Source organism: Coffea arabica, chromosome 6c (genome assembly GCF_036785885.1).
Source record: "Coffea arabica cultivar ET-39 chromosome 6c, Coffea Arabica ET-39 HiFi, whole genome shotgun sequence".
NCBI classification, from domain to species: Eukaryota; Viridiplantae; Streptophyta; class Magnoliopsida; order Gentianales; family Rubiaceae; genus Coffea; species Coffea arabica.
Genome location: NC_092320.1, coordinates 54,255,215 through 54,399,393, shown reverse-complemented (window position 1 = coordinate 54,399,393; position 144,179 = coordinate 54,255,215). Strand labels below are relative to the sequence as shown.

The 144,179-nt window shown below is 34.5% G+C and overlaps 4 protein-coding genes and 1 long non-coding RNA gene across 15 annotated transcripts; 4 read left to right on the top strand and 1 right to left on the bottom strand.

Annotated features, from left to right (window-relative positions):
- The first annotated feature begins 419 nt into the window (after positions 1-419).
- LOC140008115 (uncharacterized) lies at positions 420-2,520 on the top strand. Its single transcript, XM_072051700.1, has 6 exons — positions 420-527; positions 621-710; positions 910-1,001; positions 1,168-1,271; positions 1,905-2,012; positions 2,180-2,520. Exons 3-6 carry the CDS (start codon positions 915-917, stop codon positions 2,241-2,243), a joined length of 363 nt encoding a protein of 120 aa, XP_071907801.1. The 5' UTR covers positions 420-527; positions 621-710; positions 910-914; the 3' UTR covers positions 2,244-2,520.
- Positions 2,521-32,925: 30,405 nt separating this feature from the next.
- On the top strand, positions 32,926-34,064 carry LOC140008799 (uncharacterized). Its single transcript, XM_072053680.1, has 2 exons — positions 32,926-33,081; positions 33,141-34,064. The coding sequence occupies exons 1-2, from the start codon at positions 32,926-32,928 to the stop codon at positions 34,062-34,064; spliced, it is 1,080 nt and encodes a 359-aa protein (XP_071909781.1).
- A 140-nt stretch (positions 34,065-34,204) lies between these two features.
- On the top strand, positions 34,205-34,891 carry LOC140008798 (uncharacterized mitochondrial protein AtMg00860-like). Its single transcript, XM_072053679.1, has one exon. The coding sequence runs from the start codon at positions 34,205-34,207 to the stop codon at positions 34,889-34,891; it is 687 nt and encodes a 228-aa protein (XP_071909780.1).
- A 17,591-nt stretch (positions 34,892-52,482) lies between these two features.
- Positions 52,483-92,013, bottom strand: LOC113691712 (calcium-transporting ATPase 8, plasma membrane-type-like). 11 transcript variants are annotated; one of them, XM_027209984.2, is made up of 38 exons: positions 91,705-92,013; positions 87,279-87,354; positions 83,813-83,899; positions 81,947-82,045; positions 72,327-72,587; positions 70,191-70,307; positions 70,065-70,104; positions 68,474-68,598; positions 68,248-68,379; positions 68,070-68,159; positions 67,632-67,701; positions 65,883-65,953; positions 65,724-65,807; positions 65,555-65,632; positions 65,398-65,469; positions 63,732-63,815; positions 63,560-63,642; positions 63,285-63,393; positions 63,137-63,192; positions 62,706-62,748; positions 62,484-62,567; positions 62,072-62,209; positions 61,403-61,468; positions 61,205-61,303; positions 60,889-60,996; positions 60,442-60,612; positions 58,515-58,574; positions 56,863-57,036; positions 56,648-56,761; positions 55,873-55,971; positions 55,482-55,619; positions 55,150-55,250; positions 54,480-54,525; positions 54,224-54,358; positions 53,413-53,520; positions 53,244-53,335; positions 52,939-53,039; positions 52,483-52,843 (listed from the first exon to the last, which is right to left on the bottom strand). In XM_027209984.2, the coding sequence occupies exons 5-38, from the start codon at positions 72,510-72,512 to the stop codon at positions 52,839-52,841; spliced, it is 3,279 nt and encodes a 1,092-aa protein (XP_027065785.2). In that variant the 5' UTR covers positions 72,513-72,587; positions 81,947-82,045; positions 83,813-83,899; positions 87,279-87,354; positions 91,705-92,013; the 3' UTR covers positions 52,483-52,838. The 11 variants fall into 11 exon arrangements, with proteins under 11 accessions (XP_027065785.2, XP_027065788.2, XP_027065790.2 ...); XM_027209987.2 differs by having other exon boundaries at positions 72,327-72,546; XM_027209989.2 differs by having other exon boundaries at positions 81,947-82,035.
- On the top strand, positions 79,069-82,150 carry LOC140008915 (uncharacterized). Its single transcript, XR_011816211.1, has 3 exons — positions 79,069-79,517; positions 79,829-79,889; positions 81,836-82,150. It is a non-coding gene; the product is annotated as an uncharacterized lncRNA (long non-coding RNA).
- Positions 92,014-144,179: the final 52,166 nt, after the last annotated feature.

The following is a 144,179-nucleotide window of genomic DNA, read 5'->3' as shown; positions in this document are numbered from 1 at the left end:
GTGGTCGTCCTTGCACGTGATAATTGCACGTGTTTGTGCAGAAAAAAAATCCGAATGGAAATGTTGTTATTATATTTTTTAAAAGAATGCTACATTTTTTTATTTGTTACTTTTATTATAATAACTATTTGCCTTCACTTTTGTTGTATCCTATTGGACCGCTTTAGCATTTGTCTTTGCCCTTTTCCCAGGTGTATTAGGACTTGGTTGTGGTCATTGTAATAATTCAGTTCGGTTGACCACAAGGACAATTGTATTACAATTTTGCCCTCCCATCGCATTTTTCTTACCGATAACAAGAAATTGGTTTTGGTTTTACGGTTTTCTTCATCTTCTTCGTGCTCATGTCAAGAGGTAAAATTCTATTTACCCTTGGGTTGTATTTGTAAAAAAACATAATTTCATTACTGTTGGCGGCTATTGAAAGCAGTTTCTTGACTTGCCTGTAGCACTTTCTTTGCTCTGTCCAACCCATCGCTACCGGTAAAGCCATGCATTGTTGCCCGGATTTTCTGCTTATGCTAACGGTTAGTGATGTGTTTACTCTTTGCATTCCTTTTTTGTGTCATTGTTTATAGCACGACATCCTATCTTCCCTCTTACATGATTGTCTTTGGCAGTTGCTTTGCTCAGTTCTTATTTTCTCTTTTATTGCTCTGTTCCTTCGAAGCCTCTTCTTGGTTTTGCTCTTCTTGATACAGATTGGTCAGGTGAGCTTTTTCTTTTACTGAACTATCTCATCTATAATGCTATTTTTTGGTCGGTCATTCGTGGACTAACTCAGCTTTACTTTGTTTATGGGTGTTTTGTATTTTGCCGTTGCATTAAGGTAAGCCTATTTTAAATTTCCTGTCTTCTTTGATTCTTTATTCTTGTGTTCTAACTTTTTCCCCCATTTCCCATTTACAGTTTGGATGCAACTTTCTTCGTCAGTGGTTGCTGTAAGGAACTTTTTTTCTTTGTCATATTCTCTTACATATTTGCGGCTTGTATTGTTTCAGGTTAGCTGATCATTCTCTCTCTCTCTTTTTATAGCTTTTTGTTCTACCAGTTTTTTGTTTCTTCGCCATCTTCTATTATATACTCTGCAACCTTTTTTTTTTTTTTTTTTTTGCTGTAGGTTACATGTTCGTTTTTTTTCCCCCTTTTTACTTTTTGTTTTGGCAGTTTTTGTTTCTTCTTAAACTCCTGGAAAAGGATATGAGTTTGTCCGAGAATTGTTCCACAGTTCTTATTGATATCATTCGTCGGCCGACTTCGCAGGAAGTAAAGTAAGTTTGATTCTCAATTTTTGAAATTGACAAGCTTTTAATTCATATTTGGCCTCTTTTCTGTTATATTCAAAATTATTTCATTCTTTTTGGAGTTTTTGTGATGTGAAAAGCTAATAAGTGCACGCTTATTCCTAACATGTTTGCAAAATGATTGCTGAATTTTGGTGAATTTGGAGTTTTAATTGAGAAAAAGCTTCGAAATTGATCGAAATTTTAGAGTTATGCAATGGATAATATGGTAAGGAAAACTCATTTATAAGCTCAACTAAATAATTAAAACTCCATGCTTTAAAAGAATTTGGCTTAAAAGAACAGACTTTCTGTAAAATATAGTAATACATCTTAGAAAAAGTTTGTTTTTGTTTTATGTGCTATAAGGTAATTTTGGATGCTGAAAGTTCGATCTCAGGCAAATGAAGTAACTCCTAGATATTAAAATTGTGCTTCTAACATTAGCAACGAGCTCCTTTCTTTGTAAACTAATTAAACCTTTTTCACCACGTCAAGGCTGGAAAGCTTTGAATGTATGAAGTCTTATGATTTGTTTGAATTCAAAGTTTGAAAATTGTTCTGAGCTTACCTAAACTACTAAGTGATGTTATTATATTTATTTGCTTTTTTTTCAATCAGCAAATACTGGTCTCCAAAGTTGCCAGACCAGCGTAGCATTGAGCTGAGAGATGCTACTCCAAAGAAGAAGAAGCAATGTAATTGCAAAAACTCAAGATGCTTGAAGTTGTAAGTACAATTTGCCTCATTTTTAAGTTTTTTTTTTTTTTTTTTGCATTGCAATTAGCATGTTTATCTTTTGCTTTTGCCACACAGTAGCATCTTATACTTCAATCTTGTTATAAAGAGTAGTTCAACTATATCAGAGATAAAGATGATGTTTTGCTATTTTTTAGTATTACCTACTACATGCAGCAGAATTTGAGAAGTGGAGAAGCGTGTGTAGGTGCAATGGGGTAAGAACTTCTGTAATCGAGTTTTATAAGAGTCCCATAGGTCTTCTCTCATGCTTCATGTCCTTTAGTCTGAAGTGCTCAGTATTGGCATTATGCTTGGAATTGATAGACAGAGATTTATTTCAAAATTCTGCAACTCACCTACTCCATTTTGTGTTCAGAGTAGTCTTTTAAGGTACAACTGGGGAATCCTTATAATTTTCCCTTGGTACCCTGTATTTCATATGCATTATTATAATTAGCCAATTTATTATTATAGTTACTCATTAACTTTTTGTATCTGTAACATTATTCATAAACTATGTTATCCTTATTTATTAATACTAATGAATTTCCTTTAGTCTCTGTGGTTAATCAATAAACATGGTTTGATAAATAAAAATACTAAAAAATGGTAAAAATCAATTACAAATTGAACTTTACATCCACTAACAATTTCCTTTTAACGAACATTTACCTTGTTATCCATCTTAGCACTAGTTCACCGACTTCATATATAGCTATCTTTTATTTTACCAAAAAAATTTTACATTGAAATATGGTAGCATGCGTTTCTAACCAACAAATTTTTCACAATATATTTTACCATTATCCACCATTTCATATGCAATTTATGAAATCATCACTTTCTACTTTATGGATCAAGCTTTAGATATAAACGGAATCAACATCAACAACTGACAAGCCATTTCTACTGCTTTTCCATTTATAACTTTTAATGCTTGGACTATTCTAACATTTTTAGCTATCATGTATACCACTCTCCTACATTTGTCCCTTTCTTACTTTCAATTTTCATTGTATGATTTCAGCCTATTTCACTTCCACACCCAACTCTCTTCTTAATCATTCCATATTTATCTTAATCTAAACTTAACAGCCTATATAGTTTACATGCTTCTTCTTACTCTAACATCACACCAACTCTCAATAACCAATACAAGTTAGGGCATAATTGCATTGATCCACCGCGTGTAGCGCGGAGACCACCTCTTAGTTCCTATAAAACAAGCTAACATCATTATTATTTGCTAGACTATTTAACATATACTGTTTATTCACCTACAGGTTCTTCTAGAATATGTAGATCCTCAGTTTCATGAAAACACAACACCGACAATAGTTCTTCCAAGTAGATATAAAACCTGTAAAATTGGCATGGCTCAGAAGTCTTTCCAATAAAAATGGAACAGCAGCATTGTCAACCACAACCTTCAAGCCAGCGAGATACTTTTTTTTGTTCCACAATCCTAAAAGTTCTTTGCTGTTATTATACTCAACAAGAAAGGAATTGAAAAGTTGTGCCCATGGAATTTCAATTTGACCATTAAACTTAGTTAAATTAGTATTAATTTGGTATAGCGGTCCAGTCACATTTTGTGAATGACCTTATGCATATGGCGACCCGCAATGTATTTTAATCAAATTTGTCTCAGTACTGCCTTATGCTATGCACCTATCAGCATCGTTAGTTCACTACTTGTCTTATCTTATGAATCACATTGCTTGTTCATGGTTTACTAAAGTTTGCTAGCTTTTGAGAATAATATTTCAATTTTACATCCTTTACTTTTTTCACTTCATAAAAGCGCTGAACTTGTTTGCCACACTCAATTCTTAGCTGATCAAGATATAAGGATATTTATGATCCATGCATACATAATAAAGAACATGCCCAGTTGAACTTAGCCAAATTGCAATTAAAAGAACATTACACTTAGTAATTTTCTATGAAATGTTAAACCGATAGGTTATGTTGACTTCTACAGCTATGAGGTAGTAGTAATTTCTTTTCTCTTATCAATGAATATTTACATTTAGCTACCTATACAGATTATTATTCAATATTTTTTTATTCTATAACTTTGTAGGTTTAACTGGGCATGTTCTCTATTATTTCTAACACATATCGTGCATTTTATGTTACCTAGTACCTTTGATCATTGTTAAATGACTCTATAAGCTTAACTACCATACTTCACTTGGGAATGGTGATATTTTGCTTGTCTTATGTCCGACTTGTCGGATTATTGTAGAGGAGACAAAGAAGAGTACTATACTCCATTAGATTTTTCAAAAAAAATTGTTTCATTGGGAAAATCTACGTTCTTAAGCTAGCAAATGTGAATATAACAAACTTGTGAAAATAAGTAATCATTGGTTATAGTAAAATTACACTCACATGATTTGCAATGTGCCTAAAAACTGTAACATCATTTTTGTTTTTATGAACTCATTAAGTGATTATGAGCTTGGGGATAGTCGACACTGCAGCACCATGCTAAAAACTATCATGCTCCACCTAGTTTGATGCTCTCTGGTTTTGCTAATCACGTATACATCAGATGTACCAATACTATTGGATGGGCTGGATGGATAATTGTTCCACAAAGGGGAATGCTCTATTTGATTATTTAAACCTCAAAACCAAGAGATTTTCCAAGCTTAGAGGAAATCCTAGAGAAACACAATTAGGCCAATAATCATATATGGTCCTTTCAGTCACCCGAAGAAGTTGCAATTCATTGGCAAGAGCTCTTCAGACATTTGGATGAAATTGAATGATGTTTGTTACCATCTATAGTTCCTTAATAATTTCAAGATCCTTGTCTTCATTTGACTGATTGATGGAACGGTCCATAGTTTTTGGAGGAATTCTATAGGTGTTGATAGCAATTTTTGTTAGTGTGAGAACTCGCACTTTTATTCTTAATTTCATCTATTTTAAATCATTTGCATTGGCATGTTATTTAATTTTATCATTTTAGCATGAACTTTACTTAAATCATATCATTATTGTGATAACTCGAGAAAATCTTGAATAGACTTAGTCATTATTACCCTTATTTCGTCATTTGAAATATTATAGATAACAAATAATTGGTCAAATTAAATGACTAAATTTAATGATTCTATAAATTGAGAATTTAGAAATATCCTAGAATGATGTCAAAAATAATAATAAAATAAATTAAAATTAAAAAAATTATATGAATCAAATAAATATATGATATGCATACCATAATTTGTGTGATTTAAAGATATTATAGTTGAACGAGCTACATGTCTAGTTAATTTCCTATAAAACTAAATATGTGAGAATCTAATGGATTAAGGAAATACAAATGAGGTTAGGAGTTAATGTGTGAGTTAATAAAACCACAGCCCTTAGTAAGCAAATAAGTGGATATCAAATGATCTAACTAACACTTCATCCTAGCTAATTTACCGTGCAACCAGTCGGATACCTGAGTTCTAGAACTAAGTAGAAGCTAAGTGGAGAGCTTTGGAATTATCACCACCGACTGAAGAGGAAGTGAGTGATCAGCTCATTTGGAGTACCAACCGAGAGAGTAAGAGAGAGAACTCTGCATTTTTTTTCCTTGGACAGCAACAACCGAGAGAAAACAGAGAACCAACTATTTTTTCTTCCTTCTTAACACTAAAGCCAAGAGCTAAGCTAGTGATAGGAAGAGAAACTATGCTAGTTCCATTTCTGATCAGTTTCCACCGAGAGAAAGAGGGCAAGCAGTTGCAGTCAAGGAAAACGAAGCTAGGAATTGGAGCAGTCCACAATTACTGTGTTTTAAAGGAAAAGAGGTAAAGAAATTTCTGTAGCAACCCTTTTATTTACTAAATACCAGTGAATATATAGGATGCATGTTAGTTTTAGCAAGGAATAATGAGTTTCAACTGAAGGAAAATCTATTAGAGAGGGAAAATTTTGGAACTAGACTGAAGTGCAGGAACGGGAGTTTATTATCTAATGTTGCAGCCTGTAATTAGTGTAAAATTGGAAACTAATGTGAGAAATGCATGAACTATGGTTATCTCAGGTTTATAAGGGGTTTAGTTGAAGAAACTATGGGAAAAGTTAGATTTTTGGATTGAAACCGAGGAAAGTTATCTACTGGAAATTTTTCTAGGTTAACCGAGAGGGGGAAAAATGGACAGATTTCTAGCTGTCTTCATGATTTTGGCCTTGAATTTCTATGTTAAACTGCAATATATATTATATATTAGCTTGGTCTGAACATGCATGAAGGATTTGAACATGAACTGAAGAGATTATTGGAGAAAATTTGGGTTAAGTTGATTGCTGCTAAAAATTCTGAAGTTATGCCGAGAGAGGGAGATTAGGAGTTGAACCAGTGTTGCTTCTGATTTTCCTTGGCTGTAATCTTGTGCTCCTGCTGATAGTACTCTGCAGCTTGATAACCAACTCTTGCATGTGGAATTAAATGAAGAAAGCTGATGCAATCTGTTGAGAGAGAGAGAGAGAGATAGCCAAGAGGAAGAGAATGAACGTAGGATCAGTTTTTCTTTCAATTTCAATTCTGTGAACTTTCATATATAATATTTGATGATACTCTGTAGTTTAATCATTGTATTGGTATAATAAGTTGGAGTTAACTGGATGAAATTAGGAAGGAAACTATGAATTGTGTTGTTACCTACCTAATAGCTGAGAGAGGAAGGAAGGATTGATTAGCCTTTTCCTCTAAGTGAGCTGTAAAATCCTTTACGCTCTGTACAAGGTCCTTTGTAAATCAGTAAATGTGGTTAACATGTCTAGTAGGGGATATAAAATCGGAAGTGAGGTTAGGGATTATGGTTAGTGTTTGGTAATTTTATGATGAATTAGAGGGAAAGTTTCGGACCATTTGTAGGTCATTTAGAAGTTAGTATATGTGTGCAATTGGTTACGAAGCTTGCACGAGAACCACAGAAACGGACCATGCGTTTGCGGCGCGCGAAACCGATCAATCGGGAAAACCGGGCAGCCCAGAATCTGAACTTTAGCTCCATTTTTCTCTATGTTACGTATTGATTCAGGGTTTGCCCAAAACATGAAAGTTGTAACTTCTGAAGTCCTTGTTGTGCCTGCAAAATTTCAGCCCAATCCGATTAGTGTAGCCTGAGTTATGATCAAAACACTGATAGCTATGCAAAATGTTGGATTTTGTGACGATTGTGGTTTTGCTTCTGACTGTGCTCAGTTCACCTTGATAACGTGTGAAATGGGTGTTTAGGTCTTCATAAAACTTGTAGATCTTTGTTTCAGCCTCGAAACGGTATAAAGTGCATCCAAATCCGAGTTCCGTAACTCCAGTTATGCCCAAAACAATGTAAGGTGTCAGAACTGCCGTTAAGACTGGTCAGTTCTGAACACAAACTTTAGACCCGTTTTTCCCTATGCTCTGTATTGATTCAGCTTTGGGTCCAAACACAAAAGTTATAGCCTTACAAATGAGCTTTTCAATGCCTCTATAATTTCTTGATTCTGATCTCTGAGTCATGAGTTGTGATCATTCAAACAAGGCTTGTTCGGTACCCTGAATTGAAACTGCTGGGACTGTCTTGTGCATTTTTGCCCTAGTTTTGTTGAGATCTGGTTTGAGGTGTCTTCATGAAAGTTGTAGCCCTTCTTCTTAGCTTCACAATGGTACTTCATAGACCTTAATCTGACATTCCTTGCCCAACTTATGGTCAGAACTGTTTGGAATAGCAACTATGCCTGTTTCCGTTTCCGTAAGCCGTTTCCGCGCATGCATGTGCCAATTTTGCCGTTTTACTTGATTTATGCATTATAGTAGCCGTTTGTGGAATAATGTGATACAATCTTCTATTTCAAACGGTGGTGAGTTAGACGGAGCCAGTGGGGCCTACTAGCTATTACACGTGACGTGATCTCCGTTCTTTTGCCCTTAGTTTCAATCCAAAAATCTAACTTTTCCCATAGTTTCTTCAACTAAACCCCTTATAAACCTAAGATAACCATAGTTCATGCATTTCTCACATTAGTTTCCAATTTTACACTAATTACAGGCTGCAACATTAGATAATAAACTCCCGTTCCTGCACTTCAGTCCAGTTCCAAAATTTTCCCTCTCTAACAAATTTTCCTTCAATTGAAACTCATTATTCCTTGCTAAAACTAACATGCATCCTATATATTCACTGGTATTTAGTAAATAAAAGGGTTGTTACAGAAATTTCTTTACCTCTTTTCCTTTAGAACACAGTAATTGTGGATTGCTCCAATTCCTAGCTTCGTTTTCCTCGACTGCAACTGCTTGCCCTCTTTCTCTCGGTGGAAACTAATCAGAAATGGAACTAGCATAGTTTCTCTTCCTATCACTAGCTTAGCTCTCGGCTTTAGTGTTAAGAAGGAAGAAAAAATAGTTGGCTCTCTGTTTTCTCTTGGTTGTTGCTGTCCAAGGAAAAAAAAATGCAGAGTTCTCTCTCTCACTCTCTCGGTTGGTACTCCAAATGAGCTGATCACTCACTTCCTCTTCAGTCGGTGGTGATAATTCCAAAGCTCTCCACTCAGCTTCTACTTAGTTCTAGAACTCAGGTATCCGACTGGTCGCACGGTAAATTAGCTAGGATGAAGGGTTAGTTAGATCATTTGATATCCACTTATTTGCTTACTAAGGGCTGTGGTTTTATTAACTCACACATTAACTCCTAACCTCATTTGTATTTCCTTAATCCATTAGATTCTCACACATTTAGTTTTATAGGAAATTAACTAGACATGTAGCTCGTTCAACTATAATAACTTCAAATCACACAAATTATGGTATGCATATCATATATTTATTCGATTCATACAATTTTTTTAATTTTAATTTATTTTATTATTTTTTTGACATCATTCTAGGATATTTCTAAATTCTCAATTTATAGAATCATTTAATTTAGTCATTTAATTTGACCAATTATTTGTTATCTATAATATTTCAAATGACGAAATAAGGGTAATAATGACTAAGTCTATTCAAGATTTTCTCGAGTTATCACATTCTTCCCTCCTTAAGAAAATTTCGTCCTCGAAATTTCATACTTTTAAGCATAAAAAGTTCCTGGTAGTCTTTCCGTATTTTATCTTCCAATTTCCACATCACTTCATCTAATCATTCATGTTTACACCAAAATTTTAACCAAAGAGAATTGTTTCTTAGCGTTTTCTCCTTCCGATCTAAGAGTTGTATCGGTTGTTTTCCCAAGTATATAAAATTCAACTACTTTAGTTTACAATTCAACTGAGCGTTATACCTAATTAAACAATCTATAACTAAGATAACATCATAACCTAACGTTTTCACTTGACGTTATCACTCCCTAAACTCTATAACTCTCACAACTAGTCTATATACAAATGTGTAATAATCAATTATGCATGCATACAAGTAGCTGTAACCCAGAAACATATTTATTCCATATATATCATTAATACAAAGCAAATTCATGATCAATTAAATTACACCACATAACAAAGTCAATTACAGCATATATCAAGCTCAAGTACACTTTAATAAGAAGTCAAACAAGTCTTTTTAAGTACATTCAATATCCAAACATGGCAAGGTTCCGACTCACTCATCCCAGGGTTTCTATCCATAATAGAGCTGGTAGATCCCTGAAATTCCTACCTTTATTCACAAAAGTTCAGTTTTTTTTTTCTTTATATTCAAATATCTCAATAATATCATCCCAACATAGTCAGGGTGACAATCGTTCAAGTGCATTCACTAATCCAATTACCCCATTAGTAACACTAACCAAAATTCCTTAGTAAATTGTAGATCTACTACGTCTAATATCAAATCAAATAATATGATCATTACTTAAGTACATCAATGGCTCTTAAGTATTCTAAATGATCTCAAACATTTCGTACATAGCTCAAACTTCAATCTTTATGAACATGAAAGAAAACAATTCAATAATACACAAATTATTATAACTACATAGCTAATAGCTCTACCCTTAGTTTAGATTCAACTTAACCTTCATTAATCTAATTTTGGACAGTTCCACTAGACCCAATTTCTTCTTCTGGTTCTACTTCCATAGATTCCTCTTTCATATTAGTTTCTAACTCTAGAATTCCTGTCACGTCACATCCTTATGGATTTCCTCATTTCTTACATTCTAATATGAACTCTCTCATTTGCTATTACTAGCCTTTGTCTTTTACCCATTTAAACTCGTATCACTCGCTCCCAATAGAAGTAAATTCTTGAACAGTCACTGTGACTAGTCATTTGAGGCCCTAGAACACACTGCCAAAAGGACGCTCCTGATCCTTACTTAAACTACTATTTCACTCAAAGTTCAGGTTTAAACCCACATTTTTGGGTAAGAGATGGCATATAATCCATTGTAAAATTATTCATCTTGACAAGCAGACTTTGCACTAATATTTAAGATTTCGCTACTGGCTCTTCACTTTTAACTTTCCAAAGCTAGCCTTGGTCTCTTTAATTCTATTTCTTCAAATTAAATCATGATTTCTGATCACGTCATAATACAATATACTAAATTCTTCCTAATTTGCAAATACACCATTAAATATAATATTTGGTACTCGGGTACAAGAATCCGAAAATAAGATGATTCACAACTCAAGCTGGCCAGTCCCAAGAGTTACTCACCTATATTTGAGATTCCTACCCGACGTACATATCTAATTTCCTTAACAATAGTAATTAGTTCAACACTAAATAGGCCATTCCCCACAGTCCGAGAACCCTCTCCCGGCATGAGCTCGATAGGAGCTCTGATACCACCTGTGACGACCCCACCTTCTCCTAGAGCATACCCTAAAAGTTAGCGGATCGCCTGCTTGACTCTCGCCAAGACTCACTCACTCACATTAACTTCAGAGATAACATTACCATTGGACAACTGAACATTCACTCTTAAGTAAATCTTCAATCAGTGTGAAACATAAATTTGTCCAACAAAAAGAAACAAAATACCTGTTCTAAATATCCATTCTTAATATCACACCAACTCAAACAAAAATTCAACCATCTCAAAATTCAAAAAAGACCATGTCTACATTATATACACAGAATAACGGATCTTTCCAAAATAACTTTCTAGTTCAATCCAATCACTCTTCAATCTCCGACTCCTGTAAGGAAAACAAAGCTAAAAGGGATAAGTTATACGCTTAGTAAGTAAACAGGGTAAAAGCGTAAATTTCACATTAAGACAAACAATTTCGTTACCACGATATCAAATCGCAAGTACAAAAGTAACAACACAAGTTAAGGATACAGGTTGGCTTCAAAGCCAAATGATGTGCCACGTGTGACCTCCTGTCGACACTCCGTCGACAACAAATAATGGTCCGTAGAACTCAACTTGTACTCCCACCAAACACCTTATCACCCTCACTGGCCAATCACCTCACAAAATGGATCGAGCAAATGAAATTGAGCTTGATTCACAAGCTCGGTTCACAAACTTGATTCACAAACTTGGTTCACAAACTTGGTTCACAGAACCACAAACTTGGTGACCTTAAGACTAGGTTGGACTGATTTCGACCAAACCACGACTGGCTCGAATAGTCCATCTAGGTCTTGAGATCGGGCCCCACAAAAGTCACCCCGAACTACAAGCTCAAGGGGTTCAATATCAAAATAATTCATATATATACATGTCATAGATAAACACAGGTGCAAATTAGGGTTTAGGTCGAGCGTGATCAAGTACACCCTCGCCTAAGTACCCTCTCATTCACATCAAAGCACATAAGCAAGTTATACACAAAAACGGCCTGAATACTTACACAAAAAGCAATGAAAAAAAATGCAGAGTTCTCTCTCTCACTCTCTTGGTTGGTACTCCAAATGAGCGGATCACTCACTTCCTGTTCAGTCGGTGGTGATAATTCCAAAGCTCTCCACTCAGCTTCTACTTAGTTCCAAAACTCAGGTATCCGACTGGTCGCACGGTAAATTAGCTAGGATGAAGGGTTAGTTAGCTCATTTGATATCCACTTATTTGCTTACTAAGGGCTATAGTTTTATTAACTCACACATTAACTCCTAACCTCATTTGTATTTCCTTAATCCATTAGATTCTCACACATTTAGTTTTATAGGAAATTAACTAGACATGTAGCTTGTTCAACTATAATATCTTGAAATCACACAAATTATGGTATGCATATCATATATTTATTTGATTCATATAAATTTTTTAATTTTAATTTATTTTATTATTTTTTTTTGACATCATTCTAGAATATTTCTAAATTCTCAATTTATAGAATCACTAAATTTAGTCATTTAATTTGACCAATTATTTGTTATCTATAATATTTCAAATGACGAAATAAGGGTAATAATGACTAAGTCTATTCAAGATTTTCTCGAGTTATCACATTCAAGATTTTCTTCCTTCTTAACACTAAAGCCGAGAGCTAAGCTAGTGATAGGAAGAGAAACTATGCTAGTTCCATTTCTGATTAGTTTCCACCGAGAGAAAGAGGGCAAGCAGTTGCAGTCGAGGAAAACGAAGCTTGGAATTGGAGCAATCCACAATTACTGTGTTTTAAAGGAAAAGAGGTAAAGAAATTTCTGAACAACCCTTTTATTTACTAAATACCAGTGAATATATAGGATGCATGTTAGTCTTAGCAAGGAATAATGAGTTTCAACTGAAGGAAAATCTGTTAGAGAGGGAAAATTTTGGAACTGGACTAAAGTGCAGCAACAGGAGTTTATTATCTAATGTTGCAGCCTATAATTAGTGTAAAATTGGAAACTAATGTGAGAAATGCATGAACTATGGTTATCTCAAGTTTATAAGGGGTTTAGTTGAAGAAACTATGGGAAAAGTTAGATTTTTGGATTGAAACCAAGGGAAGTTATCTACTGGAAATTTTTCCAAGTTAATCGAGAGGGGGAAAATGGACAGATTTCTAGCTGTCTTCATGATTTTGGCCTTGAATTTCTAGGTTAAACTGTAATATATATTATATATTAGCTTGGTCTGAACATGCATGAAAGATTTGAACATGAACTGAAGAGATTATTGGAGAAAATTTGGGTTAAGTTGATTGCTGCTAAAAATTCTGAAGTTATGCCGAGAGAGGGAGATTTGGAGCTGAACCAGTGTTGCGTCTGATTTTCCTTGACTGTAATCTTGTGCTCCTGCTGATGGTACTCTGTAGTTTGATAACCAACTCTTGCATGTGGAATTAAATGAAGAAAGCTGATGCAATCTGTTGAGAGAGAGAGAGAGAGATAGCCGAGAGGAAGAGAATGAACGTAGGATCAGTTTTTCTTTCAAATTTCAATTCTGTGAACTTTCATATATAATATTTGATGATACTCTGTAGTTTAATCATTGTATTGGTATAATAAGTTGGAGTTAACTGGATGAAATTAGGAAGGAAACTATGAATTGTGTTGTTACCTACCTAATAACCGAGAGAGGAAGGAATGATTGATTAGCCTTTTCCTCTAAGTGAGCTGTAAAATCCTTTACGCTCTGTACAAGGTCCTTTGTAGCTCAGTAAATGTGGTTAACATGTCTAGTAGGGGATATAAAATCGGAAGTGAGGTTAGGGATTATGGTTAGCATTTGGTAATTTTATGATGACTTAGAGGGAAAGTTTCGAACCATTTGTAGGTCATTTAGAAGTTAGTATATGTGTGCAATTGGTTAGTAAGCTTGCACGAGAACCACATAAACGGGCCATGTGTTTGCGGCGCGCGAAACCGTTCAATCGGGAAAATCGGGCAGCCCAAAATCTGAATTTTGGCTCCATTTTTCTCTATGTTACGTATTGATTCAGGGTTTTCCCAAAACATGAAAGTTGTAACCTCTAAACCTCTTGTTGTGCCTGAAAAATTTCAACCCAATCCAATCAGTGTAGCCTGAGTTATGATCAAAACACTGATAGCTATGCAAAATGTTGGATTTTGTGATGATTGTGGTTTTGCTTCTGACCGTGCTCAGTTCACCTTGATAACGTGTGAAATGGGTGTTTTCGTCTTCATAAAACTTGTATATCTTTGTTTCAGCCTCAAAACGGTATAAAGTGCATCCAAATCCGAGTTCCGTAGCTCCAGTTATGCCCGAAACAATGTAAGGTGTCAGAACTGCCGTTAAGACTGGTCAGTTCTGAACACAAACTTTAGACCCATTTTTCCCTACGTTCTGTATTGATTCAGCTTTGGGTCCGAACACAAAAGTTATAACCTTATAAATGAGCTTTTCAATGCCTCTAGAATTTCTTAATTCTGATCTCTGAGTCATGAGTTGTGGTCGTTCAAACAAGGCCTGTTCGGTACCCTGAATTGAAACGGCTGGGACTGTCTTGTGCATTTTTGCCCTAGTTTTGTTGAGATCTGGTTTGAGGTGTTTTCATGAAAGTTGTATCCCTTCTTATTAGCTTCGCAATGGTACTTCATAGACCTTAATCTGACATTCCTCGCCCAACTTATGGTCAAAATAGTTTGAAACAACAACTATGCTCGTTTCCGTTTTCGTAAGCCATTTCCGCGCATGCATGTGCTAATTTTGCCGTTTTGCTTGATTTATGGATTCTAGTAGCCGTTTGTGGAATAATATGATACAATCTTCTATTTCAGACGGTGGTGAGTTAGACGGAGCCAGTGGGGCCTACTAGCTATTACACGTGACGTGATCTCCGTTCTTTTGCTATACTTACTTTTTGTATAAGTATTCAGGCCATTTTTATGTATAACTTGCTTATGTGCTTTGATGTGAATGAGAGGGTACTTAGGCAAGGGTGTACTTCATCACACTCGACCTAAACCCTAATTTGCACCTGTGTTTATCTATGACATGTATGTATATGAATTATTTTGATATTGAACCCTTAAGCTTGTAGTTCGAGGTGACTTTTGTGGGGCCCGATCTCAAGACCTAAACGGACTATTCGAGCCGGTCGGGGCTTGGTCAAAACCAGTCCAACCTAGTCTTAAGATCACCAAGTTTGTGGTTCTGTGAACCAAGTTTGTGAACCAAATTTGTGAATCAAATTTGTGAACCGAGCTTGTGAATCAAGCTCAATTTCATTTGCTCGAGCCATTTTGTGAGGTGATTGGCCGGTGAGGGTGATAAGGTGTTAGGTGGGAGTACAAGTTGAGTTCTACGGACCATTATTTGTGGTCGACGGAGTGTCGACAGGAGGTCACACGTGCCACATGATTTGACTTTGAAGCCAACCTGTATCCTTAACTTGTGTTGTTACTTTTGTACTTGCGATTTGATATCGTGGTGACGAAATTGTTTGTCTTAATGTGAAATTTACGCTTTTACCCTATTTACTTACTAAGCATATAGCTTACCCCTTTTAGCTTTGTTTTCCTTACAAGAGTCGGAGATTGAAGAGTGATTAGATTGAACTAGAAAGTTATTTTGGAAAGATCCGTTATTCTGTGTATATAGTGTAGACATGGTCTCTTTTGAATTTTGAGACGGTTGAATTTTTGTTTGAGTTGGTGTGATATTAAAAATGGATATTTAGAACAGGTATTTTGTTTCTTTTTGTTGGACAAATTTATGTTTCAAACTGATTGGAGATGTACTTAAGAGTGAATGTTCAGTTGTCCAATGGTAATGTTATCTCTGAAGTTAATGTGAGTGAGTGAGTCCTGGCGAGAGCCAGACAGGTGATCCGCTAACTTTTAGGGTATGCCCTAGGAGAATGTGGGGTCGTCACAATTATTGCTTGCGCGTCAAAATTTTTTGCAAAAGTAATACCGACGCAATTAATTGGTGAATTGGGGAGTTAATCTCGGACTAGTAAGAGTGAGTATTACTGAAGTAAGAGATACTATCTTGGAAGATTAGTATTTAAGAGTAAGAAACAAGAGAAAAAACTAGTGAGTGCATGGCACTATTTGCAACTATTCCTAATTGACTTCTTAAACAACTAAAGTGCCAACTTTTATTTCATTTCAAATCATCATCCAAGCCTTCATCTTCCCTTCTTCTCTCTCTCCTTGGCCGAATCTTGAGGCTGCAAAAGAAGAGAAGAAAGAAACTCCTTCTCCAACTACAAAATCTTGCTCCAAAATCTCCCAAATATTCATTTACTTTTGGTAGTTGTTCAAAGTTGAAGAAAGGTCTTGTTTTGTGGTGGTTCTTGGTGAATTTGGTGGTGCAATGTTTGGACTTAGCTAGGGTTGAAGAAGCTTGGAAGAGGTAATTAACTCCACGCTACTTGATCTTTGATTCCATGGAAGAATTAGTAGTAGATGTTGGTTGCTATGAAAGGGTCTCTTGAACCCTAAAAAAATTTTTGTCTAGATGACTTGAGGATCTTTCATGTTTTGTAATGGAAGTTATGGTAGATTTTGATGCTACAAGAGTTGATATATGTTGGATTGTGTTTATTGTGGAAACCTCATGCATTGGATGAATATTAGATGTGATTTGTTGGAGGACAAAGTTCTGAAAAATTTTGCAGTGTGCTGGCCGATCTGATCAGCTGGTTTCCAACCCTAATTTTTGAATTTTTAGGGTGAAATCTAGTTCAATAATCTTTGTTAGATGTTAATCTGTGAATGTGTGAGTGGGTTGAATAAAAATTTTGGACTTAAGAAATCGAAAGAGAGGAGTTCTTGCTGCCCTATTTTTCAAGAAACTTTTTGTAGTTCTTGCCGATAAGCTTTAGAAAAATCTCGATATCTTGGTGTAGAAAAATCCAAATCAAGTTACGTTTGTGGTGTTTGAAGCTAAACATAAATTCTTTCAACCTTGTAAGTTTTAGATTTTTACTCAATTTCTTCAAATGCCAGAAATTTCACAAAAATGACTGAAATTCAAACCTGATTTGCTCTTAAACTTGGTAAAGCTGTAACTTAAGACCAAAATTTGACCTACTTGTGGATTGAATCTTACAAAAGTATCTCAAGACAATTGTAGTTCTTTGAATCTAATTTCCAACGGTATAAAGTTTACAATTTTTGAACTTACACAACTCAAGATATAATTTTTTAAGTAGCATCGCGCAAAACTGAATTTTTTGGTTTAAAAAAAATATTCTTTTAAGAACCTCCAACTTTCCTTTGAAATTTTTAGTCCGTTTTAAGTTTGATTTCATGGATGGATACAAAATCTCTTATGACTTGAACCCCTCATTTTGAATGGTGGTTTTCAAAGGATTTAGACTCCTCTCGATGTCTTGCATTAGTTGATTAAGTGAATAAATTTTTCCTCCCTGTGTACTAAGTAACTTAGGGTGTACATGAGTGATTGTTTAAAGGAGGGAATTTGGTGAAAGACAGTTTGCATTTGATAATTGTTGGTTGAAATTGTTTCAGGTGTCCAAGAGAATTTCGAAAGAAATCTCGGCTTTGAACCATAAAGGACTTGCTTGCTCGTTTGCTTTTGATTGTGGTGAGTGTCAAGTGCATATTTCTTGATATCTTGATTTGAATGATACCATGTGTTATGTGTTGAATATTGAACTTGATGAGACGAGGGTGTACTTTATCACACTCGTCCTCTCTTTCTTGAATAATTTTGTACTTACTTGAATTTAAGTGACCTGTACTTGTGCTTGACTTGTAAGTGCTCAGCGGCAACATGTACCACACTCAACATCCCGTTTTAGTACCTCTATCTTGATGAAATCGATTGGAGAGTTATCTCATCGGTCACACTTGTTCTTGCTTAGATATTGTAAGTGCTAAACGGCAGCATGTACCATATTCAATTCGAGTGGGAGGTGTCTCTCATTCCGTCTCAGTACCTCTATCTTAATGAAGTCGATTGGAGAGTCAGCTCATCGGCCACACTTGTTCTTTCTTGGGTATACTCGAGTTTTACCACCGTTGTTTCTGTTTGGTGTTCGGGCCCTACAGAGGGTGTAATGGTGGACGACAATTGGTAAAAAGTGGGGTTCTACGGAATTGTTACTTGCTTGATTGACGGAATGTCAACATTGGGAAATTGTGGTTCAAAGATACCGGCATAACATGAATTATGGATTTAGCTCCTGAGAGTTTCTGTATCCTTTGTTGATAGTGCTTTTGTTTCTCTTGTGAATTTTACATCAATATCATTGCTGTCTTTCTTGATTTAAACTTTATCAATGCTAGTTGTATTTGTTTGCTTACCTGTTTTTTTTTTCTTGGTCTCGCGGAACGTTAGCTCACCCCTTTAAACTTGATTTCCTTAACAGGATTCTGAAGTGGAGAGATTTTTTAAGACGCTGGCATTGACTATATTTTGGTCTAGCTATGGATGTAAATGATTTAAATGATCTTCTGATAATTGTAATTTGGGATGCTTGATGTATCTTTGGAATATTATGGTGTAGTTACTGAATAACATTTCGAAGGAAGTGACTTCTTCTATATATTAGTAACTTGTTGGTTAGGTAGTTCTAAATTATAAACTTGGCTCGTAGTGAATCCTAGCGAGAGTTTGGCAGGCAGCTCACCGAAACCCTAGGGTTCGCCCTAAAGAGAAGTGAGGTCGTCGCAGTTAGCCATCTCTAAGAGCTATAGGCTGTAAATAGAATGTTATTCCTTTCATGTTGAACTAAGAAAGAGTAGTAGATTCTAGTGAAATGTGAGATCATTTCATTAAGTGTTTAATTGATTAAGGTTGGCAACTTTGAATTTGCTAATAAAAAAACCTATTCAAAAGATAATTTTTTTACAAGAATATCATAAATTTGAAAAATATTATTATGATCAAAATAGAAAGTTGATAACAAATATATAAGCCTTAGACATAATGTGAGTTATTTATTTGTCATGTTTTAATACATGGTAGATATGAACCATTTTAAAGGTCTCAACCCGTGAGACTCTATATTGCATTTGCCAACATTAAGCATTGATATCTATTTGCAAGAAATAGATAATTTTATAATGTTATATTATATCAAATTAGATATTAATACGTGACATTTGTATTAATTTAAAGTTTCTTAATCATTTATCTTTACTAACTTTAAGATCTCAATAAGTAGCATTTTATCAACTTTTTAGGTTACACAATTTGATTAATAAAATATTTTACAAATTTATTTGAAAAGGGAAGTAGTATTTAATGAGTATAATTTTCTTAAGAAGAATAAGAACAGTGATGAAAAATAGTGGAAATAGAATTCGGATGAACTACAACATACACAATAACTTGAAAAAACAATCACAAGTAATAAAAACATTTGAAAAAAAATAAGCTCTTATGCACTAGTCAGCTAGAGGTTGAGATTTTAGAGGAGAAACATATGATAAGGAAAGATGTATACTTAAGAAACCAAATGGGATGTACTCCTTGAAATCCAGCATTGAATGAAGTTGGAAAATGTCCAGATAGAAGGGATCATAACTCCATCTAAACTTGGCGAATTAAAGCCAGCAATAAAGTCGAACACTTCCTGTGGATGGCCAACATGGACAAGATTTCTATAAAATCAAATCTTTTTCTAAGAAATATAGTCCACAAAGAATCATATCCAATCTATTATCATTTAAGAGAGGACGATGGTCATGATAAAGGTACTTCATTGCCTGTTTTAATTTATTGCATGTTGTTTTTCATGAGATGATATACTACCTAGTCCAACTAGTAGGGCGTGTGGCATAAATTGAGTTACAAAGAGAGATTCATGTGCAAAAGGGATATTTTGTGACAATAAGAGATATTTTGTGCTTAGGAATGTGATGTGGCCAAAGATATGTTGAGAAACTAGATATATATCATTTGTACTTGTGTCATTTGTCAAATAGGCAATCAAAGCATTGATCAAGACTCACTAGCCTTACTTTTTCTTGCAAGACCAAGTTCAAATTCATTCATCTTCTTCTTGTTAGTGAACCAAGTGAAAATGTGAAGTCCTCTTTTCCCTTCAAAGCCAAACCGAGATAAGCAAGTAAAAGAAACAAATTTTGCCTCCCCCCAACCCAAATCATCCGAACAAGTGAGAAAGAGAGATGGCCAGACTGGTTCCCCTGTTTTCTACTCCAACCGAGAGAGAGAGAGAGAAACCGAGAAAATTTTCTGGTTCATCTCCATATCAGTTGAAGCCGAGGCAAAGAGAGTTAGAGAGGAAGCAAAGAGTGAGGGAGCTCTACCTTCTTGGTGCGATTCAACCTTGAAGAGCTGAGGGAGGAAGGACCAATCTGTCTCCATTACTCCAACCTTGAACCGTGAGTGAAATGGGAGGTAAACTGCTATAAAACCTCTCATATTTCTAATACACTTGATTATTCATGTTGCATGATAGATTTTAGCTAAGAGAGTGCATTTTGCTGAAGTAAAACTTGTTTAAAAGCTGGATATGTTGTTGGAAAATTTTCTATTTGGCTGAGAGAAACAAATTGGTTATGCAGCTTGTTATCCGAATTTTGGAGGAGTTTTCTTCCAGAAATTTAAGTTATATGTCTACCCTCTTGTTGTATCTAAAAATCTAGAGCAACGTTGAAAAACTTGAATGAGAATTTTGTAAGAATTAGCTGGAAGTTCTGTTAAGCTGTCCGAACAGGGGAGGAGGTTTTGAAACTGTTTTCTTTTTTACATTTTTATGGTAACTCTTGGTTAATTCTTACTTTATACATGCTATCCTTCAATTATATGTTGAATTTGAGCCAAGGGAATGAGATTTTGTTAGTAAAAGTTTCATTTTCTTAAGTTGCTAGAAATCCAAAAATTTTCGCAAGAACCTTTGTGCAGCTTTAGGAAATTGGCTATAATTTCATACAGAAAAAGTCAGAATTGAATTCCGTTTGTTGCATTTGAAACTAGACTCATAGAGCTTCCAACAATATAAAATTCAAGATTTGGTTTAATTTCTATAGAGACCAGAAAATCTGCAAAATTTCTTAAAAATCATGACTGTTCTATTTCTGCACTTGTGATAGCAATGATTTTTAAACTGAAATTTGACTAATCTATGAGTTGAATTTCATGAAGATGTCTTCTAAAGCCTGTTAGTGTTTCGAGTTCATTTTCTAGCAGTGTAAGTTTTGTGATTTTTTGGCCTACAAAACTCAACTTGTACATTGTCAAAGAATGTCACCAAAGCTGGAAATTTTATCAAATGGATTGAGTGGGGCTTGAAAAACTTTTCTGGGATAACCTAACTTTCTTTGGTTAAGTCCTGCATATTTTGATTTGAAATACTTAGTGGTGTGTTAACCTTAGCATACATGAAATATTTCACTTAATTTGAGCAAGGAAACTTGGTGATTTTGAAAAGAAAAAAGTTCATCTTTCTTGGCTGTTTTCTAAGTTTCTTTGAGCGGATGAAGGATGACTTGATATTTGACTTGCTGTTGCTTTTCTTAGCATATAAAGCATGTTATATGTCTTGTTCATTGTTAGATATGTTAGCTATTGTGTATTTACCCACATACCACTGAAAAAAATATTGAACTAGCATGTACGTGACTTTTCCCTTGTTATAAACAAGAAAAACCTTGTATTCGTGAACTTTGGGGCTGAATTTAATGATTTAAACCATGAATTTAGATGAACTATTAAGACCCTATTGCTTTTCAAATGTTTTCCTATACATGTTGAGCTCTTGATTTGAAAGAGTGAAACATAAGTAGAACTTTTGAGAAAAGTGGACGAGTTTAACTTTCTTGTGATATATTTGATGGCTAGAATCGGCGCACATGTGTGTAATTATATTTGGTCTTTTGACTCGAGAATAGGCCAGGAGATGAGCTTGGGCGGAAGTGTAAAGTTCATGTTTGATTGGTGAGTATTTCAATGGCATGTTCTAACTTGTACTTGATTTGAATGTTGTCTTGATGAGAGTATCGATTGATTGAAAAGCTAGCTCTCTTGAATTGATATTAACTAGGCGAGTGTGTACTTTATCGCACTCAACCTAATTTGACTGGATCACTGTTATACTGTTTACATGTGCCTGACTTGAAAGTCGTTTGGATATGTTATCCCATCGACTATACTTACTGACTGGGGCCCCAAACCCCTATTGGCTAGTTGGTCAAATTGAGCCAGCAAAGGTTTGATCGAGGAGATTGACAAACCATGGGTCATGTTACTTGTTACTTGAATTGGTATATTCGAATATTATCTCTTGTGCTTCTTGTTTGGTGTGTGGGCCCGATAAAGGGGGATATTGGTGGACGGAGATTGGCGTGAAGTGGTGATTTGCTGGATATTGTTACTGTATGTTATGGTTGATGGAGTGTCAACGGCTTTTGAGCAAACGGCTACAACTGAATTGGCTCGTGAGAGCAAACTGTATCCTTATGCTTGAAAATGCTCCTTGTTTTGATGGCTTAATTGAGGTGTTGATGGTTTACTTTCTTGTCGTGTATTAATTATGCTTTGAAAATATAACCTGCATGTTTGTTATATTGTTATTTTGCTTATTCACTTGCTATTTTGTTTGCATGATTTCTTAGAACCTCGCTGGGTTTTTAGCTCATTCCTTTAGTTATTTTCCTTAACAGGCGTTGGCAACGTGGAATCAGGAAAATAGACAGCTCGAAAGTTGACATCCGCTTTAAGTAACTTGCTATCTTAGTTATACTTAGTGAATTGATTAAACCACTAGGATTTGTGTTATTATCCGTTTGGTTGTATATATAAGTATAGATATGGAATGTTGGTTGGTTTGTAATATTTAATCATGGAATTTGATGTTTACCTTGGAGTTAATGCTATTGGAGTTTGGAAATTGTTATTATTTTTCTTAGATACGTGAGTGAATCCTGGAGAGAATTGGGCGGGCGGTCCGCCAAACTCTGGGGTACGCTCTAGGAGGATGTGGGGTCGTCACTTGAGCAAAGGACCTTTGGGATAAAATGGGAGTTCCAAATAATGTAATGCCATTTGATGATCTCTCTTTCTTCAGCAAGCTAAAGTAAAGCCTATTTAAACTCTTTCCCTTCCCCCTTCTTCTAGGCTTGATGGGGAAGTATAATCGCCTTTTATTGTTGGATTCTTTGCAAACAAAGAAACAAAGGGGTATTTGAACCACAAGCTGAGTGGATAGACCCTTTCTAGCTGGCACTTCTCTAGCATTTGAGTTCCTGCTCTTGGGACCAAGAAGCTATGCTAGCATTAAGAAGAAAAAAGCAAATTATTATCAAATGGGATCCCATGCACCCCAATTTTTCAAACTAAACACTAATGGATCCTCTTTAGACAATCCTAATAAGGCTAGTGCTAGTGGACTCATTCGTAACCACTTTGGGGAATGCATAGGAGGGTTCTACAGAAATCTGGGGAATGCATTAAATATGGCGTTTGAACTTTGGGCTTTAAGTGATGGACTCATGCTAACTCAATCTGTGAGCATAACTAACTTACTAATTGAATATGATGGTGAAGTTAATATTGACCTAATCAATAACTCAAAAACTAATACTCATGAATTCTCCCCCATTATCTATGATTACAGGACCATTATGTAGAGTTTCTAAGCATATTCTATTAAGCACATCTATAGGGAAGCAAACAGGTGTGCAAATCTTTTTGCAAGAGTGGGTGCAAAGCAAGAGCTAGATGTCATCAATTTCACTTGTATTTCTTCTTGAATTTTGAAATTGTTAGAAAATGATTGTAGAGACTTCTGTTTGCCTCATATTGTAAAGTATCTCAGTTAATTTTGATTTAGTCTTCTTTAAAAAAAAAAAAAAAAAGGTGTATACTTAAAGCGAACTCCTTATATTGTTGTAAAAAGTTTTAGGGAGGAGGAAGGGAGCAAAATGTTTAATATTTACAAGGATATAAGTGAAAATTTAAAATAAATTAACGGGATATAAAGATTTCTAAAATTTACGGGGCAATTTCTTATTTTTACAAAGATATAGGTGAAAATTTTTAAATATTAAAATGAATATAAAAGGAATTTTAAAATCTATGCGAGAAGGCACCCTTTCTCTCCACATGCATCATTGTCTCAATCCACGATCAGAACATGATACATCATTGTCTCAATCCATGATAAGAACATGATTTTAGATGCTTAGTTAGACATTGTGATTGAATGTCATTGTGGGATTGATGTTGTTTATTTTAATTGCATTTATCTAACATAGCACCAAAATTTAGTTAATTATCTTCGTGAAAAATAGGTAATAGGATGTTATATTATATCAAATTTGAATTTAATACATAAAATATTTCATTCATGTTAAAGTTCCTTAATTATTTACCTCATATATCAATTTTAACTTAACAACTAGCATTTTTTTTTTATCAATTTTGAGATTTTGAAGCTAAATAACTTGTTTAATCACCAAGTTTAAAATTTTATGGAATAAGAAAGTAACATTTGATAACTATTATTTTCTTAAACAATAATGAGGAATGTAAAGTTATATATAGTATATCTTACGTTAGAACGAGCTACAATATGGACAATGATGAAAAATGCTATGAATGTCATGTTTGTTGAAAAATAAAGGAAATTTTTCGATATGAAAATGAGAAGTTTGAAAATTCAAAATAGGGATCCAACTTTGACATAATTAAAAGATATGGAATTGGACACTATCACCTTAATTTAAATACAATAGATATTTAAATGATTGAATTGCCTACTTCTAAAACCCTTACCACAAGGTTACTTGTGTAGCTATGTGATGGCTTCACAGACGTTTTAAAATCTACTTAAATTGTGAAAAGACACTATTTAATCATTTTTGTTTCAATGACTTTTTTAAAACTTAAATAATTAATATATCAATAACGGACAACGATATGATGCACATTATCAAATTATTATGCAATTTTAGATAATACAAAAAAGTTCTAAATAGCATATGTGCATTATTTTCTTTTTTTCATTTTCATTTTTGTTATGTTTAAGAGTTGTAAAGCATAACCGTTACTTTGTGTCAACAAACTTTGAGTGGAAGAAGAAGAAGGACTAGCCAAATTATAAACAAGGAATCAAAGTATACAGATGATCTTCACATATCTTAGACTTTTTCTTCAAAAGCTTTATTTTCCTCAGCATTCATATCATTAGTGGAGTCTTTCTTTGGAATTTTCTCTATTAGTATGTAGGCAACCTTCATCAAACTAAGATAGAAGAGAACTTATTCCTTCCATCGTTTGGAGTGGATTACATTGAAATGGAATGGTTTGCTCAAATCACTTGATATGCTGATAGGAATTATTAGTTGGCCTCTATTTTGGTGTGAATCACATTAAAATTTTTGGTTCTAGACCAAAATTTCTATATGAAATTTAATTTTAAAAATAAAGAAAATTTATCTTATCTCAATGTCACATAAAAAATGTAATGTTCTGTTGAAGTATGTTTGCATGTGTTGAGACAGGAATTAGATTGCTCTCTTTAGAACGATTCATACATCTATGGAGTGTAAGTCCCAAAATGTTGCCTCCAAGATATACTTACCCAATCTTTCACCACTTTAGTCTACTCCAACCTACACCATTAAAATTAGATAGAAAATTAATTTAGTACCGTTCTTTGCCTCATAAAGAAATACTTTTATTACACCAATATGTAGATATTTTAATTAGAGTTGTTTTTCACTCCTACATAACATGCCTTATTGAAGAGTAATTTAGGGTCAATTTGTTATTCAAGTTTTACCCATTTTGTTTATGGATCTGTGTTAGGATTACACGATAAGAACAGAATATGAAATCCTATTTTATCCAGTTTTGTAAGTTTAGATTTTAAAAACACAGTTATCTCCATATTTTGCTCTAGCTATTTTCCCTCACTGTTAATCGACCTCTTCTAACTTTTCAACATATCGAGCCAATCTTAATATTTAAATTCTAACAATAGAATTCAAATAATAGTAAGCCTATTAGATTCAAATATAAATTATCCATTTTCATCAAAATCTTAACTTATAAAGTAAAGTACCCTTCTTGCTTATTTTTTTAGAACTGCTATCATGTCAAGAATAATTGGGTCGTCAATTGTTCTATTATTTTCTGCATATCCTTTTATTTTGAGAAGATTTATTTATGTTCCCTAACGATCTAGATAGAAATTTTTGCCTAACTTTTTAAGATTGTTTGATCGTGCAAGATTATTCTTGGGATTTCAATGCTTCTCTATGGGTTTTAGATTTTAATTTGATGAATGCAGATATCCGTCATTTCTTGATGAATATATTTATTTAACTTTATAATATGGATTGTTGTCATTTTTTGATTTCATATGTTGGACCTCAAAGGTAGTGTAAGATTATACTTTTAATTTTGCCAAGAAGATTTGATTTGAGCAGGTAACCCTTCAATCTATTTTTTTTCTTCGGCAAATCCCATATATCGGGGAGAGATACCAACCCAAATTTTATTAAAAAAGAAGCGAACTAGGCCTATACCTCGAAGAAAAATAGTATAATTTGAAATGCTTTAAAACATTGAGTACTGCTCCCTTACATGGCAAGGCATTAAATCATTCTTATATAAGGCATTTGGATCCTGTCTAGTCTAGCTAAACCTATGATATCCCTGGAAACCTAAGTTGCAGAAAGTCTTTTACAACATTGTGAAAAGCTTGCAAGATTTGCCAGAGAGTTTGCCACTGCATTGGCTTCTCGAAATGCGTGTGTAAAGGTGAACTGCTTGCCAAGAGTTAGGTCTTTTATGCGAGAAGTAGACTATTATAACTTTTAAGGAACCTGAGTTTTACCATGCATCATATGCAGCAAGGCTTGTGAGTCCATTTCAACTTGTACATGTTGCAATCCATGCTCCAAACAAAGTCGGACACCCTCAAGCAATGCCAAAGACTCCGTCTCCATATTTGTCTTGATCCCCAAAAATATTGCAAATCCAAATAAAATGTTTCCAATTGAATCCCGGATTACGCCTCCTCCACCTGAGTAACCGGGATTCCCTAAAGATGATCCGTCCACATTTAACTTTACATAACCATTTGTCGGCATATTCCAATGGATTGAGACCCGAACCTTGGGCTTTTTCCATGTAATTGAGACACCAATCCCGAATGCAACAATAATGAATCCTCTCTAGTAACCTGGACAAAAGGAATAGCTTGTGAGATGCTTAAAATCGACATTTGTACATTCCGACAAACCTGCATGGAATTAATGTAACCACCCTCATAGAATGAATGATTCCTAGCCTTCCATAGCTCCCAACTAATAATAGATGGCAATACAGTAAGCAACTCTCCCCTTGCCGAGTGAAACGAACGATAATACCACCAATGTTGTAGCCTGTACAACATACTAGACGAGGAACTAACACGAAGCTGAAGAACCCGAGAATAAAAGTCCCATACTGTCATTGCAAAGGGACAATCTGATAACAAACAGTTTTGTGTTTCCTCAATTTGACAGAATTGACTTTTCAAAGGGAGCTGGAAACCAAACTTATTCAAAACCTCCGGAAAAGGCAGATACTTGTTCAACATTTTCCACATGAAAATGGAGATTTTACAAGGAACTCTATGGTCCCAAATTAATTTCCTTGACCCCAGACTCGCTCGTTTATCTCTCAATGCTTCCCATGCCAAGGAAATAGTGAATTTTCCTGAGGATGTAAGAGTCAAGACCTGTCTTCTTTTTTGCACATCCAAATCCTCTGAGAATTGATCTGTTGTATCCTAAACAAAGAGTATAAGCCTCCATACTCTGATGTATGTATTTCACACACAAGTAGAACCATTTGAACCATATCTAGATTGCACTAAACTAGCCCACAATGAGCATGAGTTGCGAAACCTCTACCATAGCTTGCAACTAAATGCATTTTGCATATTCTTAAAGCTTCTCGACCCAAGCCCATCTTCAGCTGTAGGGTAACACAAATCACTCCAAATACACCAGTGATATTTGGGACCTAACTCCGATTCACCCCAAAAGAAATCAGCCTTAATTTTTTCTGAGTGCTTGATCACAACCTTGGGAGGATCCATTACTGCCAACACATGCAAGGGAATAGAAGATAGGACATGCCTAATTAGGATTAAACAACCACCCTATGAAATGAGTTTTTTTTCCCATCCCGCAAGTTTAGCAACAAACTTGTCAACCAGAAATTTGAAAAATTCTCTCCTTCGGTGCCCATTATAGAGGTTGCATCCCAAATGCATGAATGGGAAAGAGCCATGTCTGAAACTGGTCATGCACTATATGGAATGAACTAGGGCAACTCCACATCGCTTAGAAGTTATAAAAAAAATTTTCTACTTGTTTATTCTTTGTCCTGAACCATTCTAGTAGATCTCTAAAAAAATTCATCAAATTTGCACGGAGCGTCTATCTCCCCTTGCAAAAATTAGAATGTCGTTAGCAAAAGATAAATGTGTGACATGTAATCAACCCTTCGGTAATGCATAAGGAACTACACTTCCTTCCGACACCCTCTTATTCAATCCTCTACTCAAGGCTTTGGATGCAAGAACAAATAAAATAGGAGATAAAGGATCCCCTTGTTTAAGTCCCCTTGATGCTTGGAAAAAATCCCTCGATTTATCATTCACTAATACGGAAAACCAGCTCTGAGAAAGGTTATTAAGGATGAGCACAATGAATCTGTAATCAAAACCAAAATTTTGCAATAGCAACTTTAGAAACAGCCACGAAACTCTGTCAAATGCCTTCATCATGTCTAATCTTAGTATGCAATTATGCCCCGTGCTCTCCGATTAACTGATGTCACCAATTCCTGTGCAAGAAGAACATTTTCTGATATATCTCGGCCTGGTACAAAGGCAGATTGTACTTGCAAAATAAGATCCAAAAGAATAGTTCTCAACCTGTTAGCTAGCACCTTTGTAAAGATTTTGTTGACAAAAGTGCATAAACTAACAGGATGAAAATCTACAAAGGTAGAAAGGTTCGCTTTTTTTTGGAGCAAAACAATAAGAGTACTAGAAATACCCTTTGGAATCAGAGTTCCAGCCATAAAATTCCTTTCTGCCTTTAAAACATCTTCTGCTATAATGTCCCAGCAATGAGTAAAGGAAACTCCTGAAAATCCATATGTACCAGGAGCGCTGTTTTTGTCAAGATCAAAATCAACTTGTTTTAGTTCCTCCATGGTAACCTCCCGCAACAAAGAAATATTTTGGTCAGCAGATACAAGAGCAAGGATATGTTGAGAACTCTTCTGCATCACTTATATCCTTTGTTGGCAAGAGGTTCTTGAAAAAACTCTCAGCCGCTTGTGAAATTTGCTCTTCATCTTCAATCCAAGCACTGTCTCTATCTTTGATTCTATGGATCACAAGCTTAGCTCTTTTATCTCAAGCTGATGCATGAAAGAAACTTGTGTTACTGTCACCAACTTTTTACCACTTCATTCTTGCCTTTTGACGCCAAAACTCCTCCTGATTTTTTAAGCTTAATAGCAGCTAGCTTGAGCATGATGTAGTTCACTTCTTGCCTCTACCGTTTGCAATGTTTCATATTGAATTCCCTTTTGCTGAACTTCCAACTCATTTTGTTTAACAGCTTTAAAGATGTCACCAAAATATTGCTTGTTCCAATCCTTTAAACAGCTTTTCAGCCTCTTTAACTTGAAAGCCAAAGAATACATACCATACCCTTGGATAGGCATGCCCCAATTATCACGCACCACTTGAAGAAAGCTAGGATTTGAAATCCAAAAATTTGGAAACTTAAATAGCTTTGGCACTAAAGAGCTATCAGTCCACATTTGCAATAATAGTGGAGAGTGATCTAAAATAGCACGATTGAGTTGTTGGACTGCTGTGTTCGGCATAAAATTAAACCATTGAAATATCCTATCTATCCGCTTCCAAACTCTAGCACCAGCTCTAACTGCTGACCACATATAGGAACTACCTGAAAAAGGTAATTCTTGAAGGCAGCAGTTTGAGATTGTAGCGTTAAGATTAGCAATTGCTCCCAAATCTTGAGCAGCTCTTCCTACATATTCTGTAACAGAAGTTATCACGTTGAAATGTGTGACTGTTTCAGCAATATATCCTAGCTCTGACCACAAAATCCGCCTTTCAGACCTCGAACATTTTGCATAGACAAAAGTAGCATTCACCATATGAGCCCAAGAATCATGCGCCACCATAACATGAAGCAGTTGCTGGGAATTATGAAGAACATTAAAATGAAAATTAGACCTCCAAAGGATCCAAATTTTATTAGATATATAAAGAAACAAAAATCAAAAGAGACTTTTATACGAAGAACTTCAATGCTAGATGCCTCCGCCAATGGTTCAAGAAGAACTAGAACAGAAATACTATGTAAATGAATTAATCGCTTAAAACAATGAACAGAAGATCTGCCCATCGCTCCCCTAATGTTCCAGATTAAAACACTATTCATGAGTTATAGACTGCAATGAACCATCAATGGCTTTAGAAGCTTGCCTGGTTAAGATTTGTCGTGGAAGCTTGATGTGATTCCTCCTTTTCTTGGATTTTTTTGAAACCACAGTAGTGAACCCTTCCTCGTCTTGAGTAGCCACTGGCTTGGATAAACGTAGATTTAGAGAATTACTGAATTGCTTAAAGGATTTCAACAGTGAGTTCCTAGCTGTACTCCCTATCGGCACTGGTGCGTCTTCACAATCCAATAAGAACTACCATAGGCAGTCTTTTCTTCTTGACTACTAGGATTAATTATTAATGTGTCATCAACAAACTTACTTAGCACTATTTGATTATCTGGAACAGTCAATTGATGATCTCTCAATTCATTTTCAATAGAATGCTGTACAGGAGCAGCACCATGGGGTATTTTCACCTTCTTCTATTTCGCAATTATTAGGAGAATCATTCTGAACAATATCCTTCTCTTTTATTTCATCTTTTTCCTTTGGAATATAGGCTATGGGATTGTCCTGAACCACCTGGGTTGTTTCCTTCTTTTCCTTTTGTTGCGTGTTGCAACGACAATCCAAGTTTGCGTGACCTTGTTTGCTGCAGATAGAACGGTAAGATAGCAAATTATCATAAACCACCTTCTACCAGAATCCACTTCGGCCAACTCCAATCCAAATGCGATTGGGATGATCCTTTGAAAGATCAAGATCTACACACGAGCAACATTCGGACGAGATAAAGATGCTGTAGCTACATCTAGCTTGAGGGGAGTACCAATTGCTCGTGCAATAGAGACAAAGACAATTTGTCAAAAAAAATTAATTGCTTATAGTTCGAAAGAAATCCAAATTGGCGCATGAGATGATTCACTATTGATTTTGAAATCCGACATCCACTTAAAGACTCGCATTGGGAAATATGATATCATCCAAAGTCCTTTTAGCCAGCATCACAGATAGTCTTCCTCCACCAAAAATGGAATAAGAATATGCCTCTGATCCAGAAACCTTTTGAGAAATCAGATTGAAAACCAATTGCTTTAAAAGACTTCCTTATTGTATCAAGATTGGGTCTTCCATGTGAAAATTCTCCCACGGTGCAAATTTGAATGGCGTAGCCATTTTGGCAATATCCTCTTAAGAAAACAAGACCATTAGTTCTTCTCTAAATTGTGAGACAGGCTTGATCCTGCATGTAGAAAAGGTTGGCTGATCCCGCAGCACATCAGCAAAAGAACAGCTAGGGTGACCTCCAACCTCCAACTGAAGAACACTGTTACGTACACAAATATTGACCATGGGTATTTTGGGCATTTTTTAACTTTGTTATCTTCTTCTGCGTTTGTTTTTCTGTTTAGCTGGTATGTAACCAATTAACAAAATTAGTAAGGTCATGCATGGGAAGATTACGTGCTGATCACATGCATGGCACCAGAAATAGCAAGGAATGGCAAATGAAGTTAGTTATAACTAACTCCACTTGCACTGCCTCTCTACTAGTATAAAGGATCAGTAGTGCCCAGGGAATATCATCGAACAGTTTGTAACAAATTCCTTTTCCCAAATCTCTTGTCTAAACTCTGATCATCAACAATAATATCGACTCCCTCGCCACCAAGAGGTGTTCTCCATTTTTTTCATCTCTTCTGGTAGGGAGCTTTTGGTCCCCTTTCTGTCTTCTGTATCAGTGGTATCAGAGCTGGTTCATCCCAGCTCAGTCAAAAGATCCAGTGGTAATGGCAGAAGGCACTAGGGGCCAAGAGAACAGGAAGTTCGAGGAAACTATCCAGAATTTGCTGAAGGAACAGAGGGAGCAGCTCGAACGAGAACTGGAAGCAATCAAAAGTTTGGTTTTGGAAGTTTGTAACCAAAAGAGCCCTGGGCAGCCAGAATCACCACGCAATTCCAAGGATGAATATCCAGGAAGCCGCGGAGGCAGCTATCATACTCCAACCAGATTTTCTCGCATCGAGTTTCCCAAATTCGGAGGAGTGGACTTCAAGAGCTGGTTATATAAGTGTGACCAATTCTTTGAAATTGATGAAACTTCTTCAGAAACTAAGGTCAGAATAGCTGTGATGCATTTGGAGGATAAGGCTCTGCAGTGGCATCAAGTTTTCATGAAGGCTAGGATTTCCAGGGATCCACCTTCATGGGAAGAGTACGTGAGGGCCTTAGGCGCCAGATTTGGGGATTGCCTTTATGATGATCCCATGGGAGATCTGAAGAGCTTGAAGCAGACCAGGACCGTGAAGGAATACCAGGATTCATTCGAAGAGCTGCTGAATCGAGTGGCTCTTCCTGAGCAATATGCGGTGAGCTGTTTCATAAGGGGATTGAGGGAGGAAATTCAGTTGTCAGTGAGGATGTTCATGCCACGTGACCTCCAACACACAGTGGGCCTAGCTAAAATTGAGGAGGCCAAAATTCTGAATGGTTGAAAAAACAACAAGCACCCGGGACCCTCAAGGATGCCTACCCCTTACTCACCAAATGTTGGCTCCAGTAACAGCTTCGCCAGGCAAGGTAATTTTAACAGCACTCCTATATTACCCAAACCAGGGGAACAAGGGGGGAGAAATGTGGGGGAACAGAGGCAAAATTCCTGATTCTTGAGCACTGCAAAAATGGATGAAAGAGAGATAACTGGTGCAATGAACGTTACAGTCCCGGCCATCAGTGCAAGAGGAGGCAGCTTTTCAGGATTGAATGCGTTGAAGAGGAGACTGAGGAGCAGGAACGAGAGTGTTTGGAGGAGGATGAGCAAGAAGTGTCGACAGAAGGTAATCTAGCTCAAATTTCTACAAGTGCCATGTGTAGCTTACTGGTTCCTAATTTCAAGACGATGAGAATACATGGCCAAATCGAAAGAAAAACCTTCAGTATCCTTATAGATTGTGGCAGCTCCCACAACTTCCTACACCCCAACATGGTAAGGAAGTTTGGCCTGAGAACGGTGCAAGTTGCCCCTGTTAAAGTAGTAGTGGCAGATGAAAATTCTCTCACCACGACCACTCTATGTCCTGGGTTCCAGTGGAGAATGCAAGGCCAAGCATTTGAGGGAGATATACTGGTCCTACCTGTAGGCGGTTGTGAAGTAGTACTTGGAATGCAGTGGTTATCTACTTTAGGGGATGTCAAGTGGAATTTCGCTGAGTTACGAATGGAGTTTGTTCAGAAGGGCAAGAAGGCGGTATTAAGGGGGACCAAGCAACAACCAGTTCAAGTAGTTTCCAAAAAGCAAATGCAGAAGCTCCTGAGCAAACCTGAGCAAATTGAAACAGCTCAACTATGCTTGGTGACGGCAGAAAATGACTACAAGGAAGTGGAAGTGACAGCGGACTGTGCCTCCATGGAGCGTGAAGTAAAGGTAACTCCCTACAAACACCAACTTGAGCTACTTTTAGCAAACTACAATGAGGTATTTGAAGAGCCTATGATATTACCCCCTGCTAGAATGCATGACCACAGGATCTATCTCAAAGAGGGTACACAACCAATAAATGTTAGACCCTATAGATACCCTGCATTTCAGAAAGGTGAAATCGGAAGGTTGGTGACTGAAATGTTGGATAATGGTGTTATTAGACCCAGTAATAGCCCTTTTTCCTCTCCCGTAGTCTTGGTAAAAAAGAAAGACGATACTTGGCGAATGTGTGTGGACTATAGAGAGCTCAACAAGGCCACGGTAAAGGATAAATTCCCTATTCCACTGGTCGAAGAGCTCTTTGATGAACTGTTTGGAGCTGTTATTTTACTAAATTAGATCTAAGGTCGGGGTATCACCAGATTCGAATGCATTCGGACGATATTGCTAAAACTGCATTTCGGACTCATGATGGACACTATGAATTTTTAGTTATGCCATTTGACCTAACCAACGCACCATCAACCTTCCAGAGTTTAATGAATGATATCTTCAGGCCTTTTCTAAGGAAGTTCCTACTGGTTTTCTTTGACAACATCTTGATATACAGTAAGTCCGGGAAGGAGCATATACAGCACTTGACAACAGTGTTTGAGACTTTGCTCAAACACCAACTCAAGGTCAAAAAGAACAAGTGCTCTTTTGCGGCTGACAAGATTGAATACTTGGGTCACGTGATTTCGGTAGAGGGAGTTAGCGCAGATCCTCAGAAACTTGTGAGCATTCAGCAGTGGCCTACACCTGTTACTATTAAGGAGTTGAGGGGTTTTTTGGGCTTGACAGGCTATTATCGCAGGTTTATTAAAGGATATGGGATAATAGCAAGGCCCTTAACGGATCTGCTCAAGAAAAATGCCTTTGCATGGCATGATGGAGCCACCGCAGCATTCGATCAATTGAAGCTTGCTATGACCTCCCCTCCTGTACTAACCTTACCAGATTTTTCCCAGGAGTTTGTAGTAGAAACGGATGCTTCCAACTCGGGCATTGGAGCTGTTTTGCTACAGCAGGAAAGACCACTAGCATTCTTTAGCAAGGCCTTAGCACCTAAGCACCAGGGCCTATCAGTTTATGAAAAGGAAATGCTAGCCATTGTGAATGCAATACAGAAATGGAGACCATACCTGTTAGGAGGACATTTCATCATCAAAGCCTCAAATATCTGATGGAGCAAAAAATTTCAACACCTAGCCAGCAGAAGTGGTTATCCAAATTGATGGGGTATGACTATGAGGTGCAGTTCAAGAAGGGTAGTGAAAATGTCACAGCTGATGCTTTATCTAGGATACCTCATGCAACCGCCACCTCTTGGGCAATCCATGGTATTACTACTGATTTGCTATCTGAGATACAGCAATCATGGCAATCAGATCCTAAGGTACAGGAAACCATTCAGCTGCTGATCTTGGGTGACACTTCCAGGGCCAAGCATTATAGTTGGGACAACCAGGTGTTGAGGAGGAAGGGAAAACTGGTAGTAGGAGCTGACAAAATGCTCAGGGACAAAATAATAAAATTCTGGCACACAAGTTCCTTTGGAGGACACTCTGGAGTTCTGGTGACATTCCATAAATTAAAGGGGACATTTTATTGGAAACACATGCATGAGGATGTTTACAAATTCGTTACTGCTTGTGACACATGCTAAAGGCATAAGGCAGAATTGGAGCTTATCCGGGTCTCTTACAACCGTTGCCAATACCTACAAAAGTCTGGACAGACATCTCGATGGATTTTATTGAAGGCCTCCTGAAATCTCAAGGAAGGCAAGTCATTATGGTGGTAGTAGATCGTTTGAGCAAATATGCACACTTCTGCGCCTTATCTCACCCCTACACCGCGATGGAGGTTGCTCAATCCTTCATGGATCACATTTTTAAGTTACATGGACTCCCTCAAACCATCGTCAGTGACAGAGATTCGATCTTTCTCAGCCAATTCTGGATAGAACTGTTCAAGCTCTTGAAGGTCCAGCTACACTTCTCTAGTTCCTACCACCCTCAATCTGATGGGCAAACTGAGGTGGTAAATAGGTGCTTGGAAGGGTATCTACGATGCATGACAAGTGAACAGCCTCGTACATGGTATTCTTGGCTGCCCCTAGCTGAATTCTGGTACAACACGAACTACCACTCGGCTACAAAAATCACTCCCTTTCAAGTGGTTTATGGGCAGCTACCCCCTCTCCATGTTCCTTACCTTCCTGGTTCGTCTGTGGTAGAGGCCGTGGATAGAAGCTTGGCTGCAAGGGAAAAAGTACTGCACCTCCTTAAGCACAACCTTCAGAAGGCTCAACATCGCATGAAGCAAATTGCGGATGCCCGTAGGACTGATCGAATTAGGACTGATCGAGAATTCACAGTTGGGTACATGGTTTATGTCAAATTACACCCATATAAACAACATTCCCTCAAATCATCCAGTTGTCAGAAGCTTGCTCCAAGGTATTTTGGACCTTTTCCAGTCATAGAAAGAATAGGGAAAGTGGCCTACAAACTGCAACTCCCTGATTATGCACGCATCCATCCAACCTTCCACGTATCATTATTGAAAAAGAAGATAGGATCTCAGACTGTCGCACCCCACTTACCAGCTGCAATCAACGATCAAGGTCAACTGCTGATCGAACCAGTTGCTATTCTGGATAGGCGCATTGCGAAGAAAGGGAATCAGGCAGCAACTCAGGTTTTAGTCCAATGGAGTAATTCATTTCCAGAGGATGCAACATGGGAGTTCTTGCACGACTTAAAACAGAAGTTCTCTGCCTTTAGTCCTTGAGGACAAGGACTTTCTCAGGAGGGAGCATCTGTTACGTACACAAATATTGACCATGGGTATTTTGGGCATTTTTTAACTTTGTTATCTTCTTCTACGTTTGTTTTTCTGTTTAGCTGGTATGTAACCAATTAACAAAATTAGTAAGGTCATGCATGGGAAGATTACGTGCTGATCACATGCATGGCACCAGAAATAGCAAGGAATGGCAAATGAAGTTAGTTATAACTAACTCCACTTGCACTGCCTCTCTACTAGTATAAAGGATCAATAGTGCCCAGGGAATATCATCGAATAGTTTGTAACAAATTCCTTTTCCCAAATCTCTTTTCTAAACTCTGATCATCAACAATAATATCGACTCCCTCGCCACCAAGAGGTGTTCTCCATTTTTTTCATCTCTTCTGGTAGGGAGCTTTTGGTCCCCTTTCTGTCTTCTGTATCAAACAGCCATGGATGCTTAACCCTAAAACTTCAAACTTCAATATTCAAAATCCTGAGAGAGAAGGGAGAAGGATTCTAACCCTTCAATCTATTAAATACACATTACCTAAGTAATTTTTTTTATCTTTTTGTATAGTGAATGTTAATTTTATTGTTTCAAACTTTTTTGTTGCAATTTCCTCATGTCATATTGGAATATTTTTATTTCCAAATTATTTGTTCCTATTGCATTCGGTCAGATTGGATCTTTTTTTTTTTTTACTCTAAAAGCTTTCTGTTTATGGTAACTAATGGGTTTCTTTTATGTGAATTTTAGTTTAGTTTTTAAGAAGATATTCTTTGGTTAGGTTCATAAAGCAAAGTCTAAAGAGCAAAATTAATTGCGCATTTGCGAATGTGGCCTTATGTTAGTGCCTGATGGAACTTTTAGTGCTAAAAAATCTTTTTTTATTTTTACCTTGTGGGATATTCGTATCAAAGTATATTTATACCTTTTTCTTTTTCTTTATATATTGTTTTTGTTGCAGGAAGAATTTGGTTCCTAATATTGAAGGTATTGCATAAATAAGAGAAAAAAATATAAGAAAAAAGAACATTATACTCATATGGTTTGACATTTTCAGGATTTATTTTTCACTTTTGCTTTCTTTGGTGAGGAAATGTTTGGGATTTTACTTTGCCTTACTGTTAACGCGATAACTTCTTCATTAATTTAGCTATTGGTCACCAGATGGGGGCAGTGCAAACAGTTTTAAAAATTTTTGGTACTTCAAGAATTGTCTTTAAGTGTCTTAGGTTGTTATTATACTTTTTTTTTCCTTCTTTTTTATACTTTTGCAATAAGGAAATATTGTTTTCATAGAACCAATAAACCTATGTTTCTTTTTTTTTTTTTTTTTTGTCTACATCGACGCGAATTACAATAATGATGCAACTGGCTAACTATTGTGCAAATGAACTATTTAAGAAGAATTTCTATTTTTTATTCAAGAAGATTGTTTAATCATTATATGCTTTTGTTCAGTATATTTAGGTTAGAGAATTTAAACAAATAAAATATTGTGTTGATTTTTTTAACTACTTTGACTTTGGATCCAATGTATAAAATATGTTGTTCAATATTCATGCCTATCCCTATTGTAATTTTTAATTTTAGCATATCCTTTTAAATGTTTCAAACTATTTTTGGATAATTACACTCTTTGAAGAGGTTACAAAGTTTATCTACTAAATGAATGTCTTTGTTTTCGAGATTTAAGTTAATAATAAGTTAAATAAAAAAAATAATTCGTGCAAGTGCACGGGATAAGAACTTGTTCTTAATAGAAAATATAGTACTAGTATGCTCTCATGGGATTTCAACCAACAAGTTTTTACTATTTCTTGAGCTGAGTTTGTGGAGTATTTTGGTTGTGAGAAATTTTGACACAAAGTATAAATCAAAATGGAGCTTAATGGTCGGCAACAACTGTTTATTTGGACATTAATTTTGTTTTAATGGTGATCTCAATTTATAATTGATAAACTTTGCAAAAGCTATCACAAATGAGATATTTTGTACATAATGAAAACTCAAACAATTTCTCCTAACACTCAACCAACAAGACCTATAGCACTTTTAAAGATGGTATACATATAAATAAATACAAAGATAGAGAGTGACGTGAGACGGATCTAGACGAACACCAAGTTGGGATGATTTGCGGAACTTTGACCCTTCTAGAATCACGAGCCACGAACTAAGGAGATTCCTTAACCCACGACTAGCCACTTTAGTGAACCAAAAGTATAGATAGAAGAACGCCACAATCAAGGAGACTACTTGATTGATAAGTTCGTTGAACAACTTGAGAATGATTCTCAAGTTGTTCAACGAACTTATCAATCAAGTAGTCTCCTTGATTGTGGCGTTCTTCTATCTATACTTTTGGTTCACTAAAGTGGCTAGTCGTGGGTTAAGGAATCTCCTTAGTTCGTGGCTCGTGATTCTAGAAGGGTCAAAGTTCCGCAAATCATCCCAACTTGGTGTTCGTCTAGATCCGTCTCACGTCAGTTGGTATCAGAGCTAGTCGACGACATCAAGTATATCCCGTTGAGTTTGTTCGTAAGCTTTCTAGTCAATTTTATTTTGCAATTCTGGTCGTGTCTTCCTTTGTGTCAAGTCCGATTGTTATTACAAAAAAAAAAAAAAAAAAAAAAAGTACTGTAGCATCATACTGTTCATCGCTACTGTAGCGATACTGTTCACCGTGGCGCACTGTAGCGATACTGTTCACCGCTACTGTAGCGATACTGTTCATCCCGAAAAAAAACTTTTGTTCATAACTTGTGTTTCTTTCTTATTTTGGTGTCTTGTTATATTGTTCTTGAAGTTTTGTGTTGGTTTAGAGTAAAAAAAAAAAAAAAAAATCCAGCCGCTAGGGTTTCCTTGGGCGCAAGTTTCTTGCCAAATCTGTCCAAACTTTAGTTTATTCCACCAAGTTGTTTTAATTAATTTCCTAAACTGATTTTGTGGTTGAACTTGTTTGGGGTTGGAATCTTGGAGAGGGACTACCATAATCTAGGGTTTCTTGAGTTTCTTGAAACTAATCTTGAAGTCTTGAAACTTTGATACATGTCTTGATAATTATTGGAGGATTGAAGGAGAACATTGGATTGACATTAAATTCTGGAATTCTACCCAAAAAAAAAACAGCCGAGTAATTGTGTGTTCTTAGAGTCAAAAAAAAAAAAAACAAACCAGAAAATTACATCAAGAAAAGACTACTCAAAAGTTTTGACCAACCTCCTCTTGAAAATCTTGCACACCTTGAGCCTTGATCACTTGTATCACCCGTTGAGTTTTTTGAGGATCTTGACCATCTTGATTCTTGAAGATTTGCACCCCCCTACGTATAAACAGTTTCTTGTACGTCCTTGCATCCATACGGGGTTTTCTTGGCTTAGGAGTAAACCTCTTGGGAGTTTCTTGAGCAGGCCGCTTGGGGTATTCTTGGGTGACGTTGCTTGTGTCATCTTGTGAAGCCATTGTTTAGCACCAAGCGTCAAAACTGTCTTTGTGTGGAGCAAAGAGGGGAGGGCCGAATTGTTGTTCTTGAGGGAGAGTAAGGGACGAAAATTTTGAGGGGATTTAAGAAGAGGCAATTCTGGAAAATTTTGGGGTTAGGAAGCTACCAAATTCTGTTTTGCAGCCGACTTTGGAAGGTTTAAAAGGAGCAGAAATCTGGAAATTTTTAAGCTACCAAATTCTGTTTTGCAGCCGACTTTGGAAGGTTTCAAAAGAGAAGGAAATCTGGAATTTTTTTGAGAACAATTCTGATTTGTTATAGCCGACTTTAGGAAGGTTTTTGGAGAGGGAATCTGGAAATTTTTTAAGCATAATTCTGTTTGGTTAGCCGACTTTAAGGAAATTTCCAAATAAGTCCAACACCTAACTTGTTTCCAAAAATCAATTGGGCAATTAAGTAAAGCACTTGGGAACTCCATCATCGTACTTGGACTTTCTTTTTCTTTGTACATCAATTTTTTCCTCTTCCATTCCTTATTCATTACTTGAGCTTTCCATTTCTACTTTTTGTTTCCTTGTTCCTTTGATACAATTGGGAGCTATATTGATTAAAGTTTGATTGAACTTCCTTGAGAAAATTTCTGATTTCTTCAAAGGAAACAAACAAGTGGTTTGAGAAGTGAATTGGTGAGAGCATTAGAGTGCCATACACACTTGAGTGAAAACACGAGAGGAGTGAAACACGTAAGGAAGCGAGTGAGGACTGTTCTACTAATTTTTGTTGAGTTTTGCAGGTAATAAAAGTATGAGACAAACGAATGCTCAACTGGAGCTTCACCATCTTGTGCCTAAAGGAGTAAATACTGTGGCATTGCGTGAGATAACTGAGCAATTGGAAATCATCAAAGCTCAAAAAAATGATTGGTTTTATACACGTTGCCATATCAAGGATAAAGTTTGCAGCTTAGCCATTGATAAGGGTTGTGAAGTTAATCTCGCAAGTACTGTCTTGGTTGAGAAATTGAATCTTCCAACCATTGATCATCTTCGACCTTACAAGTTGCAAAGTGATAGTGGTGATATTTGGATTACTAAGCACACACTTGTTCCTTTTCGTATTGGTCAATACGTGGATGAGGTGTTGTGTGATGTGGTTCCCATTCAAGTGACGCATGTGCTGTTGGGCCAATGGTGGATGTTTAATCGAGAAGTCAAATATGATGGATATACTAATAAGTATTCCTTCACATTTAATGGCCGTCGTACCAGGCTTGTGTCGCTTAACTCTAAGCAACTTTGTATTGATCTAGCATACATGAAGAGTGAGCATGAGCGTTATAGTATGAAGAAAGAGCTGGAGGAGCGAATTGTGACTGAAGAGGTAAAATTCGAGGGAGTTGAAAAGGAGAAAGAGGTTGAGAATAATGAGGGGAAAAAGTCAGCTACTGAGCATGAGAAAGAGATAAAAAATTCTAAGAGTAAGTTGATTGCGAGAAAGGATGTGAGATCATATGTTTTTTCTAACGATCTTGACTCTACTTTGTTTAGTGTTTCTACCTTTATGCAGGTTAAGCAAGGAAAAATTGAGTTGATCTTGGCATGTTCTATGCCTAAATCCATTGGTGAATATCAAACTTTTCATGGAGTTTGCACCTTAAGTGTTGTCTCTCTTTGTCATCCACTGATGTTCAACGTCAACCATGAGCCTGATTTGCTTGTTGGGAGGAATAATGAAGTTTCAAAGGGAGTTTCTACACTTGAAACTTGTTATAAATTTCCTTCTTATTTTGTTGGTGACAATCCTTTCCTCATTGGTCCAAATTCTGATTCCTTACAACCTGATTTTATTCTTCAATTTGAAGGTTCAGAAGCTGCCTATCTCGATCTTACTCCATTTGTGCAAGATAGGCCATACCAACAACAACTTGCAATGAATTTTGTAACTTTGCAAAATCATGTCCGGGACTTTTCTAACCTGATTGAGCATCACTATGAAGATCCTTATCTTGTGAATGTGAATGGAAAGCTATCAAGTGATTTTATACCTACAAATGCTAATCGTGTGATTTATTGTGTAGGTCCAAAGTTGACCATTCATGACACAGGACTGATTAGAGAGCTTTGGAGTGGTTGGAGTCAAGCCTTGAGTTTCCCATGGCAGATTGTGAGCATTTTCAAGCTGACCAAGAGACATGTGCACCGAATTACAATAATCATGACGTATGCAAGTATCATTCATTCTAAGAGAGCCAATATGTGGAGATTTGAAGTTTCATACTACCAATTCTTGTAGTACTATTCATTTCCAAACACGATTTGAGGACAAATCTTTTTCAAGAGGAGGGGAATGATACGAAATATGGGCCGCTTATGGGCCATGTTTTGGGCTGCAAGAGATTGAATCTTTTAGTAATAGTTAGTAGTTTATTTTCTAGATTTCTATTTTATTTGGTAGGAATAAGTTCGGTCCAAGACCTCATGTTGAGTTGGATCCGATTTATAGAGTCTAGGCTCACTATAACTTAAGTTGGTTAATTAGCTTTTATTGGGTTATGTTGGGCCAGCTTAAAGCCTTCATTGGATCAATTATAAGTTGACCATTAGATAGTGGATTTGAGTAGTGGAATCAGGCCAAAGGCCTAGCCTAGCCGAGTTAGGGTTTTGTCTTGTAATAGTTAGTAGTTTATTTTCTAGATTTCTATTTTATTTGCTAGGAATAAATTCGGTCCAAGACCTCATGTTGAGTTGGATCCGATTTATAGAGTCTAGGCTCACTATAACTTAAGTTGGTTAATTAGCTTTTATTGGGTTATGTTGGGCCAGCTTAAAGCCTTCATTGGATCAATTATAAGCTGACCATTAGATAGTGGATTTGAGTAGTGGAATCGGGCCAAAGGCCTAGCCTAGCCGAGTTAGGGTTTTGTCTTGTAAGGCTATATATAGCCTAGGTTTTCATTCATTAGGGGAGAATTCAGATTTTATAACATAATTGTGAGTTTATTCACTCTCTCTTGCTTCAAGAGAATTTCCTTTGAATACTTGAGAATTAATCTCAAGTTGTTCAACGAACTTATCAATCAAGTAGTCTCCTTGATTGTGGCGTTCTTCTATCTATACTTTTGGTTCACTAAAGTGGCTAGTCGTGGGTTAAGGAATCTCCTTAGTTCGTGGCTCGTGATTCTAGAAGGGTCAAAGTTCCGCAAATCATCCCAACTTGGTGTTCGTCTAGATCCGTCTCACGTCAGAGAGCTTGGATACTGGACGGATCAAGTAGGGTATAAACACTTTCTCGTTTTAGTCTCTTGCCTTTTGAATTGAGAGTGCCAAAATGTTAAAGCTTGAAGACGAAATCCTGTGTCGGCGACATGGTAATGAATTGTTCCAACCTAGTTGTCATGGGTCCAAAAGGTGAACTACAAAAATATCTTTTGTAGTAAATGGATTTTCTAGAGACAACTTAGATATCTTTAACTATGTTCATTTGACGATTCTCAAATCTCTTCCAACCTACAACCCTCCTACTCCTTTTCTCATTTCTGGATCATTGGCCAATGGGATGATGATACCAGTAGAGCTATACAATACCCCTACACTTGTTCAACAGGCATAAAAAGTAAGTGTAAATCTCACATACACTGACATTGTAGGCATCATCACCGCTGAATGTATTACACATATTCAAAATTTAAATTTCAAGTTCAAATCTACATTAGTTGTCATTCATCTAAAATTAACAGTGTACACACTGTTAGTGTATAACAGATTAATCTAAAAATTAAAAGGAAAAAAAAAAGAAAGTAAAACTAGAACAACCATCGCTTCATATAAGAATCCAAAAAATCCTCCACCAAATTCAGACAGCAAAATGTGTATAATTGCACTTAACATGGTATATTAACTCTCCCACATGGAGCAGCTCAGTGCGTACAATCCATGGACTGACCCGATCGAGTTACCAATTCCCTTTTCCAGCTCAATGGTTCAACTGGCCAAGTCACCAGTTCACTTTTTTAAATAAAAAATCTGAAAAAATTAGTGATGATCCATGGTGACTAATGATTACGGGCTAATTGCTTAGAATATATGTTAAAAAAAAAAAACATCGCACAAATGTATCTCTGACACACACCATTTTTCATTTTATACTTGCCGTGCTGATTGGGCACGACCGCAGAACGAATTGTCAAAAACTCTGCAAAAATGTCAGTGAGTCAGCGGCCCACAATTTTTTTTTTAATTAGTCTGTCCCGAGCCGTACTAATTGGGCACGGCTGGGGACAAGCAGGAAAAGAAAAAGGGCCAGCAAATGGGATGTATTTGGGAACATGAATTTTGTAGCAAAAGTGAAACGAAAGGCCATACAAATTCACTGCACTAGCTGCCCTCTTTCTTTCTTTCACTCTTTTCTTTGCTCTTTATTTCTTGGAAGAGATATCTAAACGATTTTATTGCACTAATCCTAATCAAAGATTTTGGTTTTATAACTTAAAGATTTTGTTGTGGAGTCTTATAACACTTAAGTTAGGAAGATCAAATTTTCAAAGTGGAAATGGAAGATTATTATATTTTTCAAATTGCAAATTATTATAATTCTATGTACAATGAAAATCCAATGCTTGCTCAAATTTTTTTGACGAACAACATGTGTTAGCTAATATATGAATATTTATATGTAAATTAAATGCAGTTTATACGCGACAAAATTCATGAATAAGAATCCATATATGTAAAATTAATATACATTTTTTAAAATTTTGCTAGTAATTAGATACATTTGTGACTAATTGGTATTCAAAGCTAAATTTTAATCACTGAAATGTATGTAAATATATAATTACCTATATTAACATTTACATTATACAATTGTCTTGAGTTCGAATATATTGACACTTACTGATAAGGCAACCCTAGGGGCAGACCCTCCTAGAACCTCCCAACCTTGTAATTATCAGAGTTGGATCTTTTCTCCCAACAGAAATTGAACTCGATTGTTCTCATGAACTCAAGACCTCTGACACACAAAGGTAATCAGCAACCTTAAGCAAATAAGGATGGATGAAGCGACACCACGATTAGGGAACAAGCTAATCGATAAAGTCTGATTTGAATCCTAAGCCATAAACTCAAGAATTCAAGAGTAAGTTCGATTAAGAACTTGAAGGAAAATTTCTCACGATTTTTGGTTGTAAAATATTCTGTCCGTCCTCATACAAGAGGTGCCTTTTTTATAGGCTAAACTAGGGCAAAAATCCGGCCCACATAAACCTGAAAGAAATTTGGTCCGCATAAAGGGCTTAAAGAGTCAGCTCTTTAAAACTTTCCGATAAGGCCCAATAAGTAATAAAATACTTAACGCCTAACAACTACTAAACTAGACAGTCTTAAAATAACTACCAACTAAACTAACAAGTATGAGATCATTCCTTCACTTCAAACGTACAAGTGAACAAGGTAACGTCATGATCCATCAAATCTTCAAACCTAACTTCCTCCTTGCTTGTATGGTGAATGATCAAGGCTTGTAAAGCTTCCTTCACCTTCTTGGATCTTGATCTTGTCATCGGACCGTCAATGTTGTCCTTGACCCAAGGTTGAAGTTGTTGCGCACCCGTATCTGCATCATTCCCTCCCTCCTCGAAAGGATTCGTCCTCGAATCTTCAAAGTCTGTATCAAAGCCAAAAGGAGATAGGTCAGATACATTAAAAGATGTGCTTATGCCATACTCACTTGGAAGTTCCAATTTGTATGCATTGTCGTTGATCCTCTCTAGTACTCGAAAAGGTCCGTCGCCTCTTGGATGTAACTTGGTCCGTCGAGATGCTGGAAACCTTTCCTTCCTCATGTGCACCCAAACCCAATCACCGGGTTCGAATACAACATGTTTTCTACCCTTATTTGCATGTTGTGCATTTTGCGCATTTTTCTTCTCAATTTGAGCTCGAACTCTCTCATGCAAGGTTCGAACAGCTTCTGCCTTTTTGACACCATCTGCGCTTAAACACTCATTAACAGGAATAGGTGATAAATCTAGAGGGGTTAGCGGCTGAAACCCATAAACAATTTCAAAAGGGGAATGATTGGTAGTAGAATGAGTGGTTCGGTTATATGCAAACTCGGCAATAGGCAAACATTCTTCCCACTTCTTCAAGTTCTTTTGAACAATGCCTCGAAGTAGAGCACCAAGGGTTCGATTGGTTACCTCAGTCTGACCATCCGTTTGGGGATGACTAGAAGTAGAAAACAGCAACTTAGTTCCCAACTTTCCCCAAAGTGATTTCCAGAAATAGCTTAAGAATTTCACATCCCTATCACTTACAATAGTACGCGGTACTCCATGCAATCTGACCACATCCTTGAAGAATAAATCAGCAACATGGCGCGCATCATTTGTTTTCCTACAAGGGATAAAATGTGCCATTTTAGAAAATCTATCCACTACAACAAAGATACTATCCATACCTGTAGAAGATCTTGGTAAACCAAGCACAAAATCCATGGATATGTCTGTCCAATGAGCATGAGGTACGGGTAGAGGAGTATACAATCCATGAGGGTTACTCCTTGACTTTGCCTGCTTACACTTTAAACACTTATCACAAATGTTAGCAATGTCACGCCTCATTTTAGGCCAATAGAAATGCTCATGCAAAATGTCAAGAGTTTTATCAATACCGAAATACCCCATCAACTCTCCGCCATGGGCTTCTCTAACAAGTAATTCCCTAAGTGAACAGTTGGGAATACATAGGCGATTTTCTTTGAACAAGAAGCCTTCATGCCTATAAAACTTTTGAAATGCAGCATGTTCACAAGCTTGAAACACATTAGAAAAATCAGCATCATGTGCATACAAGTCTTTAATGTGCTCAAAACCAAGTAACTTAGTGCTCAGGTTAGTGATCAAAATATACCTTCTAGACAATGCATCCGCAACGACATTATCTTTTCCCTTCTTATACTTAATGATATATGGAAAGGAATCAATAAATGCAATCCATTTCGCATGTCTTTTATGCAACTTACCCTGCCCCTTAAGGAATTTAATTGATTCATGATCAGTATGTATCACAAATTCCTTAGGCATAAGATAATGCTGCCACACTTCAAGAGCACGCACAACAGCATACAATTCTTTATCATAAGTAGGGTAATTAAGAGCTCCCCCACTCAACTTCTCACTGAAATATGCCAAGGGCCTATTATTTTGATGTAAAACAGCTCCGATGCCAATCCCACTAGCATCACATTCAACTTCAAACATCACATCAAAATTAGGCAAAGCAAGAATAGGTACTGAAGTTAACAAATTTTTAAGCTTATTAAACGACTCTTCTTGCTCTTTTCCCCATTGAAACCCCACATTCTTTTTAACTATCTCATTCAAAGGTGCTGCAATAGTGCTAAAGTCTTTAACAAATCTCCTATAGAAACTTGCAAGACCATGAAAAGACCTTACCTGAGACACATTGGTTGGAGTCGGCCACTCCATGATAGCCTTTACCTTGGCGGGATCAACACTTATGCCATTTGCACCAACAATATAACCAAGAAAGTTAATCTCAGGAGTGCAAAAGACACATTTTTTCAGGTTAGCAAATAACCTATTTTCACGCAGGGCACTTAAAACAAGTCGCAAATGCTCAACATGCTCTTCTAAAGACTTGCTAAAGATCAATATATCATCAAAATAAACAACAACGAACTTTCCAAGAAAATGTTTTAAAACATGGTTCATTAATCTCATGAAAGTACTTGGGGCATTTGTTAAGCCGAAAGGCATCACAAGCCACTCATAAAGACCATACTTCGTTTTGAAAGCAGTTTTCCATTCGTCACCTTCTTTTATCCTTATTTGATGATAACCAGATCTTAAGTCAATTTTAGTGAAAATGATTGCTCCATGCAATTCTTCTAACATATCGTCTAGCCTAGGAATGGGATGACGATACTTAACAGTAATTTTATTAATTGCACGACAATCTGTACACATTCTTCAAGTCTCTTCTTTCTTAGGTACTAAAATAACGGGAAATGCACAGGGACTAAGAGATTCACGAACCTGGTCCTTTTCAAGGAAGGAATCGACTTGCCTTTGGATTTCCTTTGTTTCCTCCGGATTTGCTCTATAGGCTGGTCGATTTGGTAGAATTGCTCCAAGAACAAAGTCGATTTGATGTTCAATACCTCGAATTGGAGGTAATCCTTTCGGTAGTTCCTCCGAAAACACATCCTTGAATTCCTGCAAAAGAGAGTAGATTGCACTAGGAAGAGAATTGGTTATGTCTAGTGTGTAAAAAGAAGAATAATCAGCTTCCCTGTACAGAAGTACTACGAGAAGACTTTGTGCATTCAAAGCCATATCTACCTCACGCACACTTGCATAGAAGTTCCTTTTTTTCACCTTCAAGCTCTCGGCCTCACTGAGTTTTTTTCCACTCGAATTTCCTTTTTCACTCAACTCGGCTTCTACTTTCTTTTTTCCCTCATTCTCTCTCTCATTCGGCTTTTTCTTTGTTTCTTTCGGTCGCCTTTTCTCTCTCTCTTTTTTTAAATGCAATTGTTCTGCATACACTTGTGTAGGTGTCAATGGTGAAAGAGTGATTTTGAGGTTGTCCATAATGAACTTATATTTATTGGTAAGTCCAATATGATCAGCCTGTCTATCATACTCCCAAGGACGTCCCAACAAGACATGACTAGCTTGCATAGGAATTACATCACATAAAACTTGGTCCTTGTACCGACCAATAGAAAAAGCGATTAAAGCTTGTTTGGTCACCTTGACTTCCCCCCCATCATTTAACCAAGATAGTCTATAGGGTTTAAGGTGGTAAGTCCATGGAAGGTGTTTTTGCTCAACAAAGTCAGGAGCTACGCAATTAGTACAAGAGCCACTATCAATGATCATGAGACATACCTCATCTCCAATTTTGCATCTTGTATGAAAAATGTTGGTCCGTTGGAGATCATCTTCTTGAGCTTGTGCATTTAGCACTCTCATAGTCACCATAGCTCGAGCCACGGGGTCCTCTTCTATTTCAACCAGGTCATCATCCTTCCCCTCTTCTTCAAGCAATGGCATGTCCACATATTCCTCCTCCCCTTCGTTTTGCCACATTCCCTCTTCATTCATATACATGATGTTTCGGTTAGGGCATTGAGCCATGAGGTGGCCAATTCCCTTGCATTTGAAACATGCCTTTGGCTGGTTGGTAGATGTATTTGCTCCTGGAAGAGTCGGCCGCGGGGTTGGTTTAGAAGAAGTTGCACTCGGATGGGACGGTTGTTCCATCCGCTTGTTTTCCCTCTCTCTATTACCTTGCCTTGGCCTAGCACTGGATGTTGGCAATTGATTTCTTTTCCAAGGAGTGAAAGAGGATGTAGTGATTCGGCCGCTAGGTGTCTTTAGAGGTAAGGCTTGCTTTGCCACCTTCTCTGCATACGACACCATTTGTTGAAGTTCAAAGTGGTCTTGAAGCTCAACTTTCTTCCTAATTTCAGGATTTAATCCATTAAGGAACCTTGCCATGGTTGCTTCCGGATCCTCTTGGACATTGGCCCTTATCATCGCTATCTCCATTTGTTTGTGGTACTCATCAACCGAATTAGAACCTTGAGTGAGTCGTTGGAGCCGATTGTACAAGTCCGTGGTATAATGGAAGGGTACAAATCGCTTCCTCATCACTTGCTTCATTTCAGCCCAAGTGTCAATTGGTGGTTCCCTATTTCTCCTTCTTATGGCACATACTTGCTCCCACCAAATGGATGCATAATCTTCAAATTCAATAGCCGCAAATTTCACCTTTTTCTCTTCAGAGTAGTTGTGGACTTCAAACACTTGCTCAACTCGCCTAACCCAATCCAAATAAGCTTCAGGATCATTTTTTCCATGAAAGGTAGGCATCTTAGTCTTGATGGAACCAAGATTGTCATCGGTTCTCCTAGGTCGGTCTCGACCTTCCCTCGCTTCCCTGTGGCTTTTCCTTGATCGGAATGAGGTGTTAGAATGATACCCCTCATCATCTGCATCATGCTCAACACTCTGAGCACTTGAAGCCCTATTGGGAATATCTCCAGTACCTCGCATCTCAATGGCAGCCAACCTGTCGGATAGTTGTGTCTCTACAAATTCGGATAGTACATACATTTCAGTGATTAAAATTTAGCTTTGAATACCAATTAGTCACAAATGTATCTAATTACTAGCAAAAATTTTAAAAAAATGTATATTAATTTTACATATATGGATTCTTATTCATGAATTTTGTCGCGTATAAACTGCATTTAATTTACATATAAATATTCATATATTAGCTTACACATGTTGTTCGTCAAAAAATTTGAGCAAGCATTGAATTTTCATTGTACATAGAATTATACTAATTTGCAGTTTGAAAAATATAATAATCTTCCATTTCCAATTTGAAAATTTGATCTTCCTAACTTAAGTGTTATAAGACTCCACAGCAAAATCTTTAAGTTATAAAACCAAAATCTTTGATTAGGATTAGTGCAATAAAATCGTTTAGATATCTCTTCCAAGAAATAAAGAGCAAAGAAAAGAGTGAAAGAAAGAAAAAAGGCAGCTGGTGCAGCGAATTTGTATGGCCTTTCGTTTCACTTTTACTACAAAATTCATGTCCCCAAATACATCCCATTTGCTGGCCCTTTTTTTTTCCCACCTGTCCCTAGCCGTGCCAAGTCAGCACGGCTCAGGACAGGCTATTTTTAAAAAAAAAAATTATGGACTGCTACCCACTGACATTTTTGCAGAATTTCTGACAATTCATTCTGTGACCGTGCCCAGTCAGCACGACAAGTATAGAATAAGAAATGATGTGTGTCAGAAATATATTTGTGCGATGTTTTTTTTTTTTTACATATATTCTAAGCAATTAGTGATAACTGTTACCACAAAGATATTCCCAATCCCCAACTTCTTTTGCTTTATCCTCATCGCCTAAATATATAGCTCAAGTTTAAATTTAATAATTTTGATCGTATAATTGAAAAGATAAACTTTATTTTGAGTAATATATTCCAAACAACATTTACATATACTAAAAAAATTCTCCTGTCATGAAAAATGAAAAAAGAGTAAAAATTGATTACTGTACCTTCTTCTAACCATCAAAAAAAAGAAAGTTCAAACCATCGTACAAAAAACAAAGGAAATTTTCAAACCAGAAAACAAAAAAAAATCTCAAAATACACACAAGAAAGAAAACTTCAAATGATTGAAGTAAAGAAGTGATCAAAAGAAAGGGTGGCCATAAAAAAAGACGAGTGAAGAGTGATTATACACGAGAATGGAGAGAGGAGAATAGTTTATAGAGGAGACTGAATATATTAGCCTTGGAAATCAGAAATCAAAGTCATGCAAGTGAAATTGCTTTGGAGAGAGAATGGAGATTACAGAGTGAGGAAGACGAGAAGACGGCGGCAGATCTGGGGGCTCGAGGAAGAGTTTGTTTCAAGTATTTGAGGGTTTCTCTTTTTTTTTTTTCTTTTCCTTTGCAGATATCAGAGAGAGAGAGAGAGAGAATTAAGGGTCTGTTTAGTTAGAAATAAAATATTTTCCTTGGAAAAATATTTTCCGTGAAAGTAATTTTCCATGAAAATCATTTTCCTTTCATCATTTTCAGGTGTTTGGTTAGCTTATTGAAAATATTTTCTTATTTCATTTTTCTGGTGTTTGTTTAACTTTTGAAATATTTTCACTTTTATCTTTATCTTTACTTTCTATACATTATAACTATATACTTCTTCCCATACAAAATAAGAAAATTTATCTCATTATTTAACTTAAAAAAATCTTGGAGAAATATATATCTGAATAAAAAATCTCCTTAAGCAATAAACAAATTACTGATCATTTAGTGTCAAATATCAATCACATACAATATTTATTGTGACATATATCTTGCACTCTCATTGCTGAAAGTTTCTCTAGAAAAGAAGGTCCCTATTATACATAATTAATTACTAACATAAGATGAATTTTTTTTTTTTTTTGAATATACTAGGAAGAAGGTTGGGTTGAATTGGATGGTACGGAGAAGGGCGTGTAAAAAAGAGATCTTGGGTTCGAGTCCTCCTGTTTACACTATAAAAAAAAACATACTACAAGATGTTTTCAATAAGTTTGAAACATATTACAGGCGAAATGCATGCATTTCGAAAAACAACTTCAGTAAACTTAGAAGGGAAGTTGTTTTCCATAAGATGAATGAAAATATTTTACATAAGAAAATGATTTGGAAGGGAAGTTATTTTCCATAAGATGAATGAAAATATTTTACATAAGAAAATGTTTTCATTAACTTTTGTGCAACCAAACACAGGAAATTAGAAAAATATTTTCCTGGAAAACATTTTCACCCGAAACAAATGGACCCTAAGTGCTAAACAATTTCCAATCGTGCTTGCAGTACAATGGCTACTTCCGTATACTCTCGTGCACCATGTACCAAGTTCGAACCTAGACACCAGTGAAAACTATGGCTTTTTTTGGCAAATTTCAATACCAATTGAGAACCGGACTCCGTTGGTTCGGCTGGTTTACCACTTTTGAGGGTAAATTACTATTTCCGGCCGGCTTTACAATGGGATAGGTTTCATGCTCGATTCCAGTTCAACCGGTCGATCCAGTCCCATTTTAAAAACACCGGTCTGTGTGTACATTTACAGCGACTATTAGCCAAAACAACAAACTTTGGCATCAGTAATAAGGCGAGAATTCCATCAAAAAGAACTGAAACTGTGGAATTTGCTGGCTAAAGTCGGTTAAAGTCAGATCCCTAAATCTCTCTTTCAAAGTATTCTGTACTTGCAGTTGAGAAGTTCGAACACAAAAACACCTTCACTATGTCCTAAGCCCTTGTACTTAATCTGTGAAGAAACGAAGTAAAACAGATTAATGTGAATACCGAGTTCAAATGTCAGCTTTTTTTTTTTTTTTAATATTGAGCAAGAACTTAGATTACCTCCTCCTCCATTTCTCTGTTTCCGTATTTTTCCTGTCAAAAGTTCCCCTAGAGGAGTCTCTGGGACAGGTATCCACTTCCCAATAGCAGCAAGAGGCCAGCTGTGGTCAAATATAACAAGGAAAACGAACAATATCAAGTAAACTCAGCATATTTGTAGGGAGAAGAGAATCCACTCCACATAGTTTGAAGGGATTTTATACAGCAAGTCACCAACAACAGAATCAAACACACCACACATATAGACTCAATTAATTATATGCAAGCCTAATGTATCCAACAATTCATAGTAACATCTCTCTGACCTGATCAATCCGATGGCTATGGACACAAGCCACAATTTCCAACTGAGTCTAACCGTGGAAGTGAATTTACCGAGAAAGAAGATCATAACAACCTATAGAAGAGCGATACATAAGAAGTATGACACTATATGGTGCACATCTCAATTAAAAGAAAGGATAAACATGATACCTGAAGAACCACTGTAAGCCCAATTATTCCCATGAAGAGATGGTTCTTAGTGACTCCTTTGAAAACGTTGATCTCATCAGGTTTTCGAGCATTAAATTCATTAAAAACCTGTGATTTGAATGACAAGCTCATTCAGGTACTCAGTGAGAGGAAATAAACCAGAGTATCAGATTGAAATAGACAGCCGCATGTAGCATTTAATAAGCAATATTTTAAGAAGTTTAGGCAAAGAAACAACCCAAAAAGCACCCAAGAATACAAAAACCTATAATTTGCACAATCATACCTAAAATATTGGCAAACTTCTAACAGACAGCATTACATTCTTTATTCCTTAATGGAAATTTTCAGTCAATCACGAAAAGTTCTAAGCTTTAGCCTCCTTACTGTAAACATTCTGCATCAGACTAATTGGAAAAACAGGTTTTAAACCTTCAAGTGAGTAAAAGTGAGAGATCTTGACATCAAGCACGCAAGAGACATAACAAGGGAGACAAATGTGCAATCAAGAACAACATGCCTCACGTTTACTGTTTAGTTGCATGCAAAAGCTTCACCAACTATTTGAACCAAGTTTCGATTTTAATTACATACACATTGGCCCAAGAAGCAACACAAAACCATGTACCAAAATTTCTAACCATGTTGGTCATTCAAAATCAGATGAACAAAATACTCCAGAATGCAATTGCACCTTTATAGGATATAATCTAAACAAGCATACAAGTATGTATAGAACAAGTTAAAACCATGGCATTATACAACAGTATCCAAATTCTATTCAATCCCAGTCATTAGAATGATGAATTACCTGACAAAGGACAAAAGCATTGAATATCAGCGTATTCTTGACTTTATTAGCATGATCAGCATTGTCATGCTCCAGATGGAGGATACTTTTGCCACGGAAATTCAGGATCAGAAGGACTGTCACTTGATAAAGAGCCTGTCATTTTCCAAGGACATCAAAAGCTCTTGTTAGACAAATTACAGACAGGGAAACTCATTCCTTTCCACTTTCAAGCAATTCTGAGAGCTCAGAGCAGTTCCAAACAAATCGTGAATACCTGAATCAACAAGTTCCTCCACATTATATTGGTTACGAGAGGCTCCCTAACAGTAGGAAATATACAATCAGCATTCATTTTGTAATAAAGTCAGTTTAAAGAAATAACTGTTTCTTGAGTAGTCAGTCAAGATAACAACAATGCAGTAGTAACTAATAAGACAAATAATATAATCTTGCTTCCAAATTCTTAAAATCTAACAAATACCATGGCATCCTGCTATCAAAGCTACATTAAGACCCAGATGAGCCAAGCCTTTTCAATTTCATGCTTGGCTTGATTAATGTTTAACCCAAGCTTCAAAACCATATGAATGTATTTAAAGCTCAGCTCATGAAGGAAACTAGTTGTTCAAGCACAAGTTCAGCTTGGCTTGGCCTGCTTTAATATAAACTAACATCATGTCATGTGTTAAGCTTAGTTCATTCATAAATGAACACACTCAAGCAAGCCTATTTGAGCCAAACCCCAAGCTCAACCAAAAAATCAGTTCCACGACCAAACAAGAATGAGCAAAAATTAAACCTCTATAAATGATTATGCATCTTACTACCCCGGTTTGACAAAATCAGAAATTTACCCCCAAAAAAGACACAGAATTATTGAAAAAGACAACTGCTGCAAAAGGCATACTTGGAATACTTTCTTGTCATTCTTTAGTAAAACTAACCTTCGACGAACTGGAGGTCTGGTCATGAGATGATCCGTGGGTGGTTCAGTTGCCAGCGCAAGTGCACCAAGAGTATCCATGATAAGATTCACCCAGAGAAGCTGCATAAGCGAATCAATATACAAATCAAATAACGTAACAAGTTAATATTGGCATACAAGCTTATGCGCACAAATACCAGTACGAACACCTGCTCTGATGCAAGGGTACACACTCGAAGACATAAGGTACTGACTCAGATCTTTTCCTTTTTCATGCATGTTAGTGATTTTCTATTTTCGTCCTGTTATCGAGTGAGATCGAGGGGAGGAGATACAGAGAAGGATCTAAACCTGCACAGCATTCAGCGGGACATCACCAGCAGAAACAGCAGCAACAACATTAATTATTAGAGCTGCAACATTTACTGTGAGCTGGAACTGAATAAATTTCTGAATGTTGGCATAAACAGATCTACCCCACCGGACCACCTGCAGTCAACAGAAAAGCAGAAATCAGGATCTAAACAAAATAAGTAGTTCTAAAAGTTAATGATGACAAGACAACGTTCTTTCGACTTTCAAGCCATGCATAATTTATCCTACTTTTCAACAGAGCTCAATTATAGAATCATGAACTTGTTTGAATAAAACAAAAGGACATAAACAGGAAAGTTCAAGCCAAAAGGTAACAAAAATGTAAAGAACATCTATTTGCATTTTCAAACTACTAAAGTAGCCTCACCTTTACCACAGAAGCAAAGTCGTCATCCAGTATAATGATGTCTGAACTCTCTTTGGCAACTTCAGTTCCTTGGATGCCCATGGCAAGACCAATGTCGGCCTACAATGTAAGAAAATGAAGGCCATAATTACTCTTGAGAACGGTTCCATTCTCACAGACAATATTAAAACCAAGCACCCAACGAATGCTCTTTGGCCTTATTTTTCAACTGCTTATGATTGTGTAAAAGCTGATTTTAAAAGTCAAAATCAGCACCAGAATAGATGCTTCTGATTTTGCAGCTTTTTTGGCCCCAAAAATCCAAAATCATAACATGAAAAACAGTTGAGAACACAATAAAATAACTTTTTCAAAATCAGAATCTAAAATCAGTTGAGAACAAAGGCCTTTACATTAAATAGGGAGGTGCGAAGAACAAGTAGAACGGTAATGCCAAAATAACCTGGCAGTGGAAGTCCCATCAACCAATTCCACTGCACTTTCAAAAGCCCCACTAAATTTACTATGCTTGGGCTCCCAGATGTACCATTCCTTATAATCAAGTACATTTCACCACCAATCCCCCCTTCCTCAAAAAATACAGCAGCAAAAACCCACATTGAGGATCTGATCCCTATGCTGCATATAAACTGATCCCTATGCTGCATATAAACTAAAAAACTACTCCCACTCAATGACAGGGTAACAGAGTACACAAAACATGATGTAATGCAGGAGACTCAAGTCATAGGACATGTTGATAGACTTTCTACCACCAGCCACAGAATAAGCAAACCTCATGTAATGCAGGAGCATCATTAGTGCCATCTCCGGTTACAGCAACTACATGCTTCTTCCTCAATGCTTGCACAAGTAAAAGTTTGTCATTGGGGGATGATCTTCCCATTACCTACGCATCAAATTGAATTAATCCAATGAACAACTTTCCTAAATCCATTTATGCAGGTGCGGCCAATTAATTTTAGATGCTATTTAATACACATATCTTACAGATATCTTCTCAGCAACTTCTCGTCTTCGTTCTTCAGACAAGGCACGGAATGCCTTTCCCTCAATAATCAGATTTGGCTCAGTAGCATCAGCATCAGCATCAGACTTTAGTATCCCACATTCTAAAGCAATTGCTCGAGCAGTGTTGAGATTGTCACCAGTGACCATGCGTACCTAGGAATTCCAGGAGAGTTAATCATGATGGTGAGAAATCCACCAGATAACAACTTCCAAGACAAATCAGAATGCCTCTGCATTTTTGCCCATCTTAATGAAGCATAAACATTCTTGAGCAAAAAAAAAAACCCTAAATATTATGCCGAAAACAAAAAGTTGTATTCAGGAAAGAAAACTGGAGAAGTGAAGGAAGTTATCCAAAGTTCATGGTTTACCAAAAATATTCAACAAAACAAACTAGCATAGTCACTACCTGACAGACAACATAACAAAATCATAAGAAAAATTCAAACTAAATATACAGCTCTTGGCACATTAGTGCCGGTTAACACAGCACATTCAAAAGTAAAATGTCCGAAAATCCAAGACCAACTGCTCACAATCACCAAGTGCTGGAAAGCTTTAGGAAAAGGGAGTTGCAAATTTACCATCTGGCAGGTTCTTTTTGTTTTTCTTTTTTGATCTTTTCAAATAACATTGAAAAGAATAGATGTATAGAGACAACAATTTTATAGTTTGACACTGAAATATTACTATCGCATAAGATTGCAAGCACAGTTGTCCAATGCATGCATGTTCTTCTATTTTAGCTTATGTAATAATACAGTATCACCCTTTAGCAGGAAGGAACTTTCTAGCTAAACTTTTGCCAAAACTAAAACTTGGACAGTATTGCCATCAACACTAAGCCAAAGGAAGCTGGCAAGTAATCAGTAGTATTAATGAAGACAGGATGAATCTGCATGTATTGGTGAAGATATTTCAAAACATAAGCGGTGAAGACGTGGCCCAACTTGACCCGTTCAAACAGGACGGTCTAGGGACTTTTTTGTGCTGAGTACAAAGATGCGGTTTAAATGTATGATCACACATTTAAGACAAACTCAAACAATCATCCACTACAACTAGATGATGATGCCCAGCAACTTCATTTTCAGCAAAAAGAGGAGAATCAATAAAGATAATGCAAAGGCTGAAATATGCTTTCTGAGAAACATTGAAGCTTTTTCATGGAAGTATGCAAACTCTGCAGTAAACACTGCCGAGACATAAATCTCTAAGAATACCAAAAAAATGACTAGGATATTCAAGCATATTCCAGGTAGGACAAATAAAAATTTCCAGTCTAAATTTAGGTGATAAGTTGCCTCAACAAGGTCTACATGCAAAAACAGACTACACAGGAAAAAAGGAATTTCTTGAGTGATAGGGGTTCAAACTTGCAAAAACGTCTAATACAGATTTAAATGTGAAAGAAAGTACACCATTAACACAAATAAAATTCAATGTTAAGTTGTGAGGTCAAGTAGGACATGAAGTACATGATCAGTGAAAGTAAAAGTTATATCAGCCTTTACATTGACCAAAAAACTAAGAATAATGCCCTATCAGTTAACAGGTATGTTGGTCTAATAGCCCATGATCATCCAATTCACACACTCTTAAATAGATAAAAAATAGGAAAAGTTATACACCTTAACACCAGCATTTTTGCAAAGCTGGACAGCATCTCTAACACCTGGCCGGCAAGGATCCTGTATCAAAATATGCATACCATCAGTGACATATTAAGAACCATGGTGGGCAAACTCAAGCTGAAGAAATGACGAGACTGCACTGGAACATACAGACTCCCAAATGAAGAAGACATGAACTGGGAAAAAATTTAGTATTCCTTAGATTTACCCTATAGACAAGAATCCAGTCTCCATACCACCCCAAACAATATCAAGTTTCCAAGAAATGCAAAACAATAAAAAGGGAATAAGAAAATCAAATTAGGAAAAAAAAATGAAAACCACTGGCCTAAATGAGCAAGCAGAAACACAGGAGGAAGTACAACAGAATCCAAAGCATCTTTGTCAAGAACAACCAGTATAATCAGCTGGGACAGAGAGGATGTGGAAAGGATGGGGGATGGGAAACAGGTGTTTAAGAGAACAAAGTTTCCTTTTGTGTGTCCACATGATAGGACCATCAGATAGGACTGCTAGAAAAACAATAAAAGACAAACAATTAAGCACTTGGCTCTAACCCAATTCAATTGCCTTAGCTTGAGCTTGAGCAAGTTTCATTATTGAGCTATAATTCGAAACATTTGGAAAAGCCGAAGTTTAGGCTTAATTTGGGAGTTTAGGATAGAAAAGAAAAGAAGGGAAAGCTTAAGTTATGAGAGAAGAGAAGAGAAGAGAAGAGATTGTTATATTGTTTGGGAGTTTTGAGAATTAGTGGAATGATTTTGGACATAGAAGTCATTAAACATTTGTTTAAAACCTTTTTAAGGACAAAATAGGCATTTTAAAAAAATTATCAAGCTTTCTCCAAACTTTCTTCCCATTTCCTTCCGATTTGGGAGGAAGCATTTTGATAACTATTCATCTTTCCGTTTCCTTTCTTTTCTTTCCTACTTCAAACTAACCAATGAAGCAAAAGTAAACTTTCTCTTCTTTCCCTTTCTTTTCTATCCAACTCCTCCACTCCCAAACGAACCCTTAGATTCTTGGTTATCATAAAATGAAAATATTAAGCCAAAATATGTATATACATTATAAGCATTAGATATTCTTGGAAAAAATATATGAGCTCAACTAAAATAGACAAGGCATGGAAATGCTCCACTATAAATGGAACAAGTATTCAACTTCTAGCTGGGCAACCAGAGAGCTGAAACCATTCATTAGACCCAAAGCCTGGGTCAGACAAGCGTGAAATAATCAATAAATGGGCAAACAGAAGCATGTCTTAAGCTTCCAATACTGGCAGTCAATAATTGCTTCCAAGCCTAAAAGACAAGTACAGGAAAGGAATCTAGTGGTCTATCAAACAAAAAAGGTAATTGCATAATTTCACACAAGTTATATATGAATAATTGGACATTGAGCATTATAACATCAGTGCAGATTAATGTCTACCACAAACTTTATGATCCAACTTAAAAGTAACTTTAGAAGTGGAGGGCAAGAAGACAAAATGCAGCAAATCCAGACAGTGAAACAATCATTTAGTGCACATTTTGCCCAAACGACAAAGGCAATATAAGAATTTTTGCAAAATGGGAAGTAAGTCTTAATAGTGTCCAACATTTGAAATATTAAAAAATGACCAGCATTTTCCAATACAAGTTTAAAAATGATAACAAGTAGTCCCCTCATATCATTTTCCTTTCCAACTTTGACCAGGCACACTTAAAAGAGGAGCACATATAATCCACCAGTCACTTTTGACAAAATATAGCAGGTTTACCTTCCCAACAGAACTGAACATTTTTACAGTCAAAAAGCTTTATGGAGGAATTTTATGGAAACTTGACGATCAATAATCTAAGACTATTGGTGCTGAACAATTTCCTTCTGACAGCTAGCAAACAATATCTGGCCCACAAAAATAGGACCGCGAGAGTACCTTGATACCAACAATAGCAAGCAAGACAAGCTGCCCCTCAGGTAACTGCCAATTACTGAGTTCCTCCTCATTTGTTGGAACATCCTTGCCTTCATGATGGCGATATGCAATAGCAACACAACGCAAACTTCTAGCAGCCATATCCTCAATTGCTGTCTTAAAATCTAACACCTGTAGATACACACAGAAAGAGAGAGATACAAAAAATCAAAAGAAATAGGATAACTAGTTTGAACCAGAGGTTTAAAAAGTTATGCTCAAATGCATAAGCTTTCAATTTAATCAGGATATTCAACATCAATACATGGAGGATGGTTAAAAGTCAGTCATTTTAAATGAATGTCAAAGCAGACTTAGAAAACAAAAAACTATACAACAGATAAAGAATAACAGAATTGCAAGTGTGTGAAGAAAAAGAATAAAAAAAAATGAATGATTTTGTCAGACCTTTTCTTCAATCGGTTGGATGCCATCATTTTCATCCATATAAGCAGTGCATGAAGCAAGCACAATCTCAGCAGCCCCTTTCCAATGAACATGAATGTCAGAATCTGGCTGCATAAATAACAAAAACACAGGAGTGTGATGACCAAAATTCTGCAAAATTAACAATCTTACATTATATTCAACTTTTTATATCCACAATTTAATCCTTAACAGTTAAGAATGCTAAGCAAAAGACCTTGAAACAGAATCACAAGAAAGTAAATTAGTGTGGCACGTTAAGCAAGTATCAGAATTTTGTGGCGGAATTTCTCATTACCAGTTTCACAGCAACACCTCCTCGCTTTTTCTCTGAGTTGAATGGAAAAGCATGGATGATTGATGAACTTGATCTAATAACGTCAAAGTTCATCCCAAGCTACAAAAAGGCAATCTATTAATAAAACCAATATTCTGACCAAATAGGAGCATAAGAAAAGAATGGTAATTAACAGCCAGAATGAGATTGGGGAATTACATTTAATCCCCATTGAAGAATAGCCTTTTCAGTTGGTGAACCAGAGACCTCTGCATCTCCACCACCCTGTGTTAACCATCACAATCAGTTAATATTTTTTACTTCCTCATTTAATTATATAAACACAAAAGCTTCACATAAAAACAGGACATCCTTGGGAGTCAACAAGAAGCGAAAAGTAATCACTACCAAAACCAAGACAAATCTTCACAATATAGACAAATTTCTTTTTTGACGCTTCAAACGAAGTAAATACTTTGGAGAGAAGGTGTTCCCTTGGAAAATTGGCTCAAATTGATATGTTCTATAATCTTCATAACTAATTCGGGTTCCTTTCCTAGCTGTCACAAGAAGTCAAAGCCTCCCAAAAGGCAAGGGAAAATCAAAGAAGATGGATGTTTTACAAATCTCAGCTGATCTAAACGCTTTAAGTTTACATCCTACATGCAAAATCTTATATCCCGGTCCAGCACATGATCAGGGTTTCTCAGCTTTTCCAGGGATTAAAGCTGTAGCAACTAATAGATTTCGTGCTCAATTATAATGGTCTACTTTTAGCCACTGATCCTATTAATCATGTATGCAGAGAAAAGCATGATACAAGAACTCCATGGAAAAAAAAGTTGTGTACCAAATGACAATTTTATATCAATCAAATTATTGACCTACCTCAGGCAAGAACACACTGCCAGTAGAATTCTGTGCAATGCCTTCAGTAAGAAGAGAAGTAAGTTCAGGAGGCAAAAGTGACTTATCGTCAGGCGGATCAACCTTTTTCCCACCAACATAGGCCTCAACCACAGTCATCTGTAGATTAGAAAAGAATTGTGATCCATACGAGAAGACAGAAATTCTAAATCTTTCTCTATGGTCCAGACCTGCCAATAGGTACTGAAAATTACAGACACAGCAGAAAAGGAGAAAATCCCACCAAGAGGTACTGAAACCCAAGGACAACAATAAACACAAAAGGACAGTGATAACTAGAGGAGATGGAAAGAGTCCAGGAAGATAAACAAGAAGAAAATTGACCTGATATGACAAGAAGAAAATTAGCAAAAGGTGGATAGTGTAAATTGACCTGATTCAAAGTCAAGGTTCCTGTTTTGTCACTGCAGATGGTGGTAGCAGAGCCCATTGTCTCGCAAGCTGAAAGCCTCCTTACCTACATTTTAATCAAGAGTGTGTAATCAAAACAGTAGCAGGCACCCCTTTATACAACTATCTCCCAATGTAACTAAGTAAAAGACAAAGCTAATCAAAGTCCATGAAAACAGCCAGAAGGGAGATAATATTTACTTACCAAGGCCTTGTCCCTCATCATTTTTCTCATTGAATAAGCAAGCCTACAGGAAAATTTTAGATCCCAAAGTTTAGAAAATGATTGAATTACAAGTATATCGGCATGTAATGCATATATACACATGCATTTGCACATGCATTTGTTGCCAAGGCCACCCATGCTATTTGATCAGATCAACTGAAGCAGGTTCAAATGGACTGAGATGAGATAAAAGATAAAAAGCATATAGTGGGAATAGAAAAATGGCTAAATTTAAGCAAGAAAAACCAGTAAATCGTGAGGGACTAACCAGTTAAACAACAAATGCCTAATGACAGCACTTACTGGACATGAATATCATGCACATATACAACTAGCAGCATTGCATATCATTGGACTGAGAAGAGAAAGAGTGGTTGAAATCGAGGGTAGGAATCATGATTCAAACTCACGTTAAAGTCACAGCTAAAGGAAGCCCTTCTGGCACAGCAACTACCACAATGGTCACCTACAGGTCCTTCCAATATTAGTCAAAAACTTGAAATTGGCATATTCAAACTTAGACAACTAAAGAGGAAATTAAATGAGCAGAGTACATACTGCAACAGTAAAAATCTTGATGGCTCCATCTATAGCTGTACTAGCTTTAGTTCTCCCAGCTTTAAACTGGCGACTTCCATCAGTGTTATAAGTATGGCCAGTAAAAAATCTATACAACAACAACACAATATTGTAAGCTGCAGAATATAAACATGATTGTGAGGTAGATTAAGAGAATAAAACGAAATTCAGATTTTAAGTTGCAGAAGATAAAACATGATTTCAAGGTAGATTAAGAGGACAAACAGAAAACAATCACACAAGTGTAAACCAACCTGATGAAAAGGACAATGAGAACAATTGCAGCTACAGCAAGACCAACTATACCAATGAATGTTGCAACACCATTTAACCGCACCTAAGAACGTATCATACACTATAGTCAGGCTTAAATCATGGCTACAATCAAAATGAAGACACCATGTTAACATCTAACAAAGAAAACACCTGTAGTGGTGTTTCTTCACCATTGTCTTCGGAAATACTAGCCATCAGCAAGCCCCATTCAGTATTTATCCCAACATTAGTTACCTGCAACATACAGTAATCCAAATTTGCAGCTCAAAGTTACAATAATACACAAAGAACATCTAGCCAAAAGATTATGAGCAATGATGAATGTATAGGAGAAGGAAAATAGCGCAAGTTTCTAGTCTGCACTTATCCTAATAGTCTAAACAGAAAAGTAATTTCATATCATAATGCTAACATATCCAGTCTAGCAATCCAATCTCTGATTGCCTTTCAAAGGCAAGATATTCCAAAAACCTTGGGATGCATTTGGACAAGACATTATTTGAAATAACAAAATAGCATTTTCTATGATGTGATGGATGTGAGATGAAAATTGGTTGGGAATATAAAAAGGTGGTTGGAAAATGTTTTCGTGATGCAAGCAAATATTTTTTGGCAAAAAAAAAAAAAAAAAAAATTGGCATCCAAACAAACTGCTTGTTTCTACTCCTAAGGTAACCCCAAGAAATTGCTTCAACGATGCAAGGCTAGTAGAACATGTCGACCACAATATTTACAGAGATGTGCCTGAACTGAAGCATGGAACTATACAGGGGCTCCCCTGCAACATCCCTAAGTTCTGTTCTACATCAGATATATATTATTCCAGAAATTCAATAGTAAAATGGATAGAAGCAACTTCCTAAATCATTTGTCATAATGGTTCAGGCTCTAAGAAATGAGTTCATGCACCCATAGTTGGTTTTTAAATCCACACTGAATATCTAAGCATAGGGCGCTAACATGCTTCAATCACGTAGACAACTTATATTTGTCTGAACGACCACCAACAAACAAGCACTAACACAAGTTACTAAGCACTCGTGCCTTGCCAAAGAATCCTACATAACTAACTTTCAACACACCTTAAAAACCAATTGGACTTTACCAACTGTAACAAATCTAATATGACCATGTACAATCCCAGTATCAGTTGGAAAAGATGACTGGTCTAAAAGTTTCTCAAGAATACTACTGACATGGGAAAATAAGCATACTCCCATTAGCATTACCCCAATCAAAAAGTCATCAGAAAGCAACCTACCACCTTCTAGCTAATAAAATTCACAGGAAAAGAATGACAAATACAAAAAACATGCAACAGGCTATAATTTTAAAAAAAATGGAGATTTATTTTTGGACCAATGGAATTGAAACCAAGCAAATAAAGCTGCAAGCATTATTAGGTGTAAAATGGAAAGGCACAAAAATTTTGAAATAAGAAGCGACCAATCATGTTTCCAGAGAATCTACATAAATCCTTCATATCAGTTCAATAATGAAGGGCAAGAGATCAAAAATACATTGGTTCCCTACGCTCGCCAGATCAGTTTTGCTAAGTTTGCCAATGGTGCTTGCAATTCAAGGTGTTGAACTGCTGAGTGCTAATTAATTATATCTAAAGCAAAATGAAATGACAGAGTTTGTGCTTATTATGCTGCCATTAATCCAGGAATTGTTAAGTATGTTGTGACCAGTTCGAAGTGCATTCCTCCATGTTCATCAAAAGGAAATTTTCAGAAAATGCCACAAGAGATAAAACCACAGCGTAAATATTTTTTAGTAAACAAGAATCATAAAATATCTTCATCCTCTTTACCAGCATGTTTCCATAACCATCAGCCACTTTGCAACCGGACATAAGAAATGGTGCCTTTGAATCCTTATGAACCTGTGAGAAAAATTATTGGCTCAATCAACAATAGCAAGACTCATACCCAATATGTACTGGAATAAATTGCCACATTCACACTTACAATCTTGCTCTCCCCAGTCATACTTGATTCATCAATTGCAAGAGAATGACCAGAAACCAAAATTCCATCAGCAGGTACCTGTAAAAAATTTGAAGTATGTAAGCATAAAGGTGCAACCACAAGGATAGTAAAAATCCAGAACATGAGAAAAAATAAAGTTCATAACCACCTGGTCACCAATTTTGAGAGGTACGATATCACCAACAACAATCTCAAATATTGAAACCTCGATTCTTCTCCCACCTCTAACCACCTGCAATTCAAATTTCTCAAATTATGAGAGTGGACAAAGGCTCCAACGAACAGCACAGGGTTGTAGATTACAAACCTCCAAATGTATATTTTGCTTCTCTTCATTCAAACTTTGGAATTGGAGTGATTGCCGATAGTCACTGATGGCTACAGAATGAGAATTGAAATAATATTATGCTGACAAACTAAAGTTGGAAGTGCCAAGGAACCATAACAAATAAGGCATTCAGGTATATGCATGTCATCAAGATTGACAATGAGAGGTGCTGCAACCCAATGGACCACAATAAACTTAAACATTAACCATTAAAATCATATGCAAGTGCATGGTACAAGTAACCAAGGACAACAATTCTACAAAGTTCAAACAGAATTTATTTAGACAAGTTCTCTTCCAAAGTATAGATGAGTGCATCAAAATGCACACAATTGCACAGAGCTATAAATACAAAGTGCAGTGGGAACTGGGCCATGATGCACAGCTACTGCACTCCATTGACAAGGTAAAAAGCCATTTACTTCCACGCTGGAAAGATGATTGTGATGTCATAAATAGATGTACATACAAATCTATAAACTTGCTCTAAGATGCAGCTACAAATGGACCCAGCATGATACAAACCTTGGCAATAAGGACTAAAACAAATGTTATAGTTCAAGGAGCACACTTTACCCTATTTTGTTAGGAAAAACCAAGAACATGAGGTACAAATCCCAAATGCCATTCCTCTTTTCTAATCATAGAGAAATAACTTTCGTCCACCAGAAGCATACTCTCACAAGGAATAATGTATTTGAACAACACATTCTCATGTTATGTAAAGGCATAGGGATACAAAGTTTCCAAGATCTATCTAGAATTACTATATGTTAACAAATCATTTTTGGGCCAGTTTAGTTGTATATGCACAATAAATAAATCCAACGAACTACAGCACCAGACATTGGCTATGTCAAAACAAAAGTGGGACTTGCTCTGAGTTACTTGGTTGTGCTTCCAAAAATTTGTGTCAAGTCGATTGCTTAACTCATCATTATATTGACTTGCTTCTAAAATGATGCTAAATGGTCTATATGACAATTGAGATTTGACTAGTCAAAAAAGATAACAGACTTTTGAAACAATTAGCTAATTCTGGCTCCATGACAAAATTGCCTTGTAGTATGAGAATTCAGTTTAATAATGCACTCAAGTCCTGACGTGAAACATAATTAACACTTTATTTAACATTCTGCAAGAAAAAATGTCTTTGTTAAACCACAAATTTAGCTTGTCTCCTACACCAGGAATGGCGCTTCTTTACTTGTCTTCCGAGGGAAACCCAAAGGAGCCTCATGAATTTAAACTACCAACTACTTTATAGCGTTGGACCAGATCTTGCTGGGGTGACAAGTTCTTATTACATGACTACTTGCAAAAAGTATCATATAAAAATAGTGTCTTCTATTGTTGAGACAAGTAAAATGAGGAACATTTTGTTCTGACTGACCATAACTCTTAATGACCTCAAGAGGAAGTCAGACAGCAGGGTTGATGTAAAGAAGCTCCAAAACCAAAGAAAACTTTCCTTTAGAGGTTCAATAAGGATTTTGTCAGATGAGTGTTTGCTGTATTTCCCAATATTACACCTACAAGCAACCTATTGAAGTCCAGAATTAAAACAAATGAGAGAAACGCTACACCATAGCAACACCTTAGGATAAACTTGTAATATGGATGTAATACATTTCATTCAGTTCTCCACAGAATCGAAATTAACTGCATTTCTGGTCATTAATTAACCACACATTGTACCAACTTTCTTTGCTAAACTTGTCATAATACCTGTTACAACAATGACGATAAAGACAGCCAACGCGATACTTCCACCATCATACCATCCTTCTTTTATACCCTGGAAAACAACATATTAGACTATGGCAAGACCAAATCAAAATTAACCAATCAAAACATGTCAGCATTTTCCATTTTCCACTCAGATTAGCTAGTAAATCACAAGTATATTAAAAAAATACTTTAATCTATAAGAATTTGATAGGGACAGATACCATTCTTGTCAGAAAATCAAAAGACAAGATTTAAAATTCATACAACTAACAAAATCATGATCTCAAACATATAGTAGTACAACAAAATTATTAAACAGAAAAAACTTTATAGGGCTTACAATTCTCAATTCAAAATAAGTATTAAGAGTGAACTTATCCTTAAAATTAAAAAAATAATAATAATAATTAGAGCAAACTCAAAAATTAAGCTTACCTCTGTCTTTATCCCAAGGGCCAAAGAAGCAGCCGCAGCTACCATCAAGATGATTAAAGTAGTGTCTCGACAAGCTTCCCACAGAAACCTCTATAACACAACTCACAAATAAGCAAGTTAACGAGGCACAGCTCATGATGCAAATGGTTCAATAACTCAACGATTTGCAGTAACATACCCAAAAGCTTCGCCCTTTCTTCCGCGGATAAGTATTGGATCCAAATATATTCTTCCGCTTCAAAAAATCTGTCTCATCCCCACGAATTCCTTTCTCAAGACTAGTTTTTAACTTTTCAGCTACACCTTTAACCTGATCGTAATACACAGAAAAATAAACAAATTCATAGATGTGCATGATGCTTGATACAGTAGGAGAAAAAGGAAAATCGTTGCATTGGACTAACCCCTCCATATTGCTGCAATGCAGAAATCTCATGCTCTCTTGACATTTGAGAAAGCTCCTCCTGGCTGATATCAAAATCTCCAGTACGAGTCGGTGTAGGAGGCTTTTTCAAAGGGGATCCTGGCACTAAAATTACAGACATACATGACCAAAATGTTCAGTGCTTGCAATACATGTAATGCCTTTGAAAGACAATGGAGATAAGCAAGGAAAAAACCCAGAAGTATGAAGCAAAAACTCTATGCATCTTGAACTTTTATGCTTTCCAGTAAAGCACTTATTAGGATCAAATTGAATAGGCCAACTAAAAACCCAGAAGTATGAAGCAAAAACTCTATGCATCTTGAACTTCTATGCTTTCCAGTAAAACATTTATTAGGATCAAATTGCATAGGCCAACTAAAAACCCAGAAGTATGAAGCAAAAACTCTATGCATCTTGAACTTTTATGCTTTCCAGTAAAACACTTGTACATTAAGTGCAGTAAAAGCGACATTGACAGGATCAAATTGGACAGACCAACTAAAATGACAAAGCATTAGTTTTAATGAAACTTGAGATGAAAGTAAAGAAATAGAAACAGAGATTTCAAATGTTAGCTTTACATTTTACTAGCAAAAGTCATGACTTAAAACACTAAAACATCAAGTCAGCTGCCAATACTACTCCCGCATCAACCATATCAGTGACAAGCAACCTTTCGCAAATAAATTGTTCTCCATGCATTTTACGAGTCTATTTAGTTTAACAGCATTACTGAATGTTATCTACATCATTCGATGGCGGAGGTGTCAAGTTGATGTCCCAAGATAATCACACAAATACTCAACATCCATGGCCTTGGACGTTGTTTGTCACCCCTCAATAAGGAATTCCGTTGCATGTGCAAAACAGAACATGAGGAAAACCATTACTCAAAAAGTAGCATCAACCTTTATAGGCAAAACACTCAACAAATATTTCTCATGTTCAAGATCCACACAGGCTTGAAGTAGCAACACTTCCAAGTCATCTCATCCTATGCAAGAAAACCACATCAAGTATCGAAGAAATCATATTGCCAGTGTACATTTAATGATGAAATGACTTTCAAAAGAATAGCAAAGCATGCTCCACAACAAAGAAATCGCATCATTGCTTAGGCAGAATGTAAAAAGTCAACGGCTTCGAGCTAAAAAAGCCTCCAGCCACAAATAAATTAAACCAAAAAGCATACAACCATGCATGACAACCGAATTATAGAGACAAAAGACAGATCTAGGACCAAAATTTGCAAAGATACAGGAGAGATAGGGATTGCACAGGCATTGCAGGTCAATAGTCAAACTAAATGTGAACAAGAAGAAATTCCTATTGTCTGTATGTGTCAAATAGCTAGCCCCCCTGCTCGAAAAGTTCAAAGATGCTCAAAGAAAGCCTGAAAAATAAAATATTATCTGAAAAAAGAATTTCCACCCATGAGGAATGGATGAAGATGAGTACAAGGAGAAGCAGCATAAAAACTCTTCTTAGTCTAAATTCTGCATCTTGCATTGAAGCCAAAACCCTGAACAACAAATAAACTGTACAAAACAATAGAGCAAGTAATTTACCATCCACACCTTGTGCAGCTGCTTGGAAGAGAACAGCAGCCTGATAAAAGTGTTGTGCATTAACATGAGATACACAAAAAAATAAGAATGATAATTCTCCAAAAAGAATTGAGAACCAATATTCACCCGAATAACTTGTGCATGCGTTCTAATCTTAGCTAAAAGTAGCTTCCTCTCTTTATCCTTTTTCAAGTCCAATGTATAGCGAAACCGTCGAGATGCATTCAGCACAAGAGCAGCTTGCTGAAAAATATAAACAGGAAATCCATTTGTCAAACAATCGGCAACATTCTCCCAAAGAAACTTTCCAAGAAATAACATAACTAAAATGGTGCCCTTCTTTCATTGCAAACTTCGAAGTTAGACACATTAATATCCTCGCCTTATATTCTCAATACAGCAACTTATATTCCAAACTCAAATAGTATTAGTCATGTTCAAAAATGCCGTTGTCTAGAAAATTACATTGAGAAGTTGGGCACATTAATCATGTTTCGAAGTAAGACACAATAACATCCTCAGCTTATAATTCTCAATACAGCAACTTACATTACTAACTCAAATACTCATCATTTAATCGCATCTCTACATGTGATCATAATTATTAATCATGTTCAAAAATACTGTTATTCAGAAAATTACATAGAGAAGCAAGTAAATAAGCTCTCCAGCTGTACTGTTGCTCAATATTCTCTAACTCTCGTGTTCTTTTCTTTCATTTCCAACCACTTCATTGCATTCACAAGCATCTGACGAGTTCAGTTCTAATCGTTAGATTGCTTTCCTTTGCGGAATTTTTTTATTTCCCTACATTAATTGTCTGTCAAGTACTCAAATTGACAGCTACAGTCTTGACACTTAGCATCAGTCAGAGCATTTCTTGAAAATCAATTTGCAGCTCTAAACTTCTACTCAACCATTTCAGCTTCTTGCCCTTGGAATTTTTCTTCAAGTTCCTTCGATTTTATGAATCTATCATGTTCTCATAAACTCTATTTTACTCCCAATACCTAAATTTTTTCCCTCTTCAATCCGCTCTCATTCAGTTAAAGTTATTAAACCTTTTATCAATGTAAGAAGAACATTACAATAACTCAAAAAGAAATCTCTGCCACACAGTATGCCATGCTATATGCCATAGGTACACATTAGCTAATCTAGAGCCCCATTCAAAGCCTTCTTTCAGGCTAAAAATAAAAGAATTGTCATGACAACCATAGTTAGTTACTACTACTTGGTCTGAAGCCTTGTTAACCTAAACCTCGACTCACAAAGACCATATGCAAAATAAGTGCTCTAATTGTTGAGATATTTCACAATATACTAAAGTTGGCAATACTTGGGGAACCATCTTCCAACTACTTGTGCTGGACAGATTTCATATATGTCAAGTCTGGAATTTCAGAAAAATTTTTAGATGGATACCAACAAAATCTTATTACATCAATTATTTGGATAACTGCTGTTTTCTTGCTTAGCTATCAATTACAAACTAGAGGCTGAAGGAGGATAATCTTTAGTTTAAAATGAGAAGTTGAGGTGACACTGAAGTTTATCAACTGAAATCAGAAACACAGAAGCTGAAGCTGCACAGAAGAGAAGCAAATAACTGAACTTCTGAAACTTAAAGGGCCATGATCCTGTATAAGGATGTAACCCTTTTAGCTTAAGATGCATGTCCGAGGATACAAACAGCTACATCTAAGACTCCAAAAGATAAGCTGAACAGGTTATTTATAATCAAAGAAATTTTAAGCAACACAATAGATATATGTATTTGTTACAATATTGCAGATATCCACTACACCACATCCTGCATCAAACCAAGTTCCTCCAATTTTTTACAACTATAATTTTGCAATTTGTATGTTATATCCAATATTCGCAACGGAGGCCTTTACTAAGATCCCACTCTTTTTATTCTGCTATGAAAAGCCATCACCAAATAGTATTGAAAAAATATCTCCTTTCCGATTAATAATCCAACCTCTGTATCTATACCTCACCCATTGCTATCAACTTCACTCGCCCATGTTTAACTTCCTTTTCCACAAATTCTCCACACTCTATCAGCTTTCACTCTTTCCAAAATTTCTGCAAAAATATTCCTAGACAAAATTCTAGTAACCAAAAATTCGCTCAACAAAACTTTCTACCAAACAATCTTTCGCTACACTAAATCCACTTACATTGCCAGAAATAAAAGAACTAAAAATTACAAAAATGCAAACAAAAAATAAAAATAAAAACTACAACACATACCCGCCACCTCTTCAACCGATCAATAGGGGCACTTTTGGTGCGAAAAATATCAAAAGGCCCTCCAGAAGTCCCCTCGTCGTCGTCGTCAGTAGAGCCATTGCCGACACGGCCGATTCCAGACTCCAAATCAGTGTCGCTGTTCCGATACCGCCTATACGGCGACGCAGGCTTAAAATCCTCACTCATTCTTCTTTCTGTTGGCGTTGAATTTCTTTAAATGCTGTCGCAGGAGAGATGACACCGATTGGAAAATAATTTGCACTGTTTTTCGAAAACAAGTTGCACTCTCAAACGGACTCATAAATTTTCATCCAACAAAAGATCACAAATGCTGAGAAAACTACAGTAAAATCCAGAAATTCTGCTTCGGAGAATGCGCTAGGGTTTGGTTGCTGTCGGAGGAAGACAACCGACCAAAATGCATATGCATCAAAAGTCCCGCAATTCACCGGCTCATGTGAGCCATACATATATATATGCATAAAAAATCAAGAGAATATGCACAATCAAGGCAGTTACTCAGTGATTAATATTAATACTTTCCTTAATTCTTAATGCAATCTAGAGAGAGATGAAGAAAAGGAGTGATTCGATTTACCGTCTGGGAACCGCAGGAGAGAGAATGAGGTCGAAGGAGCAGACAAGAATAGAAGGAAATTTCGGGGAAGTTTCGCTCGCGAAAAACACTTTTAAAACAGTTCCTGTTTTTTACCCTTGTTTTAATTCCAAAAGGGTGTCAGCACTGGAGGTGAGCAATCTTGGTATATACCAAATTCATATCCAATTTTATTTTTAATTTGGTAATTTGAAATAGGGTATTCAATATTTAGTATAAAATGGTATTTATCAAATTTACTGAATTTTAATATGATATGAAATAGATAATGAAATTTTTAATTTGGTAATAATCAATTTTAAATTTAAATTCAATAAAATAAAATAAGATAATATATTATTGTATTCGAATACCAAATTAGTTTATAAAATTATATATTATAGAGATAAATGTTATATACTATTAATATATTATATAGGTATAAACTATTAATAATAGATAATATATAGTATTATTATGTACCTATAATAAAAAATATAAATAATGATTTATAATATACTATTTTAGTATTTATTATATGATTATAATAATATAAATATACAATAATACATAATTATAATACTTACCGTTTTATACATAACTAGAATTATATAATAAGTATAGTACTAAATATTAAATATAATTATTAATTAGAATTTAGACATTGATTCAGCATGGGTTATTAAATATTTGAATGTGTAACTTTTAATTTGCAAGTATTAATATACTCTAAATTTACATTACATATACAATATGTGAATTTATATTTTCTAATCACTAATCTTGTTTAATGTAAGTAACTAAGCAGTATGATTAAGCAGTCTAAGCGAATGTATATGAATTGCATGTCAACATATTAGTTTGTTAGCATTCACCGTTGAAAGCAATCAAGTTATTTACAAATTAAACATTTAAGTTATATAAAAAAAATAAAAACAAATGTAAGTTTAATACAATACATCATTTGTAAATTATAAGTGATTAAGTGTATACAACTATACAAATGAATCCCATTTAATTATGTCAAAATTACTATCTAATTTGGTTATAACCAGCTTCATAATCATTTTCGAATTCAATTCGGTAATCGAATAAATTTTGTAATTTCCAATTCTAAATTGAGAGCGACTTAAAATTTTACAAGTGAAATAATCAAAAAAAATCAAATTCAAATAATTAAATAATCGAATTTGTACCTAACGCACACCCTAATCAAAACTTTTGGGTAATTACTCTGATAGGTACCAATAAGTTACAATAATATAAGAAGTTGCAATTTGTGAGACGGTTCGGCGAAATTGACGGTGTAATTTCATGGAAGAAAATGTGTTACCATAAGTCTTACATCTGTCCGCATCCCTCAATGCTCAATGTGGAAAAACATGTACGGTAGAGGAAATTGAGGTGAAAATCCAATTGAAGGCTACAGACGACTGAACGAGTCAACTCTTGAACTCGAACGAGAACGGTCCAATTTGCATCCTATGATCAAGTTCGGAGAAAAATACGGGTGCTTGTAGGTACTTTTCTAAATGCAGGTCGTTTCAAATTTTTGATTAGTGAGTATTGAATTAAGTTGAGCCACGTTTGTGAATCGACTCATTTGTTGGTACAGGTAGAATTACTTGGATTGCTTTCAAGTCAACGTCTTTTGCTAAAATGATTTTAATAAGTATTATGTAGAAGAGATGCTTTATAGTACTTCTTTCTAGTCACTCAAATCTTGCAATTCAAATTTTTGAGAAATGTGGAAAAATGTTCAAAGATATCTAAGAAAAGTAAAATGTAAAACAAATTATTATAATTGTTGTGTAAAAGCTCAAGTATATCGAAGAAAAAAACACTATTTTGCAATTGGAATACATAAGAAATAAAATATAAATAAATTTAGAATAAATCTTATATACACCGAAAATGTATACATTATCATCATTTAATTCATGATATGTATGCAAAATTTGAATTTATCATTCATTCAACGCTGACAGTGTATTTTTTTTTCCTCATACAACGCTGATAGTATATTTTATTCATGATATGTATGACAGTGCTAATCCATAAACTTATTTTAACTGCTTTTTTTTCCTCCCCCTCTTGATACCTATTGTCAACTATTTGTTTATAAGCCATGCGTGGATGTTTTTCTTTTCATAATGTTCTAATATGACATGATGGCGCGTTCAAGCTGATTTTAAGACATTGACTAACGCGAATATTTGGCAAATAAAAGGTACTAATGTGGGTTAATCCTTGAAGTTATGGTTTGCAACTTCATAATATACACAAAATCAACCTTACATTTTATTTGTTCATTGAGACGATAAGGTTGACATAAAGAAAAGTATCATTACAAGACTACCAATTTCAGTACACTCTATTGGTGAACTTTATGTTAGACTAAACATAATTTTTGGAGTGATATTAAAAAAAAAAAAAGTAAATGGATGGCAAAAGTCAAAGTAATTTACCTTTATGATTTTGCTTGGGGTAGAAGTAAGAAATCAATCAATTTTTGGAAATTACTTCTGGAGAAGGTGTGCCCCCAAAAAGGTGTTGGGTAGTTATGTGGTAAGTAACTGTTTTTTAATTCCCAAATACCTAATACTAACTTTTGAGTAATTCATTAAGTTGGATCTTCCTTGTTGATCACCCAACACACAAATAGAAGACCTTAGTCTACTTTGACATAAATAGTCTTGTAAGCCGATATGCTTTAAAAATTTGTAATTTTTTAGAAGGTGCAAAAAATAATGCAAGTAGTTCAATTATTTAAAACATCTAAAATATTAGTTCAGGTTTACTGAAGTATATATTTGCCCAAACAGAATAGGTTTCTTCTTCGTTTCGTAAAGACTGATTTGGAGGGGTAAATCACAGTTGATAAAAGCGGATTTGAGGTTTCTTCTAGGCTCCGTTTGAATTGACTATTTTTTCAAAAACAAGTTTTTTAAATACAATGATATAGTAATATATAAATAAAAATAACTCAAAAAATATTTCATCTATACAATATCAAATATTTCAAAAATATTTATAGTAAAATTTTTTTATATACGTTGTTACAACAAAATTTTTCAAAAACACTCCTAAAAACAGCTAATTCAAACGGATAATTAGAGGTTCTGTCCAGTTCTATCTAGTTGTGTAAATTGTCACAATTTCAGTGTAAACTAAAATATTTTTTATGTAATCGTAAGTTTTTCACCAACTCAGTTATAATTCATATTTATACCAAAACTGTACCAATTTACACCAAAGTTCTATTAGTTTATATAACTAGACAGAATTGAAACTGGGGAGGCCCTATTTCCTCGATGGAGCGCACCATAATAGTGGATAGTGGATACCTTGAAATTTCACTTGGAAAGTAAGGGATTTACCTTAGAAACTTCAATTGGAAGGTAAGAAATTCAGTGAAGATAAGGACTTACTTTCATCGAAAATTTTCTCCTTAACGTCCAATTCATAGAAAACATTAGACATTCATGGAAGATAAGGATAATTTCGCGGAAATTTTGCTCCTCAATATCCAATTGCTAGAAAAAAAAAACTAGAAATTCAGTGAAGACAAGGACTTAATTGCCTGGAAATTTCACTCCTTAATTTCCAATTCAATTAGTAGAAAACACACAATGAATCTGATCAAACCATGAGCTATTAGTCACACTTTTTCTCTACCAGACAAGGAACACGGTAGGTTAACTGTTTGACGGCAACTATTATATTCTTCAATTTTCAGCTCTGAAATCACACAAGAGTTTCTTCTTGTCCATTTCACCATCAGGAACAAATCGGGTAGTGAAATTTGCATTTTAGATCTTAATTTCGAGATTTCATTGACTCTATATTCATATGCCAAAAAAGGGGATAATAAAGTAGTAAGAAGAAAAGATCGTATTTCCATACCACCTAAAAAAATCTTGTAAAGCATGACGAGCCTTTGTTACCGCTAATTATCGAGACACACTCAAAAAATGCGTGTGCTCCTCGTTTAAAAATGTTATTAGAAAATATTAAGTGATGGGAAAATGATTGATTGAGTAAAAAGGGGGAAATAATAGTTTAGTGGGATAAGTAAGAGAGGATGTGGATACTGGATTGAGGAAGTTTTGGTTGAATAGTATTTCAGATTGAGACAGTAGTGTTGGGTTGAGTAGCATTCCACTCGGATTTGGATAGATTTACAGGAAAATTTACACCAAACAACTAGGAGACTTTATTATTGTGTGTATATATATGTGTGTGTGTGTGAAAGTAGCTATTTTAATTAGAGTGTGTCTCACTCCTTTATGGCATGCCTAATTGAAGAGAATTAACGGGTTATGGGTCATTTGGGTTTTACCCATATTAAATATTATATTATATGTTTTAAAATTATCCTTAATTTTAAAATAAATTTTAAAAATAACTAATTTTATCTTAATGATATCTACAGTCTATCAAATTATTACATAGAACTATAGTAAAGCCTTTTTCAAATTACAATTATTAAATCTTACATATTTCATAAATTACTTTCTTTCATCACTATATCGTTGATTAGTATTCAAATTGTTCATCATCTCTTTCCTTAAGTTTGAATTAATTTAGTGTGAAAAAGAGAATTAATTGTTACTGCTGAAAACTAAATATTTATTGATGAAAAAAAAAGCAGATTATTGGATCTTTTCTACTTAATTAAATGTAAATATATAGTTCTAGGTTTATGGTAATTATAAAAATTTAAATTATCTAAAAGAATACTTATAAAAAAAAAGAATATCTACCAAGTTTTTTATATGGGATACATTATTTGATGTATACTACCATATTATAGTAAAAGTATGTAAACAAATTTGTAAAAATTAGTAAATAATTGAACATTTAGAATACATTATGTTTTTAGAGTTAATATTAATGGACATGTAGGATTGTTGTTAATTTTCATATTTAAATTATTCATATGACAATCCAAACAGGGAAAATCTCTAGAAAACACCTAAGGTTCCTTAGTGTTTGTACTAAACCATGTTTGGACTTGCTGTCAAGATTGAGTTAAAGCATACATACTCGTGTTACTATCAAAGCCTTTAAATTGTTGTAAGACGTTCTATTTAGTTAGTATTTTAATTTTCAATTTCTTCAGCATTTCCGCTATTTTTTTTTTTTAACTTTCATTTACTTCAATAATTCAACATATGTAAGCGTTAGTTTCTTTACCCAAAAACTACGTCCTTATACCATAATGATTTTACATAACTATCATGCAACATGAATGCTCGTAAATGGAGAGGATTCTAATTTATAACGTATATACTAAATTTCAATATTATAGTAAAGAGACATTACTCGATATAAGATCCATAATCCACATAATGCAAAGTACGTTGCAAGTGCCAATTTAATATATACATAATGTTTAATATTCCCAGAGTAGCTCAAATAAGTTTTGTAGGTGGTATGATTTCTCTAACCATGGTCTCCTTGATTCAGAACTTGAGAAAGCTCGTAATCCAATTCCTTCCCATGTTTTTCAAAAATATGTTTTCAAAAAAATTTCAAACACCGTTCCAAAACATTCTTGTTTCTCTTAGATACGTTTACTAATAAATATCGTATACTAAATTTTTTTTTTTTTTCTAAAAACGGCTAAAAAACAACCATAGACCATTAGTGTGTTCACAAGATAGATGGAACGTTAACGTGATTGGTGGAACAACAAAAACAAATTGGGATGATAATATGGGGTAGGAACAGTTGTATTGCATTCGGTTCGTATAGTTACTGTACATATTATATATTTTTTTGATATACAACTGCATTATATTATCACGCCAAATATATATAAAATACTTTATTTATGTACATTAACTTTTTCTCGAATATAACAATATAATATAGGGTTCATATGAATTAGGTATTTTTATAACTTTTTAAAAATTTTTGCTATAACTTAATATATTAAAAACTAGAGTAAATCTTATATATACTGACGGTGTATATATTATCACTATCGGATATACAATATATATGTAAAATTTGAGTTTCAAATTCAAATTTAAATTATATTCATACATATATTGGTTAAAATGTATATACTATCACTGTATACAAAAATAATTGTAAAAAATTTCACCGTAAATTTTATATTGGAGGTGTCTTTGAATTTAAAATTTTATTAGGTATTTTTAAAAATTTCGTTTTCTCCCCAATGACAACCACCTATCACTCCTCCCCGTCCCTTCCTCAAACTACCACTAACAAACAATATTGCGTCCCTCCCCACATCCACTTTCTCCCGTCTTCTCCATATTCCTTTTAAATTGGTCAAAATCAAATCGAGTCATCGCAACTAGATCTAGTCGCGAGTAGGGAAGGGAATGAGTGCGAAGGAGGGGAAGAAGAGAGGGGAGGGAGGGAGAAAGCGAATGAAGGAGGAAAAGAGTAGGAAGTGATACGTACAGTGAAGGTGGGGTTGATGGAGGTATCAAGGGTGGCGCTAAAGAGAGGACGAGAAAGGAGCATGGAAAAAAGAAGGAAAAAAAGAAGGAAAGAGAAGAGAAGTGGAAAGAGGAGGACCGGAGACATAGACCGATCGTGAACGAAGAAAGGAAAAGGTGGTAAATTTTTTTTTTTAAAGCAGTTTTATTAGATATATTTGAAATTGTATTTAGAGTATTTTTTGAAGTGCATTACTCTAACGAAAAAGTGTATGAACTCCCAATCCAAACGGATACTTCAAAAGGTTGCAAGCACAAGTGTACAACAACCGACCAGACGAAAGCACAAACGTGCTGCCGTGTCTGACAATTAACACCTGCGTGCAAACCGTGGGATGGATGACTAGGACTTTGACGCATTTTTTATTTTCTTTTTCACAAATTTGGTACCTGTGTCAACGTTTACACTTTACACGCGTTTCCTTTAGGTGATGAAGACGTTGGCGGTGGAGCACCCAAAAAGGGACTTTGGAGTCTCAAATGGTTAAGGTATCCTTCCTTCCAAGAATTGTGGATAACACGACTAGCTTGTGAGAAGGGATAATTTTAGAAACCTCCCCTTGAGGTTTCTATAATGCCAGTGAACTCTCTTAAAGTTTAAAAAATTACACATACCTCCCTTATTATTTAAAATGACAATTTTACTCTTAAATATTTTAGTGAAATTCCTTTATTTGGTATACTAATACTTAGAATGAGTTTTAAAATTATTTTTTCCTTCTTATTCCTTTTTTTTTTAATTTTTCACCAATAAAACTATAGAACTACTATTATTGCCTCTAGTTTCTATTATAACTAAATGTCGGACTAATAATTTTTTTTGACGAGTTAATTTTATATGTTATCCAATATTTTTGCTGATCTTTGTTTTCTATATTTTGGTATTAAAATTAATAATAAATAAAAAAGAAAGGGTCCAAAGGCACTACTAAATTATGATAATCCTGCTACTCTAAAAATTTATAAAATCTAAATGAATTATTTCAACATTTTCTTTTCTATCTTATATATCTAAATTCATAATAAGATACCATTAAAAGTATTATATCATAGCAATAAAACTATTATTATAGTTGTTTATAGTAGTTATGGACATGAAAAATTTGGTACCTTTTCCTTATAATTATACTAAATAATCTTATAATTATATAGAAAAATAAATTAAAACTCATTACACAAGAGCATTTTTGGGTATTCATTTAAAAAATTGACCAAATCAATATTATTTTAAGGTTTTGTTATTAAAACTATCAAATTAAGGGAGTTAAGTGTAATTTTCCAAATTATAGAGGAGCTCAATGAAATTATCAGAAATCTTAGGGGAGGTTTCTGAAATTATCAAAAAAAAAAAAAGAAGTTCCTTTATATTTGTGCCTTATCTGGAACTTCTTATCTTTATGCCTTATCTGGAACTTCTTCTATTTTGGGACAAATGGATCAATTGCTTGTGGCCAGCAAAAGAGTTTTATTATTACAGACTGGGATGGCTTGCTGATGTGCTGTTACAGCTTGCACGACTAAATCGTTACGCAAAAAAGACATCCAAAAGCAACCAATCCGTCACATTGCATACGTTTTAATAAATTCGGTAAAGCAAAAAAAAAAAATCAATAATTAACATTTATAGTACAAATAGTTTATTATTAGAGAATATCGATTTTACTCTTTTATGCATTTATTTTGTAAATCTTATTTGTTTTTCAGTATAGCGGAAAAGTTATTCTTTTTTTTTTTTTGGGCACTTGAGAGTTTATCTTACTATTAAGTATTTCTAGCAAAACTAATTGAAGAGTTATTTTCTGAAGATCCGACAAATACGTGCTTCTTTTTATCTTGGTAAGGATCACTGACCAATTTAGCTATTGTAACTTATTAGCAGATATAGTTCAGTATAATTTGTCTTGAAAACGTTGAGAATGGTTAAATCAATACACGGTTAAATTGCCAATAATAGTTGAGTTTCTTCCCTCTTTTGATGAACTAAACAACTTTCTTTTTCTTCTCTTCTTAAACCATTTTTGGGCTATGCTGACATCATAATGCACCTAATTCACCCCAAATTTGTCATGCGAATGCAGACGATTTACCTTGTTTGGAATGTGATTTTACGCAACAAAATTTTTACATTTTTCGTAAACACAATTTTTAATTAACTTTTTACTTTATATATATAAAAAATCGTTACAGTACATTTTTCTATAAAAACTCCTAAAAGAAGCAATCCATACGGGAGATATGTACGTTTCTTGTTGCATTAAAATCATTTTTCTAATTTAAATATAAATTTTAAAATCAACCCCATTTGATGCCTTTCTTAACTAGAGTCTATTAGAAATTTATCACCCACTGTACTTTTTACATGCATCCGAATCGAGTTCTTCATAGTTTTCTCTTTTCTATTAAATAATATTTTTTAAATATCCTGGTGTCAAAAGGATGGAGATACGTGTGATGCTGCAGTGGATTTGCAGTTGAGAAGCAAGACAGCACATACATCAACGAAAGCGGGAATAGCATATTTCAGCAATAGACGAATTTCAACTTACACAATTGTGGTATGGGGAAATCCAAGTGGAACTTCAGCTGCAACTGGCGGAACAGGTGGCCTTTTATGGTGGTCTGATCTGATGTCTTCCTACAACAACCTTGACAGAATTATTTAAGAAATTAGTATTATTTAGTAAACAAGTTTAGTAAATAATTAGACAATTGAAAAAATATTTTAAAAGTGCAACGAATCTTTTGTCTTATTTCTTGTTCCATTCTTTATCACATTTTTTTTATTATATTACTAAAAAAATTGTTTGTAGAACATATCTCGAGGATATCCCTAAATCCTAATCTAGAAGTTGAGATAAAATCTACAAAGAATTATTCTATTCTTTAACAAAAGGGCACAATTTTGAAAAAAGTGGAATTAGAGGAAACTTCTTGGACTCCTGATAGAGCTGCACATTTTTTTGCCAAGATTTTCTTCTCTCTCTAATTATTGTATATGGAATAATGCCCTTCCACATGTTTGCATAATCTTTAGCTTAAGCTACCAAGGTTTGGATCTATACAAATTCTCAAACATGAGCCATATTGTGGCCAACAAGGAATTCCTCAGGGGAGTTTTCGAGGTTTGGATGGTAGGTTTAAAAGAATAAAGTCATCTTTATGACTACTTAGATCTTCAACAAATTCATTTTGCTAAAACCCAAAGTTCCATTCGTAACCAATTATACCCCAAACTTCAAATCCAATGTTGGAGACCGTATCAAGACAAAAATAATCTAGCCTATCACTAAATCTCCAAAAACATTAACATCTTAAATATAGAGAAGCTCTACTTTCACAAGAAAACCAAAAACTAATTTTAAAGGGAAGATTAGAAGAATTAAAAATACACTCATATCAGTTGTGGAATGGTTGAAAGTATTGTTAGATGTTGTTGGAGGGAATTGATAGAGAGTTATGAGAGAAAAGAGGGAAGATGGAGAGAGAAAGATGAATTCGTAATTGAGAATAGAGTGAGATTAAGGAAGAGAGAATGGACAGTCCTTGGTTATGAGTCGAAGAGATAGGGCTTCTTTGTTTTTTTTTTCCCCCTATGTATATATCTCATTGTGTTAAATTGTGAATCATTGATTAGGTGAAGGTCATTATAGTCATATTATTATACTAAACAAGGTTAGTTTATTTTTAAAACTTGAGAGGAGCTAAGTGAAATTGTCATAAATTTAGAGGAAGTTTATGGAATTATCCCTTATTAAAATAGTAGTAGTGGAAAAATTTAAAAAATGTGCAAGCGAACCACGGTCTCAAAAGGAAAAGCAACAAGATTTTGGAAAAAAAAAAAAAGGGAAAAACAGGTGTCTTCTGTTTTCTGGTCAAGGTAAACATTTGTGAATAGTGGAAAATTATGTAATTGAACCACGGTCGCAAAAGGAAAAGAAATAAGAATTTGAAAGACGGGAAGCTATAAACGTGTCTCTTGTTTCAGCAGGGTCGCAAAAGGTAATGCAATTGTCACTCAATTATAGTTCAAATCCTGTCCGCTAATGTTAGTGTTTGCACTCCTTCTTTGTAGAGTCTTCTACACTTTAAATTGTTTTGAGTTTTAAAATCATATCCTTTTGTACATCAGTTTGCCTAACTGGTGCTAAAATCATACCCTTCTTAACAAGTGCTTATTAGAAATTGAACACCCATTATAAAAAATTTACTTTTTTCACGCGTTTGAATCTAATTCTTCATAATTTTCTCTTTCTTATTAAATAATAATGTTTTTTTTTTAAATATATGGGTGTCAAAAGGACAGAGAGAAATGCTTTTATGCTGCCAAATATTCTTGAGATCTTGACGAAGCTAGTGGTTAAATCAACAAAATCGTGAATAATATATTTAGCAATAAACAAATTTCAACTTACCCAATTCTGGTTTGGGGAAGTCCGGGCGAAACTTCGGCTGCAAATGGTGGAACAGGTGGCCCTGTATCCAAGTGGTCTGATACCTTCCTACAACAACTTTGACAGAATTACATAAGCTTACATTACTGTAAAGTTTAATAAACAAGTTTAATACTTTATTCGTCCCACTTGGCATTCTTGTTTTTCTTTTTTTATCTATCATAAATTATAGTTCACATTTCAATTAAAAAATATCGTTAACTTTTAAATTTTCTAAAATATCCTAATTTAATTATACTTCATTATTAATAAATCTATCCTATCTTATTTAATACAATCAATTTTTTCACTAATAATTGTTTTGATATATGTCTTGAATGATGCAATATATCTTCATTATTACTATTATAATTAGTGTAAAATATATACTCCATTTGAATTAGCTATTTTTGGGGGTATTTTTGAAATATTTTACTATAACATTGTCTATGAAAAACTTTTACTATAGATATTTTTGAAATATTTGATATATTGTATGGATGAGAATGTTTTTGATTTTTTTTTTTGTGTATTACCGTAGTATTGTATTTAAAAAACTTATTTTTGAAAAATAGGCTAATCCAAACGGAGCCATAGTGATTAGTGATACTTTTAATATTAATGTAAGTGTATTTTTTTTAAAAAAAAGGCTAGATTTATTGTTCTAACAAAGTTAACTAATTTTTTTTAAACTGTGTGAGTAAAAACCAAAACTATCAAAATCGGATGGAGGGAGTAAATAATTAGGCCTCGTCAAAATAACAATAATAATTTAGCTCCATTTGAATTGTAAGTTTTCAGAGCTATTATAGAAAAATATGCTGTAACGAAATGATGTATATGAAGTTAAAAGATAATTAAAAAATATGTTGAGAGAATTTTTTGCAAAAACTATCAATCCAAACAATTGAAAAAGCCTTCGGTGTGTTTGAAGAACATATCTCGAGGATATCCCTAAATCCTAATCTAGAAGTTGAGATAAAAAGTACAAAGAATTGTTCTATTCTTTAATGAGCACGCCGCTGTTAGCTTCCTAAAAGCACATTTTAGTTTCTTGATATTCGAATTGATTGGCACCAAGTCACAAGAAAAGGAAGCAATGCTGGAGCTGCATCACGTTGAAAGTGCACAATTTTGAGAAAAGTGGTAATGGAGGAAACTTCTTAGACTCCTGAACGCTATACCTTTTTTTTTTTTTTTTGTTTATTATCACTATTTACACGTACTTCTACTTCTATTTTTATTTTAACCTATATATTTGGGGGGTGACCCAATAGGATCACGGAGATTAAATCATCATCGGACCATACGGATACACTAAGCACCCATATGAATCTAAAAGAAGCCATTTAAATGGTAACTGTGATGGAAGGCAAGGTCTGAATGCTATAATTAGTTGCATATTTTTTTGCCAAAATTTCTTCCCCCCCCCTCTCTCTCTCTCTCTATCTAATTATTTTATATGGAATAACACCCTTGCACATTTTGTATTGCCATATATATATATACACACACGTATGTATGTATATATATATATATATATATAGAAAAAACTGACAGAGAAAAATTGAAGTAATGATGAAAGGTTAATAAGGAGGGAAAATGATATTTGCTAGAGGAGGGAAAATGATATTTGCTAGACCAACTTTTTTCCACAATGACAAATATAAAGTCACCTAAGCACAGATTATGTTTAAATTGAAAAGGGAATATTATTAATATAAAAAATTTTCTTTGGCATTAAAATACGAATTGTGACACCAACTTAAGCAAAAAATGAAGGGGAAAATTATGACAAGACCACTGAATAGGTTTTTGATTAATTAGACCATGTGATTAAAGCATCACTGGCAAATACCAAAGTGTGATGCTATAAGTGCACTAAAAACTATTATTAAAGTAGTAATAGTGGAAAAAAATGCAAGTGAACCACGGTCTCAAAAGGAGAAGCAGCAATATTTTGAAAAAGAAAAAGAAAAACAGGTGTTTTCTGTTTTCTGGTCAAGGTAAAGCATTTATAAATAGTGGAAAAATATTTAGGTGAACCGCGGTTTCAAAAGGAAAAGCAATAAGATTTTAAAAGGCTGGAAGCTGAAAAGGAAAAACCATTGTCATTTGTTTCCGGGTCGCAAAAGAATAAGTAATTGTTGCCCGATTGTAGTTCAAATCCTGTCCCACGGTTTAGAATCATATTTTTTTATACATCGATTAGAGAAAACCTTTATACAAAAATATGGATTTTTCTAATAAGTGCCCAATCTACCATTCATTTGATCTATCATGCATATACATATGCTAACAATTATCATCTTTTATTGCATTTATATACTTTTCCTATTTAATCTCACTAACCCTCCTTTGTGTTTATTAGCTTTTTCTAATTAATCCTCTATTTTTAAAAATATGACACCTAAAATATATTTTAACGAGTGCTCTATGGGCAACTGTTACATAGACCCTACAAATATATACACACTCATTTTCACATTTAGACAGTAAGACCCATGACTTTCCTATAATCACAGTAATACCTGTTGAGTTTTTGGAAGAAATCCATCTCATGTCCTGCAACTTTAGTTAACTTTCTATAGGAATCCTTTTTTTCCCTTTTTTTTTAATGTTGCAATAATACTCATATTCTTCTTTTGTTTATCTTATGTATTAGTTTTTATGTTCAAAGATTTTTTTTATAGCCAATTACAATGTCAAAATATTTGTAGCAACAAAAATTTTTTTTCAATAGAATGAAACAATTTTCATTGATTGCTAGAACTTCAATTGTGTTCGCTCAAAGATTTGTAGAAGTTAGGCACAAATGATGATGTAACTTAGAAAATTATGTATAAGAATTTTTATTACTTTCTTCTTGTCCACATTAATTTTTTCTTTTATTATCTGAGAGATAAGGAATTGCTAACAATATTAGTAACCTGTAATCCACATGGTAGCTAAAGGTGTTAATATCTAATTTAAGAGTATGGTTTGTTCCCAATACAGAAGGCTATATATTAATTAGCCTTCCATTTCCAATTCAAAACTCATCAAAATATCATAACCTATAATGCAGTTTGAATAAAATAGTACCACTTATCATCAATTAGTGAACGCTGTCTAATAGTCATTTCCTTTGAAATTTAGTAATTTAAAATAAAAATGAAGTTAGCAAAGAAAAAGAGTAGGGAAACTTTGGAATTTTTTCCTAGACTTAAAAGTATCTGCTCCAAAAAATAGTACATAAATCCCCTAAATTTTGCCCGGTTGTGATGTTTTCAGCTCAACCTAATTATATAGGTCTTCGCAATAGATGGAACCATATTTCCCTTCTCAAATTTTGATACAATATTTGTAGAAGATGGTACTGCGTATCTGCAGGGATAGTTTAAGTGCACAAAAGAAAATGAAAAGCATGCAAAGCATCTATGGGGGGAAGAAAGAAGAAGAACCATACCTAGACAAAAAAGATTGAAATGCCTCTTTGCCGTCAACTGATCCAATTGCTTGGTGTCAAAAGCTCATGCAATTAGCTGCTTCAAAACAAAGAGGAATCATCCTTAGATTACTGTCATGTTGGCATCCTTTTGGAAAGCTTAAATCTTGCAGAATACACGTTTATCTCTTTTATATTGGTCAATAACACATGCTGCATATGTGGAAAAGTTGACTAATAAGCCACCCTTACCGTCACTCTACAGAACCGTACGTGAGATTTTCACCTCATACGGCTTCTCGTTCAATTCTTTCGAATTCATTGGATCCCTTTCCGCATTCGAGTACCCCTTTTATATTGGTCAATAACAAGTGCATTTTCAATTGCATCACAAATATATGCTTTTTAAATTGGAAAAAAAGAAAAAAAATTCACAGAGGAGTCAAATGCTTAATATCTTATCGTGCAGAAAGGATGGCATTGGACACTTAGTATATATTGCAAGAAGTTGTATTTTATTTAGAGATACCTTTATGACAAATTTTGCCAAAAGTAAGTTATTGTCGGTATGCCAACATAAGTTGACTCAATTAATAAGGACGGGTATTTTCTAATAAAAAATTATGCATTCAAATCTGATTGTTAATGTGAAAGCTATATTGGTAAGTAATTTGTAAGAATTCTATAGGTGATAATCGGAATCGAACCCACCTAAACTTTCTTCTACTCAAACAAAAAAAGACAAAAAGTATTGTCGGCATAGATTTGCCGACATCGCCAGGTCTTCTAACTGGCTTTGGAGAAAAATTGACAACGGATGCGAAGGACTTCTGTGCTTCATTTATACATAAATCCACATGAGCATGTTGTCTAATTAACAGGCATCAATAGGCACTTTTTATGATGTGTGATTAGAACTATAGATTTGAAATTATGCGCCAAGAGGTTTAGAAAAGAAAAGTAGATGGAATTCAGATATAACATAAACTTAATCAAAAACCACTTTCAAATAGCAAAATCAACATTGAAGATTGTTGCATAGGAGAATTAAGAGTTGAAACAGTCTGGATTTATACCTCTATTACGCAAAATTAGACGCTTATAAACTGATCAATGATATTCTTAGAAAGTCTAAATTGGAAATGTGAATTTTGACCCCCAAAAAATATGATGAGTTGAGGTTACAGTTGAATAAAACCCATGGTTTAATTGATTTGTCTAGTTGGGTGAGTACCTATTGGGCACTCGTTAAAATGTATTTCGAGTGTTAAATTTTTTAGAAAGATAAAATTAATTTGAAGAAGTATATAAATATAAGAGAAAATAATAATTATTAGTACGTGTATACATACATAATAGATTAAGTGAAATTTAATGGAGGATACAGGTTAGAAAAACCCTTCTTGAAGTCATTCTTGTATAGTTAGTTGAATGCAGCGAAACCGACATTGGAAATCGTCGTCATGTGGAACAAGTAATTTATTATTGGAAGAAATCTAGGATGCATGCCGATTACTGAAAATCTGTTTAGGAATTCATTGTCCCTCAGCCTTAATTCTCCAGCTGTTCATGGCTTTTAGCCCGTCAAAAGGAGAATAAAATGTGGAGATTTGGGCTAGGTTTGGATTTTCACACTAGGCGGTGCTGGAAATGAAGATGTCTCTTTCAAAGTCAATGTAAACTCTCAATCCCTACGGATAATCCGTACCAAAGATTAGAACATTTTCTCATACTGTGTAGCACGAATAGCAGAACCATGTGTTAGTGTGTTGTTTTTATGCCTAAAGAACTATTACATGGGAAAAGGAATGAGTTGGGCCGTACAGGTGGAACCTCTCACTTATACTTGAAAAAAGGAAAAAAAAAAAAGAATCATATTCTGTGAAGGGTTCATTTTGAGCTTAGTGCTTAAAATATCATTCTAGGCTTTTACTTAATCTCGATTTGGGCATGCCAGTTCAGAAAATGCTAGAAGTTCTTATGTGTTATAATGAGCTCTAAACATAATATTGAAAACCACCTACAAAAATAATAGTTATTCTTTTGTATACTTGCAATGTAAGAATTATTTTATATAAGTAGGTTCGGGTGCATGCAACATGTATAAAAAGAATTTTAAATTTTAATTTAAAATTACTTGTTATTCATCCATAGCTAATAGTTTAAAACAATATTTACACTGATATTGTAACAAGAGATCCTACAAATAAGGAATAATTCCAAAAATATCTTCTAATATTTTTGATTCTACACTTAGCGCCCTTAAGGTTTCCAAAATATCATTGTACCTCTTTTAGTATTGTAAGATAACTATGCTAGCTCTTTACACTGGCCCTTACTTAATAGTTAACTCATGTATCAAATAAATGGATATCAAAAAATTAACGAAAACTAAACAAAAGTCACTTTATTCTCTACCATCTTTGCCCAACATTCTTTCTCAGTCCTTTTTTGGATGAAGTGATTGTGGCATATTTAATTTTTCCTTTTGTGTGTGTGTGTATATAGACACACACACCCAAATATTACAAATATATATGTGTGTATGTATATATATATATATTTGTGTATATATATACACACACATACATATTTGTGATTTTGATAGTTTTGGTATTATTTCTTTGGTGATTTTAATATGATTTTTTTGATGATTTTGTTGAACTTGAAAACTTAAGTCATGGGTTGAAAAAAAATAGGGTTCATAAGGAGGTAGTTTAGGCACATATATTTGGATTGGTGTTACTATATTTTGCTATAAGTACTAATTTTTAATTTTTATCTTTGATAGCTGTAATTTTGTAGTTACGATAGTTGTAATAGAGATGATGTTAAAAGTGATGGTAAATAAAATGGTGTAAGAATATCTTTCTTTTTTCTTTTTGTTTTCTTCATCTTAAGAAAAAGGAGTACGAGAGTAGTCTAGGGTTTTCATTTAAAACTTATGGTATTTTTAAGGTTTTGTTAGACAAGTAATAAAATCGAGGGAGGTAAGTAATAATTTTAAAACTTTAAAGTTATTAAGTAACATTATTAAAAACCTCAAAGGAAGTCTATGTAATTATTCCTAAAAATTTTTTGAAAAAAGGTGGCAATTTCAAACTAGACAATGACACGTGCAGAGACTGTATGATGGGTGTCCGTTGATTTTTGGTCCTAATTGTACAGCGGCCCAAAAGTTTGATGGAAAAATTCGAATGGGCGGCAACAACACAGCCGTCCAAGGCGCAGCCCATGAGTGCCGCTTTCTTGAGAACTAGAAGCTTTCAACCAACCGCTTGATCCCTCGTAATTTTTCCTTTTCATTTATTCTTTTCTACGGTTTAGACTTTTCTTTAAACCAAACAAGAAAAATCAACTGCTGAAATTCGATTTAGGCAAGAAGTTCATAGTTATTAAACCCGATTCGGTGAAGAATCCGACTGAGGGATTAGGTCAATGGGTCACTGGTTCAACCAGTGGATCACCGACTGAAATTCACTGGTTGAACTGATGAGCATTAATTTAATATTTATAAATATAAAATAGTAACTTTAATTTATATAAAATATATAATAAAATGCTTTTAGATACTAATTATTGTACTTAGAGAAATATATAATGAATATATAGATATTAATAGAGAATATAATTTTATTTTATCATACTTTTACATAAATAAATAATATAGTCAAGTATAAAATAAAATTATATCACTTGTTTTAAAAAATATAGCATTATTTTGCCACCATCTGAAAAAAACCCCAGCAAATCGAAGCTCACTCTTTTTTAATCCTCGCGGTTCCTCTAACTCTCTAGATTGACTACGGCTAACTACTTACTATATATATATATGTATATTTAGTCATATTTCCCAAAACCCAGCATATTGATTTTCCAACTTTGCCCCATGAATTTTCTCTTCATCAATCTTAACAGCTGGAAGAAAAGGATTTCTTTCGCAAACTTTAATCTCTTCTTTGCAGTTGATTTCGAGTTATGATATCCAGAGCATGCAAGCATAACCCCACCTTTTTCGCCCTTCTAACAGGGGAGATGAAATTTAAAAAGTGAGAAAGGAAGATTTGAACCCACGACTTGTAATGTTTGGGATTTCAATAATAGCAACCTCTTCCTTCTATTTTCTTGACAGATAGATATACTAATCTCACTTGGAAAGAAAGGGGACTGTAAGAAGTTGAACTCCTAATTAACCTCAGTTCAAAGTATGTACAATGAAGCAGATGCTCAATGTCCAATCCAGTGACAATTAGTAACCACCATAGGCAATTGCCACTTAGATATGATGCTAAACTGAGTCACTAAAGTCACGTTCAAGACCGGACATTTGTTCAAAGGATAAAATTGGTCCTCAGAATAAAGCAAAACACGTTTTCTCTTGTTTCACATTTATTTGTGTATGATCAAATGAAAAAGCACCAAGAAAAGAGGAATGGTATATACTTGCCTTGTCACTTCCACGGATGCAAACGTTCTTTCTCAATACCTTGGCTCGACAGTCAGAATCTTTCGGCCGAAAGCCATGAATTCTGGAAGAATACAACGCGGAGTTGATAAGCACTTTTGGCATTAACTCCAGCAATGGACTAAAGTCGTATAACAGAAGATGAGAATGGTTGAGGAAAGTGTAGATGAACTTTCAGGTAATTTATCTTCGTCTGTGAACCTGAAGTTTCCAATAGTTTTTCCTTTGATTTGAAGACTGGATTGCTTCCAGTAGGTGCATCTCTCTCTGTCACTGGGCTTTAAAGCTTCCAAGCTATGAAGGGAACAGCTGGTGTGATGGTGTTGGCTTTGTTTTATATTTAGGTGGAAAAGAAGAGAGGGAGGTGTCATTGGATCCATCAATGGTACACAAATTCAGAGTAATTTAGACTATACAGTTGGTATCCGTGTCTTTCCTACAACGATTAGATACCGAAACATAATCTAAAATAACAAAGCCACGGACCAATTATCAGATCATTTTGGAGGCCACAAGCAGGATTGAACATAAGCCCAAGATTCATAGCATTGCACATTAAAAGAAAAATAACAAGCAAAGGTAGTTATGTTAATAGGATTATACTTCACGTATGTAATTCTTTGGAAGTTTTCTTCCAAAAACTTATAATTGGGCGTATGAGCTTTCGCTTCTAAACGAGCACAACTTTCGTCTAATGAACGGGTACATGTGGATCGTGTCTCACAATAATGTGGATCTTTTAAGTGGCTTACATAAAAACTATCCATGTCCAAAATTTCACCTACAAAAGCATGATGGAAACGGGCCCTCAAAAGTTGAGGTTGCTTCGGTTCAAACTAATTGATGCAATTTTAATAATTTTTTTGTGTGTAAATTTGTATAACTTGTATTTAAGTTAAAATTTTTCTACTCATACAATTAAGTTGATATAAATTTACACTATATATAATGAAAATTATATCGGCTAATTTGAATTAAACAGAATTCAACTTGTGAGGCTGCGGATTCAGGTACGATGGTTATCCCAACCAAACCTTTCCATACGGTAGGTCACGTCAATTGATGGCTTGGAAAGTTTTCACACAATATAGACTGAAAATGAAAACGATGTTGATGGATGTGTTTTAATTCTATGCGCCTGAAAAGCTTACTGAAATTTCAAGGAAGATACCAAGGCGACTCGACAAAAAAAAGCACATAGTGAGGTCTTAACTTAAAGCTTCCCCACTACTATAAAAAGACTGAGAAACGATGACCATAGAAAGCCTTGTCAGATTTGGGATGGATACCAACGTGATGTGTCTAAAATAATAAAGTGATAAAAAAATACGTTGACGGTGCAATTAAATATATTTTGGTAAATAAAAAAGTGATTAGTGAATTATTTATCAAAATTTATTTAATTGTACCGTTAATATATTTTTTAATAACTTTTTATTTCACACACATTATATAAAAAAGATGTTACAATATTTTTTTTTCAAAAAATTATTCTAAAAAATCCACTATCCAAACTATCCGAACAGACCAAATTATTATTGTACTATGATTAAACGAAATATTTTGTTTATGTACACTAACGTTTAAATGAAACAATATATTTTGTTACCTTGAGTCCTACAACAAAAACAACAATGGTAAGTTAATTACTCAACCATCCTTCAACTGCACTTGCTCTAAGTCGAGCCTTTGCGACCTATTTGATTATTTTCTTGTTAGTGAATTCATGAGTGTGTTAGTTTGGTGTAAGTGTAGCCAAGGAAATCTCCTAATAAAAGCCCTAGAGGGAATTATAAGGGTGATAAGATTGGATTTGTAGCTTTGCCCTCTACTCTCATTTTGATGGGGTAAATTTATTGGATTGCAGGAGATGAGATAACTAATCATGTGAACCACAAGCATATGAAATAGAACTCCAGAACGCTTCTTCGTCATTTGTCCATGTAAAGCTAGCCCTACTATTAATTGTTTGAGAAAAAACTCTGTAACGCTTGTACCTCTTCATTTTTTCAGTACACTTTCTATTAGTTATCGAAACTACATCCCTGAGCACCATACAAATAAGGGTTAATTACATTTATCTCCCCTGATGTTTGACCATATTACCAATCAATCTCTGTAATTTGTCCAAATAACGGTCTCACCCTTTGAATGATCAAACATTTAACAAAAACCCCCTTAATGCCGAAAATGCCCTTATTGAGGCCATGTTGCATTAAAAAAAGAACATATTTTCTTTTTATTAACCCTGAAGCAATTCAAAAAAATAGAAAAAAGTTTTTGCTTATTATTTTATAAAAATCATATCTTTGCTTCTATAAATAGTTTTGAATCAATAATTATTTTAAATCTTAAAAATGAATATTAAAAATTAGATAAATTAAAAGAAAAATAAAAAAGAAGCAATTATTTTAAATCCTCAAGTATGGTTCGAATTTGTGGTTCAAGGCATGTTACGGAGAGCACAAGGCATGTTTTCCTCAATTTGAACCATACTTCAGGGATTAAAATAATTTCTTCTTTTTTATTTTTCTTTTAATTTATCTAATTTTTAATAGAAAAATGTGATCACGGAAAATAACGTAATTTTTTGATGAAAAACAGCGATTCAAACAAGGTAGAATGAGACATTATTTTTCTCAAAGGAGCTGTTGGGGCTTGACCAACTGCAGTTGTTGATGGTACCAAAAATAACAATAAATAATCCCATAGCAGCTTACAAAATAACACCCAAATGAATCACAAAGTCATATGATTAAATAGCTAAACATTAGATAGAATGACAATATTAAAATGAAGTTGATAATTTCCTTTATTTCGTTTATATGATTCAACCAATAGTTGTACTTCTTACTCCCAAGCAAGCATAATTATTCTTACAATTGGCAACTAAAATGAGAAGTACAATAGTAGACATTCTTAAAAAATACAATTGGAACACTTGGTAGAGTTTGGAGGATTGGAGAAGATTTTATTTTCGTTAATAAACTACAAAAATACAAAAGTTGGTTCTCATTTTAGGTGGTACACAAGTAATATATAACTACGTTGCCTAATACCTATAGTCCTTTTAATGTGATGTAATACAAATAAAATTCTATTGGGATTCTTTTTCCTTTTATCTTTAGCTTCCTCTTTGTTTAATTTTCTTTTATTATTAGTTGCTATTTTTTGCACTGTATTGACACTATATAATACGAGAAAGAGAGTTGAGTAGTTATAGGATTTTTATACACAGAGGATGAAGGGGCATGAGATATAACCATTATGTACATTTAAAGGGGCAAGCGTTGTATAATTTAGGTAAAATGTTCAGAAAAGCTTATATGAATTTATATAGGTTGAATAAAATCTCTCCCGCTAATATTCTGTCCTTGAATTGGTACTCAAGTATATTAACCACTCAAGACAGGTTGAAATATTTATCCATATTCTTCAACTTAAAAAAAGAAAAAGAAAAAATCTCCATGAATTTGCTCCTCTTAACTTTAAAAGAAACTCTTCTAACTTTAATGTCAATCTAACAAAATATGAATTCTATCAGTTTTTTTTTTTTGAGTTTAATGACCAATTTGTCCATGATCACGAAGTTTGACCCATTTCTCGAGTCATTTTTGTAGATGAGATATTCAAATTTCTTATGTATATTAATATGATAATTAGCCATAAAACTCATCGTCTAGAAGAATAGATGTTTTACCAGTGAGAGTTGAGATTTTTGACTTACTTAACCGAGAGAATTGGTTTTTTTCTTTTTTTACTTATATGAGAGAATTGTTTTTTTTTTGTCCCTTTTGCTAATGAATTTGGTTCAATAGGCAAAAATCATTATATCATTTATCTGCTTAGAAATTATTTTTTGAGGACAAGATTTTTAATGAAGCATACGTTTTGTCATGGAATATAATGGTCAATCACTTTTTGGACATTAATAACTTGGTCATTAGACTCCAAAAGTATGTTCTGCTAGATTAACCTAGACTCAAGGGTCAAAATCCAAACTGCAACAAGGATGCAAGTTCAGGGGTTTAATGCATTTAAACCAAAACAACATTGTAGAATGTGGACTAAATTTTAGGGTTATTATCACTTGATCCCCTTAACGTTCGGTGCTACTATCAATTTCCCCCTTAACATTATCTTTTAGTCACTTTACCCCCAAAACTAACAGTCAAACTTAACGAAGTTTGTTAATTGAAGTAAAAAGACAAGTTTAGCCCTTAAAGGTATTATCATTGCCCCCATAAACTATAGCCTCATTATCAATTTACCCTATAGAGTTATTTTTTAGGTAATTTATTCCATCATTAAACCAATTTAGTATGTTAAAAAATTTTAGAAGAAAGTACCATCCTTTTTGTATAATAAAAATAATAACAAATTTAGAGTGGTTCTTCTCTTCTTTATTATTAAGAAAAAAGTCAAAGTATTAATCTCTTTCTTCTTGGCAATCTTATTAATATTAAAAAAATGGAAAGATAGGGAGGGCGAGGGAGAGGGGGAGAGAGAGATAGAGAGAGAGCTCAATTTTTTTTAAAAAAATACAAATAAGAAAGAATTAAATACTTTTATTATTTTAAAATTATATTACTTTATTGTTTACCACCAGATTTCATTCCTAATCCCAACAATCTTAAATTAATACGATAATGTTACACTTTTTTTTTATTTTTTCTTTGCAAAATCTAATTTTCTGTCTCCTTCTTTCCTATTTCTTTTTCTTTTCCTAGTATTAACAAGTGTGAAAAAGGAAACTTGAGAAAACTCTTTTATTTTTATATTTTTGGATCTCCTAAAGTGAAAAAAAGAAGAATAATCATTCCAAAAAAAAAGAAGAATAATCATTCCAACTTTTTTATTTTTAATTATATATATAAGGGTAAATATATTTAAAAAATTTTTGTCATACTAGTTAGATTAATGATGAAATAAAATGCTTAGAAAATAATTTTAGAAATTAAAGTGATTATATCACTATAATTTAAAGGAATGAAGTAATAATAACAATGTAATAGTGCTATAGAATAAAGGGTATTTTTGTTCAAAATTTTTTAACATGTTGAGTTGAATTATTTATAGGGATGATGTGACTAAAAAGATAACGTTAGGGAGTAAACTGATAGTAGTGATATAGTTGAAGGGAGTAAAGTGATAATAACCCTAAATTTTATAACAATCACATAAACTGCTGGTAAAGTGGACAAGCATCTAAGTATGCTAGTCCCAAGTCTCCCTCCAAAACTATTTTATTTTGCTTTGTACTTTTCTAAAGATGCTAAAAATATGCTTTCTTGTCATTGACTCTCTTTCCCTCAGTTGTTTAGAAAAGAGTTACTGAAACTTTGCCCCCATGAACTATAGGAGTAGTCACACTTTAAATAAGGACAATTTCTGAAACCTCTCTTGAGGTTTTTGACTATTTCACTTAGGTCTATCAAAGTTTTAAAAATTATACTTACTTCCCTTGATTTGATACTTTTGATAACCAAAATTTAATATAGGGTCAAAAATTTAATAAATACCCTAAAATGTCTTATAAAGTTTAAATTATTATTCTAAATGATTGTAAAGTAATTTGGCACAATTACGAAGAAATGAGTCTCGAGTTTTAAATGCTAATATTTGTTGTTTGATAATAAATGTATCACTATAATAGGCTACTTTTTATTGTACTTTAGGGATATAGATTCTTTTTAAGTTAGAGAATAAAGTGTCATCTCAATTTTTTTAAAGTTTGTGGACTTGGTGAGTGGTGGAACTACCATCGTTTGGTTGTGACCTTGTTTCTAGGTTATTGTTGATTTATTCTTGATTTTGATACAAAAAAAGGAGCTACAAAAAGTTAGATGATACTAAAAGTTATCAAAAAAATATTACTAGTTTGATGTTTAATCAGGATAAAGATTAGGGACAACATTGATAGTTCTTCAGTTTTTCTTGTGAAATATAAGAGAAATGAATGAGGAAAAAGGAAAAAAATTATAAAATCCATCCTTTGTGTAAGTAAGAGTTTCAATAGAATGTTAAAGCTAATATTGTCATTTTAAATGAGCAAAATAGGTAGTTGTGATTTTTGAAATTTCAAGGGTTTTAAGTGAAATTGTTAAAAACTTCAAGGGTAAATGACAAGCCTTCAAAACCTGTAAAAAAAAATTTTCTTCCAACTTTGCCCGTAGTATTATTCACAATTTGTTCCTCCCTTCAGCCCAAAAAAAAGTGCACTTTGTTTAATAATTAGCAACTCTTTATATAATATATTGAACTAGTATGAAAGTTATAATATAATTTTAATATATAAAACTAACATATTTTATGCCAAAACATTATTGATGAAAAGTATCATGTATACAGTTCTTCAAAATAAACTTTCTATGACATTTCTTTACAATGTAATTTTGTAAAATTTTTATTCAAGATAGAATTAAAAACATTTATAGTTAAACATGTACTATAAATAATTTCTTATGCCATAATATCTTTTGAAATATTTAAAATTACCTTTAAGATCTTTAACCTCAAAGAACCAAAAAAATGAGTTATGTAAGAATTTAATAAATTTGATGTTGACAAAACATTATCAACAAAAAATTTAAAAGCACTCATCAAAACTAAGTATCAAAAGATAATGTCCAATATAAGTTCAAACATTAAAAAAGAACAATTACGTGCTTTTAATTAATTAACACTAAAAGATATAAGCATGTTTTAAAATTATAATATTTGCTCCAATGTAGAAAAGGGTATATATATTTTGTTGATATCAAATTTATTAAATTTTTACATAACTCTTTTTTTAAAATTTTTTGAGGTTAAAGATTTAAAAAGTTAATTTTACATATTTTAAAAGATTTTATGGCACATAAGATTGTTTATAGTATGGAAGTTTCTAACCCTATCTTGAAAGAAAACTTACGAAAATACATAATAAGGAAATATTTACAATAAAGTGATTATATAGAAATCAACAGATATTGGTGGAAGTGGAAGGAGTTTGTATCCCTTAATTATCAGGTCTCGGGTTTGAAACCCATGAGAATAGAAAGGACAACATTAAGAGAGTTTGTCCCTAACTTTTGATGTTTACAAAACAATTGGATGATACTAATATCTTTTTAAGAAATACTTTCAGTTATGAAGCAAATCTGATTCAAAGAATAAGAACATTTGAAAGAGATAAAGGAAGTTGAAAACTGTCGGACGCTCGCGAAGACAACGTTGGACGTACGATAAACAATGCAGTACTTCGGATGCATGAAGAACTCTATCACCGGACGTCTGAAAGAACTAAGATATTCTCTCTAACTCACTGTCTGCTTTCGGACTCAAAGGATTAGAAGTACCGGACGTTCGAAAAAATTAAAAAAGATTTTTCAAATTCATCATTTGCTTTTGAACGCAAGCATCAAAGATACCGGACATCCGAAAGAATTGAAGAAAAAAATTTATAAACTCACTGCCTGTTATCGGACGCAAGTATCAGAAGTACTGGACGTCTGATACTCCCAATGGCTAGTTGACTCTTTAGCTACCTTCTATCCGTTGGAAGCATTAATGGGGTACTTTTTGATCTCATATAAATAGTGCATGGTCAACAACTTCAAAAGAACTTTTGCGTATTGAGAATACGAAAGATCAAGAGGAGTTTTAGTGAAAAAACACTCTACAAGGAAGATTTATACTCTTTGTTGTGTAAAATTAGTGTAAGCTTTTCTGATATGAGAAAAATACTTTAATAGTGTAATTTTGTGAGGGTTATCCAGAGTGATAGTAAAACTTTCTAGCTTGATTGAGTGTAACTTGGGGTAAGAAGGAAGTGATCCTTCCTTTGTACACAAAGATTGGTTGTATTTCATCAATTTGATGAAACTGGTTCTATAAAATGATATTCAAACTCAAGAGGAGTTTGGAAGTCAAATTGGTTTACTATTCTTCCGTTATTATTTACTATCTTGTGAATGTAAATTGCTTATCTCTTCTACTCTCAACCAATCTTGCTCTCTTACAAATTGTTTCATTGAGTGGTCACCTAGAAAAGAGGGTAAATTTCATATTGAACAAAAAAGTGTCTCATAACCTGATAAGTTTTTAAATAACCTAATTAACCGCCCTTTTAGGTTGTCTTCGATCCTTACAATTGGTATCAGAGTTTGGTCTCTTAGAGATTAAGCTCAAGTAGTTTTGGAGTAAAAATGATAACCAACAATGTCATACTTTTTGAAGAACAATCTGTCACTAGACCCCGAATGTTTAATGGGTCCAATTATGTGAGTTGGAAGGAAAGAATGATTATTTTCTTGCAATCGATTGATATTAAATTGTGATTTATTGTCAATAAAAGTCCATATGATGCCTCCATACTAGATGAAATTACTCATAGACCAAGACAAAAAATCAGAAATGAATTGACTGGTGATGATAGAACCAATCTCACCTCAAATGCAAAGGTTGTGGATGTGTTATATAGTGCTTTAGACTCAAATGAATCTATTAGGGTCAAAAGCTGCAAGTCAGCTAAGAAAATTTGGGATAAACTGAGAGAAATTCATGAAGGTAGTGAAAATATTAGAAAACAAAAGAAATCTATCTTGGTTATTAAATATGAGTCGTTTAAGATGGAATCTCATGAAAATATTAATAAAATGTATTGTAAATTCAATGATCTTATTAAAGATCTAGAGGTGCTTGAAAAGAAATATCCCTTACAAGAAAAAAATAGAAAAATCTTGAATATTTTGTCCAAGAATTGGGAGAGTAAAGTGACTGCTATTGAAGAAGTTAAAGATTTGAATTCTATACCTATTGAATTTCTTATTAATTCTCTAACCTCTTATGAGTTGAAACTTAAGACTAAGGTACAAGAGGACGAAAATGCAAAGGTAAGAAGGAGCATTACTCTAAAAGTATCTCAAAATAAAGATGACTCGACTTCCTTGGATGGAGAAGATATGGAGGTTGACGACAATGATCTTGCTCTCATCACAAGAAATTTCAAGAGAATCCTCAAAAAAGGAGATTTAGAAAAGGAGGACCTAGCAATTCATTTCCAAATCAATTTAACAATGCAAAAAACAAAGGAAAATAAGAGACCAATAAAAAACAAGCTGACAAATAAAATGAATGTTGCCAACTTGGATACTACATGAGTGAATGCCCAATGAAAAAGAAGAAAGAAGAAAAAGTTGAATGAAAATCAAAATTCAACAACTTTCAAATCACAGAAATGAATGCAACTCAGATGGTGACGTTGAAGAGGAAGAGGAATTTGGTCAAATGATTTTCATGACCATTGGTGATAATGGGGTAACTACTTGCAACTCTCAACTTGTTAGTGATGATGAATCTGATGATGATATTGAATCTTTCATTAAGAGACTGCATGATAGTTTGAAAGAATCTTATACTAGAAACAAGCAATTAGAACAGAAAATTAGCTTTCTACTTCAAGATAATGCAAATATATTTCAACAAAACAAAAAACTGAAAACTGAAAATGACTACTTCAAAAAGGGTGAAACTGATCTACATATTGAGATTGATAGAAAAACAAAACTTTGTGAAATGTTCAAAAAGGAACAAGGTGATTTGAAAAAAAAGGATGGACAATCTAAATGAATTGCTCAAATACAAAAAATAAAACTGTTTTCAAGAAAATAACTCAAAGTCTCATTTTGGTATTCATGAGAAAATGTTAAATCCTAGGGCAAATGAATTTACTATTTATAAGAGAAGGCAAGTAAAATTTGTTAAAATTGTCCATACAAATAACTCGTTGACTATGTATAATTTTTATTATCAAATAGGTCACATGAAAAGTAATTGTTATGTGAAGAAAAACATGGAAAAATGCATGAAATGTATGTGGATAGTTAGACATAATACTAACTCTCGAGAGCCAAAAATTAAAGGGTACCAAATGTCATGTTGTGAACTTTTGTGTAAGTGAATTTGGTGAATATCATTAAGAAATCAAAATGGTTCATAGATAGTGGATGTTCAAGACACATGACCGGTGATCCATCACAATTCATCAAACTGAAACTAAAATCAAGTAAAAAAGTGATATTTGGAGATGACAACTAAGTCAAAACTATTGGAGTAGGAGATGTTGGTAAAAATGGTTAGACTTTTGTTCATAATATTCTTTTAGTTGATAATTTGAGTTATAACTTATTAAATGTTAGTCAATTATGTGATAGAAATTTGTTTGTTTTGTTCAAAAAGCATGAGTGTCTTGTTCTTGAATCAAAATTTAATATCATTTTCAAAGAAAAAAAGAATCAATGACATCTATGTAGTTATTCTTGAAAATGTTGATTTCTCTAACTTTAAATGTCTTAAAATTTCAAATGAAGATTTTTGATTGTGGCATAGAAGATTTTGTCATTTCAACATGGATTTGTTAAAAAAAATTTTGGAAAAAGATCTTGTTAGAAACTTGTCAAAAATTAAGTTTGAAAAAGACAAAATTTGTGATGCTTGTCAATTTGAAAAACAAGTCAAAGTTTATTTTAAACCCAAAAAATGTGTTTCTATTTCAAGACCTTTGGAGTTTTTACATCTCGATTTGTTTGGTTCTACATAAATTGCTAGATTGAGTGGTAAGAGATATTGCTTAATCATTGTTGATGATTATTCTAGATACACTTGGGTGATTTTTCTTGTTCACATGGATGATACTTTCAAAAATTTTGTTTCCCTATTCACAAAAGTTAAAATCTGATTAGGTTGAAAATTGTTAAGATTAGGAGTGACAATGGTTCGAAATTTAAATTTTATGATGTTCCGAAATTTTGTGATCACAATGAAATTACATATAAATTTTCAATTGCAAGAACTCCTCAACAAAATGGTGTTGTTGAAAGAAAGAATGAAACTCTTCAAGAAACCGCAAGAACCATGTTAAGTGAATGAAACTTGCTAAAATATTCTTGAGTTGAAATAATGAATAGAGTTCCCTTGAGATCAATTTTGAACAAAACCTCTTATAAGTTAATTTATGATAAAAAGTCAAGTGTTGGATATTTCAAAGTTTTTGGTTGCAAATGTTTTATTTTAAATATCAAGGAATATTTTGAAAAATTTGATAAAAAATCCGATGAAGGTATTTTTTTGGGTTATTGTGAAAACAAAAGAGGATTTAGGGTCTATAATAGAAGGATTCTTGTTATAGAAGAAGTCATACATGTTACCTTTGACGAATCTAATGATGATATTTTCAAGAGTTGTTGTGAGGATGATGATATAGGTGTTCAAGAAAGATTCAAGAAGTTCACGATTCATGATCAAGACAATGCTCCATTAGAAGAAAATTCAAAGGAAGATGATCTTTAAGAGAATCAAACATTAGAAGAAAATGACAAGGATGTTGCTACATCTAGGGATTTTTAAAAGTTTGGAAGTTTGTTCAAAATAATCCCAATGAGCTTATTATAGGTGATCTATCCGAAAAGATAAGAACTTGTTTCTCCTATAAATAATTGATGAATAATTTTGCTTTAGCCTCGCATTTTGAGCCTAAAAATGTTATTGATACTTTGAGAGATAAAAACTGGATTTTAATCATGGAAGAAAAATTAAATCAATTTGAAAGAAATAAGATTTGAACACTAGTTGAAAGGCTTCAAAATCATCCTATTATTGACACAAAATGAATTTTTAGAAATAAAATAAATGATAAAGGTGAAATTATAAAAAATAAGGCTAGACTTCTAACTAAAAGGTATGCTCAAAATAAAGGAATAGATTTTGATGAAACATTTACTCTTGTAACTAGACTAGAATCAATTTTAATGTTTTTGACATTTGTATATTTTACGGATTTTAAATTGTTCCAAATGGATGTTAAAAGTACTTTCTTAAATGGTTTTATTAATCAAGAGATTTGTGTTGACCAAGTTCCCGATTTTGAGAATGAGACATATCCAAATCATGTGTTTAAACTTTCAAAAGTTTTGTATCAATTAAAACAAATTTCAAGAGTATGGTATGAATGGTTAAGTGGTTTCTTAGTTGAGAATAGTTATAAAAGAGGTATTGTGGATACCACTCTTTTCACTAAACAAAGTTCAAGTGATCTTCTAATTGTATAAATATATGTGGGTGATATTATCTTTAGTGCTACTAATGAGTGTTTGTACAAGGATTTTTTCACTATTACGTAAAATGAGTTTGAGATGAGCATGATAGGAGAGTTGAATTTCTTTCTTGAGTTCCAAGTGATTCAAATCCGAGAAGGTACATTAATTAATCAAACCAAGTATACAAAGGAACTTCTCAAAAGATTTAGAATGGAGGATTCAAAACAAGTTGGAACACCTATGTGCACATCTACTAAGCTTGACAAGGAAGAAAAAAGTATTAAAATTGATGAAAAGAAGTATAGAGGTATGATTGGTAGTTTACTTTATTTAACCGCAAGTAGACCTGATATTAGGTTTAGTATTTGCTTGTGTGCTCGTTTCCAATTTTGTCCAAAGGAATCTCACTTAATTGCTGTGAAAAGAATCTTTAGATATTTGAAGGAAATCTTGAACTATGGTCTTTGGTATCCAAAATGTCATGAATTTGATTTATGTGATTTTTCGGATGCTGATTTTGGTGGATGTAAAATAGATAGAAAAAACACTAGTGGCACATGTCACTTTTTTGGTAATTGTTTGGTGTCATGGTTTAGTAAGAAACAAAATCTGGAGCCTCATGTTGGAGCCTCATGACGGGCAACGTGACTTGGAGCCTCATGTTGCAGCTTTAAATCTGGAGGAGATGGTTGAACATGGAGGAGCATGTGCTGGGTTGGAGGAATTGCCTCCACAGGCGAACAATAATGGTCATCATACTGCTATAGCAGACTTAGCAGCGAAACGGGCTGACCTTGTAAATGCAGATGGAATTTCTGATATAGCTGAAGAGGTTTTAGAGCGTCAAGTGCTGGCGTTGCCTGTCAACAACATGGAGAAACTGCAGCGTTCTACGGAGGAGTATGACATGGATTTGTGGCAGCGGACGGATGAGAAAACTGAAGCAGACCTGGTTGCAGAGATCAATGTGGTTTAGGGGAGGTGTGGGGCTTATCTCCTCATGGTGAATCAGTCATCAACTTCCCCAGAGACAGGGCATTGCTCTCGGATACGCTAAACTGGATTCGATTGTGTTGGCTTCCATGAAGGTTGGAGAGGATTTTCAGGTAGGCGCTTCTCCCAAACAACGAAGCGTACGAGCTAAGTTCCCCTCTAACCATACTTTACGCTCTAGCAAATCTATTTCCTTTAATTCTTTCTCTTTGCTATCCGATGATTAAGACGTTATTCTAGAACATAAGGGGTGTTACTCGTGCCCCAAACCTTAGAAGGCTTAGGAAGTTAATTAAACTTTATTCTTTGCATTTGGTGGCAATTTGTGAACAAAAAATTGCTTTGGATAACATTGGTAGTGTCCGGTTGAAGTTAGGAATGGACTATAGTATCTCAAATCAGTGGGGGACCGTTTGGGTCCTTTATAACTCTTCTCTTGCTTAGATATGGGGGAGTCTTGTTAGCATTTAACGCTTCAGGTCCAATGTACGCTATTCCCATCCACCATTTGTTTCTCTTTTGTTTATGCTAAATGTACTATGCAAGAGCGGGTGGAGTTGTGGTCAAATTTGTTGATAGATTAGCCATCTTCTTCCCCGTGGTTTCTGGTTAGGGATTTTAATTTTATTGTTAATGAGGAGGAAAAGAGAGGGGGATTGCCATTTCGGGTTAGTGAATGGGTAGATTTCTTGAACTTTATGACGGAAGCTGGTGTATGTGATGCTGGCTTTTCGAGCATGAAGTATACCTGGTACAATAACGGGCAAAGGCGGGCTCAGGTATGGAAACAACTTGATAGGCTCCTTCTCAACTCGGATACTCTACATACGGAAAATAATATACATGTACAACACTTCGCTAGGGATCCTTTAGATCATTCACCCCTCTTGTTGGTGGCTTCATCAAGATTGGATAGCAAGTCAAAACCATTTCAGTTTTTGAACGTATGGACCACAAAAGTGGGGGCTTTTGGATTGCATTCGAGAAGGTTGGGCATGTGATGTGGTGGGGTCTCCTCTATGTATTTTGTCTGCTAAGTTGTGCAATGTCAAGCATGTCCTTAAGATATGGTCAAAGGAATCCTTTGAAGACATCTTTCAAGTGGTTAGGGACGCTGAAAAAAAGGTGTTGCAGGCTGAAATTGGACATGAACAGGGGCCATCAAACCAATTATTAGTTGAGTTACATGAAGCACAGGCACGTCTTAGGAATGCTCTAGTGATTGAAGAGGGATTTTGGAGGCAGAAAGCACAGGTGAAGTGGTTGAAAGTTGGTGATAGAAATTCGAAATTCCTCCATGCTGTGGTGGCTGAGAGAAGAAGTAGAGTAATTATTCATAGAATTCGTAACACCAGTGGAGTATGGGTGGACTCAGAGGCGCATATCTATAGCGAAGCATTTTTTTTTCCAAAACTTGTTCATGGCCGAGTCGAACCCTGCCTCATATGATTTTTCAGATGTTATCCTTAAATTGGTGACTGATTAGAATAATCAATTGTTGATGGTGTTCCCCATCTTAATAGAGATAAAACGTGTTATCTTCTTAATGGATGAGGAGAGCTTAGCGGATCCAGATGGTTTCATTGGAAAGTTCTTCACTTTTGCTTGGGAGGTCATTGCCGAAGATGTTTACAATGCAGTCTCTAGTTTCTTTTGTGAGGCAGAGTTGCCAAGAAGTATTACTGCTACTTCCATTGTTTTGATTCCGAATGTCAGCTTCTCGCAAGATTTTATCCAATACCGTCCAATAAGCTTACATAATTTCATAAACAAAGTGATCTCTAGGATCTTATCGGATCGGCTAGCTCAGATTTTATCTCGTCTCATCTCGCCACAACAAAGTGGGTTTGTTAAAGGGCAGAACATTTGGATAATTTCCTTCTGGCTCAGGAGCTACTGACGGATTAAGGAAGCCTAATCGAAGGGGGAATGTGGTTATCAAATTGAATATGATGAAAGCTTATGACAGGGTTTCGTGGTGTTTTCTTTTGTAGATTATGAGAAGGTTCGATTTTTGTGAAGCCTGGATTGACGGTATTTGGACGATGATTTTGAACGTGTGGTTCTCAGTGATAATTAATGGTGTTCTTCAAGATTTTTTTTGGTCCACATGGGGCTTAAGGCAAGGTGACCCAATCTCTCCAACTCTTTTTATTCTCGGTGCAGAAGCTATGTCAAGAGCGTTGAATGCCTTAGTAGAACGGCGTCATTTTCATCTATATAAGGTCCTTCTTGGGTGCTTGATTATCACTCATTTATCCTATGCGGATGACGTTGTTATTTTCACTAGTGGGTTAAAATCCTCTTTACGCTTACTAACGCGTGTTCTAGACGATTACTGTACAGTTTTGGGGCAAAAGATTAATAAGTGAAAGAGCTGCTTCTTAGTACATCCGCATTTGGGCTAGCAGCAGAGTATAATAATTGGTCAAATGACTGGATTTCCAAAAAAGGTATTTCCTGATTAAATATCTAGGCTATCCTTTATTCATTGGTAGATGGAAGAAGGAGTACTTTGGGGAGATCTACAGCTCCATTACAAATAGGATTTTATCTTGAAAGCAACGAATCTTGTCGTTAGGGGGAAGAGTGATCCTGTTTATCTTCAATGCCGATTCATCTACTGGCAACAGCATCTCCTCCAAAGGAAATGTTTTGGGAGTTGGAGAAGATTATGGTTGACTTCTTATATGTGAGAACCCTCACTTAAAAACAAAATTTTTCCTAAATCACTTGCCTTACCCTATGATTAAATCACTTAAAATATGTTCTTGCATTGCATTCTACATGCATTATAACAATTCCCTTGTATTGCATTTCATTACCTTTTATTTAAATTAAAACATTTTCTTGACTTGTTATTAATTTATTTCACGACATACTCTATGATTAAATATCCTTTTATTTGTGGTTAGGACTTTATATGATAGTTTAGGGGTGTTAGTAAGACAATAGAAATATTTGGAGGATAGAAACATGATTTGACAAAGATTAGAGAGAGAATGAACAAGATTGAGACATGTGGCCAAACCCTAGCCATCCAATCTTTGACCAAATAAACTAGAGGAAATTTTAAACCATTCTTGGCTCCATTTTTCTTCACTTTGGCCGGCCCTCTTAGCTTCCAAGAGAAGGAGAGAAAACTCTATTTTCATGCTTTCTAACTCTAGTTTGATCATTGAGTGAAAATCAAAAGTGAAGGACTTGAGTTAGTTAAGTGATCAACCTTCAACCCTAGTGTGTGATTTCAAGTTTGGAGCTTTTGGTTTGGTGGTTGTTTTGGGTGATTTAAGCTTCTTACAAGACAGGTATATGATCCTTAATTTTTGCTTTTATGGTGTTATATCAAGTATTTAAAGCTTTGATGGTAAACTAAGAGTTGTGTGGATATTACTTGTGGTTAAATTTCTTGAGCTAAACAAGTGGTAGTAGGGTTGGTTGGTTAGCCTACCATGTGTCTGACATTTTGTCTTGTCTTTGTTCATGGTTTTTCTTGAAGTATTAACATGTTTTGGACTCTTTTTGAGTTAAGGATAACATTTGGTATGATGTTTAAGTTAGTCTTCATGAAAGGATGAAAGTTGGTGAAACAAGTGAACTTGTAGACTGTTCTCCTTTCCCTTGGCTGACTGGTTTTGGAAGGGGAGGTTTCTCCTTGATTTTGTGGTTCATTTGCACCTTAATCAAGCCTAATAAACTTGGCTAAAATTGGTTTAAGGTTTGGTGTGAGTTGAAGTGGAAATTAAGCAAGAAAAGTGGTTGTTTTGAGCAAGTAGTGGACTGTTTTGATTCCTTGGTTGATTAGATTGTTTTGGCTCTTTTAATCAATTATGTTTGTTGCATTTTGAGCTCCAATAGTACTAGCTAACTTGCTTCCCTGTATATGAACCCTAGGAGATTGATTTGGATGAATTTGAACCAAAACAAGTGAAGTTAGCAATAAGAACTAGTATAACTTTGCTAGGGTTTTAGGGCTGATCAGAATTGAAAAATCAGCCAATTTCCCTGGATCACTGGTATTGATAGGAGACGAATTAGAGTGTGAATTTGGTATCGTTGGAAAGTCCTATGAGTCTAATTTCTAACACCGCTAATGGCACCTGATTTCGACTTTCTTACAGTGATATATGACCATTTTTCCGAGACTGCACGGTCGCGACTATTTTACCCGCGAAAAAAACTTTGAACTTGAATGAAAATTGTCTTTTGCCTACTTTCTTGTACTTGTCAAACTTGTTTTCTTATGACCTTTTACCACATTTTGGGCCTAACTTGCATGGTGAATTGACTAGATTTAACCACTCATTTGGTCACCTAATGAGCTCACATTTGGGTTAAAAATGAACCTAAATTGTTAACGATTTCACTCGTTGCCCTAGGATTAGGAAACGGAGGTGATCATAACCAAATGACTTGAAGTTTGATCACTGCATTGCTTGACAGGTGAGTATTCCATTACCTGTTACCTGTCTATGTGAAATATCTGAATACTTGATCTGTGACTGGTTGAGCTAAACAATTGTTTTGACAAATTTGAGGCGAGTGTGTACTTTATCACACTCGACCTCCTTTGAGTTCACTGAGACTCTGTATACTGCTATCATGAGATATGATTTCTTTATATTTGACTGTATGTGAGTTGTTTGGGTGATATCCTATCAACTACTGTGACTGTTTGGGTACCCAACCTCATAGGTGAGTCGGTTGTATCGAGTCAGTAAGGGCTTGGTTGAGAAGGCCGATAAACCCTGAGGACTATTTACTGAATCTGGATCCGGTATACTCGAGTATTACCTAATTACTGTTTATGGTGTTCGGGTCTGGTAAGGGGGTTGACTGGTGGACGAAAATTGGAGTAAGTGGTGTTCTACGGGCATTACATTCTTTAAACGCAAACATTGGCGGAGAGTCAACGGATTCTTGTCATGATCAAGTTCAAGCGGATTTGGCTTTTGAAAGCCACCCATATCCTTGAATGGAACTGTAATTTAATTGTTATAGTACAATGCAGTGGTTACTTGTTTATATTATGCCTTTAATTGGCTATGTGCTCACTGAATTTTAGCTCACCCCACTTCTTTTATTTTCCTTAACAGATCGAGGATGGACTTTTGATCAAGAACTTTCATAACTTTATCTTTTGCTTTGAACTTGTACTTTGCATTGTAACCTTTTGTTTAGACGACCTTACTTTTGACTCTTGTAAGTTTGAATTTATAAGTTCGATATATGTTATGTAAAGTAAGTGTGGAGTGGTAAGTTTGACATTTAGCTCTATATTCTAAATTTGAAAAGTTGGCGTAGCAATTATATTTCCATTAGGGTTTGCACACTTTGTTTTGAAGATATTTTATTAGTTTTCTTGAATTGCTAGTTCTTTGATTGACCGAACCCCGACGAGAGTTGGGTAGGCACTCCGCTGATATTCTAGAATTCGCCCTAGGGAGAGATGGAGCTGTCGCATTATGGGGTGCGTCGGAGTTCGAGACACGACACCACTGGATCAGATGGGTTGATTTGTATCGCCCAATTGATGAAGGGGGCTTAGGTCTCCGTAGCATGACCGAGGTTTATCAAGTTTTCTCCATTAAACTTTGGCGGAATCTGAGGCAAGGTCGATCCCTTTGGGCATCTTTTATGTCATCAAAATACTTTAAAGGTCAGCATCCTTGCTGTGTGGAAGAGGGGGTGACTAGTTTGTATACTTGGAGGCGATTATGTGCGGTACAGGGGCTAGTGGAAGATAATATTGGATGGATTGTGAGGGTGGGCTCAATGGAATTTTGGCATGATAACTGAAGGGGGTCAGGTGATTTATGCTATGAGGTGGAGGTTTTCCATGATCAATAGGTAGCAGATTTTGTGATTGGGGATGAATGGAATGTTCAGATGCTTAGCCAGGTTTTGGGGCCGGAGAGGGTTCAGGATGTGATGAACATCAAGCCACCTTTGCTACATGGTGTGGACAAGATGGTATGGATGTTAACGGCTAATGGAGAGTTTTCGGTGGATTCGGCCTTTTTGCTTGTCAGAAAGCACTCCAATACTTGTTTTCTCGCCACACGTGTATGGTATGAATCACTTCAAATAATTGTTTCCTTCTTCATGCTTCGTTTATTGGCCTTTAGACTGCCGCTTATGGAACAATTGAGGCGATATGGAGTTCATGGGCCATCGAGGTGTTTTTGTTGCTTCAACCTTTAGGAGGACCCGTTCAATCATGTCTTTTGCTCTGGGGAAACTACCCAGCAGATTTGAAAGGAATTTGAGATTCAGGGGAGGTGACTCCTCCTCCATTGGATCCATATGGCACATGGTGATGAGTTGGTGGTTAACGCCAGAACCGAATAGATTTCTAGCTTGTGTTTACTGCATTTTGCCTTCTATAATCTGTTGGAAATTGTGGCGAACAAGAAATAGTGCGCTTATGCAGGAGGAAGGATGGATGTTAGAATTTTGGTTAATCGTATCTTTTCCCAGCTGTGGGAATTGCTCCGGGGTCAGTTTCCTTCATTACAGTGGTCATATGGCTCTTGGGAAAGCTTACACTTCTTCTTGGAGGCTCGATCGAAGGAGGTTCTTGTGATACTTGTTAAATGGCAGGTCCTGAATGGGTTACAAGCTGAACACCGATGGATGCTCTTAGGGTAATCAGGGGTTAAGTAGTGGAGGTGGCCTTTTGCGCGATTCACAAGGGAGATTTATCTTTGGTTATTCATGCTTCTTTGGCACATTGCCTAGCTTGCAAGCAGAGTTGAAGGCTTTGGCTTATGGAGTAAAACAATGTGTGAGGTGGGGATTCGAGGATTTGAACATTGAGGCGGATTCACTGGTCCTCGTTAATATGATAAAAGGGGAGCATGCATGTTCTTGGAGGTTATAGAGAGAATTGAAAGATTTGTTGTGATACAAAGGACTTTTTCGTACCATTACGCATTGTTATAGGGAGGCAAATAATCCTACAAATAGATTGGCAAAGATGGGAGTAGATTTGAAGGGAGATTCCTTTCTTGAGCACTTTGAAACTCTGCCAGCGATGCCTCATGGTGACGTGCGTCTTGATGTATTAGGATTGCCAAACTTTCGTAGGAGAAGTCATTAGTTGCTATGGAAGGGGTCCTTCATTTGCTTCTATACTTTCAGCATTTTGATATTTAATAAAAAAGTTTAATTTTCTAAAAAAAAAAAGACAAACAACTATATCTTCATGTGTTGCATTTGTAGGATCTACCTAAGAATCAATTAAAACTTCTAATTTTAAAAACTTTGTCAGATCAAAATTATTGTCAAATATGAAAAAATCATTTCTTTCTTATTGAAATATCTTTTATGAATACAGGGGAGGGGGAAAAAGAAAAAGAAAAATACCTAGAATTAGTAAGCAAAATTGCAAATCCTGTATGCATGTCCTACGCGGGAACTCTTCTATACCAAGGGTTAGTCTAGCATGAAAAATGCAATCTTCGGGGGTAGGCACCATATAATACCTGATGGATCTGATTCAATTTACTGATATTCAACTGAGAAAAATTAAACACTTCGCTAATTGGAATTGCAGGAGACATTTGACGTAACAGAATGAGGATAAAATTCAAATGGATTGATTACTTTGATTGATATATGAGGAGATATTAAAAGTCTATTTAACTTGAGAGAACCCACTCTTGAAAGGATTGCAATGTCTCGACTAATTTCTTTAGTGAAGCATGGATTGAAACCCTAAACAAAAATTGCTCAAATGGATTGGTTGAAATTAATGGTTTACTCACTAGATTGCCCGTCCATTTGTAGTTCCAAATTTCAAAAATTTTGTTACATTGCATTAGTCTATGAGCCTTCTAAAATCAGGAATTGATCTCAATATATTTATTATCCCAACAACAAGAAATCATTTATGTATTTCTTCAACTTAGTGTCTTTACGCAAGGGATTTTATCAACTTTCACAAAATGGCAAAAAAGTGAATATTAGAGACTCGTATTCTAATGTATAAAAGCTACTCCATAATTTTCAATGCCATATCATGAAAGGGATTAGATCCTACCTTACCTTGTGCATTGCCTCTTTGGATGGTGTAAAAAATATAAATGTGCACATCTTATTAGATTATATATCCGAAACCAAAAGCTGGTTTATTCGTACTGCAAAATTTTCTAAGTGGCATTCCCTCTATGATTAATGCGTAATGACAATTTATTAAAGTGAATTGATATGCAAACATTATAATTGAAAACTTGACTTAAAGGAGCCCCATTTAGATGTTGGCGTAAGTCTAAAAATGGCATGCAATATATACATAGTATTAATGTGCTAAATTGAAATTTAAACATGTAACAATCTATTTATAGAAAAACGGTCTACTCTAAATGAGTACCATGCTAGAACTCTTATTTCTAAGACTCATGAATGCAAGAAAAGAGAAAAAGTAAGGTTAACTCAATTGATAAATAACCCATAATACATTAGAACAAAAAAGTGGTACAAAAATATAAGGTAAAGAAAAAAAAAATGCGTGAGATCTCTTCCCTCATGTCTAGTATCCCTAATAGGGTAAAGTAGGCTTTTTTCTAGGTGATTCTAAATGGATGCATGAGGTTAGAATTCAATAATACATCTAAACTCGATAAGGTTTCAGGTTCTTACACCTTCAGACCAAAAGCCGAATGGTCATCAATCCCAAAACATTCAATTGGTGACTCGAGTGATCCCTCAGACACTGTTACGTGTATGTCATGTTACGGTCATATGTCCAAGTGGATCAATCCTAATCCTAACAGGGAAGAGTGGTATGACAAACACTAAAAGAGAAAAAAAAATGAATGGTTAAAAAGGAATAATATATGCATGTATGAAATACTCCTTTGAGAGGAGGGATTAAGTACTATTAAATATGCATGAGGGCTATAGAGTAATTATTTCCCCACCCAAGGTGCAAAGAGTGATATAACTAAATAAATACAAGTAAATAAACAAAAGTAAATAAACAAACCATTTATCACACACATGGATGATGGGGAACAAATACGATTGGAAAGTGCTAAAAGTTCTAAAAAAGAAAATGCAATTTAAAACATTTAAATATGATATACAAAAAGTGTTAGAAAAGGAAAAGGCAACTAAATCAAGTATTTGGACTCACTAGTAATCCCCAGTGGAGTCACCAAGTTGTTGTGCCCCATTTTTTGAGATAAAAAAGTTTTTACAAAAAATGTGTTTTACATTTAAAAAATAAGTGAAAAAGGTCTAAAATGGAATTTTAAAGAATGCGACGGTTTAGACCCAAAATTTAGTCTAAAAAAGGTATTTAAGAAATTAGGAGTCGCCGGTTGGTATTGATGTTAGGCGTACTAAGTTACTCAAAAATATTTTTTTGATCAAAAATAAAAGTGAAATAAAACTGTTTTCGACAGCTCCAAATCTTTGAAAACAAGAGAAGATGAGTTCGTGAGTCACAGTTGAAGCAAAAAAAGGTAAAGGTTTGAGCGGTTCAAACTTGAGGCAACCCTTCAACTTAGTCTAAACTAGTTGCGATATTTAATAACAAATTTTCTTAATCTAATTCTTAAACTTATCACACTTAGATATTTCCTATATGGATGCAAAACTAAATTAAAAGAAATATAGAAAAAAGGCAAAATATTCATTCACGGTTTAATGGGTACCAATTACATTAATTACGAATTCCCAAAATAATTCTTTAAAAGCGTTATAAGTATGCAAAAATGTGATTCAAAGAAAAGAAAATTGAACTTTATATATAGGTTTAAGTGGTCAAAGAAAAAGGAATGCAACATAATGGGTACGAGAGACAAAAACTCATGATACAATTTTCTTTCTCATAAAGGGGTTAATGGATATTTAAGCTAAAGAGATATAATCACCTATTTCTCATATTTAAAAAGTAACTCATCTAACATAAGCAAGCAAATAAACAAACTTATTTTTCTAATTTTCAAAATGAAATGCGATTTTAATGATATGGTTCATGTATATAGGGATAAAGGGATAATATAAGAGGAAACATCATACAAATGATAAAAGTTGCCTAAAATAGAAAAAATGTATGAAAATGCAATGAATGACACATTAAAATGAACCTAAAGCATGGATGATCTAAGTGTCTAACATTAGACTAGCCCATTTCTAAAAATTCTTGTTAGTGTTGGATTAGCAGGGATGCGAGCAAGGGCCATAACTAGTATTGGACTACTATGATGACGTTATGCATTCATAATGCATAACACAACAAATAAAGTATGAATTAAAACAAATAAACATAAGAGCACATAACATATAAGTATAACATCTAAACGTAAAATCCTAAAAAAAAGGAGTATAACACATAAACACGTATGACATATAAACACACAAAAATCTATCTATTATAGTCCGAGACATAACTATAATTTAAAAGAGAAAATATGAGAAAATAAATTTGTCTAACTTATCTATTACACTTAGGGACCTAACCACAATATAAAATAAGAAAATGTAATAAAATAAATCTATCTATCCTATCTATTACATTTGTCTTTCTAATTGCAATTTTTGTAAAAAGGAAAGAAAAAATAAAAAACTATTACATATGTATTATATCTTGAGGTATTTAAGTATCCCCCAAATAATTACTAAACATAAATTAAATAGACATAAAAATAAATATGCTTAAAATGAATAAATAAAAGAAATTCCATAAAAACATATAAACACATAGGGGCACATAAGATCACATGATCAAGATAATAGGGATACCTCCCTTTTGAAGAAGTAAGTAAGATGAGCGGATATTGACCTATAATCCTTTCTTGGTAAGTTGGATGAGATCAATGATGGCAATGGCTCCCGCAGTAGCAACTTTTTTCCTCTACTCCCTTGGCTCTTTTTTTTTTTTTTTTTGTCTGTTCCGTGTGTTGTTCTGTGTGTGAAGGAAAGGAAGTTGTGATATGTGTGTTTGTGTTTGTATGCAAGGGTCAAGAGAAATGGGAGAGCTTGTGTGTAAGTGTGTGATGATATATGTGTGTGTTCTAAGAACTTGAGAGAAGAAGGGAGAGAGAGTTGTGTGAGATGGAGGGAGTTGGTGTGTTTAAGACATAGAGAGGGGATTGTGTGTGAGTGTGAGATTGAGAGAGAGAGAAAGACCAAGAGTGAGGAAGACATTTGTGCTTGGTTGAGAAAGACGAAAAATTGGAGAGGTTGAGTGTAGTAGCGGGGTGACTAGTGTATTAGTTGGAAAAAAAGATTAGAGAGTATTTTTTTTCCTTTTTTTATTTTTATTTTTATTTTTTTATTTTCCTTTTTTTTAAGTCAAACCTACAAAACAAGAAAATTCACACTAAAATGCATAAAAGTAAATGACCAAATAGATAGATAAAATTCAAAAAAAAAATTAAAATTAACAAAAATTTGGTGTATACATTACTATGACTACTTAAGAAATTTCCAAATATATTAAAAATTTCCTCGAGGTAGACAATGATCAATGAGAAATAAACAGAGAAGAAGTAGGAAAATTTGATCTATTGAAAATAATTAAGGATTCGTCTAATGTGAATTATCAAAACTGTTAAGAGTCGTTATTGACATTTTAATGGGGATTTACCTCTCCAAAAAGCAAGAAGATAAGAGCAAAAGCTTAACGTTGACTAGTTTTCCATATTTAAAATTCACATGGCAACAACAAATAGATTAACAAGGGAATCGATTTTGTAATTGCATTAATTTGGAAATATTTTTTAAGAGGAAGATTATTATGGAAATAACTCATTTTTTTTATTGCATATATGCGATTGATGTTACAAACTATATGGGTCAATATATAGTAATTGTCAAGAGAAAGGATATCATATTAGAATTATATGGAAAAAAGATATCATATTAAAAAGTTGACTAAAACTTGCTTCTCTTCCTTCCCATTCAATCCAATTTTGGGTGGAAAGTTTTTGGCTTGAGAAGGAGAAAAGCAAATAGTTTCTTGACAACCACTTAGGAAGCCAATGTATCAGCAACAAAATATGGTTCCTGATGAGTATGACAAAACGATCCCTAAACTTGAGCAACACGATTGTGAATCCAAGTAAAGACACGTGTTTGATAAAACTGAAATTTGAAAATTGAAATTTGAAGTCTAAATCTATTAAGTTATTAAATTGTTAAATATTAAATCTAATACATTTGAGTGCATATCAAATTCAGTGATAAGTGAATACTTTATCGCTTAATTTTAGGAGTAAGTTTTGTCTAGAAAATTCAGTGCCACTTAATTAATTCAGATGTTCAATTTTTGGTTATTTAACGGCCTGAATATATTAAAATCTGAATCTATTAAGTTTAAGTGCTGAATTGGGTTATGAAACAGGGGTATACGTTTGATAAAACTGAAATATGAAATCTAAAGTCTGAGTCCATTAAATTATTGAATTGTTAAGTATTAAATTTAATACATTTGAATGCATATTACATTCAGTTATAAGTGAATGGCTTATCACTTAATTTTAGGAGTAAGTTTTGCCTAGAAAATTTAGTGCCATTTAATTAATTCAGATGTTCAATGTTTGGTTATCAAACGATATGAATATATTAAAATCTAATTCGATTAAATTTAAGTACTAAATTAGATTATTAAATAGGCCTTTACACAAAGCCCTTGTAGCAGAAGCGTCTGATGTAAGTAGTAATTCCAACTTATGAATATACTTCAAAATCTGCATGTGAAAACACGTGAGACAAATAAAGCTATAGCCCCAAAAGTACAACAGTAGGTTTAGTCATTAGGAATTCTAAGAGTGCATTTGAGTCTAATCGAATCGAATAGTGCAAGCCATTAGGAGTTGAATAGGACATTTACATCTTCAAATTCTTTAAAAAAGCAAATTCTAACTCACTACCTAGAATGATCTCACAAAAGACCACCTCCCGAAGCGAATAACTTTTAAATGCTTGCATTTGTATTCAACTTCAAATGCTTAATGTTAGGAAATTAATTTAATTTTTTTTAGATAGATTTCTTAATTTGTGTGGAAGTAACTAGTTTTCTAATTAGTTTTAGTTATTTGAAGTAGTAGTCAAGAAATTTCTTATTTTATTTAGGATTTAGAAGTTATTTCTTATTCTATATAAGTTTAGAAATTAGCATTGGTTTCTTATTATTATTTGATTTTTTAGCCAAATAATGTCTTTATAAATAGGTGGGTTGACATACTACGAAGGAACACACAAGAGACATATAAGAGGCACACAAGAACGACATGTAGTCTTATACATCAGGTAAGAGAGGGCTCTTAAGATATAAAAAATGGTATACAAGGGTTGGATTTGATTTCAAGTTGTATTCTTTTATAAAGTTTTCCTCTCATAATAAATAACGAGTTTCTCTTTGTGGACGTAGATTCAATGGTAGAGCCAAACCACGTTAAATATTTTGTGTTATATGTCTTTAATGCTGTGATTTGTTAATCATTAAATTGTTGTATATTTGATATCTCAATAGTCATGTGTTCCGTGCTTGGATCCTAAACAAGATTGGATCACGGGTACTTGGAACCCAACAAACTTGGATCAGAGTAGGGTTCAAGATTGGATCCTGATCAACTATTGAGATCAAGTGAATTCGTGGCTATTACCAATTGAACAATTTGATGGGCAATATCCTTGTTTCAATCGCTTGGCAAGAAGTATTGAAGGTGAATGATGGAAAATTAAAAAGCATGGAAATACTTGACGGTGAATCTAGGTAGGTGATTCAAGAGTCAAGAAAAAGGTGGAGTTCAATGTGGATTTTGAACGTGAATCTGTGACGTCTCCACCTATCCTTAGGGCGAACCCTAAGGTATCAGCAGAATGTGTGCCCAACTCTCGTCAGGACTCACGTATTCGTTCAAGCTTAATATAGAGTCACAACAACCATCGACTTAAATAAAAGTACTTCAAATATACAAGCCATAACTTCTAGGATTAACAATTACGATTACAATCCACCAACCAACAATAATAACATTTCACTTAAAGAGCCATCAAAAGTTCATACAAAAGGTATACTAGCGTCCACCAAGTCGCTAGTCTAGAACCTCCAATCCACTTCCAAAACCTATTAAGAAAAACAGACTCAAAGGGATGAGAGAACGCTCAGTGATGCCAAGAAAACAAGCAAGCAAGTAAGAAACACCAATCAATCAAATAATATGCTTAAAAGCAACTTTAAACATGACATTTCATTTAAGTGCACAAATAGGAATTTAACACACAAGGAGGATACAGAAGCTCTCAAGAGCTATTTCCAAGTCTCGATCAATTTGAGCCATCTGGGGTTGACCCTCTGTCAACCGAAGTAGTAACACGACCGTAGTGCTCCACATACTTCCTCTACCCACCTAACACCCACTCGGATCCGGAACCAAACATGTATAAAGTAGCGATACTATTCGAATATGTTTAACGAGATCTCAAAAGATCAAACTACAATATTTACCAAGGTTCATCAAACTCCTCGACCATGCCCTTGTCGGCTCGAGTTAAAATGTTAGCCAATGGGTTGGGGCATCCTCACAAGTATGATTGGTCGATAAGACAATACTCCAATCGATTTTGAATCATTTATAGCACTGAGTCGGGATGAGCGGTACTTCCCACTCGAATAGGGCGTGATACATCTAGCCGCTCAGTGCTTATGACTTAAAACATTTCAAATACAAGTGCAAATCATGTACATTCATTCAACAAATATCATTCAATCACAAAAGATAGAGGACGAGAGCGATAAAGTACACCCTCGCCTCGGCAAGTTCACGTATCATATATATAGCACTTGTACACATATTAGTTCAATCACATTAGCATTTAACATGGACTTGACACTCATCACAAGTCAAGAGCAACACAAGAGTGAAGCGAAAAGTCAGATGAGCTCTTTGGCGTTCTCGAAACCACTTGAGACATGTACAATCATAATTACCTAGGTGCTCAATCAATGTTAAAAGAAAAACATTTTCTCGCTACCCACTCTCAAGATCACAAGTTCGAGTAAAGTTAAAGAAACTTTTCTAGCTCAAACGTTGGAATTATGCTCAAAAAGAGCACAAAGGTCATTTTTGATTCAAGTCGTGGTGAGTAAATCTCAATTTCAAAAGAAAATAACATTTTCACTTTTGGCACGAAAATCGAGGAAAAATAGTAAATGGTTTTCATTTTCCCAAAACTTCAAATCTAACATCCAAACTTTAAAATATAAAGAGCGTTCATATATTCCAAACTAATGGAGTCAAACTCATCCAAAACTCCACTCATTTCATAGTAAATGTCAAGGTTAAGATTCCGAGGTTCAAGTATAAAACTAGTGCAATTCACCAAAAATTACTTTAGTCAAAATGTTCCCTTTTTAGAATTCAAACTCATGAAAATCGAGGTCATAAGAATAGGGGTTGAAGTCCTTAATTCAAGTATGAAGAGAGGTGCTATAAATCAAGGGAGTTATATGACTAAGAAAATGCATCAAGAGAGGTTTAACCTTCCGAAACCAAGATTTGAAATGAAAGTTTAAAGTTCCAAAGAAACCATGTATTCAACTGTGAAATTACACTTAAAACAGTTCAACAATTGCAAAGGAAGGTGGAAAGTTCTTAAAAGGAGTTTTTGTTTGAAAACAAAAAATTTTCAGGTTGGTGCGACACTATTTGGAAAAATCGTATCTCAAGTTCCGTAAGTCCAAAAATTGAAAAGTTTATACCGTTGGAAATTAGACTCAAAGCACTACTTTCCGGAAGACATTTTTCTCAGAATCGAATTTGAAGTTATTCAAATTTTTGCTCAAAATCACTATTCTAGACAGGACAGAGCAAAACAGGCTTGCAAATTCAGTGAAGTTTGGAAATTCGGCAAAATTCGTAGAAATGGAATTAGCTCTTGAGATTTATACCACATTTAAAACTCAAACCTAGTTTCAAATTCAACAAACAGAACTCAATTCGGATCTTTCTACACCAAGATACAACAGTTTTAAAAAAACTGATTTTTAGGACCTGTTTTATGAAATTCCAGTTCTGACATACTTGACAGAGTTTAAGAATTTGATTATAACTAGAGCTACGCAACTCAAAATTTAGTGTGGTTTGCAGCATTAAAAACTAAATTCAAAATCCTGAAAATCACTAGAAGGAACTGTCTTAAAATTAGTTTTGCAAGATAGGTAAAATTGAGCTACAAACTGCAGCTAAGGCTGTTTCTCGGATGAATGTAGTAAAGAATTTCAGTCATATTTTCCGATTCACTACGGCTCATAGAAAATGACTTATGAGGTGCATTTTATGCCGATGGAAAGATCTTGGAGTCTAGTTTCGGATGCTACAAATGACACTAAATTTCAACTTTCAGACAAAAAGTTATGACAAAAAATGTGAACACTAGTTGGGGTCACCTAATTAGAAAAATTCCCGATTTCTTTCTCACTTTCACTCCATCTTACCCCAACTAATATAAAAGCTTTTTGGGAGATATTTCAATACACATAACCACCAACATGTGTCAAACATTATTGCATCAAAATAATATCAAAATTTCGAAATTAACATGAAGGTTTCAACAGGACAAAATTCGGACAGCATGCACTTTCATTCCTCTAGCTTTCTTTTTCAACTTTCCAACTAGAACTAAATCATATCTTCTCAAAATAAGCATCAAACAAACAATTAAACATATAAAATCCTCAAGGCCCCTACCTATAAAGCTATCTTAAGTCCACTATCTAATGTCAAGGTTCTTGTGAACCCATCAACAACCCAACAACTAAACTAACTCACTACTAAGATTTGAGAGGAAAAGTTGAGGGTTTCTTGGAGGATTACCTTGCTGCCAGAATGAAGACTAAACACTAGGATTTGTGCTCTTAAATCACCAATTTTCTTCCTTGATCAAGTTCTCTTTCAAACTTGTATGAAGAACCAAGACAAGAAGCAAATTTGGGGTGCTTTTGTGGAGCAAGAATGGAGGACAATGAGTTGAAATTTTTTGAGAGGAAATGGGGGGAGGGGATCGACCAAGAGGGAGGAAAGGAAGAAAGGTTTTGGTTGATAGGTGAGTGATGTGATAGTATGTAAGAAGGATGAACATAAAGGTGGTCTTGGTACCCCAAAAGTCAACGAGCAATTAGTGAGCAATTAGTGCTCGTAATTGAAATTAACTTAACTCACTCACATCTAATCATTCAATTAACTTTTCTTAGTCTACTATTTATCATTCTTAATTCTCCAATATTATTACATTCTCGGACCGATTTTTATCTCGAAAAATGTGCATTTACTATTTCTCACTAAATGAATCGCAAAAAAATTAAATTTGCTAACGGAAGTTTTAAAAATATAAATGAGACATTGTTCCATGTAAATGGATTTAAAATGGATGAAATAAATTATTTGAAATAAACGGGTGAATAAATAATTAAATAATCCAGTAAAATGAAATAAAAGTAAGAAAATAAAAATTCGGGTCCTCACAGAATCGGCGAAAACTTTCTCACAATTTCAATGATTGATACTTCATCCTGAATGGTTGTTAGATTCAGATTATTTTCTTTAGGTGGTGTGACATATATCCTAAAGACACAAAAGAATCTAATTTTTAAATGCGAGAAGATTCTGATAGCTATGAGTTTTACGTTGCAAGTGGAGTCTTGAAGACCACAAATGGCGAGATAGTTCTGAGAATGGAAAGAAATATGGTGATTTTACCACTTGTTTGCGTTAATGGTTAGAAATAAAACTCACAAAAGGGGATCCAGAATTATAAGTGATGGTGAGAAGAAATCCTATAAAGGGAGATGGTGAATTGAAGCATCTTCTCGGGAGTCAAGTGGAGGTTGGACTCAGGTAACTACATATGTCTGTTTGCCGATTGAATCAATTGAATATCAAGACTGTATTGATTCGAATGTGTAGTTCGGTACTATATTATTTGGTAGTTGAAGGTAAATGGTTGTTAAAAAAATATTCGCCAAGGTGGATATTTGTTAGAAAATTGACTTAATTTCTTTTAAATAGGCTTTTTAATTTGTGTGGAAGTAGCTAGTTTCCTAATTAGTTTTAGTTACTTGAAGTAGTAGTCAAGAAATTTCCTATTTTGTTTAGAATTTAGAGCTTATTTCCTATTCTATACAAATCTAGGGATTAATATTTGTTTTCTTGTTGATATTTGATTTTTGGGCCAAATAATGTTCTCTATAAATAGGTGGGTTGACATACTATAAAGGGATACACAAAGGACTCATAAGAGTGACATGTAATCTTATACATGGGCTGAGAGAGGGTTTTTAGAAGATGTGAGATGGTATACAATGATTGGATTTAGATTCTTTTCACGGATGTAAGTTCAATGGTAGAGTTGAACCACGTTAAATATTGTGTGTCATTTATCTTTTATACTTGTTACTTGTCAATCATTAAATTATTGTGTATTTGATATCTCAATAGTCAGATATTCCGCACTTGGATCCTAACACTTAATGCAAGCTTAAAACCATGAATAAATTAAAACTAACCTGTAGAACATGTTACATTTGAAAAATAGTAGTGACTGAAGTATTTTCATCAAGAAGCGAGAATGTTTGAGCAATTGAGCTAACTGCTCCAAGACTGGATAGCGGCTGATTAACGCGAAAAATGACTACAGAAGCTTGAAAAGGAACCCTGGATGTCGAGCTTTGTTCCTTTCACACCATAAAAACTAAAAAGCAATCAATGGAACCACACATTTAAAATGACTATATGAATGCCGTCAGATAACACAATCCAAGCCATTAACAATGGTGATGCAAGAAAATCGTTGATATGGAACCAAAATGTTGAGAAAAACCTTTCAAACATAGACTGCAACTTTACTAAGGAAGAACAGATTGAAGGATGACTCGTGACAACAAGGATGTCAATGGGAAACTATGGTAAAGCACGTCTCTTGTTGGGTGTGGGCCAGCCCATTTGTGGGCCAACCCATTTGTGCAAGTAAACAACACTTGAGAGCTTCTCAAGTTTAACCACAAGCAGCAGCCGTGGGAGCATTGGTCCTTCGGGTGCTAGAAAAAGTTAGGCGCCACTTTTGCTGGTGGAGAGAATTATGAAGACAGAGAAAGAGCTAGTGAGAGAGAAACTTCAAGTCTTGATTGAAGGGTGATTCGGAACCCGATTGAGACGAAATTTTACCCACGCGATCCTCTCGTCAGGCTCTACTTATCTACTGATTCAGATTTCGAATTTTCTTTTAGTTTGATAACACCTTTTCAATTCCACTTTTTTGACAGTTGTAATTTTTGGGGGTGACTTTATAGCAGATTTGCTTGATTGATATTGGTGCTATTATTGTCATTCGAATATTTCGAATAGGCCTGTGTATTCCTATTATTGTGATAGTGAAGATTTTTTGACTGGATTAGGTCCCGTGATTTTTTTCAATTTGAATTTTTCACGTAAAATCTTGGTGTTTTGTGCCTTTTATTTTTCTTGCATTTTATTATCACTATTGATATTATTACTTGGTGATTTGATTTATTCCTATTTTAATTGGTACTTGGAGAAAGAGAAATTTGTTTTGGACTAACTCTGATATTGTGTGCCTGTACTGGTACCCCTTTTTCAACAAGTGGTATCAGAGCAGTCAGGTTAGGCTGCTCATTTGTATTGCTCATTTGTAGAGATTTGTTTGAACCTGTTCTAGGGGATAAAGGTAGGCCAAATGATATGAGTGATGAAAAATGGGCTAATATGCAAAGGAAAACTGTTGGTAATATTAGAAAATGGATTGGTCAAAATATTTTTCAATATTTTGCTAATGACACCAGAGCTAATATATTGTGGAAAAACCTTGAAAGTATGTATGAAAGAAAGACAGGTTTGAACAAGGCTAGTTGTCGGAAGCAAATTACTTGAATAAGATATAAGAATGGGGAAGATATGACTGAACACTTGAGTAATTTTCAGGAATTGATAAACCAGACAACTGCATTAAATTCAAATCTGGATGATGAAGTGTAGGCTTTATTATTCAGTTCACTACCGGATAGTTGGGAAACCATGGTGGTCTCCGTCAGCAATTCAATTTCGAATGCTGTGTTGACTACGGCTATTGCAAAAGAGGCCGCGATGAATGAAAAGTTTAGGAGGAAGGAACAAAGAATTGTCTATGAGTCCCAGGCCCCGGTGATAGCAAAGAAAGAAAGAAGAGGGAGAAGCAAAAGTAGAGGATCGTACAACAGGAATGGCAAATCCAGAGGCAGGCTATTATTGTAAAAAGAATGGGCATTATATGAAAGAATGCAGAATCCTAAAACGGGAACAAGCTGAGAAAAAAGGGTAAGACGAAGGAAAAAGGCGATGAAAAGATTACAGTAGTTGTTGCAGCTCATGATGATATGTTTGTGTTCTGTGATGATGGCCAGGTGAATAATATTCATTATGACAGTGATTGGGTAGTTGATTCAGGTGCGTCATACCATGTTACTCCTCACAGGCATTTCTTCTCAACCTACACCGAAGGAGATTTCGGATGTATTAGGATGGGAAATGAGGTCTCATGCAAAGTTGTTGGTATGGGAGACATATACTTAGACACAGATACCGAGTGCCAGCTGATATTGAGAAATGTTCGACATGTTCCTGATATTCGACTTAACCTTATTTCTACAGGAAAACTTGACGATGAGAGCTACTATAGCTCGCAATATGGAAGCAAATGAAAACTCAACAAAGGAAACCTCGTTATTGTCAGAGAAAAGAAGTATAGTACCCTCTACGTGATGCAAGCCAAGTTGAGGAAGGGAGAAGTGAATGCAGTTCGTGATTCCTCGATTGACACTTGTTCGCAAACAACTCTTACCTGAAGTTAGAGGTAATACTTAAACCTTGTGTTGACTGCATTTATGGGAAACAACACAGAGTTGCATTTTAAAATTTTCCTCCATCTAGAAAATTGAATGCTTTAGAATTGGTGCACACTGATGTTTGTTATATGAAAGATAAGTCTCTTGGTGGTGCTGTTTATTTTGTAACTTTTATTCATGACTTTGCTAGAAAGATTTGGTGTTTTGTTTTGAAATCCAAAGATCAGGTTTTGGATGTATTTAAGAATTTTCATAGCAAAGTTGAAAGAGAAACTGGTAAACAGTTAAAGTGTGTACGTGCTGATAATGGTGGTGAGTACAGAGGACTATTTGAAATCTATTGCAAGCCCCGTGGGATCAGATTGGAGAAGACTGTGCCAAAAATTCCTTAAGAGAATGGAGTAGCAGAGAGGATGAACAGATCCATCACTAAGCGAGTCAGATGTATGCTCTCTAATGCTAAACTACCAAAATCCTTTTGGGGTGAGGCAATGAGGACTGTAGTCGATTTGATCAATCTTTTCCCATCAGTTCCTCTAGATGGTGATATCCCAGAGAGAGTATGGACGGGAAAATATGTGTCCTTTAAACACTTGGGAGTTTTTGGTTGTCGGGTATTTGTTCATATTCTCAAAAATGATAGGTCAAAACTTGATGTAAAATCAAAGCAGTGTATCTTCTTGGATTATGGACATGAAAATTTTGGTTATATGTTGTATGATCCTATTGAGAAAAAAGTGATCAGGAGTAGAGATATTGTCTTCAAATCAAACCATTGAAAATATTGATAAAGGTGATAATTCAAAATTTTCAGATAACATTCCTGCTAGTTCAAATTCAGATCCAGATCCAATTCCAGTACCTGTTGATTTTAATTAAGGGGGAGCTGAGACAGAGCAGAGAGAAGATATTAATGATGATGATAATCCTACTGCTAATGAACCTGAGCATGATGCACCACCTACTCCACCATCACTACCACAAGATGAGCTTAGGAGATCTACCACAGAGAAGAGACTTTCTACCAAATATAATCCTCATGAATATGTGTTGTTAACAGATGGAGGAGAGTCAGAGTCCTATAGTGAGGCTCTAGAGCTTGAGAATAAAGAAGACTGGTTGCGAGCCCTGCAAGAGGAGATGGTGTCCCTACATATGAATCATACTTATGATTTAGTGAAACTGTCTAAGGGTAAGAGAGATCCAAAAAACAAATGGGTTTATAGGTTGAAAACTCGAGAGCACAGCTCACAACCAAAGTACAAAGCAAGATTGGTTTGAAGGGATTTAGCCAAAAGAAGGGCGTAGACTTTGAAGAAATTTTTTCTCCTGTAGTAAAAATGTCATCAATTCGAGTTGTTCTTGGTATTGCAGCCAGTTTGAATTTGGAGATTGAGCAACATGATGTGAAAATAGCCTTCCTGCATGGCGACTTGGAAGAGGAGATCTACATGGAGCAATCGGAGAAGTTCAAAGAAAGTGGCAAGGAAAATCTTGTATGCCGTCTCAAGAAGAGTTTGTATGATTTGAAACAGGTACCGAAACAGTGGTATAAGAAATTTGACTCCTTCATGACAGATCATGAGTACCACAGGACTACATCTGATCACTGTGTTTATGTGAAAAATTTTTCAGATGGTGGTTTTGTTATTCTCTTACTATATGTTGATGATATGTTGATTGTTAGTCGTAATACTGTGATGATTGACAGGTTGAAAAAGGAGTTAAGTAAATCCTTTGCAATGAAGGATTTGAGTTTGGTTAGACAGATACTGGGGATGAAAATCTCACGTGCCAGGCAAAATGGGAAGCTTTGGTTGTCTCAAGAAAAATACATTGAGAAAGTACTCAACATGTTTAACATGAGTAAGGCTAAGAAAATCTCAACTCGATTTGCAGGTCACTTTAAATTGAATATCAAGCAGTGTCCTACAAGTGAGAAAGATAAATAAGACATGAAAAAGGTTCTTTATGCTTAGGCCGTTGGTAGCTTGATGTATGCTATGGTTTGCACCATGCCAGATATTACTCACGCAGTTGGAGTAGTCAGTCGGTATCTCTTTAATTCTGGTAAGGAGCATTTGAATGCTGTCAAATGGATTCTCAGGTATCTCAAGAAAACTCCTAAATTGTGTCTATATTTCGGCAATGATAAAACTATGCTAGATGGATACACGGATGCAGATATGACAGGGGATCTTGATAATAGGAAACCCACATCTGGGTACTTGATGATTTTTGCAGGGGAGCAGTGTCATGGCAAAGTAAGCTACAGAAGTATATCACTCTTTCTAGTACGGAGGCAGAGTATATTGCAACCACTGAAGCATGCAAGGAGACTCTTTGGTTGCAAAAATTCTTTCAGAAGTTGGGTATGGAATAAGAGAAGTATAGTCTTTATTGTGACAGTCAGAGTGCTATTCATTTGTGTAAGAACTCCATATTTCACTTTCGATCCAAATACATTGATGTGAGACATCATTGGATTCGAGAAGTACTGGATTCCAAGTTGTTGACACTTGAGAAAGTGCATACAGATGATAATGGTGCTGATATGTTTATCAAGGCATTGCCTAACGAGAAACTTTTATTTTGCAGACAAGAACCAGAATTGGTGGAACCCCCCAAATGAACTGGAGGGGGAAATTGTTGGGTGTGCGCTAACCCATTTGTGGGCCGACCCATTTGTGCAAGTAAACAACACCTGAGGGCTTCTCAAGTTTAACCACAAGCAGCAGCCGCGGGAGCATTGGTCCTTCGGGTGTTAGAAAAAGTCAGGCGCCGCTTTTGCTGGTAGAGAGAAATACGAAGAGAGAAAAAGAGCTAGTGAGAGAGAAACTTCAAAATCTTGATTGGAGGGTGATTCGGAACCCGATTGAGACGAAATTTTACCCACGAGATCCTCTCGTCAGACTCTATTTATCTATCGATTCAGATTTCGGATTTCCTCTTCGTTTGGTAACACCTTTCCAAACCCACTTCTTTGATAGCTGTAATTTTTGGGAGTGACTTTATAGCAGATTTGCTTGGTTGATATTGGTGCTATTATTGTCATTCGAATATTTCGAATAGACCTGTGTATTTCCATTATTGTGATAGTGGAGATTTTTTGATTGGATTAGGTCCCGTGATTTTTTCCAATTTGAATTTTTCACGTAAAATCTTGGTGTCCTGTGCCTTTTATTTTTCTTGCATTTTATTATCATTGTTGGTATTATTATTTGGTGATTTGATTTATTCCTATTTTAACTGGTACTTAGAGAAAGAGAAATTTGTTCTGGGCTAACTCTGATACTGTGTGCCTGTACTGGTACCTCTTTCCCAACATCTCTCAAGCACATAATCTAGAGGCAAAACATCCTTTTAACATCCTCCAAACAAGAAAGAAATCTTAACTGGTGGCACCAACTTATTCCAAACAATCAACAAATGTCTTCATACCGGCACATAATTCCCAGCAGATGAAGTGGAAAAAATTCCATTTGAAGAGAGGTTCCAAATCATTCAGTTAGGTTGGCTCTCATGATAAAACATCACAACCACCATGCTTACTTAATGAGTAAGATAAAAAAACTTGCCTAAAAGGTTTAACATCCCACCTAGAGTGTAAATAAAATTTAGTAATGAAAAGGTGAGGAGGATTAGTTAGATCACATATCTCAAATAAAGGGTTATCTAGAATTCATGAATCCTACGAAAAATCCATAGTACCCGAATCAAGTTGCCACCTAATATTAGAAGAGAATTCAGGAATAGCCAACAATCTCTTCCATGTAGCTGAACCATAAATCTTGTTGACCTCCAGAGAGTGAAATCCTTGAACATATCTAGTGTGCACAAAGTTCGCCCACAAAATTGTTTAGGCATTAGGATTTTCACCAAAATATTATTACTCCTTGCCCCCCATCCCCCCTCCCAAATATTTATTCGAAGTTATTTTTTGTCCTCTCTAATTTTTCCTTCAATAATTTTCTATAAAAAAATAATTTGTAATCTATAGAAGATTAGTAAAACATATCAATTAAGAAAATTATACAAAAGGAAAGCAAGACAGATTAAAGGAAATTTGATCGTAATTGCAATCCATTTATACTAAATCAACTTGAATTAAGGATTATAAAATAAACCAAGCTATCCAATGCTCTAGTCGAGTTTAAGTTTATGAAATTTTCATCAAAAACAAATACTATGCTTGCCAAATAGTTGGTCTGAACTGATACAGAAAATTCTTGATTTGAAAAATTTAGTCATATTTCCCAAAATTCATCTTGTTTATTTTGCTAATTCACCCCCCAATTTTTCTCTTTAACAATCCATATTGGCAGCTAGAGTTCCTATTCCCCATGAAAAGTGTTTCCCAAACTTTAGTCACTTTTTGACAGTCGATTTAAGTTAAATTTGCAAAGCATGAAAGCATAATCTACCCTTCCCCCTCCCGATTTTTGGTTAGCTATACTAACTCACTTGGGAGAAAGAGGACTGTAAGATGTTCGACTTCTAATTAACCTTAGTACTAATTCTGTAAAATGGAGCATGATCGATAGCCAACCTAATGTCCATTAGCAGCCACTATAGCCAATTGCTACTTAGATATAATGCTAGACTGAGTCACTAAAGTCATAGTCAAGACTGGACATTTCTTCAAAAGCTAAAAATGGATGTAAAGATTTTCCAAATGCAGGACAAAGAAGATGCCTCAGAATGAAGCAAACACTTTTTTTTTTTTTTGAAATTTCATATCATTTGTCTATGTTCCAACGAAAAGCAGCAAGAATACAAGAATGGTAGATATTTGCCTAGTCAGTGCCAGAGATGCAAAACGTTGCCTACTGATACTTTGGCTGGACAATCAGAATTTTTTGGCCAAAAGCTAAAGAATTCTGGAACAATACAACGTGGAATTGATAAGAACTTTTGACATTAACTCCCAGAAATGGTCTAAAGTTGTATTACAAAAGATGAAAATGGCTAAGGAAAGTGTAAGCGAACGTCCAAATAAGTTATCTGTTAACCTGAAGTTTCCAACACTTTCACGTTGATTTGAAGACTAGGGATTGCTTCCGATGGGTGCATGTCTCGCTTTCACTGGGTTTTAAAGTTTCCAAGCTAATCAAAAGGGCAAGTGCTGTTGGTTTTCCTTTTTTCTTTAAGGTGGAAAGAAGAGAGGGAGGTCCCATTTGGTAGGTCTATCATCTACCAATGACAGGGTTTTCATAACACCAAAGTAACTTAAAACTCCAACATAAATCCAAGATAAATAGTACTGTAAATGAAAATATTACTAATAACCAAAAGCCATTATGTTAACAAGATTATGCTTTACGTAAATAATTCTTGAAATAAATTTGAGAGGTTTCTTTTTCCTTCGAATGGTTTATTTTTTTTTCTTCAAATGGGTTACTTACATACCTGTTTGTCTAGATTATATTTTCTACAAATTTCCTCTGGCTCCTTATATTGTAAAGGCATATGTGAATCTTGCTAGGGTTTAGAACAAGAATTGTAGACTCAAAGGAGTCATCAAGGCTCAAAGTATACTTAAAGATCGGGATGCCTAAATGGACCTACAAAAAGGGAAATTTGGTGTAAGGGTCTATGCAAGTTGTGCCTTGTCGGACATGGTATAATTGTTGACAATGTAGAATAATATAATTGTATGTGATTGGCATAGCCGTTGTATAAATTATATATAATCAAACAATATTTTTGTATTTTGAGTGCATGCAATATTTTGTTTATGTATACTATAATCTTCTACTAAACCATATTGTAGAGATATTATATATTAAATACTTAACAAGTACAATAACGGCAAGTTACCGGATGAACCTTAGAGTTTAGCCAATGATTCTTCTAATAAAAGCTCTAAAGGTAATAATAAGGGTTATAAGATAGAATTTGTAGCTTTTTGACATATCTTATTTTGATGGATTAAATAAATTGCATGGAAGGATACGAGACAATTTATCATGGTGGAGTGCAGTTACAGGATAACTTCTTTGGCATGATCTAGTGATACCTAGATCTATTACACTTATTTAAATAAATATGTCCAATATTAAAACCTCAATTTGAATTGCAGTGTGTCTTCAATTATTTATTATAAAGTAGAATATTATGAATTATTTCACAATCAACTAGACACTTCGATCATGTTACACCAGTGCGCAAAATTAATGAATTCTGACAAGTGCCAGTTTATACTTTAGCTGAGAAGTCAAGATCAAAACACAGACATGAAATTTCTTGGAAAGTGCATGAAGACTTATGTTTTCTAGATATTCCTTCAAAAATTAATTTTCTATTAGGGCAATTTAACTAGACAAATATGAAATGAATAGATTCTGAACATAGTTGATTATCATTATAACATGATGTCCTCAACCTATTTGTATAAAAAAATAGTGGCCATGCATCTAAGACTGGACAATAGTCTTATGGGCAGCTGCCTCTAGTGTCTTTTTGATGGGAATAAATCCTTTGACACTAAGAAATCCGATAATTAATATTTATCCAAGCCAAACTCCAATATATAACTAGTTAATTTTGCACACGAGTTTTGGGGTTACTAATTCAGTTAATTCTTTTTGAATTCTTGAAGATTGTGTTGTTTAATTATAACATTTCATGATAACCTGTAATTTCTTCCCCATATTTCATAAGCTTAAAATAATTGGAACTAAAATCCTGAATGAGTAAAGTTTCTTGGACAAATATTGGTGTAGGATTGTGTACATTACATTGCTTGGTTGTTGTCCCACATCAGCATTAATTTTAGTTGGAATCATGTAGTTGTTGCACTTGCATGACTTTGGTGGTTTGCGCGTATTTGGATAGAATATTATTTGACATATTATTTAAAATAATTATGCTTGTTTGGATATAATATTATTTGAAATAATTACTGTAGCACTCTTTATGATGTGATGTATGTGAGATAAAAAAAATAGTTGAAAAATGTGTTTATGATGCAAGTGAAATATTATTTGAAATAAATGTGCTATCCAAACACTTAATGTGAAATATTATTTGAAATAAATGTGCTATCCAAACACTTAATTTAGAACAGTTCAGGTATTAATTAAGAACAAACATTTATGCATCAAACTCTCAATATCTCATCATTGTTTAAGTCTTTCTTGATTGCTTCACTGGAATAATCCTGGAATGATGTTACTATTTTGCTCTAAATTGACATGCGAAACTGCAGAAAGCCCAAGACGTGAGATGTGCAAGTCATCTATCTGGTGTATTTGATGGAATTGATTTATAAGTGGATTAAGTGGTTTCACTCGGGACGTGTTGAATATTTTATTTATGTACATTAGTTCGGAAAAGAAATATAGGGTTATGCAGTAAACCCTACTAAACTTAGCAACCAAGTTGCAATTTATCCTTCTCAACTTAAAAAATAAGCAACTTATTGATTGACCAATTTCTCAAGTCATTTTTGTAGATAATAGTTTAAATGTCATTATGAATATTAAAATTATGCGAGGGAGAAACACCTTGAAAAAGTCCATCAGAAAGGTCCAATAAATAAGTCAAGAACCCAATTTTGACTAAAAAGTTTAAACTGTTAGGTTTGAGATCCTTATTTACATATTAACCACTTTTTTGGAGTCCAATTTAACCCTAAATATAAGTCCATTTTAACACCCAATGTCACCTCTCTTTCTAATCATAGATTCACTCTTCTTCAACATTCAAATAGGATTTTGAACCTCTGCCAATTCTTAACTCTTTGGTCGAACACTAACCGAACCCTCTGCCAAACTTCTGGCGTACTTGGTCCAACACCAACCAAACTCCTCGATACTTCGATCTATCACCAATAAGAGAATTTTACTAATCTAACTCCAAGAAGAACGCACTTGCTTATGAATAGCCCAAACTTGCAACTAGAAGCTCTAGCCAAACTTTTTGGCACTTCGATCCATTACCAAGAAGAGAATTTTCATCATCTTAACTCCAAGAAAAACTCACTTGCTCATGAGTTGCGAGTCTTCTGATACTATTTGTTAGGGAGAAACACCTCGAGAGTCTGCTAAAAAGGTCTAATTTGTAAGTCAAGCAGTTAAGTTTGACCCAAAAGTTTAAGCGGTTAAGTTTCGGGTCCTTACTTACGTATTAATCGGTCATTTTCATCTCTTATATCAATGTAGAACACAATTCTCTATTCATGAACCTAGTATATTATAATCAAAAAAGTTTTTAACTAAGCCCCGATCAAGTAAAAATTTATCTTACTCATATTTAAAATAAATATTTTTGGCCGGTATTGCTATCGTATATTAGCTTCTCCCAAGTTGGGTGGCTCTTCGTGATCTGTACATGACTAATTAATTTAAATAATATTACTAGGTGATAAACAACAGATAAGAAATCATGCTAATTGAGAAAAGTATAAAACTATTCATGCGTGAAAATACATGTTTTATTGTTCAAAGTTAGACTTTTAACTTAGCCATAGAATTGTTTGATTTTATGATGAATTTGGTTTAACAGTGTTTACAAATTATTTTTTGTAACGGCAAAATTGTTACGACTAATAATTCTACCTATATGCAGCATAATTTTTATCCTAGGATGTAATGGGCAGTCAATTTTGCTGATGGGGTATGTTGGATATTAGACTCCAAAAATTGATAGAATTTGTATTCGGTAAGATTGACCTTAAGTCAAGGAGGCAAAGTGCTTCTTTTATGGGCTCAATTTCATATTAACCTCTTTAATTAGGGGTCAATAGCAACTCAACTGCATGTTCACATGACCTATAAATTGCTCCCTCACAATTAATAGTCAATTATACGAGTCTAGTGACAAGACAATTATGCCCTCATTGGAAGAAAATTGTTACATGAACCTTTTTTTTTTCCATTATTCTCCTTCTCTCTGTTGTGTTTATATTTTTTTCCTCTACTTCCATTCTGTTACCCTACAAATGTTGAGAATAATGTACTAAAGAATTTTTTTTCATGTTTAAGTATATATTTTTATTTCCCTATAAAAGCATTCTATTTTAAATAGAAATTCTCTATTATGAATTAGTTGTAATTAAAAGTTACAAGCTACATATAAACTTTTAGTATTGCATTTTCATTTTCTCATTTTTCTTCTTTCATTCTTTTTTACCATTGTGAAAATTTTTGGGGTTTAAATGTATCTTTTTATTTTGTACAAAAATAAGTAATTATCCTAGATATCCTAAGAAATTTAAATTTTGTATAAGTGAAATTAATATATGCATATTCTGATTTTAATACAAACTATTGAAACATCAGCATTTTATGACTAATTACTTCATAAGAAATAGTTGTTAAAAAAAATAAAAGTTTCCACAGTTATTTTTACACAACAAATCTCCAAAATTTCAAATGATACTTCATGAAAATTAAATATTTTTCATAAGAAAATAATAATGTATACATAACCTTTCTCTATCTTTATTTTTTTCTCAATTTAATTTCTTATGTTTATGGCTAGCATATGGAGAATAAAGCCAGAATTTGTATTTGATGTTTATATTGGTACTGAGTACTTTCTATCATAGTAACCTTTCACTTATCTATAAAATTTATTTTTTCAATGATAGTTTAGCTTCCAAAAGATTTCAAGAGACACATGTTTAATGAAGTAAGTCCAAAAGTAAACAAAAGGGGTTAGGACAGTGGATAGGGATTGAGTTAGTGATATAATAGATAAAACATATACACTACTTGATTTTGGGTCTTAGAAAATCTACATCTAAATTAGAATATAAAGATTTTAATTTAAAAAATTCATTTTGATTTGTATTGGATATACATTTTCATTAGTTTTCATATATTTCTTTGCATAAGAACTTTGAAATTATTATTTTTGGAATACTAGATCCCATATTACACGAAGATAAATGTAATTGAATAAATGAAAATGAGTGATCAATGTTACAACTATAGAGACTTCATTGTCAATGGTATTCTAGTTTTAGCTAGGCCAATAAAACTTCATGGACCTTGGCCTTAGTAAATAACAAGAGCATTGGGTTCCATGGCCTATTTGAGGCTCAGGATATGTCATGTGTCCATATTGGAAGATTGATTTTCGGCGTGCGTGTCAATGTCCTTTAGGCCACTTTGCGAGCACTTGAAGTTGAACTGGCCGAAAGGGGGCCTCACAAAATGCAGGACCCTGCCCATGTTTTGTGTTATTTGTCCGTAGGACTTTTAGTGATTCAAGCAAGATGTCTACCGTCATAGTCAAATATGTTACCACGAAAAAATACGCTTATAGCGGAAGCAATTTTGATACATATAAAAATATGTAAAAAGAGAAGTAGAATAAATATACAAACAAATATTCAATAATTTATTAATTCAAAACTTAATAATAACAATATGAAATCGCAGTTTTTCATTCATGACAATTCACAAATTTCAACTTTGAGATTTTCCATCAAACCTATTTTTTAAAACTCAACTCAACTCTTTAAGTAATAACTTATTAGATTGATAGTATTTATAGACTCCAAAATCTTTTAAAACAAACACAATTGTAAATCGAAACATACTTGGAAACTGACTTGAGATTTTCTAATCTAATATAGAAACTAAACAAATAAGCCACTAAAAAGAATTAGGAAACAAAATACTAGGATAACTTGCTTTAATTTCCTTCATGCCTCCCTTAAACTAAACTGTTCATTCAAGCAGGTCCAGCTCCATCTCAGACAACAATCTCCATTGAAAATTCAGTCGCCAAATAAATGATGTGCACCTCCATCTTGTTTTCAGTTATCAGTTTCATCTTTATTCGTGGCAGTGGACACACTTTATATTTTACAAACAAATTTTTAGCAATTTCTTCTTGATTAAAATACTCAATGATACAAATCTATTCATTATCAGAGTCACCATATTTACTACCAACATAAGTGACCATGAATATCAAATCATAGATTGCTTTCTTACCAAAATTATCATCACCAAATAATTTAAAATAAGCACTAGTACAATTATCCAAAATTTTCATTTTATCAATCAACTCTATTGGAGTAAAATATTTTTGAAATCCAATGAAGTCCATATCTATCAAATTAGATATCTTTCTATCAGTTTGAGAAGAGTCCAAAACAACAAATTTTCAATAACAATTTCTTTTTTTTTTCACTTACCAAGCTAGACTTTGCTTCTTCTATTACCAAATTACCACATTCTTTTTTTCAAAAAATTCATCACCCCAAATTTCTCCAAATAAAGTATGCAAATTAAAACTATCAATTGATTCAAAATTTTCAATGTCACATATATTATCAACAAATCTATTATTCTCAAAATTCACAAACCAATTTGAAAAACCAGACTTCGGTTTGAAAGCATAATTTTTCTCAATCGTTGCAAAATATAGTAAATATCTTTCGAAAATGTCCAAGATATTTTTGTACGACAAACAGAAGTTTTGTAAATACTTTTTGTGACACTCCCACTTCTCCCAAAGGCGAATCCAAGGGTATCCGCGGAACGCCTACCCAATTCTCGCCAGAACTCAATACAATTCGATTCAAACTTAAGGATAACAACAAATAATAAAAGTCGAACCGAAAAAAAGTCACTTTTTTAAATAAATAATCAAATCTTACAACACAATTTCTCAAAAGTACATCACTTTTCCCAAAAGTACAACCACTAGAAGTCAGTTAATCAAATGCAACTGAAAATACTAATTAAAAGTAATCAAACCGGCTTCTCCAAAAATTCTTTCCATTCCAAGCCCCTGTTAAGGAAAACAAAGTTAATGGGATGAGTTGACGTTCAGTGAGCCCAAGAAAACATGCAAATACATAGTTCAATTAACAATGGCATTTGTACGAGAAATAAACAAGGAAGTTCAAATAATTCATAAATAACATTAACACATTTAATAAGAATATAGGAGCTCTCAGGAGTTAGATTCCACTTGCTTCGCCAAGATTCGATCAAATACCTCCATGGGATGACACCTCGTCAAAATCCGGTAGGTATTAAGTCCGTAGAACTCTACTTACTCTTCATTCCTGTTCACCGTTACACCTCCTGTCCCAGACCCGCTCTTCTTTTATAAAAGGCATTACTCCACGAGTATGCCAAGCAAGATCTCTTAATAGATCAAGCTTTTGATTATCTCATGGTTCCCCGAGTTTCTCGACCAAGCCCGTGCTAGCTCGACTCACAAGGTCGACCAATTGAGATTTGGGCATCCCCCGATTATTATTATAAGTCGATGGGGTTCACTCCAATCGACAAATACAATTATAAGCCGATGAGATTCACTCTAATCGGCAATTCAACCACAATTATACATTCAATTATGAACAATTCAATTATATAATGAATTAAAAGAGAACGAGTGTGATAAAGTACACACTCGACTCGACAATTGTAAATCATTTAATCAATAAGAAGCAATTCACATAATTGGCAATTATTCATGTACTCGACACTCACCAATTCAAAACTAATAAGTAAGTGCAAACAAGATCTTTAGTGGTCGGTTATGAGATTCTCTTCAAGACCCTCTTGAGCGCCTGAAAAAGTAATAATTAACTATCACTCACAAATACTTAGAAACCCTTGCCAAACAAGGAAGAATGTATACTTGCGTAATACTAAGACAATGTCTTAAAAGAGATTTAATATCTCGAAAATTGAGATTCAAAAGTGAGGATTTAAAGTCACAAGAGAAACTTGCATTCTCCATGAAAATGAGTTTAAAACGGATGATCAATATTGAAAGGCAATGAAAAGTTTTCAAAAACTCATTTCCCAAGAAATCATGAATTTTCAGCTTTGCGCGATAAATTTGATAAAATCAGATCTTGAGTTCGGTACATCCAAAAATAGAAAAATTTATACCATTGGAAACTAGATCCAAAATATTAAAAGTTCCTAGAAGACACTTTCCCAAGATTCTAAACAAAAAGCATTCATTTTTCAGCTCAAAGTCACTGATTCAAGAAGGTAAGACAGAACCAGTCTTGGTTTTCAGCGATATTTCGAAATTCGGCAAAATTCACAGAAAGTAAATCAATCTCTGAAATTTGTAAGAAAATAAGAGTTCTAAACAAGGTTTCAAACACAACAAATGGAACTAAATTTGGAGTTTTGAGCATCAAGATATAACAGTTTGATGTCGGTTGATTTTTGTAATCTAATCAGTGAATTTCAAGACTTAAAGAGTAATCTTTGGGGCATTATTTGAGCATCGAAATGGCATTGAAATTACACCAAATTTGGTGCATTTAAACTTCCATATATGGGATACTTCTCTATCAAAATTTAGGCAAAGAATTTCATGGGAAAGCAGTTAACAAAACGGCTAAAGTTCGTGAAATTTTCAAAGCAAATCTGCCAATCCACTCTTTCTTTCTTTCCAAAGGTTTTTGTCCAATGAAATCAATACCAATTCACTCCATTTTTGAAACCAAGGTTCCAAAAGTATTTAATAATCAATTGATGGTTAAATGACACTAAAAGTTTCAAAATATAACATCCCAAAATAGATTTGACCATTCGGCCAGCAAGAAAGGAAAAAGGTTTCCAGTTTCCAGCTTTGTCGCGTTTTCAAAATCAAACCATATCTAACTCTATACAAACTCAAATTGAGAATGGTTGGTGGCACTGGAAACTAGGTTCCAAATGCCACAATTCATCAACAGACATCATTTTGAAAATCTTTTCACAAGTGGGACAAAATCAAGCCACAAAACGCAGCTTCCAGTTTCATTCGTATGAACAGTCAAAACAGAATAGCTAAATTTGCCGAATCACTGCAGTTCACTCAAAACGAACCAGCAGGAGATTTTTATACCGTTGGAAAGCTATGAATGTCTAGTTTTGAATGCCGCTAACGCAGTCAATTTCAAATTTTGTACAAAAAGTTATGTTCGGATAAAGGAGCACTGTCCGAGTACCCCTGCTATACGATTTCCAGATTTGAATCTTGCCAAAGCTCAAGTTTTATGCAACCAAATGAAACAACTTTGAAAGGAACTTTGTGCACACAATATAAAACATATATCTATCAATTTCACAGTCAACCAAGCATTAAAATTTCGAATTAAAACAGAGCAACATGAACAGAATTTTCGGCCAGCTTGTCCCTCACCACTTCCTTCGATTTCTCTCCACTTTCTAGCCGAAATCAACTCACTTAACATATAAACAACCATAATCAAACATTAAATCATCAAGTCAGCTATCTAAAGGTCTCATCAAGTCAGCTAACCTATGATTTAAAGTGAAATAAACGGTTTCCTCAAGTCCACTAGCCTATATGCGGTTAGGGTTTCAGACCCACGAAGATTAACCGCTAAATTTCTTGTAATTTGAAAGATAAAAGAGGTGGAGATATTACCCTTTAACCTTTGAAGAAAACCAGATTTTCCACCGAAATTCTTCCAAGAAAACTCCACAAGATTGCTTCTTACTCCAAGCTAGAATGAATCTCCAAGAAACTAGAAGGTTGGTTGAAGATTTGCAAGTGAATTGGAGCCAAAGAAATGGAGTTTTTCTTCTTCTTTTTTCCTCTTGGCTGGTTGGCTGAGTAAGGTGAGAGACAGAAGGGTTGTGTGATGAAACTTGTGAGGAAAGAATGAAGAAAGTAGCTCTAAGTTGGGTACAAAAAGTCAACTTTGAATAGTTGTCGCGCAAGAGTTTCGTACCACCGTTTTCTCTCAGGTTTTAATACACTCGTGCACTAATCCTCCAAGGTACTTTTTTTAACACTGTAATTATTCACTCTTAGTAGTCTACTATAAATTTCTTAAATCTCCAATTAGTCGCACGGTGCGACTTTCGAGAAATTTTTTGACGCGCACGCGATAAAGCGAAAATTTGAACTCACTCACCTCTAATCCCTCAATTAACTTTTCTTAGTCTACTATTGATCATTCTTAATTCTCCAAGATTATTGCACTCTCGGATCGAATATTGTCTCGAAAAATGTGTACTCGCTATTTCTCACCAAACGAGCCTCCGAAAAATTAAATTTGCTAACGGGACGTTTTAAAAAGATAAGTGACTTGTTCTATATAAATGGATTTAAAATGGTTGAAATAAATTATTCGGAGAAAACAGGTGAATAAATAATTAAATAAGCCAGTAAAATAAGATAAAATAAGAAAATTTTCGGGTGCTCACACTTTCTGCCATTGTTTTACTCATCAATTGAAAGAATAATCAAGCATTCTTCTTGAAAACATATTTTGGCAACTCATTTATAACAACCCAACAAAAAAATCATCCAAATTAATTGTTTGAGATTTTTTCACTTTTAAAATCCAACCAAAATATGTATGTCTATTTGTGTTTATAGGAATCAATATAGCAAAATTTTCACCATCACTCAGATCTCTATAAAATTCTACCATTATTTAACAATTCATGTACTTGAACAAAATATTCTCTCCCTTTTGTCAAGTTTTCTTGGCTTCCCTGATTGGTTAACCAATCAAAATTTTCAATTTGATAACCAGCAGCAATCAACAAATCTGATCGGATTCCTCTCCAATCTCTATCTTTACACCTGCAACAATCTAACAATTTTCGGACCAATCTTGTGGTCGAATTTTTCACCAATTACACACTTTAGGACCAAGCTCGTGGCTTAACTCAATCAACTAAATACTTTTCGACAACTTTGTGCTCTAACTCTCTAACAGCGGAAATGCCGAGAACTGACCTTGTAGTCTAGCCAATTCTTCAATTTCATAGGTACCCCAAGATCAATTTCTTGAACCTAGGGCTTTGATACCAATTGTTATCTCAAAAAAATACGCACACAGCGGAAGCAATTGTGACAATAAAAATATGTGAGAAGAGGAGGAGAATAAATATATAATAATTTGTTAACTCAAAACTCAACAATAACAATATGAAATTGTAGCTTTTTGCTCATGACAACTCACAAATTTCAACTATGAGATTTTCTCTCAAGTCTATTTTTCCAAACTCAACTCAACTCTTCAAGTAATAACCTATTAAACTAGTAGTATTTATAGACTCCAAAATCTTCTAAAATAAATACAATTGTAAATCGAAACATGTTTGAAAACTAACTTAAAATTTCTTAATGTAATATAGCAACTGACGTGCACGAGGTATACATACACAATTAGCTCATCCACAATCAAGGTGTACATTTATAACATCCTAAATACTCTGCACGCGATTTATCACCAGTATACAAATCGTCAACGAGTATAGGGTATTAAGGGTCGATACCATAGGGAAGATTTTCAATTACCGGTATTTTCGAACTCCTTTATTATCTAGACTACCATAAACATTAAAGTAATGAAAATAACACTAGAAAGCTCTTAGAGGTATGGAATTCCTTACTACTCTTGCAAATGAGATTACCAGTTAAGTGAATGCTATTATCTTGGATAGTTATTGCGTAATTTTCTACTGTATATGAATCCTACTCTCATAGTAAATCAACTATAGTTGTAGCTAAACCATATCTACTCTCGTGGTTATGAAATTAACTACAAACTCATTTCTTCTATGAAATTACATGAAACAAGTCACTAAAAGCCACAAAAGTGCTCCTCTACTCTTGTGAGTGAACTACTTAGGTTTATCACTTTCTTGAACTAGTGTTAAATTTCAATTCTCATTGCAAACTTAACACATTTAGATAATCATAACTAATGGCCGGTTAATGATGATTAGAAAAGTAAAAGTGATAAATAACTTGTTCAAAATAATATCATCACATAATCAAATAAACATCGCTAACAAGATATAGAAAGTTCTTCCATACTCTAGGCATGAACTTTAAAAACACATATTGAAACTCAAATTCAAAACTTGCAAATTAACCATACTTAAGAATCCAATACAAAAGATAAAGAGTTGGAGAAGAGATAACCCTTGTCACATGAGCTTCAACCCTCTTTCTTCATCTCCATCTTCATTCTAATCTAGTCAATATACAAGAGTGGATAAACTATACTACTCTATACTAAACTACTAAGCTAATGAACTAAGAAAAACTAGTGAAAACTACATTTTTGGTGGAATTTCTCTAGCCTTCCAAAGTTGTTAAAATAGTCTTCAAAGGCTGCTATTGATAGAGAATTCAAGGTAAAAAAGAGTTGTAAAATTTGATGTGAAATGCTCCTTGAGATTCCCAAATGATGCTTCTACAAGTTCCATGCATCTCCTTTACAGCTGCAGTCGAAATTCTGACTTGTAGATGAGTTAGAAAGGTCATGTGAATAAAGAACAAGTTGCAGAGCAAGTTGTAACAGAAAATGAAGAGTACGCGACTACAAGTCACGTATTACCTACCCACATATTGCTTTTGTAGGTTTGCACTTTCTAGGCAAAATTCATTCTTGCTCCGTTTTTGGTTCAACTTCAACTAATATTTTCTCGATGATGGAGGCTAAACTAGCTCTTGTTAAGACATAAAGTTGTAGTCCTTTGAGTTAGCTTTCCAGTGCATCAATAATCATCTAAATTGGAGCTCTGTAGACCGAGAAATGACCAAAATACCCTCCACTGGTGAGAGCTCTACTTCAGCTTTCGACCATGCACATACTGATACGAATCTCGTTGGTGAGGAGATTCGCGACCCAAGATCGCTTGTTAGATTTGACATCGGATGCAAGAAACGGTGGCAGCGGAAACCCTACGACTCCTCTAATCCCTGTGACTATGAACTTGTTGATACTATCTCAACCTGTAATCAAACGAATTAGTGAACCTTAGGCAAGTGTAGAAGGTGCCACAATTCAAGTGCGATTCTTGAATTGATAAGCCGAACAAGAATGCTAGAGTATAACTCTAAGTTGTTCAAGGGTTGCTCGAAAGCTGTGGAGAAAATTCTCTCAAGTATTTTATGATAAATGTGTCTACCTTTATTGATGTAATGTAGTGCCTACAAAAAAACCCTAATCTAGTAAGGAAAAGGACTAAAGGTGCGGATGGGCATGGGCCCTAGTAAGAGACAAAAACGGAACAGAAGCTACGGGCTCAACCCTCGATGAGTTGGGCCTCACGTGGGCTTTCCTACCTAGGTAGCCCACTCTAGCAAATAATAATGAACAAAATAGCAATCCTACCCTTGGCGATTCTACGTGCAACATGCACTTAGCCAATTACTCAAGCTAATCAACTAATGTGGAAATAACTAACTATGATACTAAAACGGAGACTAGGGTTTGGCAACAACCATAATCCTCAGGTGTAGCTTCAATGCTCATTACCGGACCGCGATCACCTTCACTTGAGTGTATGAATCCTTCAAAGGACTTGTGTATGGCTTGAATAAGTACATTGAGTTGCTCACGAAGTCTCTTCGCACGAGCCCTAGTAATGGATCCGTTTGGAGTTTGCACGCCATCCTCAGCCCCTCGGTCACTCGAGCCATTGTTGGCGTGCCCACGTACCATGATGCTATCACATACACTTCTGTATTTCGACTTTTTGACATGGAAAATGACTGAAATGGACTTCAATGTCTTCATACCAAATGTAGATATATCTCTTAGCTTCAAAATGGTATAA

Excerpts from the sequence above, each read along its gene's own strand:
- LOC140008115 (XM_072051700.1), top strand. The coding sequence starts at position 915 with ATGCAACTTTCTTCGTCAGTGGTTGCTGTAAGGAACTTTTTTTCTTTG. Across the intron at positions 1,002-1,167 it reads TGCGGCTTGTATTGTTTCAG|TTTTTGTTTCTTCTTAAACT; the intron begins GTTAGCTGATCA and ends TTGTTTTGGCAG. Across the intron at positions 2,013-2,179 it reads AACTCAAGATGCTTGAAGTT|TATTACCTACTACATGCAGC; the intron begins GTAAGTACAATT and ends GCTATTTTTTAG.
- LOC140008799 (XM_072053680.1), top strand. The coding sequence starts at position 32,926 with ATGGATGAAAGAGAGATAACTGGTGCAATGAACGTTACAGTCCCGGCC. Across the intron at positions 33,082-33,140 it reads GCAAGAAGTGTCGACAGAAG|ACGATGAGAATACATGGCCA; the intron begins GTAATCTAGCTC and ends CCTAATTTCAAG.
- LOC140008798 (XM_072053679.1), top strand. The coding sequence starts at position 34,205 with ATGAATGATATCTTCAGGCCTTTTCTAAGGAAGTTCCTACTGGTTTTC.
- LOC113691712 (XM_027209984.2), bottom strand. The coding sequence starts at position 72,512 with ATGAGTGAGGATTTTAAGCCTGCGTCGCCGTATAGGCGGTATCGGAAC. Across the intron at positions 62,210-62,483 it reads GAACCTTGACTTTGAATCAG|ATGACTGTGGTTGAGGCCTA; the intron begins GTCAATTTACAC and ends TCTAATCTACAG. Across the intron at positions 55,972-56,647 it reads ATGCTCCTGCATTACATGAG|GCCGACATTGGTCTTGCCAT; the intron begins GTTTGCTTATTC and ends CTTACATTGTAG.